The 142,365-nt window shown below is 34.1% G+C and overlaps 17 protein-coding genes, 1 long non-coding RNA gene and 1 pseudogene across 26 annotated transcripts; 14 read left to right on the plus strand and 5 right to left on the minus strand.

Annotated features, from left to right (window-relative positions):
* Positions 1–4,068: 4,068 nt before the first annotated feature.
* LOC108212548 (B3 domain-containing protein Os03g0212300) lies at positions 4,069–4,919 on the plus strand. The gene is made up of 3 exons (XM_017384275.1): positions 4,069–4,381; positions 4,450–4,583; positions 4,677–4,919. The coding sequence occupies exons 1-3, from the start codon at positions 4,069–4,071 to the stop codon at positions 4,917–4,919; spliced, it is 690 nt and encodes a 229-aa protein (XP_017239764.1).
* Positions 4,920–7,174: 2,255 nt separating this feature from the next.
* LOC108211935 (uncharacterized membrane protein At3g27390-like) lies at positions 7,175–12,210 on the plus strand. Its single transcript, XM_017383655.2, has 10 exons — positions 7,175–7,465; positions 7,663–7,771; positions 7,988–8,189; positions 8,297–8,427; positions 9,165–9,453; positions 9,576–9,682; positions 9,943–10,081; positions 10,407–10,599; positions 11,127–11,370; positions 11,835–12,210. The coding sequence occupies exons 1-10, from the start codon at positions 7,372–7,374 to the stop codon at positions 11,971–11,973; spliced, it is 1,647 nt and encodes a 548-aa protein (XP_017239144.1). The 5' UTR covers positions 7,175–7,371; the 3' UTR covers positions 11,974–12,210.
* Positions 12,211–12,524: 314 nt separating this feature from the next.
* LOC108215059 (cytochrome P450 CYP82D47-like) lies at positions 12,525–14,469 on the plus strand. The gene is made up of 2 exons (XM_017387391.2): positions 12,525–13,690; positions 13,791–14,469. The coding sequence occupies exons 1-2, from the start codon at positions 12,734–12,736 to the stop codon at positions 14,415–14,417; spliced, it is 1,584 nt and encodes a 527-aa protein (XP_017242880.1). The 5' UTR covers positions 12,525–12,733; the 3' UTR covers positions 14,418–14,469.
* Positions 14,470–15,455: 986 nt separating this feature from the next.
* LOC108215058 (cytochrome P450 CYP82D47-like) lies at positions 15,456–17,522 on the plus strand. The gene is made up of 2 exons (XM_017387390.2): positions 15,456–16,532; positions 16,614–17,522. The coding sequence occupies exons 1-2, from the start codon at positions 15,519–15,521 to the stop codon at positions 17,238–17,240; spliced, it is 1,641 nt and encodes a 546-aa protein (XP_017242879.1). The 5' UTR covers positions 15,456–15,518; the 3' UTR covers positions 17,241–17,522.
* A 595-nt stretch (positions 17,523–18,117) lies between these two features.
* On the plus strand, positions 18,118–21,954 carry LOC108210892 (protein root UVB sensitive 4). Of its 2 annotated transcripts, none has more exons than XM_017382349.2 (10): positions 18,118–18,635; positions 18,815–18,961; positions 19,081–19,227; positions 19,806–19,868; positions 19,951–20,027; positions 20,352–20,457; positions 20,591–20,693; positions 20,778–20,929; positions 21,018–21,083; positions 21,239–21,954. In XM_017382349.2, exons 1-10 carry the CDS (start codon positions 18,204–18,206, stop codon positions 21,485–21,487), a joined length of 1,542 nt encoding a protein of 513 aa, XP_017237838.1. In that variant the 5' UTR covers positions 18,118–18,203; the 3' UTR covers positions 21,488–21,954. The 2 variants fall into 2 exon arrangements, with proteins under 2 accessions (XP_017237838.1, XP_017237839.1); XM_017382350.2 differs by having other exon boundaries at positions 18,498–18,635; positions 18,792–18,961.
* A 7,868-nt stretch (positions 21,955–29,822) lies between these two features.
* On the minus strand, positions 29,823–34,332 carry LOC108211184 (uncharacterized). 2 transcript variants are annotated; one of them, XR_010289840.1, is made up of 8 exons: positions 34,164–34,332; positions 33,771–33,788; positions 33,534–33,595; positions 32,084–32,348; positions 31,836–31,995; positions 31,473–31,563; positions 31,134–31,201; positions 30,293–31,026 (listed from the first exon to the last, which is right to left on the minus strand). It is a non-coding gene; the product is annotated as an uncharacterized LOC108211184 (long non-coding RNA). The 2 variants fall into 2 exon arrangements; XR_001804990.2 differs by lacking the exons at positions 30,293–31,026; positions 31,134–31,201 and adding an exon at positions 29,823–30,286 and having other exon boundaries at positions 34,164–34,323.
* Positions 34,333–45,316: 10,984 nt separating this feature from the next.
* On the plus strand, positions 45,317–49,696 carry LOC108215072 (wall-associated receptor kinase-like 14). The gene is made up of 3 exons (XM_017387406.2): positions 45,317–46,259; positions 48,068–48,142; positions 48,323–49,696. Exons 1-3 carry the CDS (start codon positions 45,527–45,529, stop codon positions 49,609–49,611), a joined length of 2,097 nt encoding a protein of 698 aa, XP_017242895.1. The 5' UTR covers positions 45,317–45,526; the 3' UTR covers positions 49,612–49,696.
* Positions 49,697–49,796: 100 nt separating this feature from the next.
* Positions 49,797–50,551, minus strand: LOC108215073 (uncharacterized). The gene has a single exon (XM_017387407.2). The coding sequence runs from the start codon at positions 50,356–50,358 to the stop codon at positions 49,888–49,890; it is 471 nt and encodes a 156-aa protein (XP_017242896.1). The 5' UTR covers positions 50,359–50,551; the 3' UTR covers positions 49,797–49,887.
* A 1,267-nt stretch (positions 50,552–51,818) lies between these two features.
* LOC108214299 (cold-regulated 413 plasma membrane protein 2) lies at positions 51,819–54,656 on the plus strand. Its single transcript, XM_017386231.2, has 4 exons — positions 51,819–52,106; positions 53,381–53,488; positions 53,611–53,681; positions 54,293–54,656. The coding sequence occupies exons 1-4, from the start codon at positions 51,931–51,933 to the stop codon at positions 54,544–54,546; spliced, it is 609 nt and encodes a 202-aa protein (XP_017241720.1). The 5' UTR covers positions 51,819–51,930; the 3' UTR covers positions 54,547–54,656.
* A 905-nt stretch (positions 54,657–55,561) lies between these two features.
* Positions 55,562–56,926, plus strand: LOC108214298 (oxygen-evolving enhancer protein 1, chloroplastic). The gene is made up of 2 exons (XM_017386230.2): positions 55,562–55,804; positions 56,004–56,926. Exons 1-2 carry the CDS (start codon positions 55,562–55,564, stop codon positions 56,757–56,759), a joined length of 999 nt encoding a protein of 332 aa, XP_017241719.1. The 3' UTR covers positions 56,760–56,926.
* An 890-nt stretch (positions 56,927–57,816) lies between these two features.
* LOC108214297 (pentatricopeptide repeat-containing protein At1g20230) lies at positions 57,817–60,153 on the minus strand. 2 transcript variants are annotated; one of them, XM_064089039.1, is made up of 3 exons: positions 60,033–60,149; positions 59,820–59,921; positions 57,817–59,727 (listed from the first exon to the last, which is right to left on the minus strand). In XM_064089039.1, the coding sequence occupies exon 3, from the start codon at positions 59,530–59,532 to the stop codon at positions 57,832–57,834; it is 1,701 nt and encodes a 566-aa protein (XP_063945109.1). In that variant the 5' UTR covers positions 59,533–59,727; positions 59,820–59,921; positions 60,033–60,149; the 3' UTR covers positions 57,817–57,831. The 2 variants fall into 2 exon arrangements, with proteins under 2 accessions (XP_063945109.1, XP_017241718.1); XM_017386229.2 differs by having other exon boundaries at positions 57,817–59,921; positions 60,033–60,153.
* A 6,653-nt stretch (positions 60,154–66,806) lies between these two features.
* Positions 66,807–67,603, plus strand: LOC108213782 (uncharacterized). Its single transcript, XM_017385571.2, has one exon. It carries the CDS (start codon positions 66,857–66,859, stop codon positions 67,325–67,327), a length of 471 nt encoding a protein of 156 aa, XP_017241060.1. The 5' UTR covers positions 66,807–66,856; the 3' UTR covers positions 67,328–67,603.
* Positions 67,604–72,273: 4,670 nt separating this feature from the next.
* On the minus strand, positions 72,274–73,192 carry LOC108215222 (probable xyloglucan endotransglucosylase/hydrolase protein 10; annotated as a pseudogene).
* Positions 73,193–80,940: 7,748 nt separating this feature from the next.
* Positions 80,941–81,447, plus strand: LOC108213830 (STS14 protein). Its single transcript, XM_017385617.2, has one exon. The coding sequence runs from the start codon at positions 80,941–80,943 to the stop codon at positions 81,445–81,447; it is 507 nt and encodes a 168-aa protein (XP_017241106.1).
* Positions 81,448–82,724: 1,277 nt separating this feature from the next.
* On the plus strand, positions 82,725–83,381 carry LOC108215173 (STS14 protein). Its single transcript, XM_017387553.2, has one exon. The coding sequence runs from the start codon at positions 82,763–82,765 to the stop codon at positions 83,300–83,302; it is 540 nt and encodes a 179-aa protein (XP_017243042.1). The 5' UTR covers positions 82,725–82,762; the 3' UTR covers positions 83,303–83,381.
* Positions 83,382–83,706: 325 nt separating this feature from the next.
* On the minus strand, positions 83,707–89,214 carry LOC108215172 (uncharacterized). Of its 3 annotated transcripts, none has more exons than XM_017387551.2 (12): positions 88,832–89,214; positions 88,644–88,734; positions 87,955–88,027; positions 87,488–87,571; positions 87,108–87,224; positions 86,293–86,712; positions 85,725–86,128; positions 85,498–85,597; positions 85,354–85,413; positions 85,196–85,282; positions 84,863–84,991; positions 83,707–84,255 (listed from the first exon to the last, which is right to left on the minus strand). In XM_017387551.2, exons 2-12 carry the CDS (start codon positions 88,730–88,732, stop codon positions 83,953–83,955), a joined length of 1,866 nt encoding a protein of 621 aa, XP_017243040.2. In that variant the 5' UTR covers positions 88,733–88,734; positions 88,832–89,214; the 3' UTR covers positions 83,707–83,952. The 3 variants fall into 3 exon arrangements, with proteins under 3 accessions (XP_017243040.2, XP_063945110.1, XP_017243041.2); XM_064089040.1 differs by having other exon boundaries at positions 88,828–88,969; XM_017387552.2 differs by lacking the exons at positions 88,644–88,734; positions 88,832–89,214 and adding an exon at positions 88,227–88,343.
* Positions 89,215–100,760: 11,546 nt separating this feature from the next.
* LOC135151238 (uncharacterized) lies at positions 100,761–102,501 on the plus strand. Its single transcript, XM_064089041.1, has 2 exons — positions 100,761–101,851; positions 102,178–102,501. Exons 1-2 carry the CDS (start codon positions 100,786–100,788, stop codon positions 102,219–102,221), a joined length of 1,110 nt encoding a protein of 369 aa, XP_063945111.1. The 5' UTR covers positions 100,761–100,785; the 3' UTR covers positions 102,222–102,501.
* A 3,656-nt stretch (positions 102,502–106,157) lies between these two features.
* Positions 106,158–121,102, plus strand: LOC108214277 (histone-lysine N-methyltransferase SUVR5). Of its 4 annotated transcripts, none has more exons than XM_017386201.2 (12): positions 106,158–106,481; positions 107,636–108,140; positions 108,522–108,824; positions 108,924–109,034; positions 112,484–112,594; positions 113,903–116,689; positions 117,152–117,313; positions 117,641–117,757; positions 117,842–117,945; positions 118,057–118,194; positions 120,294–120,381; positions 120,719–121,102. In XM_017386201.2, the coding sequence occupies exons 2-12, from the start codon at positions 107,703–107,705 to the stop codon at positions 120,824–120,826; spliced, it is 4,467 nt and encodes a 1,488-aa protein (XP_017241690.1). In that variant the 5' UTR covers positions 106,158–106,481; positions 107,636–107,702; the 3' UTR covers positions 120,827–121,102. The 4 variants fall into 4 exon arrangements, with proteins under 4 accessions (XP_017241690.1, XP_017241688.1, XP_017241689.1 ...); XM_017386199.2 differs by having other exon boundaries at positions 106,158–106,448; XM_017386200.2 differs by lacking the exon at positions 106,158–106,481 and adding an exon at positions 106,542–106,730.
* Positions 121,103–124,658: 3,556 nt separating this feature from the next.
* LOC108214657 (BTB/POZ domain-containing protein At3g50780) lies at positions 124,659–130,260 on the plus strand. Its single transcript, XM_017386785.2, has 3 exons — positions 124,659–125,095; positions 125,288–126,083; positions 128,926–130,260. The coding sequence occupies exons 2-3, from the start codon at positions 125,451–125,453 to the stop codon at positions 129,880–129,882; spliced, it is 1,590 nt and encodes a 529-aa protein (XP_017242274.1). The 5' UTR covers positions 124,659–125,095; positions 125,288–125,450; the 3' UTR covers positions 129,883–130,260.
* Positions 130,261–142,365: the final 12,105 nt, after the last annotated feature.

The following is a 142,365-nucleotide window of genomic DNA, read 5'->3' on the forward strand; positions in this document are numbered from 1 at the left end:
GCGTTTTCATCAAGGTCTTGTTCAGTGGTTTCATGAAGAAGCTGGTATAATTCTGAACACTGCACATTTTTATTATAGGAATTTATTTACTGATCATGGATCATGTCACATGCATATTTTTCATTAATGTGTTCATTTACAAACCAACCAGCCATTATTAATTGGTGATTTTTGTGTTCTTGTTATCAGCTGATCCCGCGCAAGTATGTTATGCTTCATGGTGAAACTTTAGGTAAAGAATGTGTGCTCAGGCCTACTCATACAAGTGATTCATGGCGCGTAAGGACTAAATGCATCGACGATGAGTTGTATTTCAAGAAAGGGTGGAAAAAATTTGCGAAACATCATTCGTTGCAGTTTGGTGACTTGTTGATTTTCCGACATGTTCAAAATTCTGAATTTGATGTGGATGTGGTTGATAAGAGCGGTATTCCCAGAAAAACCCTTGCTTTCAGAACTGACCAAGTTATGAAGGACTCTGCTCCTGTACCAACTAGTAAGATCAATAAGTTATACAAGATACATGCTCATTGATCTTTACATATACATTACAAAAACATTTAAATGCTGGTTTGTTTGATTGTTGCAGGCCGAAAGAAAAAGGCGATTCTTCAAACTGCAGCTCTTACAGCAGCAGAAGCTCTGATTGCAAGTTCCGAATATCCTTCCTTCTATAAGATAATGAAGTCTGCTTATGTGGGATCTGGTGGATATTTGGTTAGTCATTCCCCTGCATGCATGACATGCAGTTTAAATTGATGTGTGCAGCATTACACTTTTTTTCTTGGCAATAACGAACTTTGAATTGATGTCTGCAGCATGTATCGTTTGATTTTTCTAAAGAGCATATGAAAGATTACTCAGGATATGTGAAAATCAGGTTGTCAGAATCAAAAGCTTGGATGATTAAGGTACTGAGACAAGCCTCTGAAGGCAGGACATTGCTGAGCGCTGGGTGGAGTAACTTGGCAAGAGAGAATTCTCTTCAAGTGAATGATGTTTGTGTGTTTCAGCTCATCAATAAAAAAGATTACACATTTCAACTCACAATATTCAAGCATATCAGTTGAGTGTAATTTTCTTTATGTGAAATGTTTTTGTTACTTCTTAATTGATCAGTGTCTCTCTGCATTGAATTATACTAACTAATCTGGACATTGTAGGTGGAGGAAATCAGAAGCACAAGAATTGTAAAGTTAAATTGAAGTCTTCTGATTCAGAGCCTATTCCAAAATCTAAAAAAAATTCTGACAAGGCATTTGAAGAAGCTGAGAGATTTAAATCAATGTCCAAGCATCATTCAATCATAACTGTTATGCATCCCGCTTATGTGAAGAGGGCATTTCTGGTGAGATCATCTTGTACTTGTGTACATAGTTAAGTCTCGCAGTCTATATATATGTAATACTAATAAGATTGTCGGAAATATAATGTTTTCAGCATGTTCCATCCGCATTTCATAACTATATGTGTAAGGAGGAGGGAGAAAACGAAGTGAGACTTCAGTGCCTTGGCAAAGAACGGAAAGTGATCATGAGAAATGTTCGTGAACAGTGCAGGATATCTAAAGGCTGGGGAGCCTTTGTGAAGGAGAATTCTATAGAGGTGGATGATGTTTGCGTATTGGAGCTCATCAGCAAAGAAGATGCTCTGATAAAAGTCACCATTTTTAAATGCAAGTGTTAAATGTGTGCGCTTATATGCAAAAAACATGCATAATTCTGTAGTTGTCCAGCTAGTCCTATATCAATGTTCAATTTCAATTGTGGTTTCTTCTGTTGTATTACCGTACTTTCGCTCTGCTGTAATGGAAGGGACCGTGTTAACTATCATATATTTGTGTTGGTTCATTCGTTATATTGCTAGCTGCTTGAAATTTTAGAGATCTTGCTGAGGTAAGTACAGAGAAACTGATAACAGCTTAACAGGTATAGATGGAATAATTTACTTGACTCCACTCATATAAAATGTACGTTATCTGTAAAAAGTTACAAGAAAAATGACAAATACTCCTTCTGTTTTTTTTTATACGACGTTTTGACTTTTGGCACACAATTTTAAGTGCTTTGACCGGGTAGTTAAAAATATTATTTTTTGAATTCTCTTTTTCTGAATAAAAATTTTGATTATATATTATTATTCAGAAAAAAAGTTTTAAAAATAATATTTTTAACTACCCAGTCAAAGCACTTAAGAGTGTATGCCAAAAGTCAAAGCGTCTTATAAAAAAAACAGAGGGAGTATTATGTATTTACTCTTAATGAAACAGATTGAACTCATGATCCCTCAAACAAAACTTCAAGCATAAACAACATGGGTGTACATGGTTCAGGTTGATCGATTTATTGAAATTTAACAATTCAACCCAATTAAATCGGATTATCAAAATTTTAAACCAACCCCAACCGTGTAAACCCTAAAACCAAATCAATTTGTAGTGTTTCGGTTTGGATCGGTTAGTCGGTTTACTAATATATATATAAAAAATGAACAGATGCTCAACTCTTCTATGCATACCAGTATAATCATATCAGACTACTAGGTAACTGAAACATGTTCGGTTAGTAATTTAAATATTTTATAATAAATTCTCTCATGTATAGAGGTTAAGAAACTTTAACTTTGGATTCTCTTGAATGTTTCGGTATGTGTCTTAGGTTGTTCTGGTAGTAGTATGTAGGGTCTGTGTAATAAACTAATAGGTTATAGTAATGGCTCCTATGTTGTTTGGTCGTTGATGTAGCTACTCTCTTCTGAGAGATGGTTTTAATAAATAAATTTTGCTTATAGAAAAATATATTCGAAGTTTTGGGCTATGCATATATATAATATTTAAAAAAATTTATATTTTATTCGGGTTGGTTTGGTTCGGGCAAAAAAAACTCAAACTTGTAACCAACCCAATTAAATCGGGTTTATATTTTTTTAAACCAAATACATATTGGGTTCCAAAAATTCGGATTGGTTCGGTCGAAAAGTGATCGGTTCGGATTGGTTTGGTCGGTTTTACCGAATCGTGTACACCCCTAATAAACAGAACCAGAAAAGTGTCAGTGGATTCCTCTCGCTTCAATGGACAATATTATGAAAACACGAATCGGATTTAATCAAGAAAAGCACAGAACATAAATTAATCGGATTGAACAACAATTAACAGGTGATTAAATAATGACAGACTTTTAGATGAATAAGGCTATTGGTATTTACTGAAACAAGTCGAACATTTTCTGGTTATAGATACATTATTCTCTTATTTGGATGCCGTATTTGGAAACAATTAACCAATCATAACTGGTTATCAAATAAAATATGTAAAAGTATTCACATATGATAATCAAATTTCATTCCAATTATGTTAAGACTTTGTTTAATAGATTATCCTTCAATAAAAAATATAAAATTTCTAGAAGGGTTGAATTTTTCCTATTATAGTATTTTATTGTTCTTGAACAGGAATCAGACGCATTTTCAGACAAACATAATTTATGGCGGGAGATAATCGAAGTAAATTAAATGAGGTTACCTGTAACAGTTTTCTTGAATGTAAAATAAATGTTTGTAGTATCAGGTTGATGCTCAGGTGCTCACAGTGCACTAATACAGTATCTGCAGCTCTAGCTAGGGGCGCCCTATTTGCATGTCCACCATATCTTCTTACAGCTCCCAGCTCCCAGCTAACTAAATTTACTGCACCTTATTTACAATACACTTATTCTACTGCATCATCATGCTCAGCTGGTGTGTTCGGTTACATATATATTGGATAATTATGACTTATAAGTAGTGGTCATTGTTGGGATCTGCAGACATCTAACAGCTTAAGTTAAAATATAGAATGGGAAGAAGACCTTCGGCGAGAAAACCTTCTTTCATGAAGATCCTAGTTGAAGATTTTCCCACCAAACTGGTACGATACGTTGCAGCATATCATTTTCACCTTATTATTTTTATTTTTTAACTGCATAAACAATTCTACATGTGTAGTGATGTGCACACGCATCTCCTGTTAAACTAGTATTTGATTTTATTTTTTCTCATCTCGTCATAATTAATTTTCCCACTGGACAGATGATACCACCCAAGTTCGTTAGACTTCATCGCGGAACTTTGCCTAGAAAATGCTTGTTAAAGGCAAGTCATACACAATATTCATGGCCTGTAAGAGTGAAGCAGATGAACAATTTTTTGTATTTCAAGAAGGGTTGGGGAAAGTTTGCCCAATTTCATTCGTTAAAATCTCGTGACTTGCTAGTGTTCCGGTATGATCAAGATTCCGTGTTTTCCGTGGACATGTTTGATGAGTCTTGCTGTTCCAAGAAACTTGTTACTACCTCTCAGAATGAAAAACCCAGGACGAAATCTTCTCCAGCTATAGAATCCAGTAAGATCATTGATATATTTACAGAACATGTGTCTTGTGTTATTTACATACGTATTGATTTGTGACAGGCAAATTTAAGACATTCGTCAATCATAAGAAACCAGGTGGCCTTATAGCAGCAGAAGAGCTTATGGCAAGCTCAGAGTTCCCCAAATTCATCTTGGTTATGCAACCAATTTACGTAAAATCTGGTGGCTATATGGTGAGTCTTGCATAGTTTCTTATGGTAATAGAGACCGAAAATGTGTGTGCTGGCTATTAAGAAATGTTTATGTTGATTTGAATATTGATGCAGCATGTTCCACAAGAGTTTGCAAATATGCATCTAGAAGAAAGCCCAAGGGAATTGAAGATTGAGGTCGGAGATAAGACATGGAGCATTGGAATAGTGAAGGACCGACGTTCACGAAGGCTGACTAAGGGTTGGTGTCCATTTGTTAGAGAAAATGGTCTGAAACTGGGGGATGTATGCGTTTTCCAACTCACAAATGCTCAAGATTTTACCCTCAAACTTTCAATTTTTAGCAGCACCACTTAAGTAGTAGAAGTATGTTGTTTCATTAATCAAGATTGTAGAAGATGTTGTTTCATTAATCAAGATTGTGATTGGTGTTTGCTTTAATTATAGGGTCTCTAGACATTAACAATTAATTTTTATGGGTTTTTCTAGCATGAGAACACATTAACAACTACAACACCTTTTTGTTATGTGGAGGATTTTTATACATGCAAGCGACATTATTATTGATGAGCTTAGACTCAATAGAATTTTGTCGGTGTGTCCCACATTGACACACACTTGAAAATCTGAATTTTTATTTAGGAGAGAATTTTGATTGATAAAGATTCCTATGCATACAGAGTTATTATTGTTAATGGAACCGATAAAAAATTTATCATCTCTTCAAAAAATAGTTATTAATGTGAATATGAAAATCTGCTAACTATTCAGTTAATTAATTATTTAATCAAAAAGTAGTTATTAGCGTGAATATGAAAATCTGTTAACTATTTAGTTAATTAATTGTTTCTTGCAAATCTCCCTTCATATTGGTGATGCTCGTCTCCATGGAGATATATATATTTACAAAGTTATGAAGGTAAATTGGTATTATGAACTTTGGTATGCATCAAGTATTCACGAATCACGAATGAGTGTTTTGTGTTCCCACTTCCCATATATGATGTGTTCAAGATTCGGGTCTTATCACAATTTACAGACCACATCAATTGTAGAACCCTATTCAAATTGTTCTCAACACATGGAGTATATGAATTATAAAATTCTTTCAAATTTAGTTACTACCGCCGAAATGTAAGTACACAAAAATGGTTATATAAAAGTACCTATATTCCAATAGTTTCTGATTGGGATTGCAATATAAATCTTGAAAATGTGGAGAGGCATTCTTTTTATATTTAAGCATGAGTTACCTGGCCTTAATTTCTATATTCTCTACGTTTTTTTTTCTGGTTTAGAATATTCCTTCTTGTAATGATGCTTTAACATCCAGGTACAGGCACCGAATAAAGTGAACAGTGATAAAAACACAAATGTGTCCGGTAGTCTGTACAGGGAGCACATGTTTCAATATATTATAATACTCTCCCGTCTCTTTTACATGTGCATTTTGAAAACTAAAATTTTTATGTATTATATAATTGAAAAAAAATAATAATAATTATATTATTAGATAGTACTATATGTAGTTTATACTCCCTCCATCTCATTTTATAAGACGTCATCACTTTTTGCACGCTTTTTTCGGCAGGTAAAAGAGATACTCGTACATAATATTTTTTCGCGATTTTTTTATATTAAAAGTTAAATTTTAAATTTCTATACAAAATAAAACTTATAAAAAAATATTATATAAAAGAATAACTATCGTACACATTGAAATACGTGTAAACAGTAAACCGATCATATAAAGTGAGATAGAGAGAGTATTAATATGCAATGCAACTTTCAGATTTTAAAAATAATGGATAGATTTTAAAGATAAGATAGTATCTGCTAGGACAAAATAAGCGCATGTATGTTGTTTCTGAAATGAGAGAAAATGAGACATTTTCTAAGTTACAAAATATTAGAGATCTTGCTAAAAAGATGGTTGAGGCCAAATTTCACACTATTTTTCTTTTGGTATATCTTTTAATTGAGTTGGCATTAGTTTTGTTTGTTGCAACGGTTACCATGTAATGAGTATTCTCTGCTATGAATGTTATCAAGTCAGATTTGCGTAATAAAATGAGAGATGATTTTATGACGGATTGTTTAGTGTGCTATGTCGAGAAAGATGTGTTTATGGATATTGATAATGAAATGATTATCCAACATTTCCAGAATATGACAACTCGAAGGCTTGATTTACCCCATTTACGTGTTGAAGGATGACCAAAGAAAAATTACAGGTAATATCTTGTCAATCTATTTTTGTATGCTCTGTCATATTTTGCTTCTTTGCATGATTTAGTGAAAAAAAATTTCCGCGCTTCGCCCGGAAGGACCCCTTCGATATTTGCTCTAGTTCCGTCACTAATTATATATGACATGTATCCGGGAAGATGAAATGCATCGCCATGACAAGCATAACTTTGGTTCATAAATGTATTTTGTCGTAGATCGTATGCGAATGGTTTGGAAATAAAGATAATATAAATTATGCAAAATAAAGATAATATAATTTATTATGATTTCATGGGTCTTTGAGAATCATAATCGAACCGAAGTCAATTCAAAAAACGGAAAGCATACATTATTACATCGAGATCTAAAAGGAAACACGAAGGAACGCACCTATAAATAAGTACTCCATTTTACTTGGAAATTGAACTTGCCGGGGCGGTGGTCTCTGTTTGTTGAACCACATACAACTTGCTATGTGCATACACATCAAAACCAGAGTTGGATAGCTTCTATATCGCAGAAAAAAACCCATAAATTTTGCAGTGAGCTTAGCAGTTGATTCATCATACTTGAGAGAATTATGAACCTCTCATATTCGTACTGGACTTATATCTGCTATTGCATCTTCTTCCCTCCCATTTTCTCTTTTCTTTTTGTTCTTGGTATCATCAAAGGTCCTCCATCTCTCTCTCTCTCTCTCTCTCTCTCTCTCTCTCTCTCTCGCTCCCCCCTCTCTAACTCTCCCTCCCTCCCTCCCTCGCTCTCTCTCTCTCTCTCTCTCTCTCTCTCTCTCTCTCTCTCCCTCTCTCTCACACACACACATGTTTTCATGGGAATACAGAATTTAGTGATTTGGTCCATCGTGCTGCAGGTTCTATATTCAGTCCTTTTGTGTTTCTTGTCATTGCTTTTGGAGATGCTGGAGTTGTTGTTGGGCTGTGGCCCCTCCATTTATTTTGGAGCATCTACTGCCTTATAAGGTCAATAATATTCCTTTAATATGGGCATCTGTTTCTTATACATTATATATTTCGGGAGGCTAGATTTTCAAGCATATGCAGTGGAAGAGTCTGAGCCAAATTGCACTTGTGATTTTTTTTTTAAATGGCTTAATTTGTTAAATGTTGTGCTGCTCCTAACTTAATAAATCGGGTCCATTAGTTCCTTGTTGATGTTCTATTTTGTTGATGATGCAGAACAAACAAATTTGGTCTTTACATGAAAATACTACTAATTTGCTTAGTTCCGATCCCAATAGCAATGTGGACAATTCTTGGGGTTGGTGGAAGCGCGATCATGGGAGTTGGATATGGTTTTGTCTGGCCTGTTATGGAGACATTCAGGGCCATCAGCAAGAAAGACTTACCATTTCATACGAGGTTGAGTAAATGTTTCATGGTATGTTGAATTTGTCTTCTGCATCAGTTATTTTTTTTCGAAATTGTTGTTTTAAGACATATTTTTGTGAGATGACATTTTTTAAGTTTATTTTACAAATACTATAGGATGGCACTTGGTCTCAAGTTCAGGGTGCCTGCACCATCGTACGCGATTTTGCTGATTTTTCCTTCCACACATACTTCTCGTTCATGGATGACCTGCTCGATTCCAAGGGGGAGAGACCTATTGAACTCAAGTATAAGACTCTTTAAAATTTGTTCACCCCTTTTTAAACTAATCTTTTTTCCTAGTAAAAGATTAAGTTGGTCAAAACTTAGATAAGTATCCTTATTTCTACTGCTTACACGGTTATTACACATATTCTGCAAGTGCATTTGTAACAGTCAATTGGATGTCTTATAAGGATGAAATTGCTAGCTTGTGATTGAAATTTTAATTTTGTGATTTACTGTTAACAAGTATATGCAGATTTGCAATATTTGAGTACATAAAATAAGATTAATCCATTCTGGTAAATTTTATTGTCACTTTTCAATGTTATATATTTGATCAAATGTGTGTTTATAGAACTGGAATAACAGGAAGATGTTTTTCATATAAGCGCTCATTTTGACGGTCATTTCCCTGATTGCTGATAAATATAGTTCGTACAAATACACTTTCAGAAATGCATATCTTAGGTAGTACTAAATGTGGTATTTCTTAACTGTTGTGTAAGTAGAACCTGTACAGAGAACAAATGTTTTTTATGAAGTGTTTGATAAACATCATATAGCATGTCACATTATGCCTACTTTACTTCATGACCACTAATATCAGCCATTTATACTGAAAAACACATTTAGTAATGTCCAAAAGCAGGTCTATTGTAATTTTCAAATTTATTTGCCAAGAAATAATTTTCTTGGATACAAATATTATAACCATGTACTGATAGTACTGACATGGCATTCGCCCGTATCATTATTGTAGGGTTTTGCAGTTGCCTGGATGCCTTTTGGTTTCAGTTCTTGGGATTGTGGTTAATATACCTCTGATCTCTTTAATAACTTTGTATAAAGGTCCAATCCTGCTGTTCAAAGGATGGCAGCAATTGATACGTGATCTTATAGGGAGGGAAGGTCCATTTCTGGAAACTGTTTGTGTTCCCTTCGCTGGGCTTTGGATTTTGCTGTGGCCTGTCATAGTGTTCTTTGCCATTATCGCCGGAATATTATCGAGTGTCCTTATCGGAAGTTATTCTGCAGTTGTTGCATATCAGGTTACTCTTGGGTTTCAATTTTTTTTTTCTCGCGGCTACCTCTACCCTGTCACATACATCCCACATCAGTCGTACCAGTTATTTATTTTAAAACTAATAATCTTTGTGCTTCAACCTATTAGGAGAATTCTACTTTAAGGGGCTTAAAGTTTGTAGTTGCTGCAGCATCTGTGTATGATGAATATACAAATGATTTACTTTACCTACGTGAAGGCTCCTGCTTTCCAAGGTCAGAAAGATACGCATATACACTTATATTTTTGTATGATATTTTAGCTTTATTGCATCATTAATATATAGTACAATTAAATATATACAATCTTCTCTTGATGTATGCTTGCTTGCTCTGAGCATTCATTCATCTAACTTTAATCCAATGCACTGAAACTGCTTAACTATTTGCAAATGCATATCTGTTTTTTTTTGTTCTAAAATTTGCAATTTTCATCATTTAGCTATTATATAATTATCTCTCTTAATGGAAGGCAGGCCTCAATATCGTGAGCGGGTTGATTCAGCTACTTCAGTGCTTCCCGGTCTGAGATTGCGACAACAGATAGAATCTGTTTATGCTGATGAACCTTTGATAAATTCTTCTGCGAACATGCAGAAGCTAACGGTTGCTGTGGTAATTACAAATTTGTTTCGAACACTTATTATGTTAAGTGACTGTTATACTCTAATTGGTTAGAATTTTTTGCATCCCATATGCCATCAGAACATAGTAGACATTTCCCCAATCTATTAATAATTATATATGCGTAAAGAAAAAGTCGAAGCAATGAGGAAGAAACCTATTGACATCACCAGCATTCTATGCTCTAGGTGAAGACATCACCAGCATTCTATGCGCTTGATCAAATTAATTATCTGTCAACCCGCAGGAGTATGTTTTTACTTTTTCTCACATAACTTTTTGAAATTATTGCTTAATATTAAATTATTCTGTGTAGATATGGGATGATTTCTTCAAAGCATGTGAGAGTATTGGGAAGGAGCTGCTTAATACTGGAGCCATTCATAGTGATGATATTGAGGGATGGAAAAAGTCAAAGAACAAGATAGTTAATATCGGGATTCCTGCATATGCATTTCTTGACTGCTTTCTCCGATCTATAAAGAAAGAATCTACTGGCTTTCTCTTACGTAAGCACTGCCTTGTTAATTATATCAACATTAAATGTAGTTATTTGCTTTTTTGCTCGATACCGTTAATCACCTACATATTACAGAAGAGAGGACCAAGTCTGAGCCTTATGGTATATCTCATAAGTGTTTAGCACTACAAAAATTATCATGAAACATGTGAAGCATATAATGAAGAAATTCAATCTCGCTACTGTTTTTGTTTGTTTAGTCAGTCAATATTGTTAATTTTATTTTTTAATTTTCTTTTTGCTCTTTGTAATTAAGAAGACCACATTTGCTTATACATCTTTGACACCACCAAGTTGTTGCATATATAATAGATATGAATTCACGGACAACAGTAGACAGCTATTTGGGTACAATTAGTAATTAAGTTTTTTATACATATTTTCTTATGATAAAAACAATTAAAATTATTAATTGAAATTAAATCAAATAAATTAGTTGCAGAGTTTTAAGTATCTTGAACTTTTGGTAATGTTGTATGGGAAAGGATTGTATGTAAGGTTTTGTAATCATGACAGGAAATAATGTTGAAATTACCAGCGTAAATAGACCGGAAGGAAGGATTTTGGACTGGCTTTATGACCCTATGAGTGTCATGAAGAAGCAAATCAAGAATCTTAATCTACAAGAGTCAGAGGAGTTATATTTCTACAAGCTCTGTTTATATGGTGGCGACAAGGCAAGAGTTGAATATTGGCTGAATGGTGGCATAGCTCCTCAAGACGAGATTAGAAGAGCTCAGTTGGAGGGTATAAGTAGGAGGTAGGTATTCTATATATAAACATACACATTTATCTCTTCTATCCTTACATTTTATAGTATATGGAGAGATTTTAACCCCCAGTCCTTACTGTTTGAAGAAGTCCTTAGATATGCATTTTATAATGGTTTAAATAAGAAGTTATACTTGTTCAATATTGAAAGCCTTTGTGTGGACAAGTAACCTTATAAGCTTACACATTAGTATTTGTTATAATAATAATTCTCGGGTGAAGGAGAGACACACACAAGACCTGGAACCAAAAAAGAAGGCATTGTTAGTACTATGCTATTCAGGGCTTCTTGACAATTCAATTTTTAGAGTGAATGATGGTAAGTAAATAGAAATTTCAGGACTGTTGAAAATTCTTATCAACCTATTGCAAGCAAGGATCCCTTCTTTTGAGTTTGAAAGTTCTCTTTGGTAGAGTTTGACAATATAACCTCTGAATTCATCGTCTTTCTAGGTTACAAGGGTTTTGTCTGACAATATCAAGGCTGCCAACATCTCGTCGTAGGTTCGATGAAGTAGTGAAAGCAATAGAGCAATCAAAACATACAGAAGGCTATGGTGTAGCAGATAATGATGTAGAAGCTAATCTTTAGAGGCATTACTGTAAATTGGGCTAGTTTTGAGTTACTGGTGGCTGTAATGTCTTATAGTCTTATACTTGTAAGTTGATTAAAGTAGCTGGATTCATGTAAACTTTAATGCAACAGTGTCCTTTGCCTCTCTGTGAGATAGAAGATAAGAGAGCTCGGAAGGTGTGACAAACTTCAGGATTTTTTTGTCACTTGATGATAAGACATAAGTTGAGAATGTATGTGTTCATAATTTGGAAATGTTGTTCCTGCTGTATGGTTCTATGTTTATCAGACACTAAACGATGATTTTTTTTTTTGTGCCTTCTAACTTACGGATCTTTACTTTTTGCACGTCCAACTTACGGATCTTTGCAAAAAAGGCCTTTGTACTCCTAAATATAGATTTAAGGTTGCGTATATCTTACCCTTCCAAACCTCATTTGATAACATACACAGAACTAAACTGCTGATGCAGTATTACATACTAGACTATACTAAATGAAATATTCTGATATTTTAGCAGTAGAACAAGTGTATTAGTATATAAACTCAGTCGTATAAATTTATAAGCTGAAGCATTTGACATCAATTATTTGACATAAATTATTGTCTGTTGATGTCATCTCTCCAGTAGAAAACAAAAAGTTGATAAGAATAGGATAGAGAATGGAAGTCAAAGGTATCTTGGATCTGAGCCTGTACTGATGTTGTGCCTCTCATCTTTCTATACATCGAGGCAAACCAATTTCTGAGATCAAGTTGACCTGCTCCGGTTAAGTTCATGGATCATTTTCTTCAATCCTCGTTCTATTCAGTCTCTGGTCTGTTTGCCCTTTTAGTCTTTATCTATTTTATAGTTAAAAGATCAGGTAGAAATGGAAGACAGAGCACAGGGTTGCCTGAAGCTGGTGGAGCTTGGCCTTTCATAGGCCACATGCATCTTCTGGGTCCAAATCAGCTGACCCATTATACACTAGGAACCATGGCTGATAAGTATGGACCAGCTTTCACCATCAAGCTGGGTTCTCACAAAGTAATGATTTTGAGTAACTGGGAAATGGCCAAAGAGTGTTTTCTCACCCATGACAAGAATTTTATAGGAAGGCCAATTGTTTTGGCCTCAAAGCTACTGGGATACAACTTGGCTATGTTTGGTTTTGCTCCTTACAGTTCTTATTGGCGTGAGATACGCAAGATTGTTTCCCTTGAACTTTTATCTGTTCGACGAATTGAAACATTGAAGGGCTTAAGAGTTTCGGAGGTGCAGACATCGATAAGAGAAGTATACAAGTTATGGGTTGAGAGTGGTAGTAGTAGAATTGGAGTTCTGGTGGATATGAAGCAATGGTTTTCCAATATAACGCATAATTTGATCATGGGTATGGTGGCCGGAAAAAGATACTATGGAGGTAGTGCTAATGGTAAGGAAGGGGAGGCACAGAAGTTTGAGAAGATGGTTAGAAAGTTTGGGTTTTTGTTTGGTGCATTTTTGTTCTCTGATTTTATACCTTCTCTAAAATGGCTGGATTCTAAAGCACATAAGAGGGATATGAAGAGGACTGCGCAGGAGTTGGATGACTTTATCCAAGGTTGGTTGGAAGAGCATAAGCAGAGAAGACTGTTGAGAGGAGAGGGACCGGAAGAGAACGAGGATTTTATGGATGTGATGCTAACTATTCTTAAAGATGCTGGAATAGCTGGTTTTGATGCTGATACCATAAACAAGGCTACATCTTTGGTAAGCAACTTGCTACTTCATACTAAGCATCTAATTTGTTTTACACTTGGCTAGATTAATTGTTCATGTATATTTTCCTATATCTTTTGTGTTTTCGCAGAACCTTATTTTAGCTGGATCTGACTCCACAACTGTGGCTCTTATATGGGCTGTGTCTCTCCTGCTCAACAACCGTTGCATGTTAGAGAGGGCACAAGCAGAGCTTGACACATTTGTTGGAAAAGACAGACATGTTGATGAATCAGACATCAAGAACCTTGTTTATCTCCAAGCAATTGTCAAGGAAACCTTGAGACTGTACTCCCCTAGCCCAATAATTCCTCTTCGTGCTGCAATTGAGGATTGCACCATCTCGTCAGGATACAACATTCCTGCTGGTACGCGTCTTATGGTTAATGTTTGGAAAATTCACCGGGATGAGCGTGTGTGGTCCGAACCAAACAAGTTTAAGCCAGAGAGATTCCTGACAACCCACAAGGACATTGATTTGAAAGGACATAATTTTGAGTTCATTCCATTCGGCTCAGGAAGGAGAGCATGCCCAGGTGTAGCGCTTGCACTACAGTCAGTGCATCTGGCTCTGGCTAGTTTGTTACATTGCTTTGATATAACTAATATATCTGATGAAGATGTAGACCTGACTGAGAGCTTTGGTTTGACAAATTTCAAAGCAACACCTCTTCAGGTTTATCTTCTGCCAAGGCTTCAGCCTAGCTTGTATCTGTAATTTCTAGCCTGGCTTTTTTTTAAGATATAAATATTGTTTTCGTTTTCTGCAATATTATTCTTGGATGATTTATGCAACTAGAAACAAATTGAGAATTAAATTTCTTTCGGTTAGAATAGTAGCAGTTAACATCTAGAATTACGTGTCTAATATTGTTTACTGTAAATTTTATCTTTACACTTGAACAAACATGTTTACAACTTGGGTTCTTACAGTTCAGTAATCATAAATTCATAACTGCTTCATATTATTGTCAATGATTTGCTAGTTACTTGGGTGCTTTAAGTTACTTAAGCTAGTACTTGAAAGATCCGAATCTTTTACCCTTCTAAATTCTTTGTAAAAATGTTATAAATTATTCCATGTCTCTTGGAAAGGTCTCAAAGCTGTCAGGTCTTCTTTTCATCGAAGCCTGGCCTTGAAGTTTCTGCAAAGGCACAGGTTCTGTATCTTTTATTTTAATTGTTAGAGAAGGAAACTTCCCAAAATATATATTATGTATTATTCTGTCAATATTAAGTTTCCATGTAGAATCTGTATGTACTGATATATATACAAGGGAATACATAACTCCGGACAAGGAGATTTACCCCATCTTACATTAATCAAAGCCCATGTATCTTTGTAATGTTATATTCGTTGTAATGTTTATCCTGATTAAATTTAGTCATTTTCTTATAGAAGTGATTATTTTGGTCGGTGTTTCAGGTTGTAGTTTTATATATACTCTAGCAGAAAGTGTACAACTCTGTATGTTAATTTATATTGCCTTCATAAATCTATAGTTCTTACAGTAACAGCTCTCTAGTGCTAGTGTATGATCCAGATCTTGACTACAACAACAAAGTTGCTCATGTAGAAAATAATGAGATCCCATACCAAGTGATAGTATATGTGTGGTGCCTGATGTCTAAAGGCTTATGCAATAATGCAAGTAGTGCACTGAACTCAACATCAACTATTCATCCTCTCGTTCTGCATTATTAGATATCGATTGTTGATTATCTATGAAATCTAATGAATTGAATAAAGAAGCCGCCGGAATGAAGTCAAAACAATACTGCTTGAACTTGTATTTATATCTTCCTCTCTTCACTCTCCATGCACAACAAGCCATACCAATTTCTAAGGTTAACTTCACCACCTTACTGTAAATTCATGGATCCATTCCTCCATTCCCCGTTCTATTTAATTTCCAGTCTGTTTGCGTTCTTAGTCTTTATCTTTTTTGTGGTGAAAAGACATAGCACATATGGAAGACAGGGCATAGTCTTGCCTGAAGCTGGTGGCGCATGGCCTTTCATAGGCCATATGCATCTTCTGGGTCCAAATCAGCTGACGCATTATACACTTGGAACCATGGCTGATAAGTATGGACCAGCTTTCACCATCAAGCTTGGATCTCACAAAGTTATGGTGTTGAGTAACTGGGAAATGGCTAAAGAGTGTTTCCACACTCATGACAAGAATTTTGCAGAAAAGCCGGCTGTTTTGGCCTCTAACCTACTGGGATACAACTCGGCTATGTTTGCTATCGCTCCATATGGCTCTTACTGGCGCAAGATACGAAAGATTGTGTCCCTTGAACTTCTATCCGTTCGACGAATTGAAATGTTAAAGGGCCTACGAGTTTCAGAGGTGCAGACATCAATAAGAGAAGTGTACAAGTTATGGGTCGAGAGTGGTAGTAACAGGCATGGAGTGTTAGTAGATATGAAGCAACTGTTTGCAAATATAACACATAATTTGATAATGGCTATGGTGGCTGGAAAGAGGTACTACGGAGGTCGTGCTAATGGTAAGGAAGGAGAGGCACAAAAGTTTGAAAAGATGATGAGGAAGTTTGGATATTTATTTGGAGTGTTTTTATTTTCTGATTCTATACCCTTTTTGAAATGGCTGGACTCTAGAGCACATAAGCGGGACATGAAGAGAACTGCGCAAGAATTGGATGATTTTATTCAGGGGTGGTTGGAAGAGCATAAACAGAAGAGGTTAGTGAGAGGAGAGGGACCAGAAGGAGATGAGGATTTTATGGATGTGATGCTAACCATTCTGAATGATGTTGAAATAGCTGGTTTCAATGCTGATACCATAAATAAGGCTACATCTTTGGTAAGCAATAGTTTCCTGCATCTTATTTGTTGTGCACTTAAGTGTTATGTATGTGATCTTGATGTCTTTTGTGCCTTGCAGAACCTTATATTAGCAGGATCTGACTCCACAACGGTGGCTCTAATATGGGCCGTGTGTCTCCTGCTCAACAATCGTCATATTTTAGACAAGGCACAAGCAGAGCTTGACAATATTGTCGGCAAAGATAGACATGTTGATGAATCAGACATCAAAAACCTTGTTTATCTCCAAGCAATTGTCAAGGAAACCTTGAGGCTCTGCCCGCCTAGTCCAGTAATTCCTCTCCGTTCTGCAATCAATGATTGCATCATCAAGCCCGGATACAACATATCTGCTGGTACTCGTGTCATGGTAAACATTTGGAAAATTCACAGAGATGCGAGTGTGTGGTCTGAGCCAAACGAGTACAAGCCAGACAGGTTCTTGACAACTCACAAGGACATTGATGTGAAAGGGCGTAACTTTGAGCTCATTCCTTTCGGCTCTGGAAGGAGATCTTGTCCAGGTTCAGCGCTTGCACTACAGTCGTTGCATCTGGCTCTGGCTAGTTTCATACATTGTTTTGATATGACCAATATATCTAGTGAAGATGTGGACATGACTGAGAGCTTTGGTTTGACAAACTTCAAAGCAACTCCTCTTCAAGTTTTTCTCTTGCCAAGGCTGCAGCCTGGCTTGTATCTGTAAATTCCAGCCTGCCCCCTATAGCTGGGATAGTGTTTCAAATAAGTCTTTGCTTTCAGTCATTACTCTGGTAATAATCTTCAAGGAAAGAGCTTGTTATGTTTTAATCTCCAGACACAGTCACAACATCCATCATAGATGCTGTTTGTTTTTTTATATCCGTTTCTGCTTTGTAATAGCTCAAGTGTGCTGAAATTTATTATCACACCCCCCTTAAGCTTCCTTTTTTCCTGTAAGAAAAGCTGAATAGCAATTATTATCTATTTTACTACAGTTCATATGCTCTTCTGCTTTGGTAAAAAATTGTTTTCTTTTTACCCATTCGAAGAGGTGGCTTGTTTTTTAAGATAACCACATTTGATAAGTGATTGACTGATAAATGATAATTTATAACTAGGATTGATTAGTTTTTATATGTTGTTGAATAAAAATTATATATATATACAGATTTTGAAAATAACAAGTTTAAATAAGAGTTCGTTTATTAAACGACGAGATTAAAAATGAGTCGAATAAAAATGAAAGTGCTTATTCAGCTTATTTGATAAAGTAAATGATTATACTATATATTAAGTTCAAAAATGAAATTATATGATATGGTGTCAAATTTTTTATTTTGTCAAGAAAATTAGTGGTAAAAGTGAAGAGATAACGTGGTGTTTAGTTTTATCTATAAAATTTTAATCAGCTTGTATAATTATATTATTTATTTGCTTATAAATGTTTAGATATAAAATCTAACATCAAATAATATAATAATTTAATGAATAAAATTAGTAAAATAATATATATTAATTTTGAAATTAATATAAATTAAATTTCAAAAATTCAAACAAATCGCTAATTTCTACGTATCAGATTTTACAAGTCGCAGAGCAAACCAGGCCCACTATCGTACTGATAAGTGATATCCAAACGCGCCTCTATTTGTGAACCCTTGTCCCTGACCTTGAGCCACTCACTCTCATGCAAATTAACTCGATCCCTGCTTCAAATTCACACTTGCCATGGCCTTCATCAAAAATCCATTATTTTTTCACATCATATAAGCAACTGAAGCCCCTTTCTTTTTCATTAAAAGCTTCTTCTTTTGAAGCCCAAGACCCAAAACTCACTATTCCGGCACGTCTTCCGGTGACTATTCGCCGGTCCGGCAGTGTTTTTCAGTATTCATGGGATGGTAATCAGTTAAAGCTGATATCTTTAGATAAAAGATCCTCGCTTTCCTCTTCGTTGGATGATTTTGAAGATGGGTATAAAAGATTGTTCAAGTTTGTTAGCTTGCCTGTTAGAAACTTTTTTTTGCCCAGGGAAATTAGTGGGAATTATGTAGAATATGTGAAATGGAAGTTTTTGCATAGAGTTTTTAGCTCTGCGCTTCAAGTTCTTGCTACTCAGGTTTTAATCTTTTGCACTTTGTAATTAGTTGTTTTTTTGTTTGTGAACTTGTTATATTTGTTCTTGTTTAGTTTTCGGAAATTTGGGTCTTAAAGTTTTGTTCTTTCATGACTGTTTTTTATTTTTATTGGCAAATTGTAATGTGATGATTATTAGGATTTTGAATTGGTTACTGCTAGGCAATGTTTAGGGCAATTGGAATTGGGTATGCTCATTCGCTTCCATCTGCTGCCGCCCTCAACTGGGTATTAAAAGATGGTCTCGGACGCCTTAGTAGATGTATCTACACTGCTTGTTTAGCGTCGGCTTTTGATACTAATCTTAAGGTATATTTAGAGCACTTGTTGGTGATTTAAGAGCTGTGAAATATAATTTTGTAGAATGTGTTAGAATATCATTTTAAGAGTTTTATCGAATTTATTCTTATCCACTGTTTTTTTTCAAGCGAGTTAGGTTCTCTACCTCGGTTGTGTTCAGTTTGAGCGTTGGCCTTGAGTTGTTGACTCCTGCATTTCCTCAGTACTTCCTTCTTCTTGCATCTGTTGCCAATATTGCAAAGCAAATAAGCCTTGCATGCTACCTAGCAACAAGTGTAAGTTTCTGATGTTATCTACTGCTTTATTCTAAGAAAAACATTAATAAAATGATACTGTATTACATGATAAGATATGAACTTATAACTGGTGATATTAATTTTTTACCTCTTTCATATTTTCCTATATATGAAGTTTGTTATTGGGTTTCTGAGAATATTTGTCGTCTCTGCTTCTGGAGTAATTATTTGTTATAAATGTATAACAGTAAGGTTTGATTTCGCATAATCAACTTGAATCAAACTGTGGATTGAATCTCTGCCATCAGTTTAAATAATGCCATATCTCATCTAAGATATGTCTGGTATTGCTTAAATTTTACAATTTTTCCAAACTTGGCTAACATGGGTACATCTTTAGGGCTTTACTGTCCAGCAATTATAATTGCTATATTAGATGCTGTATTTGTTTTTACTTAATCATGCCAATGATTTACCAGTTACCAAGTCATTTGAGAGTTAGAGATTGAGTTGGGAAAATTTTATTTTCCCCTTATGTCCAGTTTCTCCTGAAGTTTCATGTATTCTGGTTCAACATCCTAAAGAAAGGTCTAAAAGCTGTCAAATTGTGTTTGCAGTCTGCTGTTCATCGAAGCTTCGCAATAGCAGACAATCTGGGTGAAGTTTCTGCGAAAGCACAGGTCGTGTATATTTTCTTAGTAAATGCCCTTTTTATAATGTCGGTTTTAGTTTCTGGGAAGTAAATTTTGGTTTTATTTTCAGATTCAATCCGTGTCATTCGACAATCTTGGTCTTTTGCTAGCTGCATCCTTGAATATGTTGTTTAAAAATAGCCCCAGGTTTTCTACTTTTCATCTTAGTTATCATAAACTTGTCAACTCCCTTTGAATGTATTTAATCTCCCCCTCCCCCTTTCTAGAAAAGCATAAGAAAAGAGATGGTAATTGTTAGGAACATATAGTATCTTTCTTTGCTACAGCATAATTATATAGTATCTTTTTGTCTATCTTGAATTGAAAAAAATACATGTGTGTTGCATGTTTATAATTGGCCTGCTAAAAATGCACTTGTAAGTACTTAGTGTTAGCAATGTTTATATAAAAGGTCACATGACTAAATAAAAAAAAAATTTAATGTCTTTTAACATTTTGACGTTCTTAAAGATTGCAAGCAGGTTTACCATTTGCTATATATCCAGTATTCACGGCAATTGACCTTTTTGGAATTTATCAAGGGCTGAAGCATGTCCATCTACAAACTTTGACCAAGGTAGGTCTCATATTTTAGCTTTAACATTGTATCACAGGATGACCATGTCTCATCCTTTCATGGTATCATATGCTTGGTTCAGTTAGTAGTATATATTATACTGGTTCACTAATTTTCCCTTTCTGAATTTTAGGATAGACTTGAGATTATACTAAATACGTGGATTGAGGTAGGATATATCCCATCACCTGCGGAAGTAAGTAATGCTGAAGGAATTGATTTCTTGTCTAATGGAGGTGAAATTTCTTTTACCGGGTGTTTGTTGTGGCATTTTTTATACGCCAATATTGGAATCAGCTTTTTACTTAGATTTGCATCAGGCAGGGAACTGTGGAACATTAGAATTGGCTGCTTAAATACCAAGAGTCAAATACCAATGCTGTCAATGATGACCGTAAAATCTTTAAAGAATGAAGATTTATACTTTATTTGTATGGAGATATCTCAACATAAGTTGCTAAGGAAGAATCATGTAAGTATATCGTGTGTGTTTTTGTGTTATGCACTGTGTATGACGAGGTCTCAGAGCTCTCATTTTATTTCTGTCGCCAACATAACAGCTAGGTATACTGCTTTGTGTACGTGAAGGGGCACAGACTGCAGATGTTATTCTGGGTTTATTGCAGGTATTAGAATAGCATTATCTTGTTTTCTTAAACATTTTTTTTATGGGACACAATGACAGGATCTTGAAGAAATGAGGAAACATGATCCAGCTTAGCTTGTTTGTTTATATAGCACGCCATGTTGATCAGTAACCTAATGTTCTTTCGTTTTTTAGGCATGTTATCTTCGCAAGAGACTCCTATGTAGTGCAACCAAATGGGACACTATATTAGAAGCTTGCCACAAATCAGATTTAGTACTAGGTGACTGGTTTAGTCTAGTAGAAGACAGCAAACACTCAGCACTTGCAAATTTCGACTTGTTAAAAGAAAAATTAGTGGAAGCAGGTTGGGCTAGCAAGAACATTTTGTTGAGCACAAAGGAGCAAGCTCGTTACAGTTTTCTAGATGACCCTCAGGGATAAGAGATATCGCACGAACGTGGTGGACTCCTAAGGAGATTTATTAAATTTTGGTTTAAGATGTGCGCTCATCAAATGGTCATGAAATCATGCAGTTCCACCCATTTAAAATTGAATTAGTGGAAATGGGTAGTTTAAGCATAGTCTCATGATCACCTCAATTTTTTCAAGATAGGTCCCTTTTTATTATAAAGAGAACTTCTCATTATAGGATCTCCAGGGATGAGTCTCCCTAAGAGTTTTGTTACCTTTTTTTATACAAGTCATATTTGTTAGCAAGTGGTGAATAATGTTTTCAGCCCGAAACATATTTAGGGTAGTTAAATTCACGAGTTTATGTGATGAATTTACAACTAAAGTGTGAAATAAGTACGTATACAGTTTGACAAGTCCTTGAAGAGTGAAAAATTGAATATGATACTTGTAATTGTAAAGAACTCAGAAGTTCAATATACTTGCTTCTTTTCTTCTTCTTTTTTGCAAAGTTGTAATCTCAAAGTAATACTCCTACATAATTACAAATGGGCAGCCTGGAGTTAGAGGTGGCAAAATGTGGTTTTGGTTTGGTTTTGGTTCTTATAAAATAGATTTGGTTTGGATAGATGAACCAAAACCATTTTCAAACCATATATTAATAAATTTGGTTATGGTTTTAGTTTGAATTATGGGTAACTAGTTTAGTAAGTAAAAATAAGTTTTATATAATGAACAAAAGTTAATACACTCAAATCACAATATAATGAATACTAAATATAACAAAAGTATGTGTGAGTGTGTGAGTTGATGGAGTGGTTTAAGCTCTTGGCTTCTCCAAGTAAGGTCATGAGTTCGAACCATGGGATGTGCATGTGATAATTAGCAAAAAGAAAGAAAGAAAAGAAAAGGAACATAATAGTGTGTGTGGAGAGTTATAAGAAATCTTAAAAGTGAGACCAAATGTGGTTAGAACCATATTTTGTGAGAAATGTGAGACTAAAAACCAAACCAAATCCATTTTTCTAAATGTGATTTCAGATGGATCCAAATTCACAATTTTGGTTTGGTTTGGATTGGTTTAATGATTTTGCATCCATATTGCCACCTCTACCTGGAGTTAACTTTGTACTTGTTGGTTTTGCTACCATGGTAATCAGGAATTGAATTAGGACTTTGTGGGAGATTGATTATACGCGTCAGTTGATTCAACATGACAGTTTTTTGTTTCAACGGGGAAGTTGACAATGAGCTAGTGACAGACTGACAGTTAACAACAAGGATCTCCCTCTGTATTTTAATTCATGATAATTAAATTTTGGCACACATTTTTTAAATACTCTGGTTTTACATTAAAAATATTATTTTTTGCAATTTTTTGTGAATTATAATTCTAATGTATTTTATTTGAAAATGAAAATTTCAAAAATAATCATATTAACTACTGTGACAACCTAAAGTGTCTCAAAATCAAGACGTGAATATTGATGAATATTGTGACAAATTTAACTATATTCTTTAAGCATACCATCTGTTTATATTTTATTATTATTTAAAAAAAAGTAGGCGAGAGAAGTGAATAAAATTGAAGTTAAGTAAATATGATATTCAATAATAATAAGTTAAGAGCATCCAGATACTTTTTAAAAGAGAATGGAGACATGAGACTCTTAAAGAATCTCCGCTGATATTTTTAAGTCATTTCTTAAACTACAATAATATAAATTGTCAAACTCAGTGAGTTAATAGATTGAAGAACGTAATAACTCCAATACTACTCTTTATATTTAGCTCTTTAATTATATTTTATATTTATTTTATATAAATGAGAAAGAAACATTAACTAAAAAAGAGAGAAGATTGCAAGGAAATTAATATTATATCATAAATAAATATTAAGAGTTATCGATAGAGTAACCAGTAGGTTGTTAAACTTCTAAAAATCTTGAAGGAATCCATTGGAGTCCTGATTCTTGACTTCTTCTTTAAATTTGCCCGTTGGGCGCCTGTCTCTTGAATGGACTGAATCCATTAGGAATACCATTAGAAATTTTGAATATTTATTTATTATTTAAAAAATATATTTATTAATAAATATTATCTTTCGAATCGGGTTTGAGTTACTCGCGGGTAGTGCGGGTCGGGTTCGAGTCGGGTATTCTGACCCATTAAAATTTCGGGTCGGATTCGGGTTGGGTAAAATTTTTGACCCCGACTGTCAACCCGATCCGAAACTCGAAATTGCGCGAATTTGTAACTTAGCAGTTAGCACACAGCCACAGAGGTCTGCCCCTGGTATTTTAGCCTCTTCTAGGAAACACGTTGTGCAAGTAGAGGGGTCTGAAGCCCCTAGTATGCGAGCCCACACTCTTCGAGCTACACGGATTGGGGACCTTGGGGTTGGCGGTTGGGTCTGATCAGCCCCTGATTGACTCTTTCCCGGCTTATCCTAATGCTTTCAGGTTTTTTCTTCTTTTTTTTTTTTGGCTAAAAACTTTCAGGTTTTGTTGGGTTTACGTTGACGTGTTATTTTTATACTTGCAAGAAAATGACATGTCAGAATTCATAATCATAATTGAAAATTTTGGGTGCCTGCTTTTTTTTTTATTTAAATTGAAGCTAGAAATATTTGAAAATTATATTATCACAAAGAACTGATTGTGATGTAGTCATTTTTGAGTTAAACCAATAAGCTATCCACAGGGCCGCCATTTTGCAAAAACCACAGTTTTGAGATGATACTGTGGGGGGCCTCAATATAACAACCACCGACATAAAGCTCTTTCACTCTTTAATATAAAGAGCATCCTCCTCACCAAGATACATTCAGATTACTATCTATTCTCACTACCCCTGTCAAAATATTTATCAATGGCTTACAAGATATCAAATAACCAACAGGATGCGTTTTTAGAAACTGAGAAGCTGAGTCTCTCAGGAGCTGGAGATGACAAGCAGCTTGGCTCTCCCAACAGCACTTCAGTTACAAGCAAGCTTTATATCAAAGCTTCTTCCTCAGCTCAAACTCAAAACTCATCAGGAACACTAGACAGACAAGTTGTTCTGAGGCGTATTCGTCAGCACAAGTGCTTAAAGAAGGTGCAAAACACTTTCCAGGCTCTGCTCCCCCAAGCCGCTTCTCACCAGGGATGGCTAGAACAAGATGATGTTTTTACGTCCCCCTGATTCAAGTCTCGGGTTAAGTAACAACCTCAGGAATCACGCGACTCCAGCAGTTGTGTTGGGATTTATGGATGCCCACTGTGGCAAGATAAGTAACTTATTTTGGACCTATTAGAAAGAAATTGATTCACTCAGGAGTGCTTCCATTGAATTTAATTGCTTTGTGAAATAACCAGTTGCTCTGCCATCGTCATCATATTATGTACTTGTATAACATTAAACTCAGTGTCATTTTGATTTTATTATAATTGAATATTGAATATTACGGTTGGTTTTATTGGGGACATGAATATAAACACAAAATATTTTGGAGTTGTGTTACGCATCTTAAATTATGTTCTCAAACGTATTTTTAAATGACATTACAGATAGATAACTAATTTTAATTATGTGATTGATGTGCATACGGGAAATTCAGTTATTATTAGTGTGAGTTAAACGAAACATACATTTTGACATTTAGATTTTAAAAAAAAAAAAATTGTAAAGACACATGACATTTTGTAATATTTTGGGCAATCCACTTGCGTTAAATAAGATATGCCTTCTAAATTAAGTACGGCTCAAGATAAATGATGCCTTTTAAACTTTACAAATATCCCACCATCGATTTAAGGGAAAAACTGAGCTCAAGTTTTGGGGTGTCACTAGCAATAATGTTAGTATTTCTTTTTCTCCATCGTTTGTTTTAGCTAAACAAACGGTGTCTTTTCTTAATAGTGAACCAAAGTAACGCTGGAGTGAAAATTAAAATAAATATCCATTTGCATATGAATATCAAGTGTGCTTTCCATTATGGATGAGTATCCGATCAATTTGGACCTGGAATGCTATCCTGTTCCTGGTTCTCGAATTTAAAGTCAAGTTACGAATTTTCTCTAATTTTTTAGATGGGAACTTTTCCTGCTTCTTAATCCCCGTTCTGATCAAAGAATGGGACCCACAAGAATTCGAGAGATTTATATTTTTAAAATATATATTATGAAAACTTTTTAATAACATGATTTTTACGTACAATTATTCGAAAGAGATCATGTAAAATATTTTTTATTATATGTCATATATAAAAATCGCTTCAAATTAATAAAATGAAATATAAAACTAGATTGATTATTATTATTTTACATTATAGTATAAATTAATTTAATCAAAAAAATTGTGAGAAAAATTGAAATTTACAAATTAATACTCTTTATTAATAAGCGAAACCACGTTTCGGTGGAACATCAGAGTACCAAAATTTGATCATCATATATTATATTTAATTATTATTATATCATTATTATACTCCTTTTAAAAGTATTATACTCCTATTAAAAGATATAAGACATATATATTGATGAAGACTTTTTTATATAACGATTATTCATGATATAGAATTCTATCCCAATATAACTAAATATTTTAATTTTTAAAACCGAAACGATTTAACTTAGAATTAACTCTATAAAATCCTTATCACATAAATAGAAATTCTCTATTAAATTTCTATCAAATAAATATAGGGAGTCAACAGAGCTTTTGTGCGGATCTGAGAACATAAAATAAATTAAATATTTAAATAATGAATTTTATTTATTAAACATATATAAGTTATTTAACTTAAAAATTTCTTCAGACTTCTATATTAGTTTGTCATACAAACAACTAATACTTTTACGTCTAAAAGAACTCCAACTCATATTAGAATTACCTATTCTAACTATAAAACAATTACGGATTAAATATATATAACACAAATTAATTACAAATTATAGATTTATCGAACAATTTAACATAGTAATCAACCGTATAGAATTTCTGTCAATTAAATATGAATCAACTCAAATTTCATATCAAATAAATATAAGGAGTCGGCAGAGTTTTTGTGTGGATATGAGAACATAAATTGTTTTATTGTTGTTTCATTATTTATTATGAATTTTATCTATATAATATATTTAAGTTATATAACTTAAAAATTTCCTTCGACTTCTATATTAATTTGTCATACAAACAACTACCACTCTGTATGCAAGAACTCCAACCAACCAACATTACACATACCTATTATAAGTCTAAAACAATTACAATTAAATAACATTACACATATCTATTATGAATCTAAAACAATTACAAATTATTATTATAAATTTTAATTCATTCCGTGCTCTTGAGAAGTTTGCGATAAAGATGAATAAGGCGGTGGTAACACTAAATTGACAAACATAATCTCGAAGAGAATGAAGTCATTGTTCATATTGCAACATATAGTAAAAGAATCGAAACACAAGACATCTGTCAATTTGATATAAAATTAGTTTTGAAAAATTAATTAACTTTGTCAAACTACAATATTAGTTTGTCAAACAACTACAACACCGCTGTTATATTTACAAGAACTCCAAATATAATTATATATAACGTTTGCCTATTAGATTGATATAACAATTATTACTTAAAATATTGAATTTTATTCGAGATTAAAGACGCTATAAACGAACTTATATGTGTTGATCTTGAATATTATTTTCACAATATTAAAATCATCAAAAAATATAATGTTTTGACTAAAATAAAACATATTGTTAGAGTTAAGTTCCATAAAGTCCACATTTAATCTGTAGTAAGTACTGGTCATAATCTTTTAGTTTAGTCGTCAATAATATATTTAAGCATTTAAATTTATATATAATTTACCATCTTTAAGTAGTTTTAAATATAATTATCAATTAATCTTTAACATCTTTCAACTCCAACAATCATTAAGATCATTATTCTCTTATGAGTTATATTTTAGAACATATATAGTGTTTAGTGATTTATAAAATAATTGTTTTTTTTATTGCAACGATTATATCATAGAATATAATCTGCAGATTGTCGGATGTTTACAAATATTATAGACTAAACAAATCAAAATTAAAACGAATAGATTATTTTTAAATAATTTTGGACTCCAATACTCCTTATTTTGTGAACTCCATAGAACGAGAACTCATATTGTTATGAAATAAATTTAAAATAAGATCAAATTTTAATATAAAATCTTATTTTTAAATAACAATAATTTAAATATCATTTAAAAACAATAATTTAAATAATTATAATAAAAACATGATAATGTAATTAAAAAAATATTATCCTTCCAATAAATAATAAGTTTTAAAAATTTATTTAAACCCGTGCTTGGCACGGGTCATAAACTATATATAGAAATATAGAGCTTGTTTGTTTAGGAGAAGTCACTTTTGCTTCTGAGTTCTATTTTTCTTAACCAGTTTGTCTATATAAGTAGAAACGCTTTTAAGAATCTGAGAAAACTAGCTTCTCTCTCTCTCTGAGTTTCTACTTCTTTTCTAAACATTTTATTAACTTAATTTCTCAATTCTACTCCACTTCTTTAAATTAAGTAAGAAGTCACTTATTTTAAACTAACCCAAACGGCCCCTAAAAATTCGCGCCTACTAAATTATTCGTGTAAAAATAAAATCTATTATTTTCAGGAACTTATTAATTCAATATCTAGTTGGTCAAATATAAAATTTCACTCTTGAAATTCTCGCACTATTTTCAAATTTTGGCAAATATTTTTCGCTCTTAAAATAATCCGACGCAAATGTCTTATATTTTAACTAATTTATTCGCGCAAAATAATCAAATTATTTCATAATGGCGTAATTACGTGCTTTGAAATTTTGAGGTCGTTACAGAATTTCGGTTTCAAGAGCTAATTTTCGTTAATTTTGATTTCAGTTAATCGAAAAAAATCCGGTTTCGATTAACCGAATCCTCACCCCACTTAGGACTACAGAAGTGGTCCTGCCCAGATTAAGAAAATGAAGGGCGGAGTTCTTTGTTATCTAGTTTTGTTGAGACGTGACCCGGTGAATAAGGTAAGGTAGTTTCTTAGTCATTTATTATGTACACTAACGGATTTAACAATTCATTTCGTGTCGTGCACTTTCATGTCGTGTGCTTGGTACACGTACACGAACATGACACAAAATAAATTCATGTATCTGAAATTCAAATATGAATATGGCAAAAAAAAAATTAAATAACAGGACACGACACGAAGTACACGAATTTTTTGTGTGCTTGGAAATACACGACACGAATTGAACACGAAAAGTATACGAAATGTACAGGAAATAAAATATACACGAAAACTACACGACTAAATGTGCACGAAAAGTGCACGAAATGAAAAAATAGAATAGTAAATTACATTTTAATATATTAAAAATTGATATTTAATTAAGTTTTATATATTATTTGATATTATATCTATGTCATTTATAAAAACTACTATTATAATTAAATTATACTAGTATGCTTGCCCGCTACGCATGGGCAGGCATTATTCTTACGAATGAAATATTCTTTTATAGATTTAATGTGTTAATATTAAAATTTAAGTTGATATATAATATATATGTCGGTGTTTATTTTCTCTATTTACATACATCTACATTAATCTCCTTAGTCGCTCTTTTCCTTTTTGAACATAACCCTCTTCTCTCTCTTATTTTCCAAAGACTACCAAATCCTATAGCTATATCCTTGCAAACAATCGGTGCTTGCCGTTTCTGTTTATGTCCATATTGAAAAATAAAAAATTCAAATTGTCTTAAAGAATAATCCTGTTCATGTTCCATAATTTAAATTAAATGGTATATCTCTATCGTCTAATGACATGCTATGACTATGACTTACTTTAAAATTGAACTTTTAAGTAGTTTATAAAAGAACAGGAGAAGATCATTTAATTTATTTGTACTAAAAGAAGTAGTTACAAATTAAATAGGATTTACACGCCTGTAATTATATACTTCCTCTGGTCTTTTTGATAAGTCATTTTGACTTGTTACACACAAATCTAAGCGTTTTGACCACACACACTTAGAATTAATAATTTTTTTAATTTTCTTTTTTAAAATAAAAATATACATCTCATATTTTCATTCAGAAAAAAAAATTATAAAAAATATAATTCTAAAAAAGTGGTCAGAAGAACTATTGGTAACATTTATGATTGTAAGAGAATAAAATGATATTCTATTTTTTATTAACAATTAATAACGAAAAATTTTAGTTGAATCAGTATGAGCACAGTGCTTTAGTACTGCTTAATTTACACGACAAATGATCAAGAAACTAATAGCCGGCTATTGGTTGTCACTGATGACTGATCACATGCTGAAAAATTAAAACCCACTGCTTGGTTGTTTTGTATTAGTGCACGAATGGTGGTTCTGTATATCAAGGCAAGATCAAGGTCTAAGAAGCTAAGCTCCGCCCCCAAATTACAAAAATGTGTGACCGAAGCTAAGGCAGTAGTTGAGAATGAACTATGTACATCTACAACATATCATGTCTCCAGAAATTTTTGAGGGAGGAATTCAGATTAGAATTACAATGTCTGCACTAATACTATTGTTTAGTTGGTTTTCTTGTCGTCGGGTTTAATTAACTGAACTGGAGCTGCAGGTATACTGTACCACCATTCGCGCGCATGCGCCTCAGCACTTGGTCGCTACTATCTTTTCTCAGGGGCATTTCTCTTGTATATGCCTTGTTGAATGCCAATAAAATCAGATATCGTACAGGCACAAATGCAAATACCACTGCCAGGACCATCAGTATGGCAGTTCTGTCTGTCGCCTAAAAACGAAACAATATACAGTCAGTTGCAGAAAATAGATACGAAAAGAGGAAAGGCAAAGAGAATTAATTGAGAAAGCTAACACAGAAGTGAAAGTGAAATATAACACGGACATTGGAAATGAAAATAAGGCCTCGAGTAATACTAATTTCAGACACAAATAATATATTGATGTATGACCATGATGCATTCCATGAATGGTTTCTAAGTTTCGCAACCTTTTCTCCATGACAACTTATTGTACCGGAAGAATAATATAATCATCAATGTCAAAAGAATTCAGAGAATCAAGGTTTAGAAATTTGATAAGTTTCTTATATGCTTCTGATTAAGAAACCACATAACAGATCAAGAAAAACATGGAAGCTTAATGTGAATATGAAGCTAATATTAGGCAGTAGATGCTCCATTTCAGATCAAGAAACTGTATGCAAATTTAAGAAAGTTAATTGACTATACAGAGATGAACTGCTTGGGCATTATCACTCAACACAAATTAGTATCAAAGGATGCCTTACAATCAAATGCGGAGCACATGTATAAAACAATTAGCCAAGACCCAGAGATCCACATGTCATTATGCACCTCTATGTTCTCAGAAAGTGCTGTAGAGAGATTGCAGTAACACTGAACCATGCAAATGCTTCCTAGGAATTATAGACCTCACACAATTATCTATTCAGTTTATTTGCTTCTGTGAGAGAACAGGAGCATAAACCAAGTCTAGTCAACTCCTTTCCTGAAATTGCTATTGTTAATAATTGAACAAACTCAATAAAAGAAGTCGATGACTTTGACAGAAGGAGATGACTGACATTATATATATATTTTTTAACAATGGTCTACCTTGCTTGAAGGAGTTGTCACTGACCAGCTAGTAAGATCGACATTGTTGTCTTGTATTCTGAATTTGACTATATCAGATGTATAATCAGCCATTAAAGTTGGACTGTTATAAGATTGATAGCTGCTTGTAAAACACTTATTTCAAGCAGATGAAGGCTATTATCTTAATCTCCATCTAAGTTTCAATTCATCTTTCATACTCTGACATGTACCACATCCTTATCTTTAAATGAATCTAATAGTGACAAACCTATACTCCATGAATCACATGAAACTAATAAAACTAACACATATGTATATTTCAAGGGAGATTAGTAGTGACAAATAAATAATCATTACCTGAAAACAGCATGCGTGCAAGCAGTGCAACACGTGTAGACTTCATTGGCACCCTCTTCATGACCAAGAGTTGCACCCTTGGTAATAGTTCCTAAATCCCAAAAAGAAGGCGGATTAAATTATTGGTGCTATAAGGATCTTTAGAGCTCAGAAACACCAAATGCTATGCAAAATGACTATGGTCTTTTTACGGTACTTAAGTGCTCAATCTATAATTAGCTGATGCCTCTTATGTTTAATAAAAATCAATAGTGCACTCAACTCGTGACTATGATCATACTGAATAACAGAATTAATACACACCATACACACAACCTATAAACAACAAAGTAGCAAAACAAAGAAAATAGGTGAAAGTGTGACCTTTTTTCTCAGACATCCCAGCTTTCACCAGCACAGAAGCAAGTTTCCTGTAATCTTTTGATAGCCGTGGAGCCATGAGAGCTTATGGCTGCGTGAAACACAACGCAATACATCTCAGTGCGGCGCACACTGTATCCCATAGTAATTGTCCTTTTTCCTTCTGTCAACAGATACGTGGATGTGTTTCATAGCAACAAAAGTTTTGATATTGTAAAACAGATTTAGGAAATCAATGATATAAATCTGACCGTGCCATGATAATATCTTGCTCTTTTGACACTTCTCAGAGGTCATGTAATCATAGTCATAGACAGCGTATCGGCAATCATTTTCTGGCAAGGTGGAGGTGAAATTATCATAGCTTTCAGCAGGCCCACCAGTCTTCTCAACAACCACTTCATTTTTCTTCTCAGCGATCATTAAAATCACGTACCTATGGACCTTCTTCCACTGCAATTCCAAGAATGTATTTTTGCACTGATCTGCAACACCCATGCCTGAAGAGGCATTTGCCTGGGAATAATCTGTATAGTGAGTTATGGATGGCTATAAAGTATTATAAACGCCCAAAAAAATGTAAATCACTTCTGGTACATCGAATTCTGCAGGTTATTTGAGTTTGTAACATGGAAAGTTTGAATTTAAACACAGTCCTCTCTCTATATATACACAATTTTGTTTGAAATACTTAGGGAATTAATAATTGATTATGATAAGAAAAAGCTTCAACGAAAGAGATAATACAAAGCAAATAATTTATATAAAGTATTAACGCGAAAATTACTTTTAGCAAATGAAGTACTTAATATCCTGAGAATGAATTTGGTCCTAAATATCACTTGGAGCAGGAGGGTGTAACATTTTTAATGCTATTCGGAAGTAGCTAACACAACCCAAATGCATCTGCAAGGCTTTAGCCTAATTACCCCTTTCCACCAGGAATTTAAGGTCAAGGGTTCAATAATTGGTGAAGGCATTTGTGTGTGTGAGTTTAGATTCATGTAATCAATCATTACACAGAAAAGGAAAGCAGTAACAAAAAATTAATAGAAAGAATCTTAAAGACATGTTTGACATGATCAATGAAGTATCATACCCCCTACTTAGTGAAGGAATGCTCCCTTCTCTATCATACCTATTTTCTACCCAAATCTCATCATAGAAAATTTGCACCCACTCATTTTTTTTCAAGTCCTCCCTTCTACCCCTTATTATTTCCTTTTACTGCCACTCATATCATTCCATTCCATTCACCCCAACCGACACAACATAAAAGTTTTAGCAGAACTTGTAACTTTATACTGTATGGCACGAGGTAAGATAGGTTTGAGTCCAAATTTCCTAACTCGAACACATTACAAATATTGTCCCATATATTAGCTATTATTGATCCACTCTTGAGCTCCAAAATATATCAGATAGAAAAAGCAAGTAGAATATTATCAAATTGTATCCTTATTCTAAAGAAGAAGAAAAATTTAAACATATATAGACATGTGTCATTAATGCACGATGACCAAGTCAGAGGTGTTAGAAATCAAAATATATTTCTTTTAGATGATACAAAATATATTATGCGATATTTATAGCACTTTCAATATCGTTTGACATGAGAAATCAGAATAATATAATAAATATCTTGATCATTGATCAAACAAAAGGACAACAGAAAATAGTATATCTCACATCATAGTATACCTCAATCTCAATAATCTTTAAGTCCTCTTTTAAAAAATATTACAATGTTGCACCTGCAATTCCTAAAACAGAAAATCACCCATCATATTATATAAAAATTACATAAGCTATACTTGTTTTGATATGAAATCACAGAAAAATCATATCAAAACATTCAACAATAACATATAATTATAATGAATCCAAAGATCGAGATCATTTCAGGCTCTTATATCAAGATCTGGTGAGTAAACAAACCTCAGCAAAATATTAAAACTGCAAAAAAAAAAAACACGAAAACTTGTGTCAGAATTTCATCAAACACTTACAAAGCATGCAACAAAGAAAACACTCCTTAAGCATGAACAGCAAGATCATCTTTTCAAGCCTGATACCTGAAAGGTGGATATTACCGAACTAACTACACGATTTAAACCACTGAAAAACAATCGATCAATTATAACACAACCTTTTCATTATATTCATAAATAAACACGTAATATAGCTATAATTACCACCTCGACCAATAACAAAAGGCACAAATCAGATCAAAAGAGCATTAAATCCGAAAATAAAGCAGTTATAAAACCCTAATTAAGCGTAGTTAAAGTAAACCGAATTAAGAAACGGAGAGAGGGGTAGAGAGATTACCAGCTCTGTTGGAGAGATAGATTTAATAAGAAAATTGATTTCCCGGCGGCGAAGCGGAGCTTGGAATCCTAGAAAAAGGGGCACAGCGCGCAGAGAGAGAATTTGAACGGTGGTTTGAAATTTGAATAATTTGAATCCTAGAATGGAGTGTGGTGTATGTAGGACGACTATGGGTTTTGTGGCCGGGAGAGAAACACGTGGCGATGAGTGGCCGTATAAAGAAATTAGTGAAAATGTAGAGGGACAAAACTGACTTTTTGTAGCTAAATAGGCAACAGGATTTATAAAGTAGAGAGATATGATAAATCATGTTATTACTATTTATTATTAATTATATATTATTATAAAAGGAAACATGTACATATGACTAATAAGAGTAGGAACAGGGATAAAACTTACTTCAGCTTTCAGTGGGCACTTTTCAGAGACAGCATTCTCGTGTTCACTTTTCAATCTTGAGTATTCTTCCTCAAGCTTCTGTTAGAAATCAAACTCTCTCAAGACAGTTAGTAAAACAGCTGCGGATATATCATCTTGAAAATATGGTGGGCATAGTTTGTTCATATCTATCGTCAAGCTTTCACACAAGAATATGCACGTATGCGGTAACTATAATAAAGGCATGAACTTAATGCCACAAAATAAGGTGGTCAGTACAACTGGAACTTATATGTACGAGGACGAGGAAGACAGTCCTTCAATAGAGGCCAGAATTCTGAAGGCTATCAGCCATCTGGTCGTGGTCAAAAATTTAGAAACCGAGGACGAGGCGGATATCAACAACGAGTTGATAAGTCTCAATATCAGTGCTATAACTGTAATAAATATGGTCATTTCAGTTATAAGTGTAGAGCACCAAAGGCGGAAGAAAGAATTCATTTTGCAGCAGCAAAAGAAGACAAAGATGTCGGCACTGCTATGTTCCTCACTTACAAAGGAGACGAGGAAAGCAAGAAGAATGTTTGGTATCTTGACTCGGGAGCCAGTAATCACATGACTGGTCACAAGGAGTTATTCACGGAGATAGACGACACCATCACTGGAGAAGTTACTTTTGGTGACTCGTCAAAGATTCCAGTCAAAGGAAAAGGTACCGTCACAATCATGTCAAAGAAAGGTGAAAAGAAGTATATAAATGATGTTTATTATATTTCTGCTTTGAAAAATAATATTATCAGTCTTGGCCAACTTGTGGAGAAAGGATATAATATACAGATGCAGGACAATTCCCTCATTATCAGAAATCAAGCCCGGGAATTGATTGCAAATATGGAGATGTCAAAGAATCGTTTGTTTACGCTTGATATGCAAACGAATGTACAGAAGTGCTTAAAGTCAGTCATTAAAAATGACTCGTGGTTGTGGCATTTGAGATATGGTCATCTTGGTTTTTCTGGCTTGAAATTATTGTCAAAGACAAAAATGGTGGACGGTTTGCCAGAAATCAACGAACCAGAAAATTTGTGTGAAGCGTGTGTAAAGGGGAAGCAACATCGACAAAGTTTTTCCGTTGGAAAATCATGGAGAGCCAGGAGGCCATTGGAGATTGTTCATACAGATATTGCTGGTCCATTTGATATCTCATCATTTAGAGGTAATGGATATTACCTAACATTTATTGATGATTTTAGCAGGAAAAGTTGGGTGTATATCATCAAAGAAAAGTCGGAGGCTCTTGATAAATTCAAGGAGTTCAAAGCACTTGCATAAAAGCAAAATGGTCATTATTTGAAAGTACTCAGATCAGACAGAGGAGGCGAGTATACTTCAAATCTGTTCAGAAGTTTTTGTAGAGCACATGGAATCAATCATCAATTGACGACGGCCTATACTCCTCAACAAAATGGTGTTGCAGAAAGAAAAAATCGCATTATTCTTGACATGGCAAGGAGCATGGTGAAAGCAAAGCACTTGCCGAGAACTTTTTGGGCCGAAGCCATTTTATGTGCAGTTTATTTGTTGAATCGATGTCCAACAAAAAGTGTCAGAATCAAAACTCCAAATGAAGCATTGAGTGGTAGCAAACCATTAGTGGGACATCTCAGAATTTTTGGGTGTATTGCATATGCCCATGTCCCAGATCAGAAAAGGAAGAAGTTGGATGATAAAGACGAGAAGTGCATCTTTACCGGATATGACAAGAGGCGTAAGGTGTACAGACTCTATAATCCTCTTACGAAAAAATTAACCATTTCTCGAGATGTTGAGTTTGATGAATCTGATTATTGGAGATGGAGCGGGGAGGAAAGAAAAGTTGCTGGGTTATTTTTTTAATAATGATGATGATGGCAATGATGATCCCAACATGGAAGCTGACGAGGATGATGCTCAAACTCCTCCACAAAGTCCGAATCAACAAACTCCCGCATCACCACCATCTGATTCAAATGGAAGTAGAAGTTCAGGGGGAGCACCAAGAAAAATGCGGAGTCTGGATAATATCTATGAAGCTACAAGTCCGGTACAAACAACCTTTGATTATTCGTTATTTTGTTTAATGGCTGAAGTGATCCAGTTACATTTGAGGAAGCTTCTGAAGAAAGCAAATGGAACAAAGCCATGGATGAGGAAATTGGTGCAATTAAAATGAATGATACATGGAAGCTCATAGATCTTCCAGAAGGACACAAAACAATTGGTGTCAAATGAGTCTATAAGACAAAGACAAATCAGGATGGTGAAGTGGAGAAATACAAGGCAAGGTTGGTGGCTAAAGGCTACAAGCAGCGATATGGCATTGACTATGATGAGGTGATTGCTCCAGTTGCACGAGTTGACACCATCAGACTTCTTACATCAATTGCCGCTCAGAATCAATGGAAGATATTTCATATGGACGTGAAGTCGGCATTTCTAAATGGTTATCTCGAAGAAGAAGTCTACATCGAGCAACCTCCAGGATATGTTCAGAAAGGCCAGGAAGATAAAGTCTACCGGCTAAAGAAAGCATTGTACGGCCTAAAACAGGCACCGAGAGCGTGGAACACAAAGGTTGATGAGTACTTTCAGAAGAACGGTTTTGTGAAGAGTCCATACGAGCATGCTCTCTACACGAAAACAAATTTAGGAGGAGATATTATAATCGTTTGCTTATACGTGGACGACATGATATTTACCGGAAATAATCCTGGTATGTTTGATGATTTTAAGAAAGTTATGACTAATGAATTTGAGATGACAGATATTGGTCAAATGTCATACTTTCTTGGAGTCGAGGTGAAGCAAAGCAAAGACGGAATTTTTATGTCTCAAGAAAAATATGCGGAGCAAATTTAAAAAAAAAATCAGAATGGAAGAATGCAAGCCAGTGAGAACGCCAGCAGAAGCAAGCATAAAGCTCCGAGTTGATTCAACAAGGGAGTCGGTAAATCCGACATTGTTCAAAAGTTTGGTTAGAAGTCTGAGGTACCTAACTTTTACTCGTCCGGATATCATGTATGCAGTCGAATTGGTTAGTAGGTACATGGAGAAGCCGAAGCAAGATCATTTCATGGCGGCTAAAAGAATTTTGAGATATATTAAAGGTACACTTAATAATGGTTTGTTTTACACGCATTCTCAAGATTCAAAATTAGTTGGCTACTCAGACAGTGATTATGGTGGATATTTGGATGACAAGAAAAGCACATCCGGATATGCTTTTCATATTGGCTCAGCGATATTTTCATGGTCATCAAAGAAGCAACAAACAGTCGCTCTCTCAACATGTGAGGCAGAATATATTGCAGCAGCAGGAACAACATGTCAAGCTATTTGGTTAAGCTATATATTGGGCGAGTTAAATCTTGCAAAAGAAGACCCGGTTAAAATTTACGTGGATAATAGATCTGCTATTTCACTTGCGAAAAATCCGGTGTCACACAGTCGAAGCAAGCACATCAATATTAAATATCATTTTCTTCGAGAACAGGTGAACGATAAAAATGTGGAACTGGTGCACTGCAGGACGGAAGAAAATCTAGCAGATATTTTCACTAAATCTCTGAAGCCATACGTATTTCAGAAAATGAAAAATAAGCTCGGGATGGTAAATCGAGTTTGAGGGGGAGTGTTAGAAATCAAACTCTCTCAAGACAGTTAGTAAAACAGCTGCGGATATATCATCCTGAAAATATGGTGGGCATAGTTTGTTCATATATATCGTCAAGTTTTCACACAAGAATATGCACGTATGCGGTAACTATAATAAAGGCATGAACTTAATGCCACAAAATAAGGTGGCCAGTACAACTGGAACTTATATGTACGTGTACAAGTAAACCCAGAGGTGGTGGCCGGTCTTTGTTCAAAACCTGAAATTATGGTGGGTAGAAGACGTGTGTAATAAATTATATATCAAAGTTCAAAGAGCGGTGTATTGAAAAAGTTAATATCTAGGAACATGCATGCAGGCTAAAAGAGTTCACACAGGTTTTCTTATGTGACAGTAGTATGAAAGAAATGATAACAGGTGAGTAGCTCTAGGAAATAAGGTAGGCCAGCAAGCTTGTATTAAATAGGATGCATGTCACAGATGATGTTAGTGTGTATTTTGAAGCCTATAAATAAGGCTCATCTATTAGTATTGTAATATATCGAGTGAACTATTTGTGAAAGGAAAAGTGCAGAAGCTATGTGTCTTGTACTGGAGAAAAAGGCTGTAGCCTGTTTTATATAAAATAGAGTCGTATTCCTGTTAAGTGAAACAAATAAGGGCGGTTGAGTTTATCTTTAAAGTAATATCTTGTTTTAAAGCTCATTACGTTTCCAACAGCTTCTTGCTCTTGTACCGAGTCCTTCTGTTTTGGAACCAAACAGCTACTTGGCTTGGATCAAGGCCAAGTTCCGCAGCAAGTCTATCCTTCCTCCCAGACTCCAATATGTGTTCGTTTTGAAATTGAAGCTCGAGCATGTTTACCTGCTCATCACTAAGTTTCCTCTTCCTAAATCCGCTGTTTGACTCCACTTTATTATTCTTGTGCCTTCTTCTTGGTTTCGTCTCTGATCCTGAATAGAGTCCAAACAATCTAGAAAGTTATATCTTGTGATCCTATTCATTAATGTTGCATGCATGTAAATATGTAATATCTTTATATAGAGTGAAAAAGAGAGGCAGATTGCCTTATACAAAATACTGCATACTGACCTTGCACTGATGCAGAGCCGGTTTTGAGCAAGTGCAAGAGGGGCGACGGCACAAGGTCCTAAAATTTCAGGGGCCCCAAATTTTGAGAACCCTAAATTTTTATTAAATAAAAAATATATTAGAAAGTTAAAATTTAAAATATATAATACATGAAACTGTTAATTAGTCCATTTTAACTTTTATTTTTTTGTTAAATTTCGATTTTCACTCACTCAAAATTTATCTAAAACCAGATATTACTTATTAGATTATAATTTATATATTTTAAGAAAAATGAAAATTGCTTTTCATGATATTTTTTATTTTTTATTTAAAAATTATATTATTACAACAATTGAGTAATAATAATATATTTTTATATATAGAAATTTAGGGTTTTATTATTAATTTTTTGCACAGGGTCCCAAAATTTGTTGCGACGACACTGTACTGATGCCACCTGCAGAGTGTATACATCAGGATAATAGTGATTGAGTACTACCATCTGATCATCAAACTGATTATTCAAGCTGCTTGACATTTTTTAACAGGTTTATAATATTATGAGAGGGGGTGTATTGATGAACTATATCAGAAAGATAGGACTATAAAAGGGAATACAGTCCACTGGAGAAGTCCCATTCCCATTTACCTATGTATAAAGCCGCGGATTTGGTAATCGTCCTCAATTTTGTTTAAAATATCAGGTTTGCCATCTAATAGATAAGAGATGGATGCATAGAATTCACGGATACACTTCCTTGTCACACCAGAATTCGGTCCTAATTTATTTTCAATTTTTTTATTTTTCGACAATTTAAGCTTATGTGTTTTACAAATGAGTATCCATTCTAATATTTTTTGAGATGAGTCAGAGTTGATGTGTTAAATTAAGTCTACCGCAAGGCACGGTGTCTGTTGTAAATAAATACCAGCAAGTACCGTTGAATCCACAAGGAGACGGATTTCAAGATATTTAATCTAATTATTATAAATTGCTTCTAGAGAAAAAGTGATTTGTGAAGAATTTTAATTAACTACTAATGCAAATAAAGTATGTTTTAAACTAATTAACTAATTAAAGTCTAGGGCAATTCAGGTCTACCTTACTTACACCAAAGCTAATTATGTGAATATTGCAATTCAATGGTTCGTGTAATTAGAGCAATTGTTAATCTCTCTCAAGTATTAACGCTCTCGGAAATCCACTTATACTCTCGTACTCAATTTCAATTCCGTCAATTGTATGTGTGTTTCTAGAAAGTATATCTCTCGATCAAAACCCCATTCACATAAGATTAATTTATGATATTGGCCAATTACACAGATTAAATATTTAATCATATATCAATCGGAATTCATTTTACTTATTAAACCACTATCACATTAAAGCATAGTTATGATGCAAGCATGCCCTAAAATGAAACTGCTCACACAGAGTAAAAGTAAAAGCAACAAGATCTATATAAAAAGCCATATATAAAAACAAGAGAATAAAGGAATACCTCAAACTTAATATTATAAAGATTGGGCTTTGATATTAGAATCTTCGAGTTCTTGATAATGAATTGGCTGAACTTTATATTACACCGAGGCTTGAACAATTAATGAATTTCTTTCAGGGTACGGGTACCTCTGTTAACTGCATTGTCTTCCGTCATATCGGATCTTCAAGCTGTTAATTCCTGTACTCGTATTTACATATTGTTTCATGTTAATTATTTTATTTTGTTAAATTATCACTTATCACTTCTTGTTCATTTCTTTACTTTAAGAGGGGTGAATTGGATTGGGATTTTAAAGCATTTTTTTGCATTCATGAAATCCGAGGGTATTCGATTGGGATTGTTTGGAATCCATTAAAATCTTGAGGTATTCAATTGGGATTTTAAATTATGCCACAAAATCTGGTGGTATTCAATTGGGATTTTAAATTATATTTTAAAATCCGATGGTATTCAATTAGGATTATTTAAGATCCATTAAAATCTGATGGTATTCAAATGTTGATGGATTCTTTTGGATTTCATAATATGATGGATTTTGTGGCATTCTTCAGTGTATTTTAAATTTTTTGAAATCCCACCAAAATCAATTGGATTTTGAAGCATTGTGCTTAAATCCCATCAACTCTGCGACATTTTATTAAGAATCCGCACAAAATCAAAATCACATACAATCCATTAAAATTCATAAACTAAAAACAATTCATTAAAATCCCAATTGAATACCCCCCGTAAGTAAGAAGCACTATTTTTAAGTTTATCCAAACAGTCCGATCTTTGTCAAAATTAAACTGAGGAGCGGGCTTCTTTCCATTTTTACTAGGAATCAACAATTAAAAGGAAAATGCTTGGTGCCATAATCGTGTATAAAAACATGTACATAATGACATGTGGTGGATTCTAATTGGATGGCTCCCCTGCATTTACACCAACCACCCCAATTAAAACCCACCACATCACCTGCCACATCATTATGTACAAATTTTCTGTACACAATTTGTTTATCGATGAAATAATTTTTATAGTAAGAACAAACGAGTGAAAACATGGAAAGTCTACAAGTATAAAGAAATTTAGGAGAGAATCTCTCACTTGTTTGAAATTTTGAAAAATTTAACAACCAAAAGTTTGATAAAACCTTAATCATTACAGACCGTATCAATCTTGTCTGCTGCCTTTCAATGAAAATTCTTATTTGGTGAGTATAAATATTACTCCCTCCGTCCGGGTGAGTAGTATACATATGGGGAGTGATAGGAAGGTTAAGAAAAAGTGTAGTTTAGTGATGAAAGGTAAGAAAAATGGGTGAAGTGTTGGACCGATTAATATTTAAAGTGTAAAATAAGTGTAGTGTGTGTAAAATGGTGGGACCTATTAAATATTTAAAGTATAAAGTGAGTGTAGTGGAAGAAAGTAGTGGGTGTAATTAAGTTTTTATATTATAAAAACTTATTATTTTTTATATGTATACAATTGATGGAACATCTTTTGAGAAAGTGTATAGTAGTACAATTCAATGGGAGAGGGGACAGAGGCAGTATATCTCTATCTGTCTGCAATTTAACAGTGTATTACAATAAGTTGAGAGGGAAAGTCAAAGTTGATGGTTTTGCACAGGCCCAGCTGCGAAGGAGCGGCGCATTGTTCGTGTCTCATCAAACTTGTTGCAATAATATTCCTGCGTAAACAACAATCACGGATACACTTCCTTGTCACAACAGAATTCGGTCCTGTTCTATTTTCAATTTTATTTTATTTTGATAATTTAGACTTGTATCTTTTACAAAATGAGTATCTGTTCTTTCCAATATTTATGGGGATGAGTGAGTCAAACCGGATGTCTCAGAGGACAGTAGCACCATTCTTCCAAGAAAATCGAATAATACGAAAATTTAAAAAATCATATATATTCTATGAAATATTTTGAAATATTTAATTATGTGATCTAGATTCAAGCCTACATTAGTATCTGATATCTCCGATAAATAATGGTATCATATAAATAAGTATTTTATATAATTCTTTCCACAATTTTTAGACATTTTATAGTCGGTTTTGATTCCGTCTTCTATTTTAAAGAAGTCCTTTGTTTGTTAGATACACATTTTTAGGTCATTTGATCATATCACCAATATTATCATTTTTGATTTTTTTTTTAAGACATAATATTAATCGCGTATTTTGTTTAATTTTTTCTAAAGTAATAATTTTAACTGGTCAAAGGAGTTGAAATATGTGTCAAAAAATTTAAATCAATATACTTATATAAAGGAGAAGCGAGTGGCGTGTAGGTGGCGCTTCTCACATCCCTCCGTTCTATTTTTCTAAATTTCTGGAATTTTTGGATGAAAAATATCAAAAATTAGAACTACCTTTTTTAGTTTCGGGTATATTAGAAACAAGTTTCAGAATCTGATTTTATTTCAGATTATTTATAGAATATAATAACTTGAAAGTTTTAATCTGATTTGATTTTGTTTCAGATTATTTAATTATGGGAAAGACAAATTATTTATGGAATATAGTAGCTTGAAAATTTTAATCTGATTTTGTTCAGATTATTTAATTATGGGAAAGAGTAGCAAACAAGTTTCTCTGCACCTATAAATACCGTATAGATCGTAGGGTTTTGGATCATCTAAACACAACCTCCTCTCTCAATACCACAAACCTGCCTGATAGTTCTCTTACTACTCGATTTTTAAAGGAGAAGCGAGGGGTTTGTAGGTGGCGCCTCTCACATCGCTCCGTTCTATTTTTCTGAAATTCTTGGATGAAAAATATCAAAAATTAGAAATATCTGTAAAGGTTGTTGCAAGCAAATGTAGTTATAGACCGTTACATTGGAGTCGACAAATCCAAACACGGGAAAAGAATATAGTCTTGACATGATATTGATGGTTGATGTCAATAAATTAATTATTATTGATGTATGCTTGTCGGTTATTCTTTTATATTTGTTTTGTTCATCGGACATGTTTGTTGTTGTTAATTTTTATATTATTCACTTTGTATACATGAAAATATTATTCATGCATTATCTGTTTTCTCTGTTTAATCAACTTTTAAGAGGGTAGTTATATTTAAGTTAGATGTTTTTGTGCACAATCAATCCAAAAAAATTGGAGGAAGGTGACAATGTAAGAACATGATTACTTTTCAAAAAAAAAAAAAAAATTAAAATTCGTCATGCTTTAAATTGTTAATTACGTGTATAAATTTATTTTCATTTTTCACTATGAATTATAATCCAATTTTGCAATTTTATATATTAGTATTGGTATTAAATCAAGATTTTTATAATATAAATTTATTTTATCCTACAAATATTAACTTTAAAACATTAATATATTTTTTATAGATAGCCATAAAATTATTTTATTCTATAAATATTAATATTAAATCATTAATATAATTTTTATAGGCCGCCGCAACGCGCGGCTTCTCAACTAGTTAATTTCTATTACAAAATCAGAGGAAGTATTATTTATTGATGGACATGTTTGGTTCGCGTTGCTTGAGAAGAAAATAACTTATTTCGTGAAAATAATATTCATATTCTTATTATAACTTTTATATTAAATATATATTTAACATTTCTTATTTGAAGAAATTAGTCATTCTTTTCCTGAAAAAAAAAATATATATAGTATCTACCTTCTTTTAGAATATAAGAGCAACTCCAAGGAACATCTCCCTTACCTATAATGAGCCTACGTGGACAAAAATAGGGGTTTGTGTAAAATTTCTTCACTCCAACCATCCTCTCCTTAGAGCATCTCCAACCATCTAAAGCCCTTGGCTAAAAGGTGAGTTGGCATACTTAAAATAAAAAAATTTAGCCAACAGCTCCAAAAACTCAACTCCAACCATGATCAGCTGTTGTCTATAAATTTAGCCAACCTCTTATGGATGGCTAAATTTGTCGAACCTCTACAGGTCTGTAAGAAAATCTGTAGGAAGATTGTACATCATTTATTACCATATTGAATTGATATATTCTATTTTAACAATTTAAAATATTAATAACATACTATTTGTGAATTATAGCCAGCCAATATAGCCAGTACCATTGAAGCAAAATGTCTTACAGGTTGCAAATTTTACATAATGTCTTACAGGTCCAATTTAGCCAACGATTATAGCCAACACCGTTGGAGATGCTCTTACCCATCATTTTTAAGTGAGAGAAAACAAAACCCCTTATTTAGGGGATAGAAAAGTAAGCCCCTATTCTTTTCCACCTCATCTCCCTCTCTCATTTTCTTTCATTTTTCATTTTCCCTCCATTTTTTATCTATCTCATCATAGTAAAAATTCTAATAAAATATTATTTTTTCAAATATAACGATGATTATAGGGAATACCGTTGGAGGAATACAAGTTTTTGCTTACCTATATTTTAGGTAATCATTATTTTATTATATTTTAGGGGTTCAAAATAGGTAACACCATTGAGGTTGCTCTAAGGACTTATTTCGGAGAATCAACTTAATTTAGTTACATGATATGCTTAATTTAGTTCAACTTGTACTCGAAATCCACGAAAATCAATTATATGCAGTCTATTATACCGTGAAAGTCGTGGAAGAGCAAAACACAATAAGATCGTGCGCCTCGCGTTTCATCTCAAGACCAAACCATATCATAAGCTCAGCACCTCCAACTCTTGAACAACTAGTCCCTTACTTCCCGTCCCAAAATGACTGTCACATAATTCTCAACAAAGCCTCAACTCCCCTGTCACACAAAAAATGATACTAATCATCACCACAATCATCACAACACTTTTTCTCCTCTCCTCCTCATCATCACAGGCCTCGCACAATTCATCATGTAGCCGCGTCTGCGGAGCTCATAAATCAACTCAAATCCACGTCCAGTATCCTTTCGGATTCTCGCCGGGCTGCGAGATTCAGCTAGCTTGTTTAAACTCTTCTGTTAAGATTGAGCAGTTTCGTGTGCAGAACGTAACGAATGATCATATCTTGGTCGACATTCCGGCTCAATGTGATCGGAATATCAGCGCGATCAGGCCGCTCTTCGGGAGAAACTTCGCGCCTTCTTCCCGGAATAGCTTTCTGTTGCAGAATTGTAGTCGGCCTGTTAAAGAGTGTTTGATTGAGACCAGTTTGTTAGAAGATAGATTTCAGGTGGACACGTGTCAGTCTGTGAGGAGCAATGTTAGCTGTTATGTAGAGGATAGAGATGTTGAGTTTATGAGTTTCGAGACGCTGGAGAAGACAGGCTGTTCGGAGCTCTTCACGGCGATTGCGGTTGATTTGTTTGACAATCGGAGCGTTGATTCATCGGTGGCTATTGAAATTCAGACGCTGGAGTTAGGGTGGCTTTTGGAAGGGCCTTGTAAGTGTGTTGCGCAAGCCGATTGTGTTAATTTGACTCTCGGCGGATTGCAGGGGTTTCGGTGTCGATGCAAGAGTGGATTTGAAGGAGATGGATTTGTCGACGGCGGTGGCTGCCGGAAAGGTTAGTTCATTGCTGCCGGTATTTACTTTTTTCTAGCCTACCTGTCATTACATTTTCTTTTCTTAGTCATAATTGTATTTTTGTTGACTCGTTGCGGCGTAAAAAGTAAATAGTAATATTTGAAACGTATGTGTATGTCAAAAGTCGAAACGTAAACTAACAGAGATGGTATTTTAATTTGGACGGATGACCTAATGAAGTTTGACTAGGGATATCTGTAATCGTTCTGTACCGGAGCTTCAACTGAATTACGCAACAAAGGTTTCGGTGATATATATTAATGATTATTTGACCAAAAGTAGTTATTTTAGTTTAGCTAGTAATTGTGTTGTGCAGCGCAACAAGAAAAAACGTTGAATACTGTATTCCACTAATTATAGTATCATCTTTAGTGCCTACTTTTCTTCCTCAACATGTATTTTAGTAAGTGGATTCCGCGGTTTTGAGCTGCCAAATTATGCTTTGTGACATGGGTTGGCAAAAAGTCTTCTTGCCACTACAGGATTAGTTTAGTATTAGTTAGTTTTTATAATTACTGGAATTTCAAGGTGTGTCGATTAGTTGTTGGTTCACCTAACTGTTTGTCTTAGTAATTTTCAACAACTGATTTTCCAAAACTACAATTTTGATTGTTATGTTCAATATACCATCTATCTGATACGGGTTAGAGATGGAAAAAAGTATAATTCATTTAATCCTACTTAATATGTGTGAAATTAGTAAAGGGTCATTTAAATTGAGGTAGATAAAGCGAGTATATAGGATTTGGTTCCAAAATATCAATATTTTCCATAATATAGCTGGCCATGTGGACGTAGGGAGTTAAATTCTTATGAATCTTAAAAACGAGAAAGACTTAGATTATGCAATTGATTAAACGAATGGATCGCGTATGGAGTACATAGAATTGCTAAGTTATTTACAAATTACTCTACACTGTGACTTTGAAATGAATGGATCTCATAGGAGAAGTCTGAAGAAGCTCATGTGTGATTGATTGTGCTTTATTTGACTTCAATATTGTCTGCTAGAGTGCTATGACCATTTCTCTTTGTTGTAAGGTTTCACACTGAAACTCTGAATGGTAAAGCAGACACTGTGGTATAAACTATTATGAAATGGCAACCAGTTTCTGGTACAACTTTTATCACAATGTTAAGCAATCTCTATAGCAAAGCGGTTCAATGGTTTAGGGACAGAAAGAGCAACGCTGTCCCCAGTTTTTGCTATTCCTGCTACCAAATGTGAATCCGAATACATGTCAAACGTTGTATTAAGTTCATACCAAAAAGTTGCTCAAGGCAATATCATGTGATTGGTTCTCTTTGCACCGTAGCACTAGACAATGCTCCAAAAGCAAGGAAGTTGATGCTCAGGATTGACATGGGAATGAAATTGCATATGGATGAAACACTTGTTTTGTTATAAAGACTTGTTGCTTCAAACTTGTACTTTCTTAGGTGAAATAAAATCTCTAATGTTTCAGTAATAACCCTTTGTATAGAGATGCAGATAAAGGTTTAGACAATGTTTGAATCAAATTAATTGGTATTGTCACACCCTATATTATAATATAGCATGTGTTTAACAAGACTACTAGCCTTGTTCCCTTAAGGTATATATTTATAATAATGGTTGTTTGCCATGAAAAGGCCTTGCAAGATAATATACATTATAGCTTAGCCCGAAGACAAAATGCATATCCTCATAATATGAATGTTTATTTCCATTATTGTGCTTGCAGAGTGAACAATGATTTTATCATGTTTTGTTTGCTTTACTGATCCTTTTTTCTGGCTTATTCTCAGTCAGTGGATGCAGTGCCTCAGGATACATGTCTGGTCGATGTGGAGGGACTACGAAAGTGGGAGTTCTTTTCGGTGGTAAAATTTCTTTGTCTATCCACTTCTTTTAATTTTTTTCAGTAACTGCTCATAGGATAACTTACCTTCTGACCACCCGTAAGAGTTCTAAGACTACCATCCTTATCACGCGGCTTACAAAAACAGAACCTGAGTGGATAACACCTTTAGCTAACACCTTTTTTTTAAATAAAATTTTAGGTATTGCTGCTGGAGCCGGTATAGTAGCTGCTGTGGCTCTTATATATTACTGTATCCGCAAACGGACATCACATCTGAAAAATCAGTTAAGTGCAAAGCGCCTCATAAATGAAGCCACAGGCAGCTCTACAGTTCCTCTCTTTCCATACAGAGATGTTGAGAAGGCCACACATGGCTTTTCTGAGAAGCACAGACTGGGTACTGGAGCCTATGGTACAGTTTATGCTGGGAAGCTCCACAATGATGAGTGGGTTGCAATAAAGAAACTAAGACATCGTGATGCTGATGGAATTGACCAAATCATGAATGAGATAAAGCTTTTGTCCTCGGTGAGCCATCAGAATCTAGTTCGCCTTTTGGGTTGCTGCATTGAGAAGGGTGAACAGATTCTTGTCTATGAATACATGCCCAATGGAACTTTAGCTCAGCATCTACAAGGAGAAAGGGGCAAGGGCCTTCCATGGACTGTACGCCTTACCATTGCAACCGAGACTGCACATGCAATTGCTCATCTACATACCGCTACACATCCCCCAATTTATCACAGAGACATTAAATCTAGTAATATACTTTTAGATGTTAACTTCAACTCCAAGGTAGCTGATTTTGGTCTTTCAAGGCTCGGCATGACAGATGATTCTCACATTTCCACAGCCCCACAAGGGACTCCCGGCTATGTTGATCCACAGTACCATCAAAACTTCCATCTTTCAGACAAAAGTGATGTTTACAGTTTTGGCGTGGTTCTTGTAGAGATTATAAGTGCAATGAAAGTGGTTGATTTCACTCGACCTCCCACTGAGATTAATCTAGCTGCTATTGCTATCGACAAGATAGGAAAAGGTCGTGTGGATGATATAATAGATCCGTTCCTTGAACCTAATAGAGATGCATGGACTTTGTCATCTATTCACAAGGTAGCTGAGTTAGCTTTCCGATGTCTTGCTTTTCACAAGGACATGAGACCTTCTATGACGGAAGTTGCAGAAGAACTAGAACATGTCAGACTTAGTGGTTGGGCACCAATCGACGAAAATATAGGCATGGGATCATCGGTGTCATCTTCGTGTGCATCGCCATTTAATGGAAGTGAGCTGTCAGTAGGCGGCACTAACATAAAGAAAGCAGGCATAGGAAGTCGAAGGGTGATAGTCACACAAAGAGAAGTAGCTTGCCTCACTACAATGGAAGAAGTTAGTGATAGCTCCCCTGTTTCTGTTCATGATCCGTGGTTAAGCGATCAGAGCTCACCCTCCACAAACAGCTTGCTGGGTAACATTACTCACTAAACGCACCTATATAAAGTTATTAATAGCTTGAGTGAATTGTTCATGTTAATATTATACAGGACTGTCAGGTATTCAAGAGCAGAAAGTTATACGTTGTCACTAAACTCTTTTCGCCATTTTTTCATAGCCTTCCCATTCCATAGAATGGAAGTTTTAAAGGACTTGCATCATCTCTGTCACTAATATTGAAGAAATTTATGTATACTATTTTATATAATCATCTCGAATACAAATCACAAAACAATATTTTTCTAGGACGAAACAAAAAGATAACATTCAAGATTTCTGAGCTTCAGGTCCTAGAATACCATTTACAACAGCACTAGCCACCAAAACTCCCACAAATTCTGCTCCAGCCACCACTCCAGCCTGCGCGAGGCCTCCGAAGCTCAGCACGGTCTCAATCTCCTCCTCAGCCGATTCCACTCCCCTCTCTGCAGCTTCTATCCCCTTCTCAGCTGTCTCTAGTCCCTTCTCTGCAGTCTCGAAACCTTCCTTGACTATCTCCTCGGCTTCCTCCTCCGCCTTCTCTAACTTCTTCCGTAATCCAAAAAATCCAATACCCTCAGCTCTGGATGGTAGCTCCATGGCCTTCAGTGACAGAGTTGAGGTGAGCAGGAGCAAGCATTGCCTCCTTCCGTTGGTAGGCACCACAAACTGTGCATGCTTAGGAGTGTTCGCGTTGCGGGCGGAGAGTGCTGCATTGTGCACACTTTTTATGGAGAGAGTAGAGCCTGCAGAAGCCATGAATTTTCTTGAGGAGTTGATGAAAATTTGCTCAAGAGAAAAGGCTCATCCTTTGGAGACTATATTTTGTGGTTTGTGAACCATATGCAACTCAGATAGAAGATAACGTGGACGTTTAAATAACCATCCGTCAACACTGGACAACAGGACAAGTGGAGAAAAGTGTAGTAATCCCCGAGCCTCTCCCTATTTGTAGTGGCTTTCGCCTTTCAGTAATGTCCACTTTATAAACAACACTCACATCTCATAAAACTCTTATAACAAATTTAGATATTATGTAAAAAAATTTGAAAGGGTCAGTCCGTCTGTGATATTGTAGAATACATAATTATTATTAAATAAAAAAATATAGATATTTGGAGCATTTTCTATGTGAAAAGAAAGAATTCTAACTTCTTGGTTAAAAATATAAATATAGCCAACCGGGCGGCCCAAAATTAGGAGTTCCAAATTTTTTTGGTTAAAGTTGTAAGGAAGCCGTTTTTTAAAAATTGCTTTAAAATAGAGAAATACTAATACTGTGAGCACGGTTTTTTGAAAGAGACCTTAAAAAAAGGACAGAGTGAGTCTAATTTCTATGTTAATCATTCATTAATATAATTTTCAAAAACTATCATAAAAATGACTATAAAATTCAAAGAAGATGGGTGAAAACTTAATTATATCTTTGTGTAAATAATGTTATTATAATGATAAAAATGAGAATATGACATCATTTATAATATTTATGAAATCAGAATTTTGTAGGTGTGCTCATTGAGACACCAACATCAATTTTAGTTGACGGATTTTCATTTATTTGGATTACTTTATAAAGGGCACCAACATCAATTTTAGTTGATGGATCTTCATTTATTCGGATTACATTATAAAGGGCGTTTGATTTTTTACATGTATTCTAAAGAGGTTTGATTATATATTTAAAATTGGTATTTTTTAAAAAAATATTCTGAATAAAATTATTTATATTATATTTTTATTCAAAAATTATAAAAATATTAATAATTGTTATATTGTCAAAGCACCTAAATTTAGGTGTAAAATCAAACAGGGGTAATAATTTTTCTTGAAATTCACATATAAAACTACTCTCTCCGTCTCTTTTTATTTGTTACTTTGTCTTTTTGCACGTAATTTAAAATGATTAAAAATATATATTTCTGCTTGTTTTTTTAAAATTTTCTTTTTATAAATTTAAAGATAAGTTATAGACTTTAATTCAGAAAAAACTTAAAATAATAAGAAAAATTATGTCTTAATCACCTTAAATATGTGAAAAAATCAAAAACAACTAAAGAAGGACGTATTAAAATTTTTAAATGTGACCCGGGGGCTAGGAGAATATAAATGAGTTGTTAAAAGTGAAGAGTCAAAGAATAACCGAAAATCGCGTAATACCAAGAAAACAATTGAGTGCGGGGGCCACAGCTGTAATAAGTGTAACAACTAACACGTGTCTGCGTTATCATCGACACCCGACCCATACAGAGAAAGCTCCAGTAACTAGTGTCATTGTTATCACAAAACAATTGAGAAGTGAGGAAAAACACACACCCAACTGAAGCGAGAGAAATGGTGAGGGGCAACTTTTTGGCGATGAAAACTGATCATGTGAGCCAGGACATTATAAATTCAGACATGAATGAGCTTAAAATGGCTGCCACGAATCTGATTGCGGATGCTACCAGGCTTGGTGGCCTTGGCTTCGGGACTTCTTTTCTTAAATGGGTCGCTACCTTCGCTGCTATGTCAGTCTCTCTCTCTCTCTCGTTTGATATGCTACAGTGTTTTTCATTTGGGCTTTCTTAGAACAATTCTAGTATGTCCTCTGGCTGTGTTGATAAACAGATATTATATCTGTACATAGTATTAAAAACTGATTAACTAGTATAATAATCCGAAATTGATAAGTGCTACAGTGATATGTTATTTACTCATTTACATTATGACCCTTATACTAGCCTTTTAATCCAATGCATGAAGTGACCAATTCTCCTAAAACCGAGGGCTTAGCATTCTAACATTCCTTCTCACTTGAAAGCGCATTTTTGGGTCGAGAGTGTATCACAGGAGCCCATCCTTGGGGCATTACCAAGATCATATAGTATTCTAACATTCCCTCTCACTCGAAAGCCCATTTTTGAGTCGAGAGTGGATCACACTTCCCCATGTCTGAGTTCTGATACCAGGTTAAATGAACCATTCTCCTAAAATATCAAGGTGTTAGGAGGAGGGCTTACCAGGATCATATAGTATTCTAACATCTTGGAGCTTTAAGTTTTGTCAATTGTATGCTTTACTCCCTTTAAATTTGTTAGATGTATGTTGTGATCCTCGCTTAGCGAGTGTTTTTTCCTGCCAAATTGGAGGGTGCAAGGGTTAGCATATATAATTGACAAACTTTAAGGATCGTCAGTACGACTTTTCATTTCCTTTTCTGTCTTTCAATAAGTAGTCAGCTGTGGGCTAAGAAACCTCGTAGTCAGACTTAACATTGATTGAAGCAGCTGCTGGAGAAACGCGGTTTTCAGTTAGAAAGCTGAATATATCCTTAATGGAGTAGCGGAGGGCGTTGGGACTCATTCGAGGTCTCTCATAAGAGTATATTTTTGGTATAAAAAAAAAAGATGAAGTATTCGTGTGTACTGCCTAATAGAACTTTAGGGTCAAATTGTAAAAGACCCTGGTATAGTAGTATAGTGAGGTAAGAACTTAAAGAAATTTGAAGTGGACTTTATATAATTATGTGATTCTATGGCGGAGATCTGGTGTCCTGTCTTGAATAAACATGTACATGCTTACTGGCGGTTACCTGATATATATTATATGTTACCGTAGTATCTGTTGTGCTTAAATGTTCTTTCTATTTAACAAAAGAGGCTTGCACTTCAACATTTATGAAACTTAAGCTTTGTGATAGCTCGGACGCGTACCTCAACATTTATGAATATTTTTTAATCCATTTAAAGATAGTTGTAGTTTTTGACTTGTGTGTATATCAACACTGCACCGTTTTTTGCAGTTATCTGCTGATATTGGATCGAACACACTGGAGGACAAACATGTTGACTGGGCTCCTAGTACCTTACATTTTTTTCAGTTTTCCTTGGGGTTTGTTCAACTTCTTTAGGTGAATATCTCTACTTGAACTACTTACCGCACATAAAATTCTGTAATTTCTTTTTTTACCATCTATATCTTAAATGTTACCCATCTATAGGAGCATCTTCACTTTTTGATTTATCTACTTAGGGGGGAAGTGGGAAAATGGATTGCTTTCATAGCAGTTGTTTTAAGGCTTTTCTTCCCAAGACATTTCCCAGGTAAAAGAATGTGTATATTACTTGGTTTCCCCACTTTTTATATAGACGCTTAGTTGTCTTTTAAATATACAGTAGTGTTCTATTTTATATTCACACCACTTATATTGATTAGCAGACTTGAGTTTTTTGACTCTGTATTTTAAATTTTTTCTTAAAATTCCAATACTAAAGGGTACTTAGTTTGTTGCTGGAAGTTGCTTTATGTCCAGTACTCTAGTCCCTTTGCTGATCCATGATTCTCCATCTCTTAACAATATCGAGTCTGTACATCACTCTCTGGTATTCAGAATCCTTCACTCCTGTATGTCAGATGTGACATTTCACATTGTTGCATTCTTGGCTCCTGCCTCTGGGGTGTCGTCGTGGAAAGTTTTTTGGAGCGATTTAATTTTATGCCTCAAGTTTGTGAGGGCAATCGTGAAACTTACGGATTCTGTTCGATTATCGTAGTAATATGTGCATTAGTAGCAAGAATAATATCTGATCTTTCAAATGGTTGCCTTGTATATTCCAATGGAGGCTTTTGTATAAATGCATTTCTCTATCATATGTGGTTTGTTTGTGATACATTGGCTTTCATCCATCAGTTCTTACTATTGCTTTGTTTGCAGACTGGCTTGAGATGCCTGGGTCCTTGATTCTTCTGCTGGTGGTTGCTCCCGGTTTCTTTGCCTACACAGTAAAGGATAGCTGGGTTGGGGTTGCAATATGTCTTGTAATTGGTTGTTACCTGCTGCAAGAGCATATTCGGGCATCTGGAGGATTTAGAAATTCCTTCACAGAACGCCATGGTATCTCAAACACTCTTGGCATCATCCTTCTGTTGGTGTATCCAGTGTGGTCTTTAGTTCTGCATATTGTGTAAAGCATGTTGAGGCATGCATCCATCAAATTTTCCAATCTACTTGTCTAGTCGTCATGTCTGAACAGATTTCTTGAAATAAAGAATAAAGTATCTGTAAAATAGTACTCTCACCTTGATTTTCTTTAGCACACATGGTTTAAAAAACAATGCTTATATGTAGATCAGGGATAGTCATGGCCTTGCTATGCAGGGAGTATGGAAATAGTCCGAGATGTTTGATGAACAGTTGCCTGGGTGATAAATCAGTTATATTGTGATTGCTAGGCTTTTGGAATTTGGCTCGGTTTGAGAGTTTATGAACCTAATACAAGTGGGTGTGGTATCTATAAATAAATTACTGCAGTAGTAAATTATACTAAAGCGAACATATTCGAATGAGCAACTGTTTCACAAGAATCACAACGTTACGCAACCTTAAAGACTACTTATGATGGTATTAACTAAGGGGTGTTTGGTTCATGGTTAATGAGCCTAGTTAACAGAAATCAGAACTTTAATCCCATGAGAAGTGTTTGGATTAGTTACCATACCATTCCCATTCCCGATTCGCATTCCCAACTTTAATCCAAACGCCTCCTAAAACTACATATCTTATGCTATACAAGTGTGCAATGTTAAATGTTAATTATAAGATAGTGTATCAAATGAAAATATTACAGTAAATCATATATAATTTTAACAATTTTGAGGACTATTTATCATACATGGTATGGTACGCTATCATTTACCCTTGCCACAAGATAAATATTCGGAGATCTCTACTATTTTACTATGCAAGTCAATGTTTGATCAGCTATCCATCGCTTTACATAGGTGACCAAATATCTTCATGTTAAAATCTAAAGTTGCCACATTGGACAACATGAAACCAGAGATATGAGCTCAAAGCAACCAATGAAATTATACCTTATCCTAATCTCTTATCTTCCCTGAACCTAAGCCACCTATTAATTCCTCTACTTGTACAACTACTATTACTACTACATCCTGGACACCGGATAGATTGCACAAATCAATGGCAGCCTCACTCCAAGCAGCTGCAACTTTCATGCAACACAGCAGGGTGGGAGGTATCCAAACCCGACCTACCCTACAACTGAGGTCTTCTCCTAGCCTTTGCAAGGCTTTCGGCGTAGAATCCACCGGAGCTAGGGTGACATGCTCCCTGCAATCTGATCTTAAGAGCTTGGCTCACAAGTGTGCTGACGCAGCCAAAGTTGCCGCCTTTGCCCTTGCCACTTCTGCGCTTGTAGTTTCTGTATGTGATTAGACACAAAGTTTTGCTATAACAACAAACTGTTATGTAGATGTTCCCCGGAGTTGATCATGAATGACAGGCGCAGATTGTTCATGCATTTTTTTTTCCTGCATTTCATAACAAAAATTTATTAGAATCATGCTCACAATATTACTACTGCTATTTGTACCAAAAGAAACTGATTATTTGGATTTTACAGGGTGCGGGTGCTGAAGGTGTTCCAAAGAGGCTAACTTATGATGAAATTCAAAGCAAGACATATATGGAAGTGAAGGGAACTGGAACTGCTAACCAGTGCCCAACCATTGAAGGTGGATCTGAAAGCTTCACTTTCAAGGCTGGCAAATACAATGCCAAGAAGTTCTGTCTAGAACCTACATCATTTACTGTGAAAGCTGAGAGTGTAGGAAAGAACGGCCCACCTGAATTCCAGAAGACCAAACTTATGACCCGCTTGACCTATACACTAGATGAAATTGAGGGACCCTTTGAGGTTGCATCAGATGGAAGCGTTAAGTTTGAGGAGAAAGATGGAATTGATTATGCTGCTGTTACAGTTCAGCTTCCTGGCGGAGAGCGTGTGCCCTTCCTCTTCACAATTAAGCAGCTAGTAGCATCTGGAAAACCAGATAGCTTTTCGGGAGATTTTCTTGTGCCATCTTACAGGGGTTCATCCTTTCTTGACCCAAAAGGCCGAGGTGGTTCCACTGGTTACGATAACGCAGTTGCATTACCTGCTGGAGGAAGAGGAGATGAAGAGGAGCTTGCTAAGGAGAATACAAAGAATACAGCATCTTCAACTGGGAAGATTACCTTTAGTGTTACCAACAGCAAGCCAGAGACTGGGGAGGTGATTGGAGTGTTTGAGAGCATTCAACCATCTGATACTGATTTGGGAGCTAAGGTTCCCAAGGATGTGAAAATCCAAGGTGTATGGTATGCTCAACTTGATTAGTAGGGTAGAATCAACTGTAATTTGTTTCTTGGTTAAGATTTTGTTGTGCTATAATCTTGTTGATGAAGTCTCGACTGACCCTGTAAGGCGTAAGCTTTGAGACTATTATCTTGATTGTATATTATGATAATCGGATAAGAACTTCAAAATCCTTTAAATTTCAAGTATCAAGACCTTGTAATAAATAAGCTTAACAAGCTTGAATGTAATAAACTAGGCATCAAATTCGAAGATCCTATCTGCATTATAATTATGCAGGCATTATCTACCAAACAATAAAGAAACCTTGTAAGTTTTGCATAAGTAGAAAAATACCTTACAAGTTTGAAAGTTCCAGCAGAGATTACTATTGCCAATTAAGATATGAAACAAATGCACACTTGCCACTTTACTCCAATATAGGAATCTTTAAGCTTCCAACCCTCGCATTGTAAGTATCAAACTACGGATCATGACTGTAGCATTAGCACCTTCAATAAGGCGAGATCTACTCCCGAGTATATATCACCGTGCACTTTGGTGGTAAACAATATGACTTCCAATTTCTTCTTAAGACTATAGTGATTTGTGATATTCCGTAATATACCCTATTTGAAGGATCTTAAATCTCAAAAAGTTTTCATGTATGTAGTCCTTTGAGCCATTGACACCACACTATGTGTCATAGCCTGATAAACAAGACAAACATCAGCCGGTTTCCTCTCTCAGGACATTCTCGGAAATGTTTTGAAAGATGATGCAAGCAGCACTCCAGGTATACTTTGCACGGCTGCTCTCCAGTTCCAAAAAATGGTCACAGTATACAAAGAATAGAATTACGTTAAGGATACAGTCATTATTCCATCAAAGGAAATGTTTTGTTGAGTTGACTGCTCTTTAATCTGTATGCACCTGTTGCATGGCATTTAAAAAGGGAATGTTAGAGCCAGGGTGTCGAACTAGTTTCTTTCATCCCACCTGTCATAACCTGAGGTGTCTCCGAAAGTATCAAAAGTATGCAGACTTTTCCATTCCTTGCAAATCACAACCCCCTTAAAAAGAGTACTCTAATCATGCCTTATTAAAGTCGATCTTACCAAAAGTCTTTGCAGGAACAAGTTCCATCTTTAAAATGATGAAACCTTAAAGAATCTCTCACAACAATTTGTACACCGACAATCTTTGCAATAAATTTAATAGCATTATGGCAATCGCCACATATTCGCAAGTTCTTAAATACCCTAACTGACGACTCCCCGTTCAAATTGAGTATTGCATAAGCAACAGCAAGTCTCTCACAGTGATTGCACAAACTATCCTCCTTTTCCTCTTGATCTAGATCCTGTAGAACAAATTCAGTGTCAGGCAGATACCCCGCTAACTTCATCTTTTGACCCATATCATCTAAAAACCTATAGATTTCAGCACTGTCGTAGTTGCTGATATCACCAACAACAAAGTTATGCACTTTGTTTTTCACCTGAACCCAACTACAACCTGGCACTTTCTTGACACCTTTGTCTCTCATAGATTTCCTGACCTCAGCGGCCTCTCTCCAAAGCTTTGCAGCAACAAAGATATTCGATAATAACACAAAATTTCCAGGGTTGTCAGGTTCGATCTCAAAAAGTCTTTTCGCTGCAATTTGTCCCAGATCTACATTCTTATATATTCGGCATGCACCAAGCAAGGCTCCCCAAGCAGCAGCACTTGGTTCTATTGGCATTTCTTGGATGAAACGATATGCCTCTTCAAGCCGACCACCTCGACTTAGAACATCAACCATGCAGGAATAGTGTTCAGAATCAGGTTCGATGTCGTGATCAATTTTCATTGAATAGAAAGTCGAGATTCCCTCATCTACAAGCCGTGAGTGGCTGCATCCACAAAGAACAGCAGTAAAAGTAACAGAATTAGTTTGTATACCTAACTTCACCATTTTATGGAACAACAACAAGGCTTCCTCCCCATTTCCATGCATCGAATTGGCCATTATAATTGTGTTCCAGGCAATCGTATCCTTTACTGGCATCATTTGGAAAACTCTACATGAACGTTGCAATTCACCACACTTCGCATACATATATACTAGAGCAGTTGTTGCTGTTATGTCATCAAGGAACCAGTGCCTAAACATAAACCCATGGATCTCCTTTCCACTCCTTAAGCTTTCTAAATGAGTACAAGCAGGTAGCACGCTAGTAATTGTAATATGATTCGGCTTCAATCCTGATTTTTGCATTTGAATAGCTATCTCAAGTGCTTGCTCTGTTCTCCCATTTTGGACGCATCCACCAATTATAGCATTCCAGGAAGCATAATTCAGTCTGATTCCTTCGTTTCTCATTCGACTAAACGTAGTAAAGGCCTTATCAAATTCTCCATTTCCAAAGTAAGCTGTTAAGATCACATTCCATGATACAATATCCCTCCGACTCATATTCTCAAACACCAATCGCGCTTTATCAATACATAAACAACTAGCATACATGTCCACAAGCGCACTACTCACAAAAACATTCTCCTCCATTCCATTCTTCATCACATATCCATGAACCTCTCTTCCAGCATTCAGATCCTTCAACCTCGAACAAACAGGAAGGACAGAAGACACCGAAACACTATTAGCTCTCACACCATCCGAACCCATCTCCCGAAATACCCGGAAACCTTCCCTCAACATTCCACAATTAAAATAACAAGAACACAACGAAGTCCAAGAAATCACATCTCTAACCTGCAAAGAGCTAAAAACATCCTTAGCACCATCAATGTACCTACATTTCCCAAACATATCAATCAAAGCATTCCCAAGAAACAAATCACCGTGAAAACCAAACCGCTTAACGTCATTACCAATCTCTTTAGCTTTAGTAACCTCACTTAAAGAAGCACAAGCCTTGACAACAGACAAAAGTGCCAACTTATCAGGCTGAATATCTCTCGCCCTCAGCTCAGAATACAAGTTCAAAGCTTCCTTAGCATGACCCTGTTTTGTATAAGCATTAATCAGGACAGTACATGAATGTATATCTGGTTGGAGAATTTTATCAAACAGCTGGCGGGCACGTAGTAAGTCACCTGAGTTTAAATATATTTTGATGAATTTGAGACTTAAATGGGGTGGAAGATTGGTTGGCAACTTTGAAAGCACGCTCATCGAATTCATATGAAGCTACAACACTGCAAACAAAACCAAAAAAACTCAAATAATGTGCTTAACTGATTTCAATTTCAAGGTGACCATTTGAAAGATATGTTTGGAAAAAAACACCCCCAGGAGTCAGGAGATACCTTGATGTGTAAGTTAGAATTTAGGATATTTGGTACTCCGTCCCAAGAATTTTCTTATTTAAGTTTTTACAAGTCCAAGTGTCCAATAGTGTCCTAGCAAATGCCTTATAAATATAATAAAATATAATGTCTTAGTGATTTAGGACATCATCTCAATATATCAACTCCAACAACATGCCCCATTATTGTGTCTTATCATTAAAATAATAATATATATTTGAATTGTTATTGGAAAGAAATGAAAAGGAGGGAGGAGAGAGATGTAGTGGAATGGTAAAAACTACTTTTTTTATTGATAGGGCATGCATAGTAGTGCCTCAAAAATAAGTCACTTGTTACATGTCCTAGTGTTTTAAGAGCAAGTCCAACACTATGCTAAGGGGTTCCCTAAAAATATTATAAAATAATATGTCTTAGTGATTTAGCACAAAATTTAGCACATGAGCTCCAATAGTACTCCCTATATTCATTCCCTATTATTATAATAATATTAAATTTAAACAACTTTGGTGTGGAAGAGAGAGGGAAATGATGTGGAGAAGAGAGAGAAATGAATATTTTAATGATAAAAATAGTTTAGGAGTGGCTAGCATATTCTAAAAATAGGGAAGGGGAAGCTTGTGCTAGTGATTTAGCACATCACTAGCATAGTGTTGGAGTGCAATTTTATCCCATATTCCTTATTTTTGGATTTAAGACTTGATTTAGCACACCTATTGGACTTGCTCTAAGACAACACTAGGACATTGATGTAGCATTGATTTGCTTCACATGCCTTAAATTTTGATTTAGGACATCAATATAGGGCACTCTTGGACTTGCTCTTAAGCCCGGCCGAAATTAAAATCTGGGTTGTCTTTTTTTTGAAATGAAAATCTGGATTTTAAACCTGGATTTTTATGTTCGTATAAGTCAGAAATCAGTCTAAAATTTAAAATAAAACTTAAAATCAGAAATTAGTTTTTGAGTCATTAATTTTATTTTTTTAAAAAAATTAATAAAATTATTTATAAATCATAATTACTCATAAATCATTTTTATTTTTACTATTATATTTTTAATAACTCATAAATTATGAATAAGTCAAAATTATTTAAACATACATTTTGAACGCCAAATTTATCATATCAAATCACTTTTGAGTAATAAGTTACAATTTAAACTCAACCAAACAGCCTCCATATCTATAACAATGTTCACATGGTTTAATAATTTGAATTGTATAGATTATTCATTAGAAATATAATTTAGTTATGATTTTTGTATTTATACTATAATGTATGTGCTATAAATAAATAGATATGTGACTGTTATATTGGAACAAAATTATTTAAATATATATATAAAAAAGTAAAATAAATAAACTCCTTTTGCAAGTAGTTGTGTATTATATATAATAGTATTAAATTTAGATAAAAAATTTACCAAAACAAACCATCCTAAATAAAAACAAGATATGGTGTTGGAAACCATCCACTAGCTATGACATTTGGGTATATGTGTTGGCCGAACAAACGTCATACCAGTGCTAGAGTGGCCACAGTAGTACTAGAGTGGCCTATCCTGGAACACAACTTAAATCATTTGACACTTGCTAGAGACATAGACTTAAACATGTTGTTATGTGTTTGTATTTCTTTTATACCAAACATATCTTGATAGTTAAAAGAATAATTAACATTATTATACATCGGGCCTTGGCTAAATACTGTAATGTGTCTATAGAATAGTGTTATTTTATTAGAAAAATTAGCTAATCAATTAAAATTGTTATCAATAATTTGTTATATGGGTTGACTAATGATTCCATTATAATTATATCACTAATTATTTATTTACAAATTTTAATATGAAATGAGAGCGGTATGTCACAATCTAATCAAACCAGAATAATATGACAAACTAGCTATTGTGCTGGTTCCACTTGTACAGGAATGAGTCTCGAAATCTTAACAAAAACAGATCACAGTGCGTAAGCTATGTCGGGTTGTTGGCCTTCATGCTGATAACCCCGTTGGGCCGGAATCCTCCATGACACACTTGTTCTAACAGCAAAATAAGTTTCCATTTGTACCCTCCAACAAACCGTGAAACTACAAGTTGGCCATTCCTTTTATTTAACTGCGGTCTGCATGAAATGTGAACTGTACTGTAATAACTACCCAATAACTAAATTTAACCACATGTACGGTGAAATACGGTTAGTACTTAAACAGTCCTTTTTGCTCGTTATTCGTGTTGACTCCTATCACCGTAAATGTAAATTTCAATGGGATGATAGAAAAGAAGTGTCATCAGCTTTGTTAAAAAGGCTTGCATATAGGATTTTCCATTCAAAACAAAAACAATTTAAAAAATTTATTTTGTATTTGGAGATAATTGCTAATTGCTATGTATATTTAACTTATACTTTGTACTCACATATTTGGAATTAGTACTATTAATTCTAAAGTATATAATTAAATAAGTGATTAATTAAATTTTCAAAAATAATTATATAACTACTTAGATAGAGATGTTTCATTTTCCTAAAATTTAGAATAATATACCGGTTACATTAGAATATTCTTCAATTACTTCTTCTTTTTCAAATTAGCAGCCGACTTCTTATAACTAAAATGAGTAAATTTTGGCTTAAAATTTAAAAATAATATAAGAACAAATTAAAAATCCAGCTGAATATTGTTCAATTTAACAACAGATAATAAAATTAAATTAACAATCTTAAATTAAGTTCATACTATTAAGCTCGCGTAATACATTCTAATTTCATTCCAATATGATCAATTTGATCACAAATAAAAAAAAAATATCAATCAATATATATATATATATAAAGGAGGATGCGGGCGTCTCCAGGACTGTTCGATTCAGTCTTCTGATTTTTCTCAAATTTTGGAGAGAAATATATAATTATAATTAAAAAAAATCAGGTTTAAGAATTCTTAAGATAATATAGTTCTTTTCTTAACGAATTCTAAAGCTAATACTCTAGAATATAAAAAAAAATCATAAAAATAATACGATTCTTTCTCGTATTTAGCAATCATAAAAGTAATATAATTCTTATTTTTAATTACCAGCTTACTAACGGAGTCGACCACGATAGCTCCGCATCATCATTCTATAAGGCCACGGTTACGGGAGTCTCTGCAAACTTTCCGTTTAATTTTTCTAATTTTTCGAGAGTCACTGGACTTACATGGCGTTAAGGTTACGGGAGTCTCTACAAACTTTCCGTTTAATTTTTCTAATTTTTTGAGAGAAAATATGTAAAATAACTAAAAAATAGTAATTGTAAAATACATATAATTCTAAGTAGTTAAGAAATAAGAATTCTAACAAAAATATAATAACTAAAATCTATGAAATTCTAAGTAGTTAATAAATAGGAATCTTAAAAAAAAAAAGATAATTCTAAACAATTAAGAAATATGAATCTTAAAGAAAAATATAATAGCTAAAATCTATGAAATTGGATATATTTAACTAATTATAATTATAATTTTATCATAATGTAAATAATTCTTGATTACTATTGAGTTTGAAGGGAGTGCGGCCCAAATTAATTTTTATCTAAATAATTATAAATTTTTTATTAGTATTATGTTTGACGGGAAAGCGGCTAAAATAATTTTTTATCTAAGTTATAATATAATTTTTTTCTAAAACGGGCCGACAGCTTAAAATAATTTTTTATCCAATTATAATCTTTAACTTTATCATAATTATAATAAATTTTATTAGTAGTGTGTTTGACGGTAGGCCGATTCAAACTAATATCTATATTATAATTTTTTGTTGTTAGTATTGTGTTTGACAAGAGAGCGGCTCAAACTAATTTTTATCTATATTATTATATTTAATTTTATCATAATTATAATAGTTCTTGATTAATATTGTCTTTGATGAGAGGGCGGGTCAAATAATTTTTATTATTAGTATTGTATTTTACATGAGGGCCACTTAAACAAATTTTTACGTTAAATTATAATTTTTTTTATTAATGATAGATTTAACGGGAGCATGGCTCAAAATAATTTTTATGCAATTATAATAATAATTCGTATCAAAATTATTAAAAAAGATTCTTGATTAATAGTATTGTGTTTCAGGGGAGGGCGGCCCAAATTAATCTTTATCATAAATTTTCTATTAGTATTATGTTTGACGAGAAAATGGTTAAAACAATTTTTCATCTAAGTTATAATGTATTTTTTTATTAAAATGAAACCACGGCTTAAAATAATTTTTATCCGATTATAATCTTTAACTTTATCATAATTATAATAATTTTTCATTAGTATTGTGTTTGACGGGCTACTCAAACTAATATCTAAATTATAATTTTTTGTAATTAGTATTGTGTTTGACAAGAGACTGGGTCAAACTAATTTTTATCTATATTATTATATTTAATTTTATCATAATTATAATAATTATTGATTAATATTATCTTTGATGGGAGGGCGGTTTAAACAATTTTTTTTATTAGTATTGTATTTGACAAGAGGGCCTAATATTTTTTATTAATAATATGTTTCACGGTAACATGACTCAAAATAACTTTTACGCAATTATAATACTTTCGTGTCAAAATTTATAAAAAATTCATAACGCCGCCACGAAGCGCGGCTTTATTCACTAGTTTGAAATCAAATTCATAATATGAACCAGTATAATCAATGAGGATTATTGTTATTGATCATAAATTATTATACCGATTCATATTGAGAAGTACTGAACAGCGTGAAACCAGATACAGAGAAAAAAGAGCACATAGATGCATTGGCGGAGCCAAGACCAAATATATAAAAAGACATTATAAATTTCTTTAACAAAACATGTCTTGAAGCCAACTGAGAGGCGAGAGAAGAAGTACTTAAGGATGGGGTATGTGGGAAGATCAACACCTAAAAATAATAATTATATAGTTTCAGATGGGTCACATGTTAATAATACATGTGAGATCCATAAAACAAAAATTGTTTTTTTAAAAATGGCAGGGGCACGTGCCCCCAAGTGTCCTCATGTGGCACCGCCACTGTATAGATGCAATTATACATTATTAGAGATTATAATTATAATTTATATGATATAATACATCTAACGTATTAAATTCGAGTCATGATATATACTAATTTTTATTTAATATGGATGAAAATATTTTTAAAGAAAGTAAGCCGGACCTAAACAATTTTATTTTCATTCATTCAATTAAATAGACCGACTTTTCACATCAAACTATGCCCAATAAACATAATTAAATTGGATTTAAATTTTTAGGTTCGCTTTTACTCATAAAAAATTACGCTTTGGACGAAAAAGACTTGCACGCCCAAATGCACAACAACACAAGTATGAGCACCGAAAAAAATGTGCACAAAAATGGAATGGTTCCCCTTGTTTTGCTGAAGCGGTGGTTCTTGTCTTATTCATTTACTACCGGCAATGTTTATCTGTTCCACGCTGCTTGTCTTGTTGTGCCGTTATTACGTTTCAGTCTCTCTGCGCATCCCGGCAGCAACATAAAACACCAATTTAAGGTGACCAAAGAAAGTCAGTTTGAACCGCAATATAATAAGAAAACAGATTGAATTTACTATTTTACATCCATTGAACTGTTTCATGTGTTAACGTAACTTCGTAGAGGCGAATTATTTACTTTCTCACTCTTTCTTTTCGAATAATAATCGTTCTATGAAAATATCTGTATTTTGAGGTGTATAGTTTCTGTTAATGTGGATGATAATTACTATAAATTTGATTAATTATGAATATTTTTAACATTTTACTACATAGTTCTTATGTCATGAAGATGGGGAATTGAAAGTGAAACACGGTAAAATTCGAAAATTGTCACTACTACTGGTCTCTTAGGATCATCCTTATAGAATAAGATATAACATTACTACATAGTGGCTACTTATTTGAAGAAAATATGGCTCCTCTTTGGTGCAGGTATGAAAAAATTTACCGAAAAGAAGTGATAAGCATGACTGATTATTTGATAAGGTTTTAAATTTGTTGGATCACCTAGGTAAAAAACCCAGCTGTCTTACCGTGATACGTGAGTAATATCACATAATCGGTTTTATCCTATTTTCCAAATAAATTATTAATTTTTGAAAAATAGAAATAAATATATTTTTTCTTGATATTGTTTAATTTATTTCTGCAAAAAAATGTCAAATGCTTATTAAATACTTAAAACTAAAAGTTATTATATAAATACGACATTTTTGTAATATTCAATTTTTTATATTAATATTTAAGACGGGCCACATATGCACGATAGATTATGTTATCTATATAGTGAATTTGGTACATAAATGTAGCTATGTGCACAATATTGCATTGCATACATATTCAGTTGTGGACTAGATGACATATTCAGTCTTCAAATTCGAATTTTTCTTCCCTTTCGAGCGAGGCAGTAATAATCTGAATCGATATGAAAATGAGGAGAAGGGTGAGAAATAAGTGGATACTCGTACCGTAATATAAGCAAAAAGATAGGGGCAAATGTGATATGTAAGTCTAAATTTACAACCTGTCATCCACAGGTTTACAGCTTGGCACAAGGTTCTGTGACGCCTTCCCAGTTCCCACTGTTCCATGTATTAATACCCCAAAAGTAGAAAAGACGTAGAGATATACAACCCCACCCCCGGGCCCCACCTCACGCGTACGTGGCCACCTGGTTCACTTTACGAGACACCTCTACAACATAGTTTTCATGCCTATAAAACACCCATCTTGTCCATCCTCATTTCCAAACCAAACTCAAACAACAACACTTCTCTTCTCTTGTCCTTATAACAATGGGGATTTGTAGTTCATGCCACACTTCCAAATCAAAACCCACGGCTAAACTCATACAACAAGATGGGAATTTACAAGAATACCCTTACCCTGTCAAAGTCTCCCATGTCTTACAAAACAACCCTTCTTCTTTCATCTGTAACTCGGATGACATGGACTTTGACGACATAGTTGAGCCCATCAGTGACGAGGATGAGCTTGTTCCCGGTCAACTCTACTTTGCACTTCCGTTGACTAGGTTAAAGCGGCCGATCCGACGTGAAGAAATGGCGGCGCTGGCTGTCAAAGCTAGCAATGCGTTGAGTAAAGGTGGTGGAGATAAGTGTGGGTGCGGCGGCAAGAGCTTTACTGCGGTGGTGGAGAAGCCGGGAAAGAGACAAGTGGCGGATGGTGATGTGAGGAGGCGGCGGAGTGGCGGTGGCGGAAAGCGGCGGAGTGGCACGGCGGTGTTGAGTGCTATACCGGAATAGAGATAGAATAATAAATTAGTCATTTTATATTTACTGCAATGTTTTTGTTGTAAATGAAAGTGCATGTTATGTTTATGTAGTTAGATTTAGATAACGATGTGTTGAGTTTTTTTAGGTTCGTGAATCGTGAGACATGAGTCCACTTTCCGGCGACCGGTTTTTCATTTTTTGGTTCTTTTGTTACATTTTCTGTCGGCTCTTTAGAGAGCCATGTTACTGTTCAGCTGTTCTGATGAGTTAAGATAATTTCAAGTTAAAGCATTTAGATTTTTCTGATTTCTTCTCGATTTTTATTTTTATTTAGTATATATTCTAATTGAATATGTGTAATTTTAATTTTAAATGAAGAAAATAGGAAATATTACAGTCAAATGCAAATCTAAAACAATCTGGATAATTCTAATATGAATATGTACTTGTCTTATTTATTCAAAATAAATAAAATGGAACAATTTTGATCTTCAAATTTCAAATTTATTAATAATATAATGATATTCCTGATATTACTTTTAAAATGCAGACGGGTGCTTGATTGAGTGTTTATCACATAGATAAGTGATAAGCAATAACATGTAGGTATACTTATCAGTTTGCTTAAGCACCAAGATTTTAGCCTAGCTCGTATAACCAACATTGATTATCAATGGAATCAAAATTAAACCAAATTTCATTAGTATATCAATTATGTCCGGTGTGACAGTATATGTGACATTGCTAAACTTTAGGTTCAAGAAAAATCAAAAGCTAGTTGTCATCCTTTTCATTTCATTTTTGTTTGATGATAAATTTAAGACCTATTACACCATTAGATGTTCGTTTTTAATAAAAAAAAATATTTCAAAATAATTTTAAAATCAACTATATATCATATATTATATTTGGTCAAGCTAATAAATATGATTATAAATAAAAGTTTTCAATATAATTTAACTTTTCTTAATATGCGTAACTTTATTAAAAGTGGACATGTAATATGAAACGGAGAAATATTGGGTCAAATCTGGGGCTTAAGCATCATTGACAAAATAAAATTTTAACAATAAAGTTTAAATTTTAAATATATAACCACCCCTTTAAAAAATTAGTATTGTTAATAATAGATTTTATATTTATGATTTTATACTTGACATGAAAAAAACTATCAATGTTTAAGGAAATTTTTTATAGTGATTAAATCTAGTTTATCAAATTCTGGTTCGTACTGCTACTTTGAGTAATTAAAAAGTAAACTTAATACATCTCCAAATAAAAAAGTTGCATGTATGTTTCAAAAAAGAAATACTCTTGATAGATGGTTCTGGAAATAATATTATCACGAGTAACTATTTGATAAAAAAAATTCTTTAGTTAATCACACAAATACTTCCAATTGATCAGTCATTGCCGATGGTTCATGCTAGTTCTGTTTTGTCAAAACAAAATTGGGTGACAATCGAACCGCAATATGATTTGGTGAGATAAAAATTAGAACTGATTAGAAAATCTCAAATAACTTAAAACTTCAATTTTATTCGGTCTGAAATAATTTTATCTTGATATAAATCGACTTGTTAACAGGAGCACAATATATGTTATCCAAAATTACCACCCACGTAAACCACTAAGCCAGCACGTAAAGCTGATCAGGGATATTGTTAATTAGGGTAGAAATTTTCTTGGTCGAACAAGGAAACCAAAATTTTGTTGGTACAGAGTAAAGTTTATATCAGTGTGTACTGAAAACAAACGGGCATTGGTGAATGGTGATGAATTGATGAGTCCAAATTTGAGAGTCTCAAGACATAGGATTCCACAATTTATTTAAGTCCATTTATGACTTACTATCTTCTATCACACTCCATGCAAAACAAAATTTACAATATTAATGGTACAAAAATCTAATGTATTCCGAAGGTGAATGGTTCATGAAAAAGGATGTCGAACGGGGCAACTTGCAGTTAATTTGCTCCTTGCGAAGTCCCTATAATATTTAAAAATATGTAAATACTTCATGACTTCCGTCCATACACATCATACACATATATAATGATAAATGACAACCTCCGTCCAATCTGGTTGATGATCAATATGTGCAAAACTGTAGCTTAATGGTAAGATGCGCACTAGCTATGCCGCTTCACCCTCATCACCCATTGTGCCAATTGCCAATGCCACACAGGGATGCATCACCCTAATTATGTTACTTTTGAGCCTCAATACGGGTTCAACTTTTGTCTACACACATGTGATATACCAGTGATACACCATACCGATCGAAGGAGCAGTGCTCTTCTAGATGGTTGCTTCACACGTATAGAAATCTACACGAAAATATCTACGGTGATTTCGTTAGCAACAAATATTAGTATTTCAAAAAAAAAAAAAAAATTAGCGCTTATTTTTATGCTGAGTAATAATATCCTGTTATTACAAGAGTAGCATCCCCTCCGAAGTGTTATACTGTTATTACACTGACGTAGTGACGTTACGAGTGTTCAAGAATTTAGAATTATGATTTACTCCACCTGTTTTATAATATATGATGTTTAACTTTTTGGAACAAATTTTTAAATACTTTAATCGTGTATTCAAAAGTATTATTTTTAAAATTTACTTTTTCCGAATAAACATATGTAATCAAAATTTTAATTCACAACAGAAAAAATCAATTAAAAATAATAATTTTTACGATCCGGTCAACCCACCTAAAGTTAGATACCCAAGTTAAAAGTGTCATATAAAAAAACAGAGGAGTAAGAAATAACGTCAAAATCTAGAAAAAATATTTTATGAATAATTTATGACTTATGAATAAATTTTATCAAGGTAAATTTAACAAAATTAGGTGACTTAAAAAATAACTCAAACATATATTGGAAAAGAACCCTCACTCTCAAAAACTAGAGTTTAAGAAACCGTCTCATATCCTTTGTCTTGTCTTTTTTCAAGCTAGTTAAGGGCTTCTACTGGTTTTATCTCCGGTGAAAAGCCCAAACCCTTCGTTTTCTTTCGTCCGTTGATTCTCTTTCAATAAAACTCATTTTTTTTTTGTATTTGTGTGTCTCTTCTTTTGGAGTGTGTTTGTTTGTCTCTTCTTTTGGAGTGTTTGGTTATGTTTTTGTTTAATTATGTTTGAATTTATTTGATGTTGGATCTGTTGAGAATGATCCTGTTGATGTTTTGGGGATCTGGAAAACCCACATCAAATATCAGTCGGTGATAATTACGACAAGAGCTCATCTTTCACCACCAAATATTGCTCATCCGTAAGGGGTTGCATGTCTGTAGCTTGTATGCGGCATGTAGATAGCTCGGGTGTCGCACCTCCAATATCAATATATGAGATTAGGGTTTCAGAACATTAGTCTAATAATGACTTTTATGTAATAAGGTATACGGTGATGTTGGTACAATTTGGATCGCTTGGAATATCTATACAGGCTCATGATCAAATACAAACCAATCTTAAAATAAAAACTAAAAACCACTACTGAAACTCCTTAAATTAATAAAGGCACTCCACCCACACTTATAACCCAGCATAACAACCCCCACCTAGATCTGCCGCACATCTTTCCCCTCCTTCCACGTCTGCTGTGACACTCAGACCAACACTACCACCCACCTCACCGCACCATCATCTTCATCAATTTTGTCCCTCTCTCTCCCTGTCACTATCCTTGCCGTCTCTCCACCATCACATCCTCCGTCCGCTCTCCGACATCCCTTTCGACAATCTCTCTCTCTCTCTCTCTCTTCAATCTCATGAACGAACTAGACTGTGTCATGGATTATAGCATTGTTAAAGCTTTGATATACCTGTTGATATATTTAAAGGAATCACTGATTTCTGCTGTACAAATTAGTGATATGCACTTTAGAAATTATTGATATTCTCTTTAAAATTTAGTGATTTGTGTTGTAAAATTGGTGAAATTTCCAAGAATCGGTGAAAATCGGTGAATTTGTTCTTATACTCGATTCTGGTGCCGGTGGCGATGCTGGAGATAGTGGAGGTGTGGGTAAAGATGAAGGCGGTGGATATGAGCTAATAGAGCAACAATTTCAGCAAGAGTGTGTTCGGCAGATTTGATATATAAACAAAATCGAGCAATGCCTTTAAATTGGCAGTAAAGCAATGGAGATGGCGGAGATGAAGACGACAGAGGTGGGGGAGGTGACGCAGGAGGAGAAGGTTGGAGGGGATGGTGGAGGTGGAGTGGATGTTGGTGGTGGAGGCAGACTGGAGGGATGACGGACATGGAGGAGTCGCATTGGAGGGACGACAGACGTGGAGATCAAGGCGGCGGACTGGAGTTGCCAGAAGCAGAGGCTCATTAGCTTGAGATGATGGAGGTGAAAGTGGGGTTGTTAAAAGATTTAATGAAATCATGTTTAGATTTTAGTGATATTGCAACCGAGTTTTTAGTTTGTAGTTGAATAAGACACCCTCTCTTTCTGTATTTATATAATACTAGCCTATAATCCGTGCGAAGCACGGGCGACCATATTATTTCTATTTTTTTATTTGTAAGCTTAATATCATTTTTTGTGTTTTATTATTAATTTAATATAATGGTATTAAATTATATTAACTGATTGGTTATATTCACTTTTGAAAGTTTGGCTTGTACAATATTTTTCTCTATTATAAAATATTTTTAAGCATAATAAAAAAGTACAATGGCAATACGATTTAGCAATAACATGAACAGCTTAATGATTGATCACAATCATTTACAAACCATCCAAATGTAAAAATATCTCTAATTCTTACTCACATTATGGTCAATTTCAGATACATAAATGGTGCAACGAATATTTTCATCTCTTTGAGACTTAAAAGTTTTCCACTTATCCGCTTCCTTCCCCGGTTGAAGTTAGTTCTTCTCTATTGAAACAAAATTCGAAAACTAAAATATAAATCATATTGACATTGTATAAAAAATACTTTTAATCACCGGAAAGGCCTCAGCAATCTCATGCACTTTAATCAGAACCATGGAAGAAATCTCCTCCGCAGCAAATTGTTTATCCTCACCTTTGTAAGATACAGTACTAAAAAATTTCACTATATTTCAATATAATTCAGATCCTAAAAAATTAAAAAATAATTGCTTTTTTTAAGTAGATGAGGACACTTAACTCACAAAACAGAGTCAAATGAATGCCACTTCATTCTTCAAGTCCTGTTCAAAACTTGGCAAGGGAGCATTCCTTTGGGAGGTTGTTTTCAAATCTCTTATTATCTTGGCAATAATCATATATGAGATGATATTTTCTCACCAACTTGAACCACCTTCTTTGTGTCTGGCTTAATGACCTAAACCTCCTTATGCTATCAATTTGTCAAGCTTTCTCTGCAAAACCTTGCATTCCCTTTCCACACACAAGCATCAATCTGGTAGTTCCTGAATGAGGTATTGAAGGGACCCTTTGACCAATTAATACGTTCTGCTATCCTATAGGCTCACTTTAATGCTCATTGGTTGCCACATTGGATATTCAACTCCCTTGTCAGCATAGTTCCTGCATGTCCTTATGGGAACAAAATCCACCATGAACCTACACCGAGTACAAATAAATAGATTAGTACAAATAAATAGATTGCTTATATGCTTGTGCATCATTTTCTGAGATTATACATATAATCAAAAAAAAATTCATCGTTTGAAAATTCACTTACACAATTTGGTAAAGATTCCAGAGGATGGAGTATGTTTGAAAATCCTTCGTCGGGTCAAACCACAAATATATCCTTTCTTCTCTATTGTCAAAGCCATCAGCAAAAATATTGGTCTGAAGTATGTAAGGCTGCCCGTACACATTTCCAAGTAACTCAAAATCTATTTCATCGTGATTAGGCTGATCACATGTAAGCTGCAATCACAAAGACATTCTTATCTATATTTCTCAAATTGTGAGTTCTTAGGGGACATGTCACAATGTCCATCATGTGATTTCATCAGTAATGTGCATATGCTAGCTTAACATGATGTACTACATTCACTGTTATATTACATATATTGTGTATGTAGAAACATGGCCAATTAAGAAGGTGAGTTGCAGGATTTATTTGTCATCTGCAATCTAGGAGTAATTAGCTTTACTCAAATATAAATACACAAACTCTCCCACCTTGTGAGGTATAAGGGCTTCAGTATTATCATAGCCTATTATCTCTGTAGCCAAATTATATGTCCATCACATTTGATGTTTCGTCTGCTCCCGCTCCTAATGATGCACACTCTGTCCGGACAACCACTCACACCTAAGTTGTTATATAATTGACCTGGTCTTCTCGATTTGGATCAACTTTAGCTGCCGAGTGAGAATTGGGTACTTGGGAGATTCTCCTAAAAAATCAGTTGAGATGCGGATAACTCTTTTTTTCGGACCTGGCTTGCGAATTCCATGACATTGGAATATTAGTTATACATTTGTAGTTATATGGGCTATGGACAGTAGAGAACCTTCAGGACCATGTCAAGAAATTTACTCAGATTTGGGTGATTAGTCCCTGTATCTATGAATTAGCACCAAATAACAGTAATACTTGGACCTATTTACTATGATACTATATATGAGAGAAAATCTACAGAATACCAATCACACATCAGAAAATATAGAAAACACTTGAAACTTCAAACTTCTTGCTGGACGCAGCATTGACACCAAAACATGATAGGATTTCAGCCTTTAGACTAAATACCACGAAACTAATCAACTTACAACCAGTTTATAAAATTACATTCCTTCGCAATCATTGCATAGATATTAAAGACCAAAATATGAGATCTTCATTGCACATAGATAAAAAGATGCTGCAAAGCACATTTACTTGAATTTCACCACATACATATTAAAGACCAAGAAATGAGATCTTCATTGCATATAGATAAAAAGATGCTGCAAAGCACATTTACCTGAATTTCACCACATACAAATTAAAGACCAAGATATGAGATCTTCATTGCATATAGATAAAAAGATGCTGGCAAGCATATTTACCTGAATTTCTCACATATGCAAGATGTACTGACCACACAAGAATTTATCACCTGAACATAAAATCAGAAAAAAAATAAAATTATCGTGCTACTGCGATCTAGAAAGTATAGAGGAGACCCCTGCTACCTGAATAGCAAAAAGAACAGCAATAAATAAATAAAAATGAGCAATGAGTTCTGCACTTCAGTTATAGCATTATATAAAATACTGCTGCAGAAAATAAAATTAAAGAAAGTTAAGGAGTAAAAGACCTATAAGAAATTATCAACCAGGCTACTCATAGTGATAAGAACTGAATTCACACCATATAACAACTTCATATTGAGAAGAGAGAAAGCATACCTATTCTAGCGCTCTCGGTTCCACAACTACCCCATCAGATTCTCTATCTCCAAACTCAACATCTACAAACTCAACAGTCATGATATATTATTCCTTGCTTCAGTCTTTCTCAATTTTATTAGATCATCTTCAGCACTCTTTATAGGCATACATGGGTGCATTGAGAATAACTAACCTACTCCATTATCAATCATATTCTTCCCTAGGTCCCCTGTACCACCAAATGAAGACCCCCGATCAAAACCTCCGTGTATATATACAATCTAACCAATGAAAACAAAAGGACTTGTAAAATGGAATTTAAAAAGTCTTTTAACCGTAACAATCAATAAACTGGAAAAATAGAGTCCCTTATTAACTTAAAAATATTTTAATTTTAATTCCAAGCCACCAAAATGAGCAAAGCACAGAGGAGCCTAATAATTATAAAATGAAATGGAGAGATTTCAGAGATGACACGTCATCCTCTGAAGATCCTCCTTTATATATATATAAGATAAGATTAATATTTCTACAACATAGGACATTTGCACCAGATCCAATAGGTCAGAAGGTAACATAATACCTGTAAAACTTGAACACCAGTCCATTAACAGCCTCGTACATAAGCCAACAACTTTAATTTGTCAATTATTTTTAATCATAGATATCTGTCATATATAAATACATATTGAAAAAAAGATCACAAACCTTTATCACCAAAACAAACTTTATGAAATTCTCTGCAGACCAACCAAAACAAAGCATACAGTATACAACTAACAAAGCATACAGTATAGGTAACAATCTTTTAATGAATACACGAGTTTCAAGTTAATTTGGTATAGTTATTAACAAAAAGCAGTACCATTTTATGAATGTGGATATATTGGTGCTCTAATACAGCCGAGTGAGGGTCTGAACCCACTCATACATCCAAGAAAAAAAAAATTAGCACAAAAGAGTGTTACAAGTTTTTAAACTCATTTTCCAGATTGATAACCTTCTCTTGTGACGCCAAAGATTCAAGTAATAGCAGCAGGATCAGAAGAAGAATTAGGCAACAACTCTCTGTGACTCTCTCCGATCACATAATCAATTTCCAGCTGCTGGAATACTAACAATACAGTTCATAAATTAACAGCAGCTGAACAAATCATTCACTCGCAGATGTTCGCAAAGTGTGAGATATATCCAATATTAATTATAAAAATATGTATATGAAATGCCTTGAAAATCAAAATGATATAAACAACAAAGATGAAATTATCAATCCTTATAAGCAACTAAATTACTGAACTTAAGATAAATAAACAATGGATAACAAAGAAAGCTAGTTATTTAGAACACAGAGAACTCATATTCATATATATGTATCCCGAATATACCTTCAGGGGAGATGAATTATGTAGTGTTCTTGAGAGATGGAATGAAAAGTAGCACAGGAGCTCGCTGAGATGAAGAGAGAGACAGCAGGCTATGGTGATAGGCTCTTGTAATTCTACTCTGTCCCTCAATCATTTTTAAAAAATCAGATAAATGGTGAGGTTTTTTTCGTGAAGGAGCCGACAAAATCGATGGATTGATACTATAGACTACAGGTTGCAGAGAACAGTACTTACTTCATGAATACCTGCAGAGAAACAAAAAGCAAATGCAATTAGGGACGAGTTTAAGTGAGTAAAGGTAAGAATGAGGAGAGACAGAGATAGAATTACCGAAGTGAGAATAGGCGAAGTAATAGTCGGCGCTTGTCTGGTCGGCGCCGATGATAGAGCCGTCGAGGCCACACATGGCAGAATCCTCTTCGAGAATGGAGCTACCTGTTGTGGTTCCTTCCAATTCATTGTCCTCCTCGTCCTCAAATTTTATTTTTGAGAGCTTCTATGAAGTATTCATATGATCATATCCTAGGGTTTATCTGTGTTCAGGGTTTTCGATTCCAATTGAGAGCCGCTCTTGTTTGTCAAATGTTTTATGTAGTATTTGGTTTTTCTTCAAAGTCGATCTCTGTTGGGAATAGGAGACGTAGTCTAATGATGACAAAAAAATAGGACGAAAAATATAGTACGAAACCAAAAAACGTGAACAAAAAGTACGACTACAAATTATACCCATGTTGACTTATTATAGTATAGTATAGATTACTTAAAAATTATTATTTTTAATTAAATTAAAATAAAAATAATCACATATCCTATATCTTATTTATATTTTTTAAAACTAAAACAATATATATGTGTGTGTGAGAGAGATTTTATTATGTTATTAATGTGATTCTTACGTTAATTATTACTATTTTATATAGATATTATGTTATAGATAGTTTAATATATTATTGACTGGAATCAGACTTTCGAACTTTACAAATCAATCAATACCCTTTATTAATAAGTGAAACCACGTTTCGGTGGAACATCAGTACTAGAGTACCAAAATTTATAGAGTTAATTTATAAAAAAGTCCTAATCAATATATGTCTTATATCTTTTAATCAATATATGTATTATACTTCTATTAAAAGATATAAGACATATATTGATTAGGATTTTTTTACATAACGATTATTCATGATATAGAATTCAATCCCAATATAACTAAATATTATAATTTTTAAAACCGAAACAATTTAACTTAGAAATTAACTCTATAAAATCCTTATCACATAAATATGAATTCTCTATAAAATTTCTATCAAATATATACAGGGAGTCAACAGAGCTTTTGTGCGGATCTGAGAACATAATATAAATTAAATATTTAAATAATGAATTTTATTCATAAAACATATTTAAGTTAATTAACTTAAAAATTCCTTCAAACTTCTATATTAGTTTGTCATACAAACAACTAATACTCTTACGTCTAAAAGAACTCCAACCCACATTAGAATTACATATTCTAACTCTAAAACAATTACGGATTAAATATACGTAACACATATATAACTCTAAATTAATTACAAATCATAGATTTATCGAACAATTTGACATAGGAATTAACCGTATAAAATTTCTATCAATTAAATATGAATCAACTCAATAAAATTTATATCAAATAAATATAAGAAGTCGGCAGAGTTTTTGTGTGGATATGAGAACATAAAATAAAAAAGAGGCTAAAAAACTCTATTATTGTTTTGTTTTATTGTTGTTTCATTATTTATTGTGAATTTTATCTATAAAATATATTTAAGTTATATAACTTAAAAATTTCTTTCGACTTCTATATTAATTTGTCATACAAACAACTACCGCTCCTAGATGTGCAAGAACTTCAACCAACCAACATTACACATACATATTATAAGTCTTAAACAATTACAAATTAAATAACATTTCACATACCTATTATAAATCTAAAATGATTACAAATTAATAATATAAATTTTAATTCATTCTGTGCTCTTTAGAAGATTGCGATAAAGATGAATAAGGCAGCGGTAACACTGACTTGATCACAAACGGAAACTCGAAGAGAATGAAGTCATTGTCCATATTGCAACATATAATAATAAAATGAAAACACAGGACATCCGTCAATTTGATATCAAATTAATTTTGGAAAGTTAATTAACTTTGTCAAACTACAATATTAGTTTGTCAAACAATTACAACACCACTGTTGTATTTACAAGAACTCCAATTATAATTATATATAACGTTTGCCCATTAGATTTGAATATAACAATTACGACTTAAAATTTTAAATTTTATTCGAGATTAAAGACGCTATAAACAAACTTATATGTGTTGATCTTGAATATTATTTTCACAATTTAAAAATCATCAACCAATATAATGATTTTACTAAAATAAAACATATTGTTAGAGTTAAGTTCCATAAAGTCCACATTTAAGCTGTAGTAAATACCGGTCATAATCTTTTAGTTTAGTCGTAAATAATATTTTTAATTAGTCAAATTTATATATAATTTATTATCTTTAAGTAGTTTTAAATTTAATTATCAATTAATCATTAACATCTTTCAATCTCCAACAATCATTAAGATCATTATTCTCTTATGAGTTATATTTTAGAACATATATAGTGTTTAGTGATTTATAAAATAATTGTTTTATTTTTTGATTGCAACGATCATATCGTATAATATAATCTGCATATTGTCGGATGTTTACAAATATTGTAGACTAAACAAATTAAAATTAAAACGAATATATTATTTTTAAATAATCTTGGACTCCAATACTCCTTATTTTGTGAACTCCATAGAATGGGGACCCATATTGTTATGAATTACATTTAAAATAAGATTAAATTTTAATATATAGAAAGTCTTATTTTTGAATAACAATAATTTAAATATCATTTAAAAATAATAATTTAAATAATTATAATAAAATATGATAATGTAATTAAAAAATATATTATCTTTCCAATAAATAATAAATTTTAAAATTTTTTTAAACCCGCATCAACTAATATTTATTAAATATAAGAATTTAATATAATAATTTAGTCACTTGATTTTTTTTTTTTTTTTGACAAAATGCAAATTCACTCCATTAAATTAAAACAAGTCTAGTCGGCACAGATCCCCAACTGACAATGCAATCAGGTTAATAAACAATAAAACGAGCTAAACAAATAGCCGCATTGTTTCCAGACTGCTTAACACAATGAATCCAATGATTCTTGAAACTCCCTTTTTTATTCACCGCCAGGATTACGCCCCGGATCATGGTTATATCCCTTTCCGCCCTTTGTTCATCAAAATACTGGCTATACTATCATTTATTAAAAATAAATTCTTTCAGCCTCTTCATATATAGAACCGCCTTTCTCGTCAAAGCTCAAATTACTGAAGGAACTCCATAGTCCATACTCCATACCACATAAATAGAATTTATAAGCTCTATGCTGCATGCACTATCTGGTAACCGACTCTTTATGACACACCACGTTTGTGTTCTATTGTAGAAAAGCCCAACATTCACAGGTACCGATTTTCAAAACCTTACCAGAAAGCATACAGACACCAACTCACACTTAGACTTTTAAGCACTTGGTTGGGCTTGGGCGGCCATTTGTTGGCGGATCAGTCTCTTGTAATCAGTGGCGGAACCAGGAGTAAAAGTTAGGGGGGGCTGAAATATTTTTTCATCTATACATGCATAAATAGCTTACTCGATATATATCATCATACTATCATTCAGTCATGCATCTCCCATCCTATCACGCTAATAAGTCTTGATCGTTTTATAGCTGAAAAAGCTCTCTCAACAATAGCAATGACAACGGGTAAAACTAGAGCTAACTCAACCAGAAGATAAACTAAGAGATAAGCAGTGTGTCTGTGTGTCTTAACCGTCATGACAGAAAGATTTCCTATACTTCGAAATCCAGATTAATCTTTATCCGCTCTCACATCATAGATAAACTTGTCTAACTCATTTGATAACAACTCCAGGTCTAGTAATTAAAGAGATATCCTTTGGATAAAATTGTGCAAGGCAGAAAATTAATTCCTAGGATCCAAAGAGCAAATATAACGTAGTAGCTCTATGTTTCCTTCTGTAAAACGGTTATCCATCTCTTGGGAAATAAGATCAATAAACTGTTAAATAAAAAGGTAATTAGTAAACAAGTTTTATAACACTGAACATCTTCTAAAAATGTCTCCCTTTCTCTCTTAATAGCTGCAATTTAATTTTCATACTTCGAACCATTGTCATAGTATATATAATATTTCAAGTTCTTTGTTGTAAAGCTTATGACAAATCATTAGTAATTGCGAAGAAAACTTTCATCAAAAGAACTCACTGAGTTAAGGTAGTGTCAATGTATGCGTATGACTTATGAGAGCATGTCCAAAAAATTCTTCATATGGGCTCTTTAGCCTAAATTTGAAGAATATGGAGATGAAATGAACTCCAACAAACTCCTAGCAGATATAGATAGAGAGCACATGTAGGGAATATTGTTGGAGATATTGTGTAATTTACTTCTTAAATAGTTAAGAGTTGATTGTTTATATTATTTTTAGAGAAAAGTTAAGGAGTTTGTATAAAATACTTCTCTATGACATTTATAATTCAGCGGGGGCTAAAAAAAACTATACTGGCATCACACTAATTCAGCGGGAGCTGAAAAAAAAATATACATTGTTTTTTCGAGGTTAGGGGGGGCTCTAGCATCCCCTAGCCCCCCTCTGGTTCCGCCACTGCTTGTAATTAAGAACCACAACTCTTCGTATGGCACTAAAGAGACTATAAATAGTGCGCATGGCATTGAACATATGTATATCCATCCAGACAACTACAAATCTAATACTACAAGTCATGACCAAACACTTGCTAGTTCTTGCTGTTGCCATATTCACATTGGCAGCAGCCACCACAGCTGCTGCTGCTCCAGTGTCTCCTAGGAAGTCTACTGGAGACTTCTTAACTGCACATAACAAAGTGAGAGCCGCAGCTAAGGTTCACCCTCTCTCATGGAGTCCTAATCTAGCCCTTAAGGCTAGCCAGATAGTTCAAGATCAACCTAACCTCAAGACTTGCAACTTTGCCAAGTTACCCGAACCGAAGTATGGTATCAACAAGTGGCGATCAATTGGGCTTCTAGGATGTGCACCACAAGCTGTGGTGGATCGGTGGATGGAGGAGAAGGCGAATTATAACGACGAAACGAAGTCGTGTTTCCCGAACGAGGAATGCCGGTCATACCTCCAGGTTGTGGCGAGGAATACAGGTTTTTTAGGGTGTGGAGAAGCTGCATGCAATGGAACAAGTGGCGGGTGTTTGGCTGTGTGCCTCTATAATCCACCTGCCAGGGGAACTGCGTAGACTTCCAAGTTCCAACTGTCTTCTTACTATGCAATGTGCAACATGGCTGTGGAAGCTTCATCAAATATGTTACTATACTATTTAACTTCTTAGCAAAAAATCATGTCCCTTGAGAGTATCGGTTTCTTGTTTACCAATAAATAAAACATGCTTTATAAATAAAGTATTGCAATGGATTGTTATGTGTGTCAAAAAATTCTGTTTAACAATTGTTGAAAACCAGTCCATATTTGGGATGAGAGTTCTAATATCAGGCTAAGAACGAGTCTACGGGAAATCTTAAAATATCAGAGTGAGGCCCAAACCCAAACAGATTTCACGTTAATTTTCAACACTACCCTTTGCCTTGAATTAAAGTTTTGGCCAAATAAATTTTATGCAATATTTCAATGACAATCAATCATGATCTCAATTAAATAGTAATAATCCCACAAAAGTCTTAGAACCTTACATTTTTACGATATTCGTCTATATACGTGTGAGGAGAGAATAATGGATGTATTACTACTGCTTTCTGCGCATTCAAACTTTCAATGCATTTTTGTGAAGAAAAAATCGAATTATCCAATAAAATTATCAAACTACGAATATCAGAAGAATGCGAATAACATTTCTAAAATACGATGATGATAGAGACATCAATGATCACTAGGTTAGAGAGCCTAACAAAGGCTACTCTAATTGCATGAGACACCACTTGGCTGATGAAATCACCGCAATTACTCTGACACCGAGATGAATAGTTGATAACCTCAAACTAAAGGGGAAATTATTCGATTTACTAGCATCAAAGAAACAATTCACGTGTGAACAGATCAGGCCAGTAGTTATGATCACATTCACTCATTTTTTAGCAGCGCAGATTTGTCTTCTTGCTTGCTTAACGGACAAAGTCAGCTGATCCACGTGCTCACCTTGGAAGTATCTCCTCTCCATTAATCACCATCAACGTAACGTTACTTGAAATTACCAAAACAACCCCAGCTTTATTTTCCTTTAATGACAATCCATGGTGGTATTTGTCCGGCTCAAGCCTGCGGCTTGTGGGTTTATAAGCCAGAAGTACTCATTGGTAACGTTTGTATAAAACGTCAAGAGAATACTGATAAAAAGTTGAAAATACTTGTTTTTGTTCGTGACTTCTACTTCTTTTTGAAATGTTTTAATCACTTATAAGTCTTAACTTCTTCAAACTTCTTCTTTCACTTATTTGCTTCAAAGAAGAAGCACTTATTTTAAATTTATCCTAAACCATCCCTCTCTGTTTATTTATAAGCTCACCTGACCCAAAATTTCCCAAGTGGTGTTAGGAAAAATGGCTAGGCTCCAGCTGCTTTCATTATTAGTCCTCGCTCTCGTCATTTCACAGAGTTCATCACAAGGGGTGGCGCCGGCGCCATCCACCGCTCCAGCTCAGCCGCCACTCAGCGCAGCGGCTCAGGCCTACCTCGATGCTCACAACAAAGCCAGAGCTGAAGTGGGTGTTCAGCCTCTCAAGTGGAGCGCAGCTCTCGCTAATGCCACCAGCCTTCTGGTTCGATACCAGAGAGACAAACAAAGCTGCAACTTTGCAAATTTAAGCAGCGGAAAGTACGGTGGCAATCAGCTGTGGAGCAGTGGATCAGTGGTGTCACCTCAGGCGGCTGTGGAATCTTGGGTGGCTGAGAAGAAGTATTACAATTATGCAGACAATTCTTGCCCAGCTGACCACAAGTGTGGTGTCTATACACAGGTTGTCTGGAAGAAGTCTCTGGAATTGGGGTGTGCGCAAGCTTCATGTGCAAAAGACTCTTCTACTATAACTATATGTTTCTATAATCCTCCTGGAAATATTGTCGGAGAGAAACCTTATTAGATTAAGGCTATGCCCTTTTCATATCAGTGTTAAGTTGAATAATTAAGGGTTTTCGAAATGAAATTTTACTCTGTCTATAGATTTTTTTTGTGGTTCTATGTCTGACTAATCTATGAACAAGACTCGATCAGACCCGACTTCCGAGTGAGATATACCGGATATGTATTTTAATTTCGGTTTTGTTGTTTTCTGGTGACTGTCGGTGAAAGAGCTAATATATGCTTTTGGAAGAGAGGGACTTGTGAGTTGTGACTGTTTGGATCTGGTTCCTCTTTTGAGTAACATTATTGAGGACTACTGCACAGAAATAAAAGTAAAAGACAATCATTTTTACACTTATAGATAGGTGGTCTGTATTATCCAGAGCTTGCAGATCATCTGGGAGAAGTTGAATTTCTGAGATGTGCATAAAAATAATGCTCTAGTTATTCACAAGTGGTCAGAGACTATTTAGAAATAATGCAGTTGTTATGACATGATATTGAAGTAGAGATTATACATGCTCTCATGCAAAGTACATATACTAAATCATCTCCTTCGCCTGATGAACTACTTCATTTTGTACAATAACTCCGAATTCCAGACTTTGAACACAAAAACTGCCTATGAGCTGAGAGATGCTAATAATTTACGCTTACCCGTGCAAGCAGTCATTTTTCCAGGTCTTTCGAAATAAGATATCGGAAATTATAATTGTAGGGAACCCATTGAATGATCTTCTTGGACTTTGACATTTGACATTTTTTTATGCTCTTTCTAACAGATTGAGGTAGAGACTTCTGGATCATCTCCACTATGCCAGTAGTGCATAAATCAGAATCCTTGGCAAAAGATTCCACAATTTTTGGGAGCAAGATTTTGTGGTCTTTACTCACACCAAAGGTAGCTCGAATGTACTCATCTTTTGCGGCTTCCAATTCCTTTGCTATTGACTTGGGTGTATAAACTCGAACCTGAAGAAAAAGAACCACCTTACTGAGAGACATTTCAATCAATTAGTTAGTAGTTATAAACAGAGAGCTAGGCACAGCAAACTTCTAGTTCTTGTGACCAACCAGTAATTAGCATACAAGTAGGCTATCTGGTACTGTACTAGTTAATTGTCATAAAGGAAGTCTTTATTTTTATTTTTTCAGAAAGAAATGGAAACACCCAACAACAATAAAGAACCAACAGGGAAATCAGTGTAACAAAACTTAACAATTTGAATATGTAACACACTGAATATTACATATGGAAGCATCAGCCCTTGATCTATCTGTAACTGGATAATGCATCTACTGCCTTGCTAGCAGCCAAAGACAACTTTTGCTGAATAATATACTTTGTAGCAAAACATGAATGATGATAAGCTGAGTGACGATGAATGTAGCTAGCAGCTATGGTGAGTTCAAGCAATTACAAGAGTCGGTTTTCTGACTTCTAGGATATTAAAGTATTGTTGCAAAATCTTATGATATAGTATAACCAAAGCAAGAGAAGTTTATAAGCAATTACAGTCTTAGTTATTGCAATATCTTATGATAATAACCAAAGCAACAGTAGTTTATGAACAATTACCGCTGGATCAGAATGGCTTCCAGAACAAAGAGCAAAATGCAAAAGTGGTTCTGGATGCTCGATTGAGTATGCCTGTCGTTCATCTCCCGATTTAAATTTTGACTTTGAAGATAGCAACAGCCGAAGCCACTGCAAACACAATGAAATGACCCGCACTACTTAAAAAGTAAATCAATGTGACTGTAATCCAAACTAATTTACCAAAGAGGGAGATAAGTAAAGGAAAGCAATTTTAGAAGAATTCTATGCTGCTTTAGCCCAAGCGAGAAACTAATCAGACAATTAATAGATATATTAATTTTATATAACCAGCACAGTCCTTCTAGTCTTTACCTGTCCAGGACGAGACATCCGGCATCCCAGTATGGAACTTTGTATCAAATTTGCGCTTACTATGTGACCCCCAATATTGTAGGCAGCCTGGTTAAACTGAGGAATTAATAACCCTATTTAAATACAATTTCTTAGAGGAATCAATGACGCATGCTCACCTTTAAGAGAATAAAGAGTCTCTTCACATTGTTTTGTGGAATCCCATAAGCCAAGTATGCCTGTTAAAGTGAAAGCAGAAATTAATATTCATATCAAAGAAGGAATCAAGGGGACAGCTCGAACTGTTCATGGATATTTCATACATGCATCATTAGAGCATTGTGTACGTTGATCCAGAAAGCTAGCTTCTCAGAGTGTGTCATCTTCTTGGGATCTATTTCTTCTAAACGAGATATAAGAAATCTACAATAAAGAGAAGCCATTAAGCATCTGGAGTTGCTAGAACTATGATAACTGAGAAGATATATAAAAAAGTACACAGCTAAAGCATGATATATTGATAGAAGAATTATATTATACAAAAAATCACCTGAAGTTTTGTAGCATGTGTTCAACTTCAGCCAACTTTTTATCATTTCTATATATATACTGCACCTCAACCATCGTGCTGTAAGGCCCACTGAATTCCTTAAGCCCTTGCACATGGAAAGGATTATCCAAACGCTCATCAAGAGATGAATATTTCTTGAGCCCTGGACTCCACATTCCAGAATGATCCTTTGGAGAAAATGCACTCATTGATGACGATGATGATGTGGGTGATGAGAGTCCATGATCCAAAACTGGAGGGTCAGCAAGCTTGCAATATATATCTGAAATGCATTGGATCATATCCTCTGCAAGCTTGTTTGGCGTCTCAGGCACATGATCAGAAATACGGGTACCAAGATGCTCTGCCAGACTAATTATATTTGAAGCAGTATTTTGCCCATACTGAAAACAATCCAATAAAAAATGTCACAGGGAGATACTCCATTCTGCCTAAACATGACAGAGTTCAATATAATCTAATAACAATAACACTCCAAGAACAGATATCTAAGTGATAATTGATTAAAAAAGTGTCTACAGATTTCAAGATGTCAAACATATGGTACCTCCATCATGGACAAAGGCTGTGAATAGCAAGCACGTACATCTCTGCCCAAAGATTCTGCCAGGGGAGAATTTTGTGACGACAAAGTTGAATGTTGAGCTAAAAATGAGCGACAGCGATAGACACCAGATTCTACTAGTCTATCCTCACCACCTAGATCATTCAAGTCCTTCTGTGGATTTATGCAAGTAGATCTAGGAGAAGGTTTCTCCATATTTGACATTGTACTAACTCCAGATCTTACTTCAGATTTTTCTTTTGCAGAAGTTTTGGGTGATTTTGGTCCTCCGTCTTTCATTGATGGAGATGTAGAGGTTACTTGTTGATCAAATGCTTGTCGATAGAGCGAGAGAAGATACTGCTCCAGATGCCCAACTTCAAGCTCTAGTACTGAAATTTCCTTGATCAGTTCAGTGGCCGGCTGAGACAACATAGATACAATTGAATTGTTTCAATACAACCTCAAGAGATCTAATGAAATACACAGTTGCAGAGATAAAACATGGTAAACACACAAAAGCGAAACTGGTTGAGCAAACTTTAGCTGTGTCACAACAGTAAACTTATAAAATAGAAGCGTATCAGGTATACTACAAATTAATTATCTGTGGAAAGTTTGTTTGGGTATTACATAGGCAAAAAATTGTTATGATTATAGTATTATCAGTCAACCTTGACATGAATTTTAAGTTCACTCTTGCTCGCATGGGGCCTTACTTGCCATGTAATGCAACCATTTTAATAATCAACGTTTACGAGTTCAAGGTGTGGAATTTTTCTTTCATTTTTATTTGGGTGGTGGGTACAATGTGCTACCTTAGGAATTGAGACCTCGTTCCCAATGTCATTGGATATGGACTTATAACCCAGTGCCTGTTCTAGCACGCCACGAATTGCGACCTGGTTCTGTAATCTTTTCTCAAGTTGTAGTATCTGCAAAAGAAGAAGAAATATAACCACTTTGTAAAAGTAAATATTAAGCTATATTTGAACAACTTTACATAATACACATATCAGGTAAGAATATGTTTTACGCTTAAAAATCTGTACACACGTTGAGCTTTAAAGTACCATATGATAAAAACGCTACTTTCCACATAATCTTATGGGTTTTATGACAAACAATATTATGCCCTCACATGTTACTGGCTGCTCGAAAGTAAAAAAGAACACGATCAACATTTTTGTCTCTTTACCTCTTGTCTCAACAAGTTTCGGACTTCGGCATTGGGCAAAGGTTTTGGTTTCAAGCTCGTGCTGCTTTGCAAGTGCTTCATATCCTGCAAACAGTGAAATTCATAACATGAGATGGTTAGGTATCTGTAGAGTTTGCAATTATGTACAAAATGAGATACTATGGGGAGTAAATAAAATTGGATAATATTTAATAAAATGCTTTTCGAATCGACTCAATCAAAACTAGTAAACACAAATTGATCTCGGGTCTAGTTGTGAATTAAGTAGGCTAATATTTGAGGTCATATAACAACTTTTCAAACTTCATAAAACCCCCCTAGTTATCTGACTTGAAGTTGGTGGGCAAGGCCAAACGGGTGTTTAAGCACAGTCACACCAATAATAACAAAACTTCGTCTGTTTAACCCCTCCACCTGATGCTCTAGTTTGAAGACTTGTAAAAAGGATAATGCAAGAGTGATCTTACCATTTTCGAGCAGTCAGATGTTTCATGTACATAATCCGACTTATTTCCCAGGAGATCACTCTTGTCAGGGAAGCTGCCATTACATACAAAATTGAGAAGGATTTAGCAACTACAAACTGAAGAATACATACAACGAACAGGAAATATGTCATCCTAAACCCCTTACAAGTTTCTATCTAGTCCGTACACTATGTTCAAGACCACTACAACACACTACTAGAATGTAAATGACATCCACCTTAAGTGGATTAAAAATAACCTTTTCGAATTACCTAGATAAAATATTCAGATTTTAACAGCAACCACATTATGCAACTGCACTTTCTTCCTTCTCTAGCTCATGAAGTATGATTAAACAAAAACACTTGGTATACTACAAGATTCAAGACCTACACAGATTAATGATTTCCCCCATTTAATGAGCTTTCACAAATTTATTGACCAAAAAATGATTGGTATATTCCAACTGTGTCAATATTGTCAAACAACAAGTTATGAATCATGGATTTTCAGTACACGAGCATTTAATAGAACAACCAAGAAGTCAAGTAAAGTTGGTTCTTCAAAATGAGAAAATGACTTCACAAATCTTCCCTAGTAAGAAAAGTAACTCATCAATAGCCAAGTACATGACATAAGCTAAGTAGTAAAAAAGGAGGATTTTTAACAGTTGTATGCTGCTTTTTTACCTCTGAGAACGCTTGTGCATAGAAACAACTCCCATATCAAACATATTATTGCTACTAGTTCCAGTTCCACCATGCCCTTTCAAGCCCATTGCTGCAAAACAAACCACTAGCCCTTTAAACAAAATTACTAGAAAACAAAAAAAATCAATACTTGGAGCAAATATACATACATATATATACTTACATACCATCAAACTCCAAGATTATGAGTACCCAGATGGGGTTTTAACAATAATGGTCTAAGTCAAAACAGAACAGTTGTTTTCTTGCTTTGCATTGTGAAAAAGCCTGAACACAACAAGGGTTCTTACAAAAGCTCACCCTTTTGACCAATGTGTATATATATGTCAAGTTCTAACACCCTTCTATGATTTTGGGTTGTTTAGCTGGAGGAAAGTCACAAATTTAAGACCCAAAAATGTCAATGTAATAAATAAATTGTGAAGAAAAAGGAAAGGCCTTAAAAATAGGAAAAGAGATGTTTGCAAGAATGGGAGGGAGATATGGAGTGCTAAATTATAGGCACTGTGTTTTGGGAGTAGAAATAAAAGAAAAAAAATGGTAAAGTTGTGAGTTGTGGTAGTGACTAGTCTGGGAGGTTTATTGTAGAAGTGAGTTTGCTTTGCTCCACATAAAAACAAGGACTCATCCCCCACATTCTATTCACTGGTCTAGTGGGAGTTGTTTCACCATGTGTGACTGCTATATTTATGGATATATGGATGTGATGTGGACTTGGTGTGTTTGATTTTATCTGGTGATGCGCTGAAAATAGGATTAAGCATAAATCAGATCATAAATTGGATTAAAAATTAATTTTGGAATCACATAATTGATTTAATTTTGTAATAAAATTTAAATAGGGTGATATCGAGATATAATTTATTTATTTTTGTTTCAATTATGGGAGGACGTGTATCTTATCCAACCCCTTCTTCGTCCTTCAAAAGTGTTGGGATTATAATTAGACACTTAAATTAAAATCTAATGATGAGAGATAATTGATAGATTTTTTTATTTTTAGTTATCATTTAAATAGTTATAATTTTTTCATCGAAAAATCAAGGTAGTCAATAATTTGACAGAACTTGAGTTGAAAATCATACTCAACTCAATTGTTAGAGGGTGTGTTGAGGGTGTATTAGTTTAAGATTTTAATGGATGTATCAAATTTTGATTTTATACGGATTTTAAATAAAATGTAGTTGACGAGAGCTTTGAGGATTTAAGTATAATACCTCAAAATCTCATGAATTTTGGTGAGATTTCAAATATTTTAAAACACATTGAAAAATCTCACAAATTCTACATTTTTTGAAGTCCAAAAAAAATCATGTCATCATTTAAATACCATCATATTTTAATGAATTTTAAATAATCTCAATTGACTATCTTCAAATTTTGAAACAGATATAAAATCCTCATTGAATACTACCATATTTTATATAATTTAAAATCATAATTGAATACTCATATATTTTAACACATTTTTTAAAATTCAAGTTGAATACCCTCGAATTTTATAAATAAAAAAATCTTTTAAAATCTTACTGTAATTGAAAACACATCATTAGTCTACGAATATAATTTTTGGGATTATATTGGCTATATCAAATTGGCAAGAGCATCATAGTGGCTATTTATTCTGAAAAAATTAATTATTGTGAATTATTTTACTTACTCAATTCATATATTTAGTTAATAAATATTATCTTTTCGATCATAATAATTCTATCAATTGACAACAACAACGGTAATTTCTTCTAAATAAAGTTAATATTTGTAAATAACAAAAACATATTTATAAAATGAAAAAAAAAAAAAGTCAAATGCAAAACTAGTGTATGGTCGAAAATTGCTCATGTTTGAATTTGGATTCAATGGTGGCGCCCGGGGAGGAAAACAAGTGAAGAGAAACTTAATTAGTACATAATGTGCTTACGAATTTTTTAAAGGGAGGAAAACAAGTAAAAATGAATGCAATTATAATATAATTTCACTTCAAAAATGAGATGAAAGTGAAAGTTCATTTGTTTTCACTTACATTCACTTGTTGTTTCTTCTGCAAAACTCAGGAGCATGGCCTTGAGATGATTTATTAATATCTAGACATGTTATAGGGAAATTGATTATTTAGATCTAATAAATAATATAGGGAGATCACAAATCTCTCCTAAAATCACTGGTATATTAGACGTCTCTGTTTTGATTCTTTTATTAAGTTGTGGAGGAATGCTAAGAGCATCTCCAACCCTCCCAAGCCCTTAGCTAAAAATCTACGTGGCTTTCCAAAATTAAATTTTATAGCCAATATTTACAAAAAATGTAACTCCAACCACAACAAGCTCTTAGGTATAATTATAGCCATCCTCCTATGGATGGCTATATTTGTCGATCCGCTACAGATCTGTAGCGAATTCCACGTCATCTCCCGCAATTTATTTTCCTTCTTCCCGCTGATTACATATTATTTATTACCATATTAAACTGATATATTCTATTTATAACAATCTAAATATTAATAACATACTATTTTTAAATTATAGCCAACCAATATAGCCAATACCATTGAAGCAAAATGTCTTACAGGTTCAGCAAATTTTACATAATGTCTTACATGTCCAATTTAGCCAACGATTATAGCCAACGCCGTTGGAGATGCTCTAAGACTTCTTGAACATTACCAGAAGATGCATAGCATAACTCGAGTATTTTCCTTAAACCGAGCAAAATCCTTGTCCCATGGCATCTTTGCGCAAAAAACAGAACATCTGTTATATTTTCTTCTTTTATTTATACGCATCGGAGTCAAATTATTAAAAAACAGGACAAATAAAACAGCGCATGTAACTTTTATTCTGCTTAGTGTCGTAGGCCACAAAGTATATGCCCGGGGACCATAGTGTTTTGCAAACTTCAGCTTTTCATATCACCATTTTCCATTTTCTAATATCATTATTTTTTAACTAAATACTCGACTAATTTGTTCTTTATCTCACAATACTGATAACAAAATTATCCAAGCATAAAAGACATAAGTTAGCAAGCTGTTCTAAAAAAAATTGATGGAAGGGGGACATTGGATGCTCGAAAGGGAACGAGGTTTTGTTATTTTTGTTTTGTCTTAACCTCGTTAATTCTTCGGTTTTGGAAGAGATTAGTAGAGACACAATAAAGGTTGGTATTTTGATAGAGATATCTGCATTGTCCTTGTGTATCAAACAAACTAACGTTTGTCAAGGAATCTAAGAATAATAAAAATAGTGATGGCTCATAAATCTTGACCTTTTCAATATCGATACAGAACATAATTGAAGTTTGTGGCAAGGTTGTTTCTTATGAGGTCCCTCTCTGTTTGTTTATATTAGCTACACCTAGTTTCTTAGATAAAAGCTGCTTCGTTTTTTACATCCGGACAATAGTAGCATGGAAAACGAAGGTGTTTATATGCAGATGAGCAGCATATAATGCCTTAAACAGTCATATGCTTTGGACTGGTTTGTGATTAATGAAGAGTTGCTTATTCTTGCAACTTTGGTTGTTGGATTGACTAATCTGGTTATAGATGAAATAATCGACTGTACCGGGTGCAGTAGGTGAAATGTAAAAAATTATGTGTTTGATTAAACTCGATAAAGAGCCTCTCCAACAGGAATATGTATAACGGTGAGCTATATTAACTAGCTAAATTGATTATACAAATTTTTTGTTAGGGAATTTGATTGTGTTTCAATGAAATTATCTATAATTATGCTTTTGTAAAATTATACTCATTTGGTTTGACAAATATAGCCAATTAAACATGGTTTGTTATATTTTTTGCTAAAGGGATAAAGGATTGAAATTGTATAATTTTTAGATAATAATTTAGCTAAGGGCTTTTGGGGTTGGAGATGCCTGAATAATTTTTTCAAATGAGGGTCCAGATAAATTTTACTTCCTCCCTCCTATCGAGTTACATGTGTTATTTGGACGGAGGGCTCGATAAATATTTTAAACCTCTTGCAAAATATAGTGTTATAAATTACTTTTAATGTTTTTTATTCTGAATAAAAAATTACAATCTAGTTTTAATTCAGAAGCAATTTTAAAAAAAATAAGTTATAAATCATATTTTACAAAAGTTTTAAAATGTGTCTCAAATAATTGAAAAAAAATGTATATAAATGAATGAGACGGAAGTGCTACTAATACTTCAGAGTAGAGCTGGTGAAAATAATTCTGACAGTACTAAACTTGGTTTTTTATTTTCGGGGGAATAGCTTCAACCTTCAAGCCCTGGCAATAGATCAAAAACTTTCAACACATCAGTCATTTAAAACAAAACTAAAAAAAGTTGTACTCTGCTATGATGTTCTGCTCCATGTAAGGTTCCACCAGAAGAAGAAGATGCAAACTGCACAAGTCCTACTCTATTTGGACACAACTCACAAGTAATATAAGGTAAAATCACTGTAATAAACTGCTCCACTGGGTCACAACTCACAAACCACCAGCTGATGGAAACTGGTGGTTGATCGGGGGAAAAAAATTATATTATCTGAAACTTCTGTTTTATCTTATTGTCATTTTATATTAGGTTTAGTTCAGATGAGAGCAGTTTCCAATGTCAAACTTGATTGAAAGATTCCTGCATAAAAAAATCCAGTAAAGGTATCATATTGGAGCAAGTGAGGAATCCAGTTTTATATACAAATCTGACAGACATGCTTTGTATATTTACATGGATCAATGAGTTGTATTAATTATATTCTTTAATCGCTGGTTACAAAAAACAACATCCCCCAGTATTATATGTACACAGAGATCTATGTTTTGTTTCTGAGAAATACAAGGCTTGTCTCTAAGCACAAGAATAATAGGTTAGATGCCCGTGTGTTTTTAACTCAGATACTACTGCATCCATCACAAATTTTCTGGTTTTTTGTTGACTTGGTTTTAGACATTATATGTACAATATTAGTATGACACTACATGCAAACAAATATAAAATACTCTTGCATGAATTTACAGAAAGATACTCTAGGAAACTGCTTTTTTCAAGAAACCAAACACTAAAATAATTTCAACAACAAGACAAACTATAAATTCAAATTTAAATTGCAAGAACAGGCTTGAAGTAATTCAAATCAGTTACTGTCTCTTATTATATGAGCACTGTGCCTCAAGAAGGTCCCTTGTGTCTATGCATACAAGTGTAATAATTTAGGGGCCGTTTGGGTGACATTAAAATAAGTGCTTATTGCTTAAAATAAAAAAGTGGAGTAGAAGTTAGAAGCAAGTTATGACTTATAAGTGATTAAAGTGTTTGGGAAATAAGCAGAAGCCCTGAAACAAAAGCTAGCATTCCTAGCTTTTTATAAGTGCTTCTTGACTTTTTACACAAACGGTACGAAATAAGTGCTTCTAACTTATAAACCAGAAGCCCGGCTTAAAAGCGGGAAACAAACACCCACTTAGTTGCTGATATACGAGAACACAAAGAGCTAGGTAAAAATAAGTGGGATTAGTGAAAAAGAGAAGCCCGGTAAAAAGGATTAGCTAGGGCCTAGGGGCACTTTACAAAAGGCATTCGGACAAACAAGTCAATGCCAATGATATAAGTGTTCATTGCAAGAGAGAAAGGAGTAAAAGAAAAAAGGTAATTGTCCACCCTTCCTCTCTCGCACGCGCTTCACTTTTATTCGTCATCCTTCTGTGTCTGACCGCCTGGTTGCTTCCACTACAATAAATCAACAGCTTAACAACAATCCGTTACAATGGTCTTTTTTTTTTTTTTAAGAAACGGGCATCAATAGTGTGAAACTGTGAATATGTGGATGATTCAGAATATCGTAATTGGTTGAACTCGACCATATTTTGTTTAGAAAAAGAGATTATTGCACCTTGTACCCCTAGACTTTGGGTCATTAGTAAATGAATATCTACATTTTGAAACGTGGCAGCTCGTACCCGAAAGTTTGTATTAGCATTCGGTTTGTAATCCTAATCCACCACTCCGTTAAAAACAACCATGAAGTGGTGAAACAGAGTTACAAACGGAAAGCTAATACAAACTTTGAGGTACGAACGGCCATGTTTCAAAATGTGGGTACTCATTTGCTAATGACCCAAAGTCCAAAGGTACAAAGTGTAACAATCTCTTAGAAAAATCATAACTTAAGACAAATATGCAACACATTTCCGTCTTCAATTACCTTCACAAGTAATACCCCGACTATTGAGAATTTCGTTCGGGATTGTTATAATAATTATATGCGGAAAACATATTAATTTCAAATTTCTGATGTACACGCGGGATTATCAACCATATGAGTTTTAGTCACTCATTTTAAGAAATTTATCCTTTTGAGATAGAAAATCAAAGAAAAATTCTTGATAACAATCATGATTAAGGATTCGTCTCCTGTTCAGCTACATAAGAAATGGACATGACTGTTCCTAACGCACTATCAATATAATGACTGAGTAAAAAAAAATTTGATAAGAATCTACCAATTTATGAGATCGTTTGGTTTAATTTAAAAAAAATGTTTCTTGCTTAAAATAAAGAAGTGCATTAGAAGTGAGAAATAAGTTAAGACTTATAAGTTCTTAAAATGTTTAGGAAAGAATTAGAAATTCTGAAATAAAATGTAGTATTTTCAATTTTCTATAAATACTCCTGATTTTTTACACCAACGAGTTAAATAAAACTAGAGACAACTTCTTCGGGAAAAAAATGCTCCTTGCTGGTTCCCAAACACCACCAGTATAAATTTGTTCGAGTATCCATTTTATTAGTATTGTTTATATGGGTCATGTTCTAGAGAGAACCATTAGGAAAAAAACCCTTAGAACCATTACACTATTTCTAGTATTAGTTATGGTTCTGCAGCAGAACTTCAAATAAAAAAATGTCTTATTTATGTATTATATTTTGAAATTCTTTTTGAACACACACAACGATGCAACAAAAACATGTATATAGATTTAGATGCTGAAAATTGATGAAAAATATAAGGTTCTGCAGCGAAACCTTAGTGGTTCTGTGGTTCTATTTTAAACATCGGTTCTCTCTTGAGTGCGACCCTTGTTTATATAAGTAAATAAGTAATTTATTTAAAAAGCCGGAGTGGTGATGGGACTTGCATCGCTGCGTCGTAGTCAATTGCCACTTTCCGTTCTGCCGCCCCATATATGCGGCCCACCACCAGAAGAACACCAAGTTGTTACGCTCTTCTGCTTGACGATTTTATCAATAGCAGGTGCAAACACAGACAAAAAGAAAAAAAAAACCAGCGCAGCGAAGTGGGTGTTTGTTTAGGACTTATAAGTCCAGCTTCTGAGCACTTATTCGTACCGTTTGTGTAATAAGTCAAGAAGCACTTATAAAAAGCTAGGAATGCTAGCTTTTGTCTCAGGGCTTCTACTTATTTGCCAAACACTTTAATCATTTATAAGTTTTATCTTGTTTCTAACTTCTACTCCACTTATTTCTTTTAAGCAAGAAACACTTATTTTAAACTCAGCCAAACGGTCCTGAAGTATTTCCAACTATTTTTCTGATTTTGCAGCTTAGAGCATCTTCATCCCTTCTAAACTATTTAAAATTTTAATATATTAAAAATATGTAAAAATGTTAATGAACATTTTACTTGTTTCTTAACATATTAATTAACTAGTTGAGAAGCCGCGCGTTGCGGCGGCCTATAAAAATTATATTAATGATTCAAAATTAATATTTGTAAAATAAAATAAATTTGCGGCACTTTTAAATATTATATTAATGATTCAAAATTAATATCTGTAGAATTAAATAAATTTCATATTATAAACATCTTGAGTAAGAAAAAAAATACTCAGAGAGTATATCCTTGTCATTAATACGAGCATTAATCATGTCCGGATGTAGGAATTCAAATCCATGCTAGTGTTTTTATATCCACATTTTTCAAAAATATGATAATAGTCTTGGAAGAAAAGTAAGCCTTGGAAGAAAAGTAAGCCTTTTTCATAAAAATTAAGAACAACAAACATGTCCCATGAACAAAACAAATATTATAAAAGAATAGCAACAAACATATATTACTAACAGTTAATTTTTTGACCTTTTCATCCATCAATATCATGTCAAGCCTATATTTTCTTTTATGTTTGGATTTGTCGATTCCCATGTCCGACAACTCTTACTCTTATCAGCCAATCATCTCTATCGCCATTCAAAGCATCTAGCATATCAAACAGATTTTGTGAAAGTGTTGCATGAATAATATTAACAACAAAATACATGTCCGATGAACAAAACAAATATTATATAAGAATAACCAACAAACATATATCACTAAAAGTTAATTTATTCAGCTTTTCATCCATCAATATCATGTCAAGACTATATTCTCCTCTCATGTTTGGATTTATCGACTCTCACCCGACAAACTCTTACTCTCATCAGGTAATCATCTCTATCACCATTCAAAACATCCATCATAGTATAACTCATTGCTGTATTAGATTGCAAAAAAGCACAAAAAAATTGTTTATGTTAAATTTTATGATGTCTGACCTCAATTTATAGGTGTTGATTTGAGAAAAAATCGGCTTATTAAAAATATTTTCTGGTTTTGATATACACCTTTCCAAAATTATGGTCATAGTCTTGGAGGAAAAGTAAGCCTTTTTCGATATCAAAATAATTGAAAATAAATTGAATTTATGATTTGATATTTATTAAGGTAGACAATTTTTATTTTTGATGTATTGAAAAAGATAGTCTAAAACTTTCTTCCAATATATCCGAAACTAAAAAAGATCATTTTTATTTTTGATATTTTTAAACTAAAACCATAATTTAAAACATTCTTCTAATAATTTGATACTAAAAAGGGTAGGTAGATTTTACTATTGATATTTTGAAAAAGGTAGTTCTGCAACTTACTTCCAACATATCCGAAACTAAAAAAGGTAGTTTTTATTTTTGATATTTTTCATCCAAAAATTCCAGAAAATTAGAAAAATAGAACGAAGCTGTCTGAGAGACGCCACCTACACGCCCCTCGCTTCTCCTTTATATAAGTATATTGATGATTTGCCAAAATTCTAAAGATATATAGTTGCAAAGTGTAGTAATTTCGGTTTCCCATCTATACTTTGCATGCGCTTTTCATATCAGCAAAATATTCTTTCATTTTATTAAAATTATGTTTGCAACAATACAGATGTCTTCAAGTACTTATAATTTTGTAACCAGTTATTTTTTGAGATTTTTTTACTATAATACGATGATCCTAATAAAGTTGAACTACACTGAGCATAAGTGAAAGTTGGAATTTTTCAGGTAAAGGTTAAAGCTGGTTGGATACATTGTGTATAGCTTTGGGTCTTTAAATATTTTTTTGTTGAATCGTAAAAGAACTGGTTGGGGGCATGCATCACTGCATCAGTGTAGAGGGGTGTAAACGAGCCGAGCCGAGTCGAACATTGCCAGGCTCGACTCGAGCTCGACTGAAAAATTCGGGGCTCGAGCTCGAGTTCGAGTTCGACCGAGCCTTTAATTTCAAGTTCGAAGCTCGGCTCGTAAATAGTTTGATAAGCTCGAGTTCGGCTCGAAAGCTCGAATCGAGTTACCAAATATTGACAAAAACTCGAAATATGATCGGTTCGACTCGAGTTCGATTCGATTAAATATATAAATTATAAATAAAATATTGAATATATTTGTAAAAATATATTTATAATAAAAAAAATTAAAAAATAATAGAGGCTCGATAAGGCTCGCGAACCTTACGAGCCGAGTAATTTGAAGCTCGAGCTCGGCTCGGTAAAACATTCGAATAGCTCGAGCTCGAGCTCGGCTCGATTATTACCGAATCAAATTCGAATATTTTCCGAGCCGAACTCGAGTAGTTCACGAATAGTTTGGTTTGTTTACGCCCCTAGTGTAGACCGTAGTTTTGCACAGTCTTTATATGTTTCGCAAAATGAGGGGCTCAAGGCGAAGAGACCAAAAGAACTTCTAGCCCAATGTTTTGAAGATATACACGAGAAAGCCCAAAACATATATATGAACTTATTTGATACCAGAGGTGTTGGGCCTTTATAATTAGTAAATAGTATGACAGTTACTCGACATATCTCAAGAGGTTCACCCGTTTATAAGTGATTTTTGTTGGCCCAGTTTTTTATAGGTCTCTCCAGGGTAGGCCGTACCGGATATCCGTCTGCTCAAATTTCAGATCATATTATTTTTAGTTTGTTTAGATTTGAGTCCGGATCATTTTATTCAGTTATAAACCAGACTTGGTATTTGAGATCTCAATTTGAACCGAATATGATTCAGTATCATATTTTCTACTTTTTAACAGGAAAGTTTATGATCCACCGAATATGAACCGGGTATGATCCACTGACATTAAATATCATTATTATTTCAATTATTCCAATAACTATCATTTAGTCTAAATAAACATAATGTTATAAAATATAATAAGATTAATTAAAACTTATATAGGTATACAAATTTATTTTATATATATATATATATATATATATATATATATATATATATATATATATAAAGATAACAAAAATTATCACACTGAATAAATCATATTTTATGAAGATTTAAACTTAAATAAGAAATTAAAATTTTATAAAATGATGGCTATTTACTTACAAATGTAATGGATTAAAAATATAATATGTATATGAGTTTGAATCGAATATGAACCATGCAGAATTTGAATTGATGTCCTTTCATTGATTCAACCTAAATTGCATTGATCATATTCTGGTATCCGGGTACGGACATATTATAAAAAATTATATGAGATCTAATCTAAGCGGGTACAGGAGTGGTCATATCTGGATCATGTATTATCCGAGCTTAATTTTCCCGCCAGATTTGGGTCGTTTTTAAAACAGATATGAGATATGTATCATAATTTTGAGCCGGATATAAGCCGAGACACCGGATAGTCCATATCGATTTACAGCCCTACTCGCAGAAATTTTTTTATCATAAATTTTAGATCTTTTCAAAAATGTTCGATTTGATTTTTTTTTTCACAAATAATATGGCGCAACCGCAATTTGAATTGCAACATTCGTAACATCAAAATCAACTGGTTGAAAGTCATATGCAATTTGAATTACAATTTGAAAATCAACTGATTTTGATCATAACTGTAATTAGGGGTGAGCAGAATCGAACCAGAACTGAAGAACCAAATCGAACCGAATTCAGTTTGGTTCAGTCTTAATTTTGTGAAAATTCAGTTTTTTCGATCCAGACTGAAATGAAATTTGGTTCGGTCTGATTCGTAAAAGAATATTTTGGTCTAGAACGAATAGTTCAAACAATATATAAAATTAATTTATATTTATAATAAAATATATTATATATCCTACAAAATCTAGTGGTATTCAATCTGGATTTTAAATTATGCTTGAAAATCCGATGATATTCAATTGAGATTGTTTGAAATCCATTAAAATCTGATTATATTCAAATGCTAATATAGATTTTTTCGGAGTTCATAAAATGATGAATTTTGTGCGATTGTTTGGTGTATTTTAATTTTTTGAAATCCCATCGAAATCCATGAGATTTTGAAGGATTGTGCTTGGTACGTGAACAATCTACACCAACTCTGTCACATTTTATCAAAAATCCGCATAAAATCTGTTAAATAAAAGAATAGCCCATGGGCCTGTAAGTCTTTAAAAGTCATAGTATAAATATTACAGGATAGGGCAACTTAGCCTTAATCCTCTTTTCCTCAATATATTTACTTGGTATCAGAGCCCTAACATGTATTCCTGACGGCCAGAGTTTCAGTGGTGATTCCGGTGGCTGTTTTTGGGTGGCCAGCGGTGTTGCTCTTGTTTTCATAATTACATATTAATAAAAACCCCTATTACGTATACTTATTATTACCTTTTTATATAACTAAACCAAAGTTGTAGTTTAATAATTCTGGGGAAAGATGTTGGGCTGTGTACATGAATATTGAATAGGTTAATAGTTGTTGAGCAGTGATACAATTGTGAAAGATATTTGGAAGTAGTCTTTGACCTCTGGAATTTTGTTAAGTGTAATTAAGTGGTGATTAAGATGGGCACAACAATCACTACAGCGGAGTTGAAGGAGATTTTGGAGGGCATGGCCAAGATGTTTGCCTCTAAAGGAGAGGGAACATCTTCACATGAGGTGATTTCAAGAACTGAAAGTATGCAATCACAGAGGTTGGAACTATTTCCTATAGAGCAAAAGCTTGAAGGTGTAAAGAATTATTTGAGTTGGTCTCGAAGGGTTAAGTTGATTTTAGAGGCCAAAGATTTGGAACACTACATTGAAGAATCTTGTCAAGAACCAACAGACAAAACTAGTGCTGCGTGGAAAGTGTGGAAGACCAGTAACTCTTTAGTAGTTGCTTGGATGACTGGTTCTCTTAGTCCGCCAATTGCTGGTATGGTTGAAGGTATACGAAGTGCTGCTGAGATATGGAATATACTAGCCAAACAATTTTCAGGAAGTGGGAATATGATGATTGTGATGGATATTCAGGATAAAATTGATGCAATGAAGCAGGGAGAAAAGAATATTGCAGAATATAGTACTGAGCTAAAGAGACTTTGGTCTGAACTAGACTATTATGACCCATTAACAATCACTCATAGTGAGAGTGCTACTATAGCTAATACGTGGGTTGAAAGGAGACGTGTAATTCATCTCATGAAAGGTTTGAATCCGGAGTTTGAAACTAGAAGAGCTATGATTTGTCATCAGTCCCCTCTTCCTCGTTTGGAGGATGTCATAGCGGCTTTAAGTCAGGAGGAGTCCAGGATGAAAGTTATGACCACAGGTGGAAACTCATCGGCTCCGGTCCGCTCTGCAATGGTGGCACCCGTAATTGATGACAGAGAATGCTATAATTGCGGGAGAAAAGGACATATTAGTTGGAATTGCACTTTATCACGGAATAATGGAAGAAGTGAAAGTAACCGTGGTACCCGAGGGAACTTCAGAGGACGTGGTCGTGGACGGGGGCGTTCTGGTGGTCGAGCCAATTTAGCTGTTACAGAAAAGAATGATAATGGAGAATCAACAAAAATGTCTGAATTAGAAGAACTTCGAGCATATAAGCAAAAGATGGAAAGCTCCAAGAATCAAGGTTCAACTTATAACCATCTCGGTAATGTAGCAGGTTATGCTCATGCTGATTCAGGTACTTCATCACAAGCATTCGCCTCATTTAATCCATCTTCTCAGGACTGGATAATAGATTCAGGTGCATCTAAACATGTTACAAGATCATCTACTGATTTTGATACATATTTCAAGTGTCCACCATCATGTAAAGAGACCATACAAACAGCAGATGGGACTTTTCAACCTATTGAAGGGACTGGTTCTGTCAAATGCACACCATCCCTTGCACTTAAATCTGTTTTACATGTTCCCTCATTCTCAGTTAATTTACTTTCAGTGAGTTCCATTATTGATCAGTTAAACTGTCAAGTAATATTTGATCGAAATTCTTGTTCTTTCCAGGAGAGGGACACGAAGAGGACGCTTGGGACTGGCATCAGGCGTGATGGACTGTGGTATCTAACTAAGGAAAGTGGCGGTGTTGCTCTTACCAGTGTAGTTGATGAAGGAGTTGAAGCTAAAGTTATGTTAGAACATTGTCGTCTCGGTCACGTGTCTTTTGAAATTCTTAAAAAGTTGAAACCTGAATTATCGAATAAAATAGGTAGCAATAAAGTTATGTGTGATGCTTGTGAGTTTGGGAAGCATACACGAACGACTTATAGTCGTTCAGGATTGAGAAGTATAAAACCTTTTTATTTAATACATTCTGATGTTTGGGGACCTTGTCCAGTTACTTCAATTAGTGGTTTTAAGTGGTTTGTTACTTTTATTGATTGTTTTACTAGAATGACATGGGTGTATTTAATGAAGAACAAATCTGAAGTTTTTGCTTGCTTCCAAGATTTTTTGGCTTATGCACGTAAACAGTTCAAGGCTGAAGTTTGTGTTCTCAGGACGGACAATGGCACTGAATACATGAATAAGGAGTTTGCATCATACCTATCTACTCAAGGGATTATGCATCAAACTACATGTCCTGATACACCGGCACAAAATGGTGTATCTGAGCGGAAAAATCGTCATTTACTGGAAGTGGCCAGGTCACTCATGTTCACAACAAACGTTCCAAAATATTACTGGAGCGAGGCTGTATTGACCGCAGCTTATCTTATAAACAGGATGCCTTCTCAAGTTTTAGGCTTCAAATCTCCTTGTGAGTTGTTAATGGGCAAAAATATGTATGTGGTTCCCCCCAAGATATTCGGATGTGTTTGCTTTGTGCGAGATTATAGACCATCAGTGAGCAAGCTTGACCCTCGAGCTCTAAAGTGTATATTTGTGGGTTATGCTAGTACCCAGAAAGGTTATCGTTGTTGGTGCCCATCTGAGAAGCGATTGTTTGTAAGTATGGATGTCAGCTTTAGAGAGCATGAACCATTTTATGGGGAGAAGACACAACCTCTTATGTGGCTAAAAGATTCTCCTGTTATAAGTAATACCAGTAGAAAGGAGGAGAATTCTGATGATATTGTTCGTGATGGAATGATGCAAGGTTTAAATGAAGTTATTGTGGGAATAATACCATGTCCTATGAAAGAAGGAGATGTGCTAGAGGGAGGAAAAAAGAAGGCTGATGATACTAATTTTAAAGTGTACAGAAGAAGACAAAAGATAGCAGTACAGGAGGAGATAGGAACAAGAGATGTATTGCAGGACACGCCACATGTCGAAGGTGAGACGAGAGCAAATGAAATATCACAGTCCATACAACAACCTGTCCCAATTGTCACTGATAGTCCCTCTTCAACTGCATCCTCTCCTCGTACAAATGGTAATGAATCTCATTCTACTAATGATCTTCCTATTGCTGTTCGTAGAGAGACTAGAACTAATGCTGGAAAACCTCCAGTTAGATATGGTTTCGAGCATGATATATCTAACTATGTTTCATATGCATCCATTACACCTGCATATAAAACATTTATTTCATCATTACAATTGGTGTCTACACCAAGAAACTGGCAGGAAGCTAAGCAGGATCCAAAGTGGCTTGGAGCAATGCACGAAGAGCTTAGTGCATTAGAAAAGAATAAAACATGGGAGCTTGTTCCTCGTCCAAAAGACAAGAAGGTAGTCGGATGCAAGTGGGTTTTTTCTGTGAAACAAACACCCGAAGGTAAAGTAGAAAGGTACAAGGCAAGGTTGGTGGCGAAAGGTTATAGTCAAACGCATGGAATAGATTATGACGAAACATTTGCACCGGTGGCTAAGATGAGCTCTGTGAGATTGTTAATTTCATGTGCTGCAAATTTTGGGTGGCCCTTGTACCAACTAGATGTTAAGAATGCTTTTCTACACGGGGATTTGCAAGAAGAAGTCTATTTGGAGATTCCGCCTGGCTTTAGTACTGTAAAATCAGATGGAATGGTGTGCAGGTTGAAGAAAACGTTATATGGGCTTAAACAATCACCGAGGGAATGGTTCGATAAATTTCGGCATGTTGTCATTAGAATGGGATATAAGCAGTGTAATGGTGATCACACTATCTTTTACATGCATTTACAGAATCGAGTCACTATTTTAGCCGTCTATGTTGATGATATTATTATCACCGGGGATGATACTGAAGAAATAGCTCTATTAAAAGAACGACTCAGCAAGGAATTTGAGATAAAAGATTTAGGTCTCTTGAAGTATTTCCTTGGTATTGAGGTTGCTCGATCTGATAAAGGGATAGTACTTTCTCAAAGGAAGTACGTACTTGACTTGCTTACTGAAGCAGGAATGTTGGGTTGTCGAGCAGCACCGACGCCAATTGAGCAGAATCATAAGTTGTGTAGTGAGTCTGGAAAACCTGTAGATAAAAGGCGTTACCAGAGACTGGTTGGACGGCTTATATACCTGTGTCATACACGTCCAGATATCACATATGCTGTTAGCATTGTTAGTAGATACATGCATGACCCCAGAACAGAGCATTGGGAAGCAACTTTAAGAATATTGAGGTACCTGAAAGGAAGTCCAGGGAAAGGTTTATGGTTTAAGGCTCATGGTAGTACTGGAGTAGAGGGCTATTGTGATGCTGATTGGGCGAGCAGTTTAGATGATAGGAGATCTACCTCTGGTTATTGTGTATTTGTTGGAGGCAACCTCGTGTCTTGGCGGAGTAAAAAACAAGCTGTGGTTGCTCGCTCTACTGCGGAGGCCGAGTATAGAGCAATGGCTCTAAGTTTATGTGAGATGATATGGATTAAGAGATTGCTGGTTGAACTACATCTGTTCAAAAGAGCACCAATGAAGCTTTGGTGTGACAGCAAGGCAGCGATCAATATTGCCAACAATCCAGTCCAACATGATAGGACCAAACACATAGAGATTGATCGATTCTTTATAAAAGAACATATTGATATGAAGAGTCTCGAGCTGAGTTACATAAAGTCAGGTGAACAACTAGCTGATTTTCTGACAAAAGGATTAGGATCTAAAGAGTGGAATAATATATGTAACAAGATGGGAATGATTGATATATATCGCCCATCTTGAGGAGGAGTGTTAAATAAAAGAATAGCCCATGGGCCTGTAAGTCTTTAAAAGTCATAGTATAAATATTACAGGATAGGGCAACTTAGCCTTAATCCTCTTTTCCTCAATATATTTACTAAATCAAAATCACATACAATTCTTTAGATTCCATAGACTAATACTAATATATTAAAATCTCAATTGAATACACTCCCTAAACTCGAATGCGTCATGTAATAAATTATTTTAAGATATTTATTAGTTCACATATAATAGTATCAAATTATTTTAAAATAATATAGTAATACCAACAAAGATCTACCAGTTGTGATGCTTCACAATTTTTACCACAAAAACATGATGCACCCCCAATTAGAAAAATATTAAATAAACTCCTATACAACAATTGAATTATCAACATCACAAATAAGGTTAAACAAATAATATAAAAAAAATAAAAAACTAGAAATATAACTGTACAAAAGCAGTGTTACAGAAATCGGGAATCAGACCTAATCGGTTGAGCTACCGATTCAAGGATTAATCGGAAATCGGGGATTAATCGGAATGATTAATCGGAGTTAAAATCGGGTTTATTTTAATATTAAAATATTATTTAATATTTAGCTATTATTATATTAGCTATTTAGTAACTAATATATTTACTATATTCATAAAATCTATAATTATTCATATTTAAAATAATATAATATTTTAATTTTAATAATTTATCACATATACTTCGATTATTAAATATATATAAGGATTAATCGGATTTCAAAAATCGGATCGGTGGCCAACCTTGCAGGGGATTAATCGGAGATTTATCGGTTAAATCGGGGATTTTTAGAACACCGTACAAAAGTAAGGAGGAAGTAGGTCACAACTCACAGGCCCAAAGTCACATATTTCCCACCCGACCCGGATTACCCATACCTTCTCTCTCTAAACTTATTGTTCATTCGATTTCGATATACACAGAAATCGGACCTGCTTGAGTCATTCCATGTAAAACTTTGAAACCATAAACCCAAAACCGTTTACTCACACCATCCCACCTCCTCAGCAAATTAAAATCTGGTACATATCCCAAAATTAATTTTCTCAAAAAAATATAAATACCCATTTTTATTACACAACACACATAGATAAAGTCCCATCACCTCCATACCCCCAAACCAAAAATAAAGTTGTTCTTCGGTGCACAGGTACACAATTTCTTCATTACACACAATACATATGTATGTTCTGTACATTATTACTTCAATTAGGCATGTCATTGTTTTTATTTTATGTATGTACATGTTACATATTTTTTGTTAACTTATGTTCTTGTGACCCCGTCTTCCTCCCCCAATTTTATTATTTTGCTGCAATATTATTGTGTACAAACTTTTAATTTTATTTAAAGATTAAATTTTTCCCTGGTGGGTTGATGATTCAGTGCTTAATTATTCCGTGTCTGGGCTAAAGATTTAATCTTGATTATGGTACATAGGTTGATTTTTCAAGATTTTGGTTTGGACCCACCTTTTTGTTTCTAGGTCACACCTTGTTGTTTTAACACTTGTTGATCTGTGATTCTTGCTTGTTTTTACATTGTGACGGGTAATTTAAAATGGGATTGTACTATAATGTGCAAAGTTTGTGGCTTTTATCAACTTCTTTGCAATGGTAGCTTCAGTGGGGATATTTTTTAGTCATGGATGGTCAATTCTTTATTTGAAAATAAAATTATAAAGAAACATAAACACACTGAACCAGTTACTGTGTGTGTACACAAATTGTGGTAATAGCTTGTGTCATCTATGTATAAACAAATAGCTAGTGTTAACTATCGTGTTTGCTCTGAATTTTTGTTATTCCATGTTTGATTTGTATAACTGGGTTTTTCTTATTAAAAAGTATATTACTTCAAGTTGATAGATGTGATTGTTTTCCCTTTTTTTTTTATTTCTTTTCCTGATGTCATACAGTTTGCTCTTCCTTTTTTTTTTGTGTGTGTGTGAGCTCGGTCATGGAATTTAAGGGTGGGGATGGAGGGGTCTGGTTAATGACTTGCTAGCAATGCAGGTTCTTTTTGTATGTACATTGTAACTTACTGTTGAATATTTTGAGTTTGTTACTAATAAACCAGTTTTCCTTCCATATTTATCATTAATTTTCTTTACATGTAAATGCCATAAATAGTATGAATGCTACTTTCATTTCTTTAATTATTGGTAAGTGATATTTGTTTATGGAACAAATTCATGTGATTTATATTTCTACCTAGAATTAAGGTACAAAAGGTTGTTGGTTCTGTCTTGGTCTGTAGTGGAATTTGTCTTTGATCAATGTAGAAGTGGCAACACATTGTATTTCCTGTTGTGATATTGTTGCCTCGACTTTACAGGACAGCTGAGTCGATTTGACTGATTATGTTAGAAACTTTATACCTTTTGAAGATCTAGGCCAAGACCATGGAAGTGTTGCCTTCTTCTAATGTTCAACGTGGTGGAGAATCTGGTTTCCCTCAACAAGAATCAGTAAAAACTTATATTTTTGATGAAAATACAAACTGCACTGGCCGTACTGAAGTTCAAGTAATGGATGTTCAGGTGAACGATTTGACACTTAATGGAGAAGGTTCTCATTTTGAACAGGGTGGGGATAAATGGACAATTGCTGAATCTTCTACATCAGAAGGGCATGATAATGATGATTCGTTTTTTGAATTTGAGATGGATGGACAAAATTCAGAGGATCAGTATACGAGAGGTAGCCTGGCCTCTGAGAACTCTCAGCTATATGTGGAAACTATCGTTAGTGAATTTCCAAGTACTGGCAGGGAAGAGGCCCCCTGGCCGGAAGAAGTTAAGTGGCCAGAACCGGAGGAAGCCATGGCAGTATGGGTGAAGGTAGATCATATATTTTGCTTTCTAACTGGAATCTAATGCGATTCACCGAGTCACTTTTTCTTTTGTTAAGCATGCATATTTATGACTCCGTGGTTATATATTTAGTTTAAACATTCTCCTAATTTGAGGGTTGTTTGCGTATTGGAAGAAGATATAGTGTTAGTTTGAGAAAAATTATTTTTACTGGTCATTGTCTCACTCATTAAGGACATGAGTTACATCAGGAATGTAATACTGAAATGCAAGTAAGCTCAGAATACTGTCAGTTGTATCCTCATCATCTAATTTTACCATGTGCAATGATTGTTTTAGAAACCAAATATACGAGATTCAGCAACATTTATAACAGATTAATATATATTTGTGTTTTTGAAAATGTAGTGGAGGGGAATGTGGCAAGCTGGAATTCAGTGTGCACGGGCTGACTGGCCATTAGCAACTTTGAAAGCGAAGCCGACTCATGATCGGAAAAAGTATATTGTTGTATTTTTTCCTCGTAGAAGAAATTATTCTTGGGCAGACGTGCTTCTTGTCCGTCCTATAAATGAATTTCCAGAGCCCATACCGTATAGGACTCACAAAGTTGGCGCAAAGATGGTCAGAGATCTAACAATTGCCCGTAGGTTTATCATACAAAAGCTTGCTGTTGGTATATTAAATATCATTGATCAGTTGCATAGTGAGGTTTGTCAGAGTCTTGGTACTTCTAATTTTTCTTTTTCTTTCTGTGCCTTGTGCACTGTACCTTACTTCATCTTTATTTTCACTATCAAACTCATTTAGGCTCTACTAGAAACTGCTCGCAATGTGGTGATCTGGAAGGAATTTGCGATGGAGGCTTCCCACTGTAAAGACTACTCTGATATTGGAAGGCTTCTTTTGAAACTACAGAGTGTAACTCCCTTACTCTTTCGAAATTAATAAAATAGCAGGACTGCTATCTTATTTAATTCTTGTTCGTTTTTACTAGTCAAATGCTAAAATTTTGCTGCAGCAGCTCTTGCCTAAATTAGGATATATATTTAAGGAAGCTTGTATAACGATGAGCTTTATGATAGATGTATGTGTTTTATATTATTTTTTTGTGGTGCATCTGAAGTACTACACATCATTATAGCTAAAATAATAAAACATTTCATCCTTAATTGGCTGTGCTTGAAATCAACTTTTTGTTGGTTCTTAGGTTTTTGAAGTAACTAATTTAGATTTGTACAATCTTAGAGCATCTCCAACCATGCAAAATCCTTAGCTAAAAGTACTTAAAACATACTATTAATAAAAAAAATTATGTAAAAGAAATCTCAACTTCAATAGGAGATTTCACCTATCTATAATTTTAGCCATGATGTGGGTCATATTTGTCGGAACTCCAGAGGCCTGTAAGCTAGAAAGCAAGAAAGCATGGACTCACCCTCCCTCCACACCGCACACTCAATTCTTGAGGATTCCTGGGTGGGACTTCTTGCTAAATAATTAATTATGTATTTAGTTGATTACTTAATCATGTAACTACTTTATAATGCAACAATTGTGTTATCAAATAATTATTAAGTAAATTGTTAAGGATAATAAACTTATTTATTTGATTTTTTGGTTTAAATATGAATATAACTCTCGGAATATATGCATAACAAATAATTTTAAATATAAATATCTGCCATCCCATGCACCCGAGTCCCCGTATATTTAATTTGTCGAATTCTCGTATCCCCTTATGTGCACTCCCGTACTAGCAGCGCACCTGCACTCACACTCCCCAGCCTCTAAGAAGATTTTACACCATTTATTACCATATTAAAATAATATATTCTATATATAACAACCTAAAATAATAATAACATAATATTTTATATAATCAATATAACCAGTCCCATCGAAGCACAACGCCTTACAGGTTCAGCAAATTTTGATAATCAGTATTTTAGATAATTTTAGCCAACCCCATTGGAGATGCTCTTATAGCGTATGCAGGGGGTTTGAACATCAATCTAATTGGAACTGTAATGTTTTGACTTAGATAAAGAGTTAAAAGTGAAATGTCACTTTTCCCCATTGAGAGACTCTCGCAGTAAATTAGTTAATGTTTTAAAATTTAGATATATGATAATTGTTTTTTTTTTTGATGGAATATATGATAATTGTTGATTATCATGACTAAAATTGGGTATACTTTTTTTAAAGTCACTGCCTATTCCCCAAGCCCAGGTCTCTATTTAGGTAGCTGTAATCTTCATTAATTGGCTGTGTTGTATGTAAAAATATCTAGTAAATGGAGGATATATCTGCGTCTTTACAAATATTTATCTCCATGTTTCAATCCTTTGATTAATTTTGTCCTGCATTTGGGATAATTATATACTTTCTACCCAGTATTTGTCCTCACCAATATGTCGAGAGAACTGTTAGGGAAGAACGACCTGGAACAAGAATCGTTGTTGCCTAGTCTTAAATGACATTTCTTAATTTGTATGGCCTAAGGTTTAATTTATTAACATGATGGAATACTTCATGATCTTCAAGTATCTCGCTATCACAAATGGTTGCTGTATCTAAGAAGCATTGAAGATTGAAGTTGGAAATTGTATGATAAGTAGGAGAAATCGAGATTAGTCAAGAGAAACTATTTGATAATTTTATGCATCAAGATGAAAGAACCTATATGTCCAATAAATAAACATGACAACTTAAAGTATTATTACAAGTGAGAGCACGTTTGGAGATGTATGGATGTTCAAAGTGATGATGAAGAGCTTGTTTATCTGAATTGATGCTCATTTATTCCGATATGAAAAGGTGTGAGTTGATGCATAGATTACTGGATTGCACAAGAGGATGCTATGATTCAAAATGTATTCAAACTCCAAAAGTATAAAGTATTCAAATTCATCACATAAATTCAAACTCCAAAAGTAGCGAAGAAATGCGAAGTTATCAACTAATCATCTTCTCAATCTTCATCAAGATCCACAAAATCATCTTATCACAATTTTGATTCGGACCCTGAACAAATCAATTTCATCTTCATCCTCAAGTTCATTATCAATTATTTGTCCTCATTCTCAATTATTGCTTTGTCAATTAAACGTCTTTTAGATGATTCTGAGAGAATTATATTTTCCTTTTGACTTAATGATCCCTTTGAGGCACGCAACCTAATATAATGTATAATATGAAAATAAATATAATTTCAAGTTATAAACTATTTAGCACTTTTGGAGTTGGGAGTTAATCTTTAAAGTACTGAGTTCTAACCTCCTAATAGAGTAATGAGCCTCTCCGACTTCGCAAGCAGTTTAAACATCCTTGTATGTTAATCCCTCTTTTCGAAAAAAAAAAGAAAAAACTCGTTCTCATTATTTTCATAATTTTTGTCAAAGCTTAACCATTCATTGGTTTCATCGCTATCTCTCTATGAGATGGGATCAATGAGGTTACAGAGCAGTTCACTTCAATGCTCTATTGTACTTGACAAACACCAAACCATTCCATTTTTGTTCTTCAAGTCGGTTCTTTTTCCGCTATGAAGCTATAATAGTAGACAACGTGAACAGTCAACACTAAAGAATCCTAAATATTAAAGCACTTTTAATAAAGTAAGTTAAAATGCTCGAATACACTCCAATTCCTCTCACACTGGATGGGCTACATGTGAGACTAAGGATCCAAATCGCAAAAGTTTGTAGAACCGGAGTGTATTTTCTATAAGCAGCCCACCACGCAGCTATAAAATAGAGCAGAATTGAAGATTTAAACTAAGAATTACGGGCAGATTTTACTTATAAAACAACAGAGCAGAATTCTAGAGGGTAGAATTTAGTTAAATGTGTACCTGGAGCTTTAGTTGTTTGCTGTCTAATTGCCGCCATTGGCAAGCTAAATAATAATCCTTCTGCCTTCCTATATGGCTTTGACTGCTCTCCTACCTTTATCTTGCACCAAGACATCAGAAATCATTTTCTCAATACATTTGTACAATCCAATGGACACCTCTTTATCCATCTCAATCTTGGGTTTTTTGTAATTAAACTCCGGATTAAGATAGTAGGCAGCAGCGTGCAAAGGCTGATGTAGTTGAATGTCCTATCTCTTGTCAATAATGTCATAGAATACTCAGTTTATATATATAGAATCAGGATTCAGGTAGTTCTTCTCAGGGCTTGCCGTTGCTGCGTTGTTGATGGCAACATTACTAGTAGTAATTATCTTGCTTATAACTGGTTGCTCTCAAGTTATTACTGCATAGAATAATGTTTATACTATTCTTACTCTGTGAAAAGTGACTTGTATTTTACATATTTTAAATTCCCAAGTGATACAATTATCAATATAGCTGTACTTTACAGATGATAGCACAATTCTGCTTTGATTCTTCGTGGCTACATCATTCTTTGGAATCCTGGAAACATAGATGCAAGAACGCAAATAGTGCAGAATATGTTGAAATGCTGAAAGAGGTAATGCCCAAGTTTGGCTGTTTATTCACAAAATATTTGTAACCCCTCTATTTACTTTCCTACCAAAGGTCTTTTGGGATTTCATATGTCAAAGTAGTTAAAATTTTGTGATTAGTATCATTTTCGACATTAGCTTACTGAAATTATTCTACCCACGAGCCTGTCTGTTTTGGTTGAAAATAAATTAAATGTAAATAAGAGGTTTGTGCTTAAGCAATTTGATTCTTCAAAGAATAAACAAGTTTTATATATTTGGGAGGACAATATGGATTACTTTTCTAAAGTAATATGATATTATTGGATACAATAAGTAACATTGTCAATATGAATATGCAAGGTTCTTCGTAGCGAAATATTTTCATGGCAAATAAATTAATCTGATCTACGAGCTCAAAAGTTTGATAGTAATAAAAGGAGTGACTTGTTTTATTATTAATTTTAATATATATTTTTTTCTTTTGGCACCAGAAACAACCAACTATGTTGCAATCTACAAGATTCTAATGCTGAAAATACTTGACCAGGCTTGACTAGAAACTATTGGATACATTACTAAGTTAGCTTTCCGCTTCCCATGAAAAAGTGAAAATAAGAAATCTATATCTTTAACTGTAGTTATGTAGCATAATTTTTCATTACAATCATTGCGAGACAAGGACTTACAGACTACCTTGTTTTTAATCTAATATGTTATTTAAGAATAAAGTTCACTGTAGTTATCCATATAATTGATTCATATTGGATTATTTAATTATTATTAGTTATGGCACTAAGCAATAGAAGGAGCTCTTTCTTTTGTTACAGTAGTTGATTGGGAGTATTATGGAGCTGATATCGGTTGGGAGTAGTTTCCTTACTAATATCACTAGTTTACAACCCATTGGTGCAAGGATCTTATATTTGAATTAATTTTAATAATGATGTGCTGTATTTCTTAACTCGAGATATAATTACATACACAAATGTTATACATGATAGTATTAGAACTCAGATAATAAAAAAAAAAAAATCGAAGTTTAGAACAATAAGTCGCTTTGTTTAAATTATTTTCTAGTGCTGATTTAGATTTTTCATACCAACACCTTTGGTAAAGAAGATATTTTTTTTATAATATACCTTGCATTGTACTGTGTTTTACGTTTTTACATTATTCTTAATATAGGCTGACTTTTCAATATTAATCAATAAGTGCATACATAATAGTTACAAATATAGCTTGCAAAAAACTGTGAGTGACCACCCTTCTGTATTTCTCTTAATCAGTGTATATGTACTTTTGTTACTTGATCTTACTCTCTTCTAATGCAGGAGTTAGTTGATTCAATCCTCTGGAACGAAATAAATTCGTTTACCAATGGATCTGTGCAGAGTGAGTTGAACTTCGAGTGGAAGACCTGGAAACAGGAGATGATGAAATCTTTTTCAATGTCTCATCCCATTGCCAATGGGAGGGATGTGGTACAGCCTTCTGATGTCAGTCAGTTAGGGGTTGAGCTTCAGATAAGCAGCAAGAGGCCCAAGCTGGTTGTTCGTCGTGCTGAGGCACATACCTCACATGTGGAAACCCAATGTCCAATTCAGTCTCTGAACACTGAGATTGACACTGGATTTATGTACTGTAGAAATATTGTGGATCCTGATACCTCAGAAATGAAACACACAGGAGCTGAGGCTCCACCAATGGGAGCAGATAGGTGGGGTGAGATTGTTATTGAAGCCGGAAGTACAGAGATTATTCAGACCAAGGATGTAAACCTTACCCCTGTGAATGGAGTGGCTACTAGACCTTTTAATGCTTCAAGTAAGAGTAACCAGTGTGCAGCTTTTATTGAATCCAAGGGAAGGCAGTGTGTGAGATGGGCTAATGATGGTGATGTTTATTGTTGTGTACACTTGGCCTCTCGCTTGGGAGGAAACTCGCCAAACTTAGAAGCATCTACTTCTGATGCAATATTGTGCGGAGGTACCACTGTTCTTGGTACCAAATGCAAGCATCGTGCTCTAAATGGGACTCCTTTCTGTAAGAAACACCGTCCTCAAAATGATGAAGTTATAATGCCAAGTACACCCAATAGTAAGAAGAGAAAGCATGAGGAGAGTATACACACATTAAAGGCTACTAGCTGCAAAGACATTGTATTTGGTGGTGATTCTGCTACAGCTCTTCAGCTAGATTCGGTGTCATTTAAAAGTCGAGATGGTTCCTATGAAAAAAGTATAATTAAGATGCCTGAACAGTCTAGTAGAGAAAATAGTGGCACTGAAGTGCTCCATTGCATTGGTCCAGTTTCCGAGGAAGCTAATGATAATTGTCTGGAAAGTCCCAAGAAGCATTTTCTGTACTGTGAAAAGCATCTGCCTAGCTGGCTTAAACGTGCCAGGAATGGCAAAACTAGAATAGTTTCCAAAGAGGTTTATATGGATCTTTTAAGAGAGTGTCACTCGCGGGAGCAGAAATTGCATTTACACCATGCGTGTGAGCTGTTCCACAGATTCTTTAAAAGCATTCTTTCTATCAGAAACCCAGCTCCCAAGGAAAACCAAATTCAGTGGGCCATAACGGAAGCTTCAAAAGATGCTAGGGTTGGGGAGCTTTTAATGAAGTTGGTTCTTAGAGAGAAGGACAGGTTGGAAAAGCTTTGGGGCTTCACAGCTGATAAAGATCCTCAAAATTGCTCTTCTGTGGAAGATCCTGTTGCACTCCCAATTGTAGTAGCCAATGATAGTGGGCATGATGATAGTGAGATTAAGTGCAAAATTTGTTCTAATAACTTTTGTGATGACCAATCACTTGGAAAACACTGGATGGATAGTCACAGAAAGGAGGCACAATGGCTTTTTAGAGGCTATGCTTGTGCAATCTGTCTGGACTCTTTTACTAATAAGAAAGTACTAGAATCACATGTGCAAGAGAGACACCATGCTAAGTTTGTTGAACAGTGCTTGCTACTCCAGTGCATTCCTTGTGGTAACCATTTTGGCAATGCTGATGAATTATGGTCGCATGTGCTCTCACTTCACACTTCTAGTTTTAAGACGCTTGGTCCTTCTCAGCAGCATGATGCGACAACTATCGGTGAAGATTTTGCACATGAGCTTGAAGCAGCTAAACTAGTCTCCGTAGAGAATATAAACACTGATAATCAGGGTGTTTCAAGGAAGTTTATATGCAAATTTTGTGGCCTGAAATTCGATTTGCTCCCAGATCTTGGTCGTCATCATCAAGCTGCTCATATGGGTGCTAACCCAGTTGCTTCAAACCTTCTGAAGAGGGGCATTAGTTTTTATGCATATAAATTTAAAACAGGGCGACTAGTCCGTCCTAGGTTCAAAAAGAGCAAGGGAGCAGCTTCATATAAGATTCGGAATCGTGCTGGTGCAACCATGAAGAAACGCATTCAGTTATCCTCTTCAATTATTGCTGGGGAACTAAAAGACCAAATTCACGGAGCTGAGTCCGATAAGCTAGGTGGACTAGTAGAATTTCAATGCTCAAATGTGGCAAAGATGCTGTATTCTGAGATTACCCAAACAAAACCACGGCCTAGTAACTTAGAGATTCTTTCATTTGCTCGATCTGCCTGCTGTAAAGCAAAGCTTCAAAATTTGTTAGAGGAGAATTATGGAATCTTGCCTGAACGTTTGTACTTGAAGGCCGCAAAACTCTGCAGTGAGCATAACATTGTTGTGTACTGGCATCAAGATGGGTTTATATGTCCTAGCCAATGTAAAAGGATTACTGTGCAGAACCCAGTGACTCCATTATTCCCCTTCCCAGATGAAAGCAGGTCCAGATTGGCACTTCCACCTGTTCCCAAGGCTACTGAATGGGAAGTAGATGAATGTCACTGCATAGTTGATTCACGGCACTTTAAGCAAGAACCTATACTGAGAACCATTATTTTGTGCGATGACATTAGCTTCGGACAGGAGACAGTTCCAATTGCTTGTGTAGTGGATGAAAATCTTCTAGGTTCTCTTCCCATCCTTGTAGAGGGTTCCAATGATCAAAGTACAAAATATTCTATGCCTTGGGAGGGATTTAGGTATGTTAGGAAGCCGTTAGTTGATCGATCCCTTGCCGTCAATGCGGAGGTACTTCCAAACAGCCTTATACTATTTATGTATTCCTATCTTAAATTCGTTGCATCACGTTCCTTTTTACTGAGGCACTTCATGCCTTTTACATGCTCTAATTTACAGAGCACTGTAGCATACAGTGCTTTCTTGTTCTCTCTTTTTCGGAAAACCATCTGAACCCCAAGTATATGATAGACCTGATCACTTGAGTACATCTCCTTTCCTCCTTCCTCACAATTGCTGGGTTTTTTTATATATGCCCCCACCATTATTTTTACACTGTGCAAGGCCTTGATAAACAAGTACATAGATATGTTATATCTGAAACTATTTTATTGAGTTCCTTTAATGATTTGGAGTGGACGAGTGGTATCTCTATTTTTTGAATTTATGCTCTAAACATGAAGAGTTTCCAGTTTAAGTTGGCTTCAGTGTTGCCAATGTTTGATAAATTAGTTCACTCAATTCACATTGCAGAGTTTACAATTAGGATGTGCTTGTGGTGATTCAACATGTTCTTCTGAAACCTGTGATCATGTATACCTCTTTGATAATGACTATGAAGATGCAAAAGATAAATACGGAAAGCCCATGAAGGGGAGATTTCCGTATGATGATAAAGGCCGAATCATTTTGGAGGTAAGTACTACTGGTTTTTTTTTGTATATGAATAGTAATATTCTGTCCGTGTTTCCCATTTTTAAGGAAAATGGTGGTGCTACTGCTACTAATTTCTCAATTAGAAGAAGAAATCCACATTTATCTGAAAATGAATGAGATGAGAATTCCACTCCTTATTTGAGTTTGCGGATGAAAGGATATTTAGTATGAGTACCTGATTTTTAAGTTGTATGTATATGATATAAAAGCTGTTGGTTATTTCAACTCTTTTCACTATGTGGAGTTTTTGGTACTTATTTATTATGATAAACACGTCGGTGACCTGCTTTTGTGTTGCCTGTGTAGGAGGGTTACATGGTCTATGAGTGCAACCAAAACTGTCATTGCAGTAGAACCTGCCAGAATAGAGTTTTGCAGAATGGGGTACAGGTGAAATTGGAAGTATACAAAACTGAAGAAAAGGTATTAGTTCTATATAGCATTTTCTTCGCCTTCATTTATTTATAATTTGGAATTGTATGTCACTTTGTACAAATTGATATGCAGGGATGGGCAGTTAGGGCATGTGAACAGATCTTGCGTGGCAGATTTGTATGTGAGTACATAGGAGAGGTTATAGATGAGCAGGAAGCTACCATTAGGCGCAAAAGGTTCAACATTTCTATAAATTAGAAGCCACTACATGCTCACAGGGTTTCATGTTTATCATACGGATACAAGATTATTATAAATCATGATTCTTTTTAAATTTGAATCATCAGGTATAGCGAAGAGGGCTGCAACTATTTATATGAGATCGATGCTCACAGTAATGACATGAGCAGATTGATCGAGGAGCAGGATTTATATGTGATTGATGCTACTACTTATGGAAATGTTTCACGATATATTAATCACAGGTGAGTATAATTTAATATATGTGTGTTTGGCTCAAGTGGTAGAAACTTTTGCCTAGAAAGTAAAATAACTGATGTCCTTTAGGATCCCAAGTTCAGATTTTTTTTTTTGTATCTAAATACCTATGAGAAATTTGGTAATTTTTGTGGTAATATAACTGTGTAAAACTTGTGCATACACCATCTTCTGGCTCCTATTAAAAGTGGGGAAGCAAGGTCTAGAGAGCGGTCAATAGTATTTTTTTCCCAAGGTCCATTCTTTCAAAATGCAGTAGGCTTCTCTCTCTATATAGTCCTAAAATACCACTTTGTTTTTTGGTAGATGGGAATGACATATCTCAGCAAGTGGGTCTCACCTAAAATCTGCAGTCTGCTTGAATATTATAGGAACTTGTGCAATTTGCAAGGCGCATAAATGTAGATATCAAATTCCCATGGGCTATGTTTGTTTAAAAGAATTATAGTGTAAGGAACATATTTCCATCACTGTTAACCCTCAAGACTATTACTCCCTCCGTCTCTCTGATTTCTATACACTTTCCTTTTTGGGATGTCCCATTTAATTCTATACATTTCAAAACTTTCCCAAAATAGTAAACTTTTATAATATAAAAATCCCACTCACCCACTACTTTCATCTCCTTTTTCAAATCTATCAATTAAATATGCATGGGTCCCACCACATTACCTACTTTTCTTTCTCTTTCTCATTACTTTACACTACTTTATACACATTTCTTAGTCTCCGTGTCCATTCCAAATGTTTATATCCCATAGGGACGGAGGGAGTACATAACAAAAAAAACCCTCGAGACAATTGATAACTATAGAATAGAAGAAGATGATATACCAAAGAAAATATACTACCCCAGTCACATCCAATTCTTTACACTTTCCTTTTTTGGGTGTTCCACCCAATTTTTACATTTCGAAACTTTCTAAAAGTAGCAAGTTTTTTTAAAATATAAAAATTAATCCCGCTCACTACTTTCCTCCACCTTTTCAAATCTATCAAAATTAAATATTAATTGGTCCCACCACTTTTCCTCCTCTTTTCCCCTACTTTATACAATTTTCTTAACCTCCGTGCCCAACAATATGTAAACAAATGGGTGGGACAAAGGAAGTTGATACCAAAAAGGGTCTTCAACTCCATTGGAATCAGCTATAATTAATTTTTTTGTTAACAAATTTGCAAGTTGGCTAAATATAATTGAGCCATCCATGAGAGCTTCTCAAATTTTTTTGCTAACAGTTTTATTTTACATATTACCAGCGGAGTGGAAGAACTATTTCTAAGGGGTTGTTTCCAACTGATATTGTTAAGAGGTTGCATCCTCTTAGAGACGCTCAAACTTCCATTTTCTTAAGGGCCTCAGTGCAATTTACTCTCATCTAATCTATTAAGTTAATATAAACAGACCACCTTGTTGCATTAGTTACTGACAATTTAAACTTTAAGTATCAACACTTAAATTTATCCAACAAATCCATGAATAACCGCCTAAAATGATGTCATGGTAATATTAATGGTCAACAAGTTTTATGTAACCTCCTTTTGGATCCATTTTATTGAGCAACAAAGTGTAAATGATATACAAACCTGGTCACATTTTCTTTTGAATTTTTGCCTCTAGGTCACTGGATATAACTGCATCATTTTAATAGGATTGTTAAATACTATACAATCCTTACAGTGGTTTTATTTTGCGCACACAATGATATTCATTTAAAAATAAGCTAGTAGCTTTCATGTATAAATAAATTATTTTTGCACCTTTCCTTTATGTATAAACTCAAGAGCAACAAATAGCAGAAAGCATAAATTTTTTATTTTCTCCCTTTTTCCTGTCCTGGTTTTAGTTTTCAATTGCTTCTTGTTCAGCTGAAATGTATGGTGTTTGTTTTAAGCTGGAGGGTCTTTAATTTGTGAAATATTGATATTGTTATGTTGAGTATGATAACAGAGATGATAAGTGGTAAATTTAATCTGCAAGGATTAGTAGGCCAATATTCCTAATTTGATAGAGGAACTTGGTGAACTTGACTTGGTCATTATGCTACGTTGATTGATTCTGAGTGTTGTAAGTTCAATTTTGTAGCTGTTTGCCGAATCTCACAAATCACCAAGTTATTGTGGAAAGCATGGATTGCCAGCTTGCACACATTGGTCTGTATGCCAGTCGAGATGTAAGCATTCTTATTCCTGTTCGCTCTATCAGTGATTAATACTATATATTGTAGATGTGAATATTTATACAACTTCAAGATACAGTTACTGTAACCGCCAGTCGTGGGTCTGGATAGGTAACAGTTATGATTTTTAGCTCCCAGTTGTCTTTTGGTGGTGATTCCTGAAAATCAATAAATAATAATCACATTGTCATGTGGTTTAATAATTTTTACTTTTGAGCTGATTTTCTGCACAAATATTCAGACCACAATTGAACAAATTTCTACCACGGGGCGTGTCACAAAGATCATCATCCTGTTCATTTTTCAACTCTTTGTAAATTTTTTTGAGCAGATAGCTATTGGTGAAGAGCTGACATACGATTATCGGTATAAACAGCTGCCTGGAGAAGGATGTCAGTGCCTCTGTGGTGCTCCCAATTGCAAAGGTAGACTTTACTGACATGTTGCTCATGTTTATCTCATGTGAATCCCGCCGGGGAAGGCATTTTTTTCTTTTAAATTTGTGGAAGCAGCTGGTCTCTGTTGGTGATGTATGGGAAAATCAATTCAATGTTATGTTTGTATTACTCGAATATAATACTGGGGCATTCAAAGGTTGCCTTATCAGTTTTTTAGCGGAAGAGATTGTAGTGTAATAGCACTAATTTTAGACTTGTATTCTGTAATAAGTGAATATATATATATTTGTAGTTTACTTCATAATAGAATTCCGTCATCCCATGTGCGCAAAATATTATAAGTAAGTTATACAAGGAGCAAAGTGTGGATCGGTGCGGTTTCAACTTTCAAGATAAAACCGCAAACCTTCGGTTTTTAAAATTAAAAATTGAAATCGATCTCGGTTCCAAAAACCTAGGATCGGTTTCGGTTGGTTCGGTTTCAGTTTTAAGATCGCAAGGAACAAAAAAAACCCGAAATATACTCCTAAACTGAATAAATAAAATGTTATTAAAGTAATTAGTTCTCCATCTATGTTTACGAATTAAATCTTTCAAACAGGTTCATAAAAAGTCTTGATCAAAATAAAGTAATTAGTTCTCCATCTATGTTTACCAGCTACATCAGGAACAGATTTTGTGAACAAAATTTTTGAACTCCGACAAAGAGTCCATTTATTTATACAATCAGCTACCCTGTTATCTCCCCTGCCAAAATTTACCTCATTGCATTCAAAAAATATGTTTTGGGAAGTAACAAATCTAAACAATCATGCAGCTAGAGTATCCATGTCATTAACTTCCAACATCGTTTGGCAATAAAAAAACCTCTAGTATTAAAAATCTTCAAATGACGAAAATCCCTTCCCTGTATATTATCTACCCACACATATATCCTCTCAATATTCATGGAATGAGATTTTCTTTCGTTACATCTCCTCAGCAGAAACCGTTTAGGGTTTTTTGAATTTCATCAATAATTTCATGAGGTATTTTAAAACACATATATTTATATATAGAACTACCGACTGAACCAGAACTTGTTTATGCCTTTCTATAAAGATTTGTCTTTCCAAATAAATCATTCATGTATTTCCATAATACCAGATAATGATTTTCGTGCAATAATGTTATATTATTATATATCTGGGGACTCATACTTGCATGAATTTTATTTTAATGAAAAGGTGCTTCATTTGGTTTGAGAAAAGTGGTGTAAAATGATATTTTTAAAAGATGTAAGTTAAGAAAATGACATGAACCTACTGATAATATATTGCAAGCAAGAAAACCCAGGCAGCCATCGAGGATCTATCATCTTAAAGCACTACCTAAAAGGACCACAACAACTTAGCTAGGTAAAGGACCACATGCAGATAGATGTATACAAGCAACTTGATCGGAAGCAATTGAAGTTGAAGAATGAATTAAATCCATATTATGCTTATCCCTAATATTGCAAAAGAAATCATAAATTGAACAAGAGAAAGTGATGTATAAAAGAACAGAGTTGCAGGAAAAGAGGGACTCCTATTCAATTTTATATATTTTTTATTAATCAACACGTATTTCAATATTCAATATTCTTATAAATTATAGTTTTGTAACTTATTTTTATAAATTTTTTCAAAAAAATAAATACCAGAATTATTCTTTTAAAAACATGTTAAAATATGTGTCATGTTCCGTCCCAACATACTCCCTCCGTTTCAATTACATACCCATTTTAAAAAAAATAATTCAATTTATTTGTCCCTTTTTAATCTAAAGTTATATTTTCAAAATCAATTCTACTTCATATATCTTTTACTTATATTGTTTACATCAATCTCACTATATATACTAGGGTCATTTAATATAATTAATTTATAAACATTTATTTTTTTAAATTATGTGATTTTTTGGAAATATATACCTAATTTGAAATATAGAGAGTACCGCTGAGAACCCAAATAGCGGAGGAAGTAATGTGATTCACAAAAGAAAAGAAAAAGGAATGACACGAATCCAGTAGTAATATTTTATCTATTTGGAATATGAAATTTGGCATTATACCCCATTAATAATGAAAACGTGCTATCGATTTTTCACCTTGCCATCATTTTTCAACCTCTACAGTCTACATTATTGCATCCTTTTACAGCTTGGATTATTGTAGTATGTGTTTCTCGTGCATTTCTCGATTATTGCTACGGTTTGTATAGGACGTATTAAGCATCACTTTTGTTTCGCTTTTATAGGGATAGTTTACTGTTTATGTGTATTTCAAGTGTTTGATTGATGTATTTTTATATAATATTTATTTTATATAAAAATTTAATATCTAAATTTTTATAAAAAGATCATGAAAAATTATTATATACTGTCTTTTTTACATACCTAAAAAGTGTATAAAAAAATGATAAGATCATATTAAATAGAATGAAGGGAACATTTTTTTTTGACTAATCTTAGTAGATGTGGTTTTTGTATATGCATAGGAGTCATCATTATTAAGAAGTACAAATCAATCTAAATAAGTTAGACTTTTAAAATTTAGTCATTAATATGCGCTGAGCACACCATAAAAAAATCATTATAACTAATATCTCAGTTTACAAATAGGTTTAGAGCATCTCCAATAATATTTTAAATCATTTTTTAAAATGTAATGTAATATATAACTTCTAAAATATTAATATTTATCGTCATAATTCCAATCATACTCTTTATATTTGCTTTTATTCTTATATTATTATTAATATTTTGCGAATAGAAATAGAATTAAATGAATATTATATTTAATAATAATAAGTTAGGACCTAGATGATCTTTTAAAAAGAAAAAAGAGAGAAAAATATTAAAGAAAATCATTAGGAGCCCACTAAAACTCTAATATTTAATATTATCTTTGAATTTAGAGTTAAAGTAAAAATTTATTTAAAAAACTCTTATTATTTTGTTTTCGTTAAATATAATACATCATATAAGTTACTATAATTTCTAATTAGAAATGCAAAAAGTCGCGCTACATTGTACAAGTTGTCGATATATTGCGATTTCGATCCAAATAAAGGTCTTTGATGGATATCTTTCTCCCTGTTTTTGTACCAGGAAACTGTAGTTGAGATAAATACACACTTATCCACTGTCACAGAGTGGCTTATAGCTTCGATATCGTTATTACATGATGGCGATATGAATCGAAAATCTGTTAAATAGATTATCCAGCACTCACCCCCGAAGCGTTAGTCACTTTCACGTTTCGTTTCAAAATTAATTCCACTTTATCCACAAAAATATCATCCCTTCACTAATTCACTGTCACAATTTGTTTTCATCCGATTTTATACATTATATTTGACTTTTATGATCACATTTATCAATTCTAATTAATAATTATTCTTAATCTTAATTCATTTTAAAATAGAATAAATATAATTTTAAAAGTGTAATTATCTTCCAATCATTTAATAAATATTAATTTTGATTAAAATTTCAAAAATTCGACCTTAAAACATTTAGGTGGTGATTTAATAATCTATTTTTAGTGTGAACTCCAATAGCAATCCCTATTTCTTATTATTATTTTAATAATAAATTTGAGTGAAAAAAGGAGAAAAGAGGGAAAAAAAGTAAATTTTTATTTATAAATATTAAATCGATAATGACTAGCGATTAACTAAAAATAGATAATGATTACAAAATTTAAAAATGTGCTAATAATTTAAGTGATTATTAATTTTTTTAAAAATAATTTAAGTGATTATTAAAACAGTGTTGGAATAATTTTTTTAATATATTATCTGTGATTTTAGGAGTTGATGTAAGTAACTGTTGCACTCGCTCTAACACACTATTGCAAGGACTCTGAACTAGTCAAGTGTAATTCACTTCACTTCCACCACTAGTTAAATCTCAATCATTGACTGGCTGCCTCATTGTAAATTTCAAGAAAGCACTTGCAAACATTTTAAAAGAAGTAAAAGAAACAGAGACCCAGATTTAAAGCAAGCAAGCCAGTGCATGCTTCCCTTCTTGTTCACTCCACTCTGTGTGGGTTAATAAACAGCTTACAGATTTCCAGACCCACCACCACTTAAAAAACAAAAATCAAAAGTACCCCTTTAGACATACCCTGTGATTAAAACCTCTATTATTATCTCCCTTTAATTATTTATATCTCATCTTTCCACCCTGTATGTCTTTTCCTTGGATATGTTCTTCAAGTTTCTTGATTTTTGTAGAATTGAAAAGGGGGTTTTGATCCTGCAGATGTTTTTCTACTGATTGTAAGTTGGTCTTTATTTTTGCCTGTTTAATTTTTGTTTTGAGTTCTGCATTTTTATGGGGTTTGTTTAGGGATTTGAGTAAATAATCTTGGTTGTTGTAGTTTTGTGCTAAATGATGTTTGTTTCTGAAGCTGTACTTTCTTGATTTTCATGCTGCTTTGTAAAGATTGGTGCTTTTTGATGTTTTCTTAGGGTTTATAGGTTCTTGACAGCTCAAGTTGATGAACAATTAGGTGTTGTTTTAGGTTACCTTTTATATGCATTTTTGGTGGAGAAGAAGCAACTTTTGACTTGATTGGATTTGGGTTTAGGCGATGTGTTAAGGCTCGGGTTTTATTTGGGAACAAAGTTAAGTATGGCTGAAATTAGAATTGCAAAGGTAGAGAAAGGTCAAACTAAGATTAGAAATGTGCCGATTGCTGTTACACCAGAAGGCTTTTGGTGTTGTCCAGCTCCTGTTATGTTTCAGAAGACTCACAGAACACAAAACCCTCTGAACAAGCCTAAATCATCCCCTCCAACACCCAAGAACCATGTTCAGAAAGTAGAAGCAGCGGAAGCTGAGAACAAACCTTCAGTGACCCCATCAAGATCACTACGTGGTCCTGATGATCAAAGGAAACTAGGTTCTGATCCACCTGTCGTTAGTGCATCAGTGATTTCTGTGAGCACACCACGACCGAAGATTGAGATGCCAAGGAAGGTGACTATTGAGTTTGGAGAACCTGGCAGCAGTGATTTGAAGGTGGTATTACATGGAAAACAAGGATTTACTGTGAAGTTGAGTGTACACAAGAGTGTGCTTGTGGAGCATAGCAGTTTCTTTGGTGATAAATTTACAGAGCATCAACCTGATTTACGCTGTCTTGAACTTGATGACTGTGATGATGTTGAAATATATGTGGAAACAGTAGGACTGATGTACTGCAAAGACATAAAGCAACGGCTGATCAAGCAAAGTGTTGCTCGTGTATTACGCATCCTCAAGGTAAAGAGTAATTCAACTTAGCATTATTATTTGCATATTGTTTTTTTTTTTTTTTTTTTTTTTTGTATAAAACTCATCATAATTTAGGGAAACCAAAATTTATATGGCACCCAAATGTTTTCTTGGTCATATAACTGCAACGTACATGCTTTTCTTCCAGCATACAACTTGTTACCATATTACTTTCTTAAGAAGGTATATAATCTGGGTCTGCCATTCTATATGTGCATTCATTGTAATAATTATCAATTGCACATGAGAAGTTGATTTGTCTGAAAGTTACTATTGGCCAGCCTATGCAGTAGTTTCCGTGATGGGAATTTTGCAACTCAAATACTGATGTTTGGGATCATATGTGACTAATTCGGCACTTAACTGTAGTTTTGCAAGGAAACTTAGATGTGTCAAATTGAGTCTGGGTATCCTCTTGAATTGCCTAACAGAACTCAAAAAAAAGTTATAGGCTATGGTAGCCGGACTCGGCCAAAAGTGTCCAATATGGACACGTGTCCAAGCGTCGGACTCGACAATATTTTGAAAACATGTTATTGGCCCAAACATGTCGGAGTGTTGATATCCATGTATGAGTGTCGAGTGTACAACACGGATATTTGGGGCAAATCGTAGAGCCTGGTAACAGAGATTATAGGTGGCATTGTATAAATGTGTATCGAAAACTTTAATCGGCAAATTTTGAAAACATGTTATTGGCCTAAACTAAGTGTCAGAGTGTCGATACCCATGTACGGGTGTCGAGTGCGTGACACTGGTATTCGAGGCAAAATGTAAAACAGGGGTAACAAAGATTAGAGCAAGTCCAAGAGATACCTTATATCATGTCCTAATTTATAATTTAGGGCATTTGATGAAAAAGGTTGATCCAACCATGTCCTGATAATGTAGGACAACCTCTTCAAGCTCTATTTTTGAGGCACCTCTCTCCTTGCCGTATCCTATGTTTTATGATAAATTCCCATGAATACTATCTTTCTCTCTGTACTTTATATTATGCTTTAATGATGAAAGAGAATCTTTAATAATAAAATATTAAACGTATAGTGAATATAAGGCACATTGTTGGAGTTCAAGTTAGTAAAATATGTCCTTAATTAATAGGACATACTATTTTATATTATATTTAGGGCTTGAACTAGGACACTGTTGGACTTGCTCCTATATTGCTCTTATAGGGGATATTGTATAAACGCTTATCGAAAACATTAATTAGAAATTCATATTCACATATGTAAATTGCTAAATTCATATACACATATGTACTATGAGCTAGGTTCTATGGATAACCAGTTACATGAGAATTGCGAGAATCGATTGTTCTGCAAAATTTTTGTATCACGAAAATTCAGGTTTTTTTTAAGAAAAACACTGTTCCGAGATATATAATATATTTAAAAGAATATATTAGTAACAGTTTCGGCAGTACCACTTGTTGGGGCGTGCAGCACCCCTCAACTCTATATGAGTATGAGATTCTTTGCTTTGGGCTGTGGCCAAGCACACATGGATATTTTCTTAGGCTCCTCCCAAAAGGCTTCATACTAATAGATTAGTATGAAATTCTAGACAATTTTCTATCTTCTCAATGTGGTGGACACATTGAAATGCAGAACATAACTTCTAAGTTCTAACTGTTCTCCGGTTTAAGTGCAAAATCATAATGAAAACCTATGGTCTTAAATATAGTGCTTGTACTATTGCTATGGTTGCTTACTTGCTTATGAAATTTACTTGTATCCTTTAAGAAAAGCAAGATTGTATTTGTAGCTTAAGTTTAGGGAGGTAGCTGGACAGTTGGAAGAAGATTTGAAAAACACTTTTGTATATCTGAGTTCCTTGGAGGAGAAATGAAGTTGTATCGATTCATATAAAGCAAATAAAAGGAGCAACATAATCCATATTGTGTAGATCAAAGATGAATCTATCCGTAGGTATCCAACATCCTCTAATATTCCTCCCACTGGGAGATTATTGACTGAATGCCGAACTACTAAAGTCAAAGCCAATTAGATTGGCTGACTAATAATATTACTACTTTTAACATGGTAGCGGTCTGCTGTACTTCATTTGTAAGATGAGGTGAACATCTGGCAATTTTCATTCTCAAGAGGCCCTTTCACAGCTCATTAAATTTTGGTTGAGTTAGGTCTCATCTAGATAGATGTAACATAAAGCTCTGGACCTTTACTACTTAATGGTGCATATCTTCTACTATATGTTATACGTGATATAAAGACCTCTATCACTTAAAAGGCGCATAACTTCTAAACGTTATCAATGATATAACTAATTTGTTGTCCATTTTAAAAGAATAAGAATAAGACATGAGCTAAGAGCTTACTGAATTTTAACTACTTCCTTGCCAGATTCAGCTTGAGAATTTTACCGAGTTCTATGACTTTGTCAGCTTAAAAGCTCATGTTAGGCAAAAAAGTATAGTTCTTTTTCCATGATTGGACAGTTCAGTAAATATAGAAAGTCAGTCCACATAAACTGGTGTAACCGTGTAAGCTATATTACTAGAACTGCATTTTTTCGTGTTATATCAGAACATAGCAAAAAATATTGTGCTGAATATTTGATTAGTTACACTTCTACCCATGTAGTCTAATGATCAATCCTCATACTTTTTGTTATTATGCAATTCGTTCTAATATATATATATATATATGTTAACCTTGCTTTATTATATACCTTGCTCTAAATGATCTATTACACGATTCCAAATTTTAGGTTTGTAACAATACTTTGTCTATGTTGTTGTGCTTCATGAGTTTATCAAGTCGTCGATGTAGCAAGCGTTTCATCATCACTTTCTTTTGCTTAGGTTGCAGAACATCTCCGCTTTAATTTGTGTATGCAGTCATGTTTGGAATACTTGGAAGCTGTTCCTTGGGTTGGGGAAGAAGAAGAAGAGAAAGTTGTTTCATCAGTCTCGCGTCTTCATGGAGAGGGAATTGGAATTACCCCTGTACTGAAACGAGTTTCATCTGTTATCTCAAAGCCCCCAACAGACACTATATCTCACGTACTTGAACTTGTGCTTAAAAGTAACGAAGAAAAAGGTCGCCGTGAAATGAAAAATATAGTTCTAAAGCTCCTTAGGGAGAATAATAATCTTTCGAGTACTTCAAGCTCAACTGATATATGCAATGAGTCCATCTATAGATCGTGCAGGAGCTGCTTGGACTCTTTGTTATCTCTGTTTAGAAATGCCGCTGCACCGGACTTTTCTGATCAACCCATAAATGTCAAAGAACCGGTGCTAAAGCAGCTGGCCTTAGAGGCTGATAATCTCACGTGGTTGCTTGATATCCTAGCAGACAGGCAGGCGGCAGATGAGTTCGCAATTATGTGGGCCAACCAGCAAGAGTTGGCATCACTGCACACAAGGCTTCCAATTGTCTCTCGCCATCATGTTAGTTGCATTTCTGCGAGGATGTTTGTTGGCATTGGAAGAGGGGAGCTTTTACCATCTAAAGACACTCGTCACTTGTTATTACAAACTTGGCTACAGCCTTTAATTGATGATTATAGTTGGTTACAACATGGGTGCCGATCTTTTGATCGAAAGGCTGTTGAAGAAGGAATTGGTAGGACAATTCTTACACTTCCCTTAGAAGATCAGCAAAGCATTTTGCTTACTTGGTTGAGCTGTTTTCTGAAGACTGGTGATAGTTGCCCCAATCTTCAGCGGGCTTTTGAGGTTTGGTGGCGGAGATCCTTCATTAGACCACACATGGAACATGCAAATCTTGACCAGCCAGAGAACTCATCTACATAAATATTCGACCAGCGATAATATTTGGATAAATTTTAGATGAATCTGGGCTTGATGGTCAACACAACATCTGTTATGCCGTGGAAGTGGGTTGGATTGAATCGAAATACTGTAGAGATGCAAACCTGTTGGGGATTAACTGCAAACATAGCTCTGTATAACTTAACCTAAACTGTGCTGTAGTTTTATGATAGAATTATGATGTGTTGTCTCTCTCTTTTTATTTTCAAAAAATATTATTTATGTTGATTCTAGTAGTTGTGCAGCGTACTAATCTACCATGACAGACATGATAGTTATGGTAGATAGATTCTGCAGACATGAGTTGTACTTGACTTTCCAATCCAGCTGCTAATTGTGGTCAGATTGATTTACTCATAAGCTCTATGCGTGTTACAAAAATCTGAAGGCTTGAGGATCCAGGACTAGGAGGTTCATATTGAGGTACCTTATTTTGCATCACATTTTGATGGCTGAAACATTTTTAGCAATGTAACATAGATGTATATATTGAGTGGCTGTTGCATATCCTCGTAGCTTGAATTCCTCGGTGTCACTGTTCTGTAAAGTAATTTTGGACAAGAGACATACAAGCTATATTGCTGCAGATATGATAGTAAGTAATATATACCCCTGATATTAATTTCTATCCCAAGGGCAGGGACAAAAAAACATAGACACGTTTATAGCAATCATCTGTAAGAAATGCGCAACTTATGTTAGAAGAACCTAGTCTTGGGCTCAAGTTGATATTCTCTAGCTAAACATCAAGTTGATATTCATGCATTCTCTGGACCATAATCTTTTCCTAGTTTCATTGGTGGCTCTCCAATTCTTATGAAGATTATGCATTGTTAGGTGCTTGATCTTAATTTTTTCCATCAAGCCCCTCTCCCAAAATGCCAGAGCATGACAAGTTACATCGCGGGTTTCTGCCATGGTTCGACGTGGGAATAAATGTCCCGGTGCAACTTGACTATGCTGCATCCAATAATATGGTTCAGTTGATCATAAATCATCAACTGGAATGTGCTGAAAGGTGGTCCGGTGATGGCAACGAATGAGAGTAAGACACAGAGGGATGAGTTCTGGGGATAACCACAACATGGTGGTCCTTTCTTTTCTCAGAAGCGTCTTTTTCACTTTTTTTCCCAGGATCCAATTTTGTGCACTAATACATGCATGTACTCCATTCTCTCATAATGCCCGACTATGTTAATAATTTGCACTTTCACTGTACTGCTATAAATAAAAGATTGTACCTACTTAATGTACAAGGCACCGATGCCAGCAAGCTCATTTTTATTTTTATTATTTAAATATACTCCCTCCGTCTCTAAATACTTTTCTTGTTTGTACTTTTCACGTTTGCCAACACACACTTTTGATCGTTAATATCTTTCATTTTATAGTAGCATTAAATATAAAAACTTCACCGTATTAAAGTCCTTGTGAATACGAATCTAACAAGATCCTCATGACTATATTTAATTTTATAGATTAGATGTAAATTAGTAATTTGTCTCATGTTATGAACAGTACCGACATCACAAACAAGAAAAGAAAAAAGAAACGGAGGGAGTAGTAACTTATAATGATCGCTCAAACTCGGATGAGTACTCGGAATCGAGGTTCAGAACTCGGGTTTCAGTGACCAAATCTCCGTTTTGCAAAAGAGAAAAAAGAAAATAATCTCCGTTTTGAAATATAGATGTTTGAATTTTTGACATACACTTCTGGGTCTCTTGACTGTATAATTAAAATAATTATTAAAAAGAATTCTTCTTTTCAAATTGTAATATTAATCATATATTTTCATTCAATTTTTTTTTAATTATATGATCAAAGAATTTAGAAATATGTACTAACAAATCGAGGGAGTGATATAAAAGAAGTTATTCACAGCTGGTCTTTATCCTCACCAACAAGATATACTTAGGTGCACCAGAGTTTTGGGATCCATGTCTATAAATCAATGCAGCAACCAGACATTAGGTACGTTAGTTATCAGTGTTGTCTATCGATTTTAAGTTCCTCTTCGTGTTTTTCGTTTTCTTTAAACTAGAAATACGATAAATTATGAATGTGGTCCTATATATTAAATTCAGTGGCCAGTTTTGCATATCCAGTCAGTCCATCCCATCATTCAGACAAATTTATGAACCATGCAAATCAATCCACCTAGAGTGTTTAGCAATGCGACAAAAAGATTTTAATTATCAAAAACTTTACTCTCTTCTTCGTCTTGGATTGTTTGGGTAAACTTAAAAAAAATGTTTATAGCTTAAAATAAAGAAGTACACTAGAAATGAGAAGCAATAAGGAGTAGAAGTCCTGAGACAGAAAGTAACATTTTTAACTTTTTATAAGTGGTTTTGGTTTTTTACACAAACGGATCAAGAAAAGTAGAGGTCGGCTTCTTATAAAAAAAAACCAGAAGTTTGGGTACCCAAACAAGCACTAAATATTAATCTTGTGAACCGATTTCATACTACATAATTAACGAAACTAAAACGTGATATTTTGTGTTAATTTACTCATCTCAATATATTAATTATAAGAATTCAACTATGTTTTCATAGAGCATCTCCAACGGGGTTTGTTATAGTTGTTGGCTAAATTGGACCTGTAAAACATTATGTAAAATTTGTTAAACCTGTAAGACATTGTGCTTCAACGGTATTGGCTATATTAGTTGACTATAATTTAAAAATAGTATGTTATTAATATTTAGATTGTTATAAATAGAATATATCAGTTTAATATAGTAATAAATGATGTGTGATCTCCCTACAGATTTCTTACCGGTCTATAGAGTTTCGACAAATTTAGCCGTTCATAGAAGGTTGACTAAAATTATAGACAACAAGTCATGGTTGGAGTGTATATTTTTGAAGAGATTGACTATATTTTTTAATTTTGGGATGCCAACTCAACTTTTAACCAAGAGGTCTTCGTGGTTGAAGATGCTCTTATGGTACTTATTCAACCATGCTTCTTATAGTACTTATTAATTACAAATTTGATTCTTGTTATGTAATAATATATGTAGAAAGAAAGTTGAGAGAGCTAGACAAGAGAAAAGAAGCAGACATGATTGTATTATTCATCACATCATATTGCAAGCTCAACAAGTGGCTTTTATAGGTCCTTGCTAGATAAGTTACAAGACAAGTGAAAAGTCAAAAGTCACATACATTATTGATAGGTCAATCCAAGAGCCAAAAGTCATGAGGTCAATCCAAGAGCCAAAAGTCATCCACCTTTATATTTCATAACACTCCCCCTTGGATGACTTGTATCAACGTCATGCCTCGTTAAAACCTTACTAGGAAAAACCCAGTGGGAAAAACCCTAGTGAAGGAAAAAAAGTACATGAGTTGTACAAAATAAAAACATATCGTTTATGTCTCCCCCTCGTCACGATATAACTATAAAAATCAGTAAATATGTCGAAGTCTGCTCATCCCGTGTACTAATTTCTCGAAATGAGTGGTAGGAAGTGCCTTTGTGAAGAAATCTGTTGGATTCCTTCCTTGCACGTGATGCTGCCTGCAACAATTAAATTCATAGCAAAAGAAAATATCCACTATAATTTATTCAACTTTTGATCCCCTATTTTTTTACGCCTGCAAAATTAGCTTAAAACTTTATAGAATATGTTAGTGGAGATCGAATAAAATCACTTTGTAAGTTCAGGATTAACACGCTCTTAAAGCGAGCGATCCCTTAACAATGAACATTAACCGAAAGCGGAGACTTACTTTAAATAATTATGTCAAACCATGTATGATAAAACATGTCATAGTTTACTTAGATACGGTACCTCAGGACCGAGAATTTCTTTCAAGTGTTCAGAAAAGTTAGTGTACTATCGTGTATTTATAATCCTTCTGGGATTCCCATATGACAACATATCATTCATCTAAGAGTAATTCTTCTTTCAATATATACACCAAAAAACACTTTATCACATAATATAACACCAGGTGCAACTCAATTCAATGTTAACTAGAAACACATTCTAGTTTCCATCTGCTCTGGCCAGAGGCTTTATGAGTTGTCACCTATAGATATACAATGATAACACGTATTTGTCCCGAATCTCTTTTCCATTTGAGAGGGTATAGTTCTCGAGAGTTTATTATACTGCTTCTGGCAGTTAAGATCCTTCTAGGATGATTATTGTCAAGTGGGTCGTATAAAACTTAAATTGAACATTCACATATTGCGGGATTATTTCGCAATCAAATAATCATTTCCATCACAAATACTATTACTCTTCATAACCAACACAAGGTTATCATACAATTATTTGAGCTTTACATATCTATAATTTCATTTTATTTTCGCACAAATAATCATACATATCCCACTGACTTAACACCTTTGGGTGTGTGAACTGCAGTTGCAAAAATTTCTCTCTATTTTTTTTTAGAGATAATGATTCATAGGGCGCACCACTTTCACAACTTCTGGTGTGAGAGGACTACTGGTCCAAATAATTTTCTATGTAATTGCCTCAATTATATCATTTATTCTTTGGCCAATGTTATCAATATTTTCTAACAGATTCTGCTTCATGATCCTCATTGTTATCAATAACCTCAAGTTCTATAAATATCATCGACGTCGATTCGATTTATGGTTCCACTTCATTCTGGACAAGGCATAATATATCGAGATCTCAATATTTTTCATTACTTTTATTTTCTCTAATTTGTCATGTCTATAATCTCTTCTGGAGATCCTTCAATGCCATGTCTATAATCTCTTCCAGAGATCCTTCAAAAATTATTGATTTCTCAATCTAGCCATCATCAATTATTGCTCCTTTTCAACTTTTTTTTTTTTTTTTTTTGTATAAGATATGGAACCAACTTGCCTATCACGCTTCAGGCGTTCTTTAGACATAGTAGTATCTTGAGGTTGTCCTTCTGCGACATTTAAATCATAGGATCATATGTAGCCGGTGTCCATGACATATATTTTCTGGTCATCAAAATGAATTATCTTATGAACTTCTGGTTCATATTCTTTGTTTTGAGGATCAAGATGAGGCAATGATAACTCATTCTCATATTTCTACTTTCACCGGCTATTTATTTTCTCCCCCTGATTTTGGGAAAACAAACTCATTAAATCAAGTCACAACAAATACATATTGATGATTCCAAATGCACTCATATGTAATATATATCCAATTGAGGAATCGATCTTACTAATGTGGTGGAAAATCTGTGATGACCAAATAATTTATTTAAATGGGGAGAGATTATGAAAAATTTGTTTATATGATGATGCGAATCGATAAATATGTGATACAAAATAATCAGTAATTTTTATGGACGAGATAATACTCATTATGAGATGCACCAGCATTATAAACATATATTTTAAATAATGAATCTCGCATACTTCAGGCTGCGAGTTGATAATACCTTTGTATACAACCATATATTTCACAAAATATCTCACTCTTCAATAATATGATATTTTCATCTCATGCCATATCTTCATTAATTTATTCTCAAAGATGATAAATCACAATTATATCTTTGCTGGTGATCAATTTTCCTTTATAAGCAAATAATATATGTACCACTGAGAAGAAGAATCTACTGGTTCTTCAACAAAAGTGCATATAAAATTACTATTTGCATCTTTAACAAATTGAGGTGGCTTAGCTAGTCAGGCCAAACTGTAAACTTATAAGTAAACTTCTGGTTTACTTCAAAATCAATTTCAATTATGCTTATTATAATTAGTGGTAGTGTCATGAATTAGACTCAATATTTAAAGGCCTTAATATCTCAATGCGATAAATTATATAAATTTCATTCTTCAATTTTCTTGGGAGAGGATAATTGCATCAATACTTTACATGCTCTTCTGGAGTAAAATGTACTTCTGAGAGTGGATAAAAATATACATGCTCTTCGAGAGCCTTATACATGCTCTTCCGGAGCTTTATACTTTCTCTTCCCAAATCTTATATTTTAAAAAACTATAATGAGGCATCCTATATAATCCTCCCCTTTGGATGACTCATTTTAGATATGAAGTATTGATACTAGTCATCTTTATATCAATCAAGAGAAATATTCCTTATACACATAATAAGAATATATATATGACTTAGAGAATTTGTAATGTCATGACCATTGCTACTATCATGGTTGATATCCTCTGATTTTCTAATACTGTCACATTATGGTACGACATCATTTGTTGCAATTTATAATCATTTCATCAATAATTCAAATTTAGTAAACCACATTTAGTCATGATATCAACTCATGCATTTAACACCCCAAATATTTCATCAATTGCATAATATTGTATCTGCGGGACATAATATGATATTTATTTAATCAAAATCTATTATATCCAAATATTATACTATTCTTTATATAGAACCATCCTTCAGGGATATTATATCATCTACGATAAACTCATGATTTGAATATTATTCTACTATATCACTCTACTGGAATGTAATCAAGTGTTTAAACACACAACATTGATTTTATAAACCTCGCTCAATATTATATTTATGAAAAATATGATCAATATCCATTAGAAATTTCACAAAAATTAAACACAACGTCAATGTGTGATGATAAAAGAATTTTATTATATAGAGACAACTTCTAGTTGTTATTACGTGCAACTTCTGGGTGCAATCATATACAATCAATCTATTAAAAACAACGTCAAATAGGTGTTGTCGATAATACCAACATCATGTAGCTCAAGTGAGATAAAAAAAATCACTTTTACAAATGTTAAGTTTTGAATCAATTATAAATTTAAAGACATGGAGTGATATTAACATTCTATCAACATCAAGAATATCACATAGAGATCACATAATATCACTTATTTGAAGCATGAATATGTAATATATTTAATATGTGAGCAAGATATAATGTGTGCCCATAAGCCATCTCTTCCAAACCATAATATATAAGTTTTGTTATCTCAAAATTTGGGATGTCCTCTAAGAAGAAAGATTAAATATGGACAAGTAAGGATCCGTGTATCATATATTAATCTGAGATACATAGAAAAGACTAGAGGTAAGGTCATATACATAATGTACATAGATAAGAATGATATGGAATTTTTATCTCTCTCATAGAAAAATTAGCCAAGTCATTAATAAAGCTTACTATCAATTTAAACTCATATGAAATAGATAATGACTTGAGAAAAATCAATTTTAGGATAAAATGGAGCACATATGACTCATGACCTTTTAAAGATTAGGACGACTTACTGTTAGGTCCAAAGTATCGTAGAAGGGGGGGTTGAATACGATACTCACTACAATTTAAAATTCTTTCGAATCTTGCGGATAAAGAAATTGCAGTCCTGTAATGGGTTTCGTGTTCCGGATATTTATTGGGTCGGTTTCTGAGGATATGAAAATATTAAACCAACACACAATATTTTCCAAGGTATATCTGTATATTGATAAATACCTCGAAGGGTGCTATAAATCCAAACCCGAAGGTTGGCTACAATGGCTACTACTACGTACACTCACAAACCCTAGCTTCTAAATATATATATATATATTACAAAACTAAGCTATGATTTATTTGTGTGTAGTAGTGTGCAAGGCACAAAGCCATTCCACCATAAAGGTGGTGGAGAGTGTGTGTTGATAATGAACCCACATCTCAAGTATTTATAGACTTCTCATTAACTAACCCTAGTTAACTTTTGAAGCCAAACTTGCGCCAGATTCATATACATACATGTATATGTATTTGAAGTTGCGCCACATGACTTAGAAAAAATCTAAGTCATTTTGAACTTGCGCCTATACAGTGGAGGACTCCACTGTTATTTCTCCGTTGACTGTTGAAGTTGCGCTTGACCTCAACTTGCGCCTAGGTGCTCCTGTATGGACAACACTTGGTTTTAACCAAGTCAGGATTCAAACTTGCGCCTACTATACACAGGGCATGTGTATAGGCGCAAGTATGTCCCATACTTAGCCAAATTTACACAAGTACTGAACTTGCGCCACATGTAGAAACAATCCCCTGTTCTCTCTCCTAACTTGCGCCTGATGAGTTCTGTCACTGTGCTTCACCCTTCTCTCTCTTCAACTTGCGCTCAAAGATCAAAGTTGCGCTTAGGACTCCTTCCACTGTGCTTCCTGTGTCTTTGCCTTAGGTTTTGTTTCAACCATTTGCAAGTTGCGCCACACAGTGAACAACAGTAGCTTAAAGAGATTGAAACCCTAGCTCCATGGACACATGCAAACCCTAGGTTGCCCTTGACACCTGACATCATCACATGCATGCATAATATATATAATATAATATATTATGTTGTTATTATATTAATAAATAAAAGTATATATAAATATATACACACATATATATTTTATTTATATGAACATATAATAATATATGTACATATATTTAAATATATTCTCATATATTTAAATATATATAATATATAATTATATGTAAATACAAATGTAAATATATATATAAATATATATAGAGATATATATAGTTATTTATAAATATAAATATAAACATAAATATATATAAAGAAAAGTATATATAAATATATACATATATATAATATTTATATAAACATATAGTAACATATATATACACATATATTTAAATATATTCTCATATATTTATATATATATAATATACATATAACTATGTGTAAATACAAATATAAATATATATATATATAAAGATATATATAACTCTCTCTAAATATATATATATTTATGCACATAATATAATATATATATATACACTTAATTATATAATTGCTTATGTAAAATATAAATACATATATATTATATATATTTATTTAAATATACATACATATAAATATACATATACATATGTTTAAAAAACATATATACATATATATTATATATATTATATTTAATTAAATATACATATATACATATATATAAATATATTTGTACATATACAAATATATAAGTGCACACATATAAAAGATAGGTCACCTGATATGGCTTTGTGTGGAAGCTTGACATATGGCATTTGAGCAGAGACTTGATACAGCTTGCAGAGGCTAGGCATTTGGCTTGGCTTGAGTTTGGAACAAATGACTTGTTATGACTTGATCAATTCTTCGATTGATAAATACTTTGCAAACTCCATATGTGCTGACGCTTAGTGCACTGGTCTGGTTCACAAGCGACTAACACTGAAGTCACACATTGTACCTTCTTTGTCAGCAAACATTGATCAGTTGGTTCCGGGTTAGTTTATGCTTCAGTTTGTTGATTATAAATAACCAACCAAGATATATAGAAATATCTTGCTTCAGGGGTTGCACTGAAATCTTTCGAGTACTTGGACAACATCTTCATTGCTTCCACAATCTTGAATACTTCAATCTTTATTCTTCACTGAGGCATGAACATATTAATGAACTTCTTCCAGTGAACTTATTCCTTCAAGACTATAGATGGCTTCTTCAACCTTTGTCTTCGTATCTTCCGATTCCGGTGCAGGCGTAGTGTTATTTACTTGTCCTGTTCTATTGTTGAGTTATCATCCCTATGTAACAGATAGGGTTGTCTTTACATTTAGACTTACAATCTCCCCCTATTTGTTTGTTAATCATAACAAGCAAATCCTCTGGAGGATAACTCAACTAACACTAGAAAAAGTAAAGTCCTGGACTAGTAAATAATGCTACAAAGTTTCTGGATCATATAATACATTTCCAGATTTCATGAATAGAAATAACAAATGTGCATATCACTTTTATTTCTCTGGTTCTTGCTTACCTGCCAGATAATCCTCATAGTCTGTCTTGAAGAGAATTCAAAACATTCCATTATGCAATAGACAATCAGCAGCTTCATTGAATTCTTCAGTGGTAATGAATGAGTTCATGTCTACCACTTACTGAAGAATAGATGTATCACCTTATACTTCTCCTCCCGTTACCTTGATCAGGTTCCCCTTGGTGATAAGTAGTTGTCTCCCCTTAGATGAAAGATCAATCCTCCTCCTTAGTTGAAAGAAGAATCTCCCCCTCAGTAGTACACAGCTAAAGAGTAGATTAATCCCCCTTAGTTGTAGACAGCTAAAGAAAGCTAACTTACTTTTTCTTCCCCCTTTCATATATTATCCCCCTAAATATATTCTCCCCCTTAGTTGTGGAATCCTCCGAGGATATGTGGTATCAAATATAGTCAAGGAACGTGTACAATACTTCCTGTACCAAAAGATAATCTCCCCATAGAGAACTAAACAACGCTAAAGCTGGGGTCGAAGAAAGAGTTCAGAAGAAGGGTTTACTTTGATTGGGTTGGTCCTTATGCTGAAAGAATAGGTTCCAAAGGAAAAGTAATGCATAAAAACTGACATTCCAGTAACAACATCCACTTTGTCTTTAGGTATAAATTTTGTAATTAGTGGGTGTCTCACTAAAATGTTCTGCAGGTGTATCACTCAACACTCAATTTTCTCTCGGTTTTTGGGTAAGGGTGTCACTCACGAGTTCTGTAAGTGTATCCCTCCACACAAATACTGAGCTTCCAAAATGCTGAGTACCTGCAAGAAAATCACCTTAGCCACCCTTAAAGGGGGTCACCGGTGGTGCAATGGGAGTTCGTAATTCCCAATCCCTGCAGACTCATCAAATAAATCCGAATCATGGTCCACAAGTTGCCAACCACTAAGTGGCTTATCCAATTAAGGATCCAGAGTTGTTTGCTCTGGGAGGTTAGACAAAGGCTTAATTATGGCAAAAGCCTAAGTCCTCCTCAATGTCTGTGAAGACACTTGATTCAAGAGAATCATCAACCACAAGTTCACACCGTGAAATGGAATGAACCGTAGTTGCTTCCGTCAATTCTTTCAACAACATGTGAGTTTTCGATACTAAATATTATAATATGTACCTCACAAGTGTTTCACTCTTCTCAATATCCTATGTGTTTGCACTCACTCATGCTCACATATTTTTCATTCTGATATCTCACTGGTTCTTCTCAGAATCTCACCAAGTGTTTAACTCTCAATGTTTGGCTCACAGTGTTTCTCTCAGCACTCAAAGTATGGTCTTCTGTACCTGCATGAGAAAATCACCATAGCCCCTACAAGAGAGGTCACTGGCGGTGCAATGGGGTTTCGTAAATCCCCGATCCTCAACCGACTCATCAATAAATTGACTCATAGTCAGAGAGTTGCCGATCTCCTATAAATAGGAAATCCATTCCGATTGGATCCAGATCTGTTCTTATCTGGGGAGGGAGACGAGAATCCTGAAGATTTGGCAATTGAGATCCTCGTTTCCTCCTTACACCTGTAAAGGCATCAACCATCTTATTTACCGTAAAATGGTAAATGAAGAAGTTGCTTCTGGAACAAAACCTTTAACCTTACTGTGCACTCTCTTGTATTGTGTCCATAAGATTTTTTGTTTAGGCTCTTCATCAGAGTGATTATTGATGATGTGCTTGACTTAATACAAGATGCTCTAACTGACGAGCGAATTTCAATGGACTCATCCTGTTGAGAGAATGATTCCAGAGACTGTTTAATTGCCTTTTCAGCTCTATATTCTTTTGGGAGAATACAGATGAGCAACAGTTACCTCAAGTTTGAAAACACCTTTTCTCTTTGAGAGGTAGAGCTGTGGGTACACTATCCCTCACATCCTTATTTGCTGCAACTAGTACAGTTTCTCCCTCATTGACCTCTAGTCTAATAAGTTCCTTATTACTCCAGGGGAAAAGTTGGGATGTGTTCTGAATTTTGTTTTATAGTCTGGGATAAAGATTGTTGGTTTTCAACCTTCTGACTATCTAGGAAAGCCAAGAGGCTGATTAAGTTCCGAAGAACAGAAAGAGATATAAATGCATTTTAGAAAATCTATGCTTTTGAATGAAAGCAATTGCATTTAATCTTTTTAGGAAAAATGAATCAGTTGTGATTGTAAAAATGATTTTCATAAAGAATGACAATCACAATCGACGAAAGAATCAAAGTTTTCCATTAAAAACTGGTTTGAGTACGAGAGTCTGAATCTATGCATAAAAGGTTTAAATGAACTTGTCTTTTGAAAAAGACACAGACTCCTGTTTCTCACTACAATTTGAAAAGGAAACAAGAAAATTTATGCGCTACAGTGTATAAAGCACTCGCCACACTAATTAGTGAAAAGGCCTCATAGTAGCACATCGTCAAAACAGACGCTGCAAGTGACAAAGATCACCAAGTACACAAATACAAGATAATCAATGTCTCGTCCTATGACGCTACATGTATAGATGCAAAATATTCTAAGAAATATTTATGAAATAGAGTAGTGGATACCAATTGTTGAAATCAATTGATAAAGAAATTTCTTGACAGAAACTCACCACTCCAGAACATAAATACGAGACAGAATAAAGATTTTGTTGTCTCCCTTGTACTCAGAATATTAAACACCTAAAATATATTAGCACTA

The sequence above is a fragment of the Daucus carota genome, chromosome 3 (assembly GCF_001625215.2).
Source record: "Daucus carota subsp. sativus chromosome 3, DH1 v3.0, whole genome shotgun sequence".
Taxonomy (NCBI): Eukaryota; Viridiplantae; Streptophyta; class Magnoliopsida; order Apiales; family Apiaceae; genus Daucus; species Daucus carota.

Excerpts from the sequence above, each read along its gene's own strand:
- LOC108213782 (XM_017385571.2), top strand. The coding sequence starts at position 66,857 with ATGGGGATTTGTAGTTCATGCCACACTTCCAAATCAAAACCCACGGCT.
- LOC108214277 (XM_017386201.2), top strand. The coding sequence starts at position 107,703 with ATGGAAGTGTTGCCTTCTTCTAATGTTCAACGTGGTGGAGAATCTGGT. Across the intron at positions 109,035-112,483 it reads TTCTTTTGAAACTACAGAGT|ATGATAGCACAATTCTGCTT; the intron begins GTAACTCCCTTA and ends TGTACTTTACAG. Across the intron at positions 117,946-118,056 it reads GCTACCATTAGGCGCAAAAG|GTATAGCGAAGAGGGCTGCA; the intron begins GTTCAACATTTC and ends TTGAATCATCAG.
- LOC108215072 (XM_017387406.2), top strand. The coding sequence starts at position 45,527 with ATGATACTAATCATCACCACAATCATCACAACACTTTTTCTCCTCTCC. Across the intron at positions 46,260-48,067 it reads CGGCGGTGGCTGCCGGAAAG|TCAGTGGATGCAGTGCCTCA; the intron begins GTTAGTTCATTG and ends GCTTATTCTCAG. Across the intron at positions 48,143-48,322 it reads AGTGGGAGTTCTTTTCGGTG|GTATTGCTGCTGGAGCCGGT; the intron begins GTAAAATTTCTT and ends ATAAAATTTTAG.
- LOC108215173 (XM_017387553.2), top strand. The coding sequence starts at position 82,763 with ATGGCTAGGCTCCAGCTGCTTTCATTATTAGTCCTCGCTCTCGTCATT.
- LOC108214298 (XM_017386230.2), top strand. The coding sequence starts at position 55,562 with ATGGCAGCCTCACTCCAAGCAGCTGCAACTTTCATGCAACACAGCAGG. Across the intron at positions 55,805-56,003 it reads CTTCTGCGCTTGTAGTTTCT|GGTGCGGGTGCTGAAGGTGT; the intron begins GTATGTGATTAG and ends TGGATTTTACAG.
- LOC135151238 (XM_064089041.1), top strand. The coding sequence starts at position 100,786 with ATGGCCAAGATGTTTGCCTCTAAAGGAGAGGGAACATCTTCACATGAG. Across the intron at positions 101,852-102,177 it reads TTATGCTCATGCTGATTCAG|GAGAGGGACACGAAGAGGAC; the intron begins GTACTTCATCAC and ends TGTTCTTTCCAG.
- LOC108213830 (XM_017385617.2), top strand. The coding sequence starts at position 80,941 with ATGACCAAACACTTGCTAGTTCTTGCTGTTGCCATATTCACATTGGCA.
- LOC108214299 (XM_017386231.2), top strand. The coding sequence starts at position 51,931 with ATGGTGAGGGGCAACTTTTTGGCGATGAAAACTGATCATGTGAGCCAG. Across the intron at positions 52,107-53,380 it reads GTCGCTACCTTCGCTGCTAT|TTATCTGCTGATATTGGATC; the intron begins GTCAGTCTCTCT and ends CGTTTTTTGCAG. Across the intron at positions 53,682-54,292 it reads CTTCCCAAGACATTTCCCAG|ACTGGCTTGAGATGCCTGGG; the intron begins GTAAAAGAATGT and ends CTTTGTTTGCAG.
- LOC108214657 (XM_017386785.2), top strand. The coding sequence starts at position 125,451 with ATGGCTGAAATTAGAATTGCAAAGGTAGAGAAAGGTCAAACTAAGATT. Across the intron at positions 126,084-128,925 it reads GTGTATTACGCATCCTCAAG|GTTGCAGAACATCTCCGCTT; the intron begins GTAAAGAGTAAT and ends TCTTTTGCTTAG.
- LOC108214297 (XM_017386229.2), bottom strand. The coding sequence starts at position 59,907 with ATGAATTCGATGAGCGTGCTTTCAAAGTTGCCAACCAATCTTCCACCC.
- LOC108215172 (XM_064089040.1), bottom strand. Across the intron at positions 88,028-88,643 it reads ATGCACAAGCGTTCTCAGAG|CTTCCCTGACAAGAGTGATC; the intron begins GTAAAAAAGCAG and ends ATGTAATGGCAG. Across the intron at positions 85,414-85,497 it reads ACAATGCTCTAATGATGCAT|GCATACTTGGCTTATGGGAT; the intron begins GTATGAAATATC and ends TCACTTTAACAG.
- LOC108215073 (XM_017387407.2), bottom strand. The coding sequence starts at position 50,358 with ATGGCTTCTGCAGGCTCTACTCTCTCCATAAAAAGTGTGCACAATGCA.
- LOC108211935 (XM_017383655.2), top strand. The coding sequence starts at position 7,372 with ATGAACCTCTCATATTCGTACTGGACTTATATCTGCTATTGCATCTTC. Across the intron at positions 7,772-7,987 it reads AGCATCTACTGCCTTATAAG|AACAAACAAATTTGGTCTTT; the intron begins GTCAATAATATT and ends TTGATGATGCAG. Across the intron at positions 10,600-11,126 it reads ATCTACTGGCTTTCTCTTAC|GAAATAATGTTGAAATTACC; the intron begins GTAAGCACTGCC and ends TAATCATGACAG.
- LOC108215058 (XM_017387390.2), top strand. The coding sequence starts at position 15,519 with ATGCACAACAAGCCATACCAATTTCTAAGGTTAACTTCACCACCTTAC. Across the intron at positions 16,533-16,613 it reads TAAATAAGGCTACATCTTTG|AACCTTATATTAGCAGGATC; the intron begins GTAAGCAATAGT and ends TGTGCCTTGCAG.
- LOC108215059 (XM_017387391.2), top strand. The coding sequence starts at position 12,734 with ATGGATCATTTTCTTCAATCCTCGTTCTATTCAGTCTCTGGTCTGTTT. Across the intron at positions 13,691-13,790 it reads TAAACAAGGCTACATCTTTG|AACCTTATTTTAGCTGGATC; the intron begins GTAAGCAACTTG and ends GTGTTTTCGCAG.
- LOC108210892 (XM_017382349.2), top strand. The coding sequence starts at position 18,204 with ATGCAAATTAACTCGATCCCTGCTTCAAATTCACACTTGCCATGGCCT. Across the intron at positions 18,636-18,814 it reads TTCAAGTTCTTGCTACTCAG|GCAATGTTTAGGGCAATTGG; the intron begins GTTTTAATCTTT and ends GGTTACTGCTAG. Across the intron at positions 20,458-20,590 it reads ATCTACAAACTTTGACCAAG|GATAGACTTGAGATTATACT; the intron begins GTAGGTCTCATA and ends TCTGAATTTTAG.
- LOC108212548 (XM_017384275.1), top strand. The coding sequence starts at position 4,069 with ATGATACCACCCAAGTTCGTTAGACTTCATCGCGGAACTTTGCCTAGA. Across the intron at positions 4,382-4,449 it reads TTCTCCAGCTATAGAATCCA|GCAAATTTAAGACATTCGTC; the intron begins GTAAGATCATTG and ends GATTTGTGACAG. Across the intron at positions 4,584-4,676 it reads TAAAATCTGGTGGCTATATG|CATGTTCCACAAGAGTTTGC; the intron begins GTGAGTCTTGCA and ends ATATTGATGCAG.